At 42.6% G+C, this 144,179-nt stretch overlaps 1 protein-coding gene across 1 annotated transcript; it reads left to right on the top strand.

Annotated features, from left to right (window-relative positions):
• Window positions 1–86,748: 86,748 nt before the first annotated feature.
• On the top strand, window positions 86,749–130,269 carry SEL1L (SEL1L adaptor subunit of SYVN1 ubiquitin ligase). Its single transcript, XM_063118482.1, has 21 exons — window positions 86,749–86,863; window positions 95,148–95,185; window positions 95,874–96,099; window positions 98,656–98,823; window positions 104,796–104,901; window positions 105,321–105,483; window positions 106,320–106,373; window positions 106,464–106,523; window positions 109,309–109,390; window positions 111,424–111,578; window positions 113,096–113,152; window positions 114,616–114,684; window positions 115,471–115,548; window positions 115,888–115,950; window positions 116,706–116,793; window positions 118,061–118,209; window positions 119,171–119,336; window positions 120,794–120,868; window positions 121,957–122,129; window positions 122,985–123,113; window positions 125,653–130,269. The coding sequence occupies exons 1-21, from the start codon at window positions 86,749–86,751 to the stop codon at window positions 125,854–125,856; spliced, it is 2,418 nt and encodes an 805-aa protein (XP_062974552.1). The 3' UTR covers window positions 125,857–130,269.
• The last annotated feature ends 13,910 nt before the right edge of the window (window positions 130,270–144,179 follow it).

Below are 144,179 nucleotides of genomic sequence, written 5' to 3'. Positions count from 1 at the left end.
CTTGTGCACAGAGAGTCGTGGATGGGGGTCATTTTGAGACCACTCTCAACTTTCTGCATCGTACGGGTCGCGGGCTAGAAGTTTTTAAAAAATCAGCGGGAAAAATACCTTTTTCAAAGGGCTGAGGGGCAGAGTCAGCTCCCGGTCATGATGATCCCAAAGTTGGAGGAGGGCATAGGCAAAACAGGTAACTTGGGATTCTGGGAAACTTCTCTTTCTTCATCTGAACGGGCTTTTCCCCGTGTTTTTTAACACAGTAGCCCCACCAAATGCACAAACACAACCTGAAATCATATACTAAGCCAAGAATAAGAGATAGAAACACAGCACTGCTCCCCACCCTAACCTTGGTGAACAACTGAATAGATGTGGTGCAAGGGGATGAGCTCCCCTAGGGCATCTCATCGTGGACGTGCCCCCACTCTCTCCTGCACTGGAAGGCCATTAGAGCCTTCCAAAGAGAGTAAAACGGTGGAGCAATGCCTATCATGAGTTGAAGTGAATGGTCACTTTTCAGTGGTGGAGCAATGCCTGTTATGAGTCGAAGTGAGCGTTTTACTTCTTCTCAGAGCTGTTGGTGGCTGTCAGTGTCTTGAACTGGCAGCTACTTCCCCCTCCCCCGGGCACGTCCCCCTATTGCTGGTAAAAGACAGATATAGCCTTTTTTTTTAAATTCTTCTTGCTGTTTATTCAGCAACACTGCTGCTTTTAATTCCACCCCTCCTTTGTTTATTGATTGATTTATTCCATTTTATATGCATTACTGGCTTATCCTTGGCTCACTTCTTTATGCCCCCAGAAATGCCAGCTGCATGCCTGCCTGCCTTCCCTCCCTCCTCCCCTGCCCACCTCGCAGGGATGTTGTGTGTGGGGTGCCCGATTTTCAAAAATTCGCCAAAAATCAGGGGATGATGGGATTGCTTTGAAACTTGGCGTGCGTGTGTATATCCCCATGAGGTGTCATGGTGCCAAACATGAGGTTTCTAACTTGAACAGAAAAAAAGTTGTATAATTTTTTAGCTTTCAATGCAAGCCTATGGGGGGGGAAACGGAGCTCCGGATCCGGATCCGGAGCTCCGGGCGGAGCGGAGCGGAAGTGGGCGGAGCGGGGGCGGGGCGGAGCGGCCCGATCCGGAAAATGGCGGATCTGCAAGTGAAGCGGAGCGGGGGGTCCGTGCACACCCCTACTTAATACACAGCACATGTGTGGGCACATTCAAGGACCCATGCAAGCTATAGCCTGCACAGTATGTATCAGGCCTATTTTCAGATATTTATGTAGAAGTTGGTTACAACAACAATCCCAACCCAACAGTGAGACTTCAAGCCACATTATTTGAACATTTTTAGAATCCAGGGTTTTTCACACTTTTTAAAATTCTGTCTCCTACAATGGCTTTTCCAGTATCCGACTGAAAAGCTGTTTATTCACTATGAATATCACTAATGGACAATTTGCTAATTGTAGAGTCAAAGAAAAAACTTCAAGGTCCAATTAAGAAAAAAAATCTAAAAGAGCAGACCTCACATCAACTACATTGACTTCAGAAAGTGAGACAGCAAAGACTGAGCAGCATTGATTAGCAATTCCCTTTCATCTTGACATTAGTTGTCTCTTTTAACGTGTTTTTTTTAAAAGACCCAGTATATCTTGGTTCCATTCTGGCATATTCATACAGAAAATATGTCAGCAACACAGCGCAGTGTAACATGAACAAGCAGTCAGTTCAGAGATTTAGATTTTTTGATGGGGCTGTTCATTCAAACCTCCTCTATGGATGCATCCAACATACTGAGAAGGAAGTAGGATCGTACCCCCCTAACCCAATGTTTACATACCTACTAGTCCTACCCATGACATCCATGTGTCCAGTATGATATGCCTATGTGCATACAGCCCTTTCAAATGCTACATTCAATGCTTGGATGCCTCAGTGGTGGGGGCGGGAGGCATAGTCTCACTACTTCCTCCACTGATTAGATGCAGGCTTGGTTGGGGGCTCAAATGAACAGCCCTATTACCTTATTTCTGAAAGAAAGATGGAACTTCTTTGTATAGTCACATGATTTTTTGATATTTTGGGGGAAGGGGAAAAATATGACCAATACCTTTTTATTTCAGTGTGAGTAAATGATCCAGTTCAGTGTGACTAAATGATCCATTTTTATTTCAGTGTGAATAAATGATCCAGTTCCAGTAAGTAAATGATCCCCCAAGTGCTTTTTTTATATACCCTAAATGCTACAGTTGCTAGGTTGCCCTTTTTTTTCTTTTTTTTTACAGAGACAGTCCTCTAGTTGAATAGCTGCCAGAGGACTGCCCTCTATTTGAAGAATGAGATGTACTGTAGTTCTATTTAGATTTTAATAGTTATTTTACACATTTGCTTCTATACATATAAAATAGCACATACCAATGTTATGCAAATCATTGTCTTCTTTTTCTTCTTTTTTGGTGATGCATGTCCTCTTCCCTGGGAATCCATAAGTGCCCACCCTAGTTGTGAATGAAGCAGGACAGAGAACGCATGCTGGTTCCTGTTAGCTGATAGCTCCCACTACAAGTGGGAGGACCAAATCTAGCCAAACTCTGGGTTGTCTCTCACCCAACAACCCAGAAATCCCAGCTCACAAAGCATGCTCAACAACCCAGTGACAGAACATATGCTTTTCATAGGCCTTGAACTCCAGTTTGCTATGGATTTTGTATCTTCATCTTCAGTAGCCCAGAGTGCCTGCTGTCATAGACTGATCATGACTCTTGCAACACTGGTAGCATTGAGACACAGTTAGATACTATGGTTAATAATGTTATTAATGACCTGAGATTTTAGCAAGCAGGCCATTTTTAATATGAATTTATCTGGGTACAGGTTGCTGCATCATATCACAACAGTGACAGATCCCATGCCCTTGGAATATGGCTTAACTTGGTGAGTTTGGATGCTCTAATTTTACACAGGTGATATTGTTCAGAGGTACTAAATTTAGATGAAGGGTAGACAGTTAATATGCTCCACATTCTGGAAAACACACATCTAATTATCACTGATGTGTCATTGTGAATGAAGGAAGGGGATCTGCAGAAATGTTATTGAGAAATAGATGGGGGGATGACCAGTGGCATGGGAAAATATAAATAGAAAATGAAATACTGTAGGACAGTCAAGGAAGGGTGAAAGTTTAGAAGCTATGTAGGGTGTGTATAACCTAGGAAATGCTGCTCACCTGAAATGCCATCTTTCATGGAAAGTTCCAGAGTACAATTTGTCATCATCAACCTCCTCAAAGACAGACCAAACGTATTCTACAGACTGTTAGGTCATGAGATGCCACCACGCCTGACCATCGCATTTATCAGCTTGGGAAACCAACATCCAGGAGTTGGCATTATGAAATATGGAAAGTCAGGGACAACATTTATCTTGGTTAGAACTGTCAGATCACCCATACAGTTCCAGCTCAGTCCACGCTGACACACAAGCCCAATGTATTGCAATCCATCATTGTGATCTCCTTAGAAATGCATCTTGGAATTTTTTGGAGCCAGGACTTGTGTGTGTGTGTGTGTGTGTGTGTGTGGTGGTGGTGGTTGCCTTTGATGGATTTAGAACATTGCAAAGTTACAGAGGAAGAAATAGCTCTTTTGAAATGCTAAGCAAGTGCATTGTTGCTCTGAATTCATACAAATTATCTACACTGCAGGCTTTTTGTTTGCTTATTTGTTTCTTTATGAAATCTTTGATTGAAATTTACAGGGGTGAAAGTTATAAGTATGACAGATGGTAACATCTGTCTATCATTTCCGGACTGGCCTCTTTGTCATATGTACAGATTTTGTGGTGTCTCTTTGAGCCCCCTAATGAAGTCACCACTTTATTTTGCTCCAAAAAGGAATGGATATGGATGTCTTCACTTCAATAAGGTTCCAAGCCAAGACTAAATGATAGGCCATAACCAATTTTGTATATTCATTGTCTTAGATCCTAAGTTAAGTAAAGTAAAGGAAGTTCATGGAAAGAACGTTTTCAATTCTCTCTCTCTCTCTCACACACACACACACACACACCGCCTGCAGCTCCTGAGAACCTTGTGCAGATGTTAGAGGTCCTTCCTGAATGATGAGGCATGGGGGTCTGCTGTCTTCCTCTTTTCTTGCCCCCTTAGTGTTGTTGGTTGTTGTGGTTGCTTTTTAGAAATATTTGTTGTGCCTCTGGGAACTTCCAGAGTCCCCTAATACTTCCATCTGGTTTCTCAGGGTCACCATTTTGGCTCCTGTTGGCACTTACCACCTGATTATGCTATTAGAAGGGATGATGGTGATGATGGTGATGATGGTGGTGGTGGTGGTGATGATGATGATGATGATGAGGAGGAGGCTCTAGTATCTCAATGAAAGAAGAATGTTTTTCCAAACAAACTCTTAAACCACTCATTGAAGTAATATAATGGCCTAGCTATGGAAGGATTATTGCCAGCAACACTAATTTGTACAGAATTCATATATTCATGAATATATTACAGGAAATCTGCTCTTTTTCCTCTGTAATCTCATTAACATCTCCATATCTTTTTCTCCAGAATTTCCAGGAGAACTATATGCCTTTCTAGGGTCAAATCAAGAATTAAATTTAAATAGAATAATTAAAATGATCGAAAGGGGAGAACAAATATCTCTAGAAGCAGACAAAAGAATGGAAAGTTGGCTTGATTGGGCTTTAAAATACAGCAATGTAGACAATATATCAAAAGCAGAAAAAAATCAAAATAGATGCTTTTTAAAAATGCTTTTCAGTATAGATAGCCACCTACATGTCTGTGTTAGAAAGTGATATGTGAAACATTAAAGTGACAGAAACAACAGGAATGTCTATCAGAAGGAATGCTTAGTTAAAAAAAAATATTAGTCATGAAATTACAGAATAGAGACCAGGAATGCAAAATAACAGGGAATTAATTATCACTAGAGATTATAAATGTTGGGTTCAGCACTTATCAGGCCATACAGGATCAATAGTATCTCCTTCACTGAGCATATTTATTTATTTATTTATTATTTTCATCCACCCAATAACAAACATTCTCTAGGTGGATCACAAACATTTAAAAGAATAAAATACAATACAAAATGGCAAACAGCACAGGAGTAGATAAATATAAAAGTATGTAAGAACAGCCATAAAAATCAGGATGGTTTAAATACTGTATAGGACATACTAGCAGAGTTCAGCTTTAGGCTCCAGAATACAAAACTAAAACATGGTGCACATTCAGAGTGAAAGGAACATCCTGTTTCAGTCAGTCACACACACACACACACACACACACACTCCACCACAATCATATACACACTTCACCTCCACATGCATACACACACACACACCATTGGAGGGTGCTCTCTCTCTCTCTCTCTCTCTCTCTCTCTCTCTCTCTCTCTCACACACACACACACACACACACACACACACACACACCAGTGGAGGGTGCTCTCTCTCTCTCTCTTTCTCTCTCTCTCTCTCTCTCTCTCTCACACACACACACACACGTGGATGATGGTGGCTCCAATGTCAATGGGCTGTGAATCCATTCTGGGTTTCAGTCGAAACCAGGCAGAAGTCCAAATGAGCTAACCAAAGTACTGAACTTACTTTAGGAATAGGATGCAGAATCTTGGTTAGCTCTTTTAGAGTTCTGATTGGTTCTGATTGCATTCACAGCCCCACTGAAATCGGAGCCACCAGCCTCCACTGACACACACACATATATGAGCTTCTATTTACTGACCACTCAATTAATAAGCTGACATATTTAGCTACGTTTCATGCCAACAATGAAATAGCTTCTGAAATGGGAAAAGAAGGTTTGGAATAAACTCAGGAAATCCTTCGTTGACTCTCCTCTCAACATCTAGGTAAAGTAACCTCATGGACCTGGCCTTCAGATATATCAGGTTTCTCTAGGTTACAGCTCTGAATAATGTCAATTTGGCCTAGGGGCTTTGTAGGCCCTTTTTGGATCCACTCCCAATTTTACACTTTGGGAGTATATATTGTAATTAAAAGAGTCCTCCTCAAAGGGCAGCAGACTCAACATATGCACAGCCAGTTGGCTTCAGAAAATCCCAACAGCTGTGAAATAAATGCATTTACCAGAGTTGTTTAGTGGAGGTCATGCGGAGAAATGAATCTAAGTGAGAGCAGTTTTATATTTCCATCATGCGCAAGTTTGTATGGTTTTTTGTCTTCCGATTCTACATTTGCCAAGATCGGCCAAGATCCCAAAGTGGGGATTTATCAAGGAAGCATAGCAATGGAACAAGCAACATGACACAAAACAAGCTTTATTTTACAAGAGGAATAAACTACCAGGATCAGGTCACTGATTAATTCAAACATCAAGGCTGTGGACTTGGAAATGGCAGAAGCCATTGAAATCAAGGCTTCTAAAACCCTAACAACCAAGTTGCATGTAAACTACAATGCTGTCGATAATTCTCTTTACACCGTGCAGAATCTACACTACTGCTTATAACGGTTTATAATGGTTTTGACAACTGTTCAGGCCCAGGACATATTACATACACCATTTTCAAACCGTTTTTAAAGTGTTGTATCCTGCTTGGTGTAGATCTGGAATCACGATCAAATATGACCCCCTGAGAATTACTAGCTGCCCTCCCCCCAGTTACCAACCGAGGAGCAAGAAAGGCAAGCAAAGGGAATTGCAGATGTGACAATAGAACTTGCTGGCAATTTGCTTGGGGGATTAGGGCATACATCTCTATACGTGATGGGTGGAAACCAATTTTACATACATACAGGGAAATCACAGAGGAGTCATGTTAAAGGGAAATGGGACACCTCCTTCGGTTTCTATAGAAGGAAGACTCAGCAGCGCAATTTGGACAACCACATCTTCACTTATTTAGCCAAGGCTTATGAATGAGCTGTGGGTCCGCACACACAGCTGCTTCCTTCCTTCCTTCTTGGTTCATTGTGATTAACACTAGAAGTCTTCTATTAACCAGGGCTGGATCTACACTAGTCTTATAACATTGCTAGTGTCCCTTTTTAACTTGGTTCTTTGTATCTTTTCTCTGTATCACGGGACACACTAGCATGACTTACGTTTCGCTGCAACTGAACTTCAGGGCACATTGTTCAATTGTTTCCGTTGTTCTCCCTCTTCTGTGAGAGCTGCTGGGTTTGCTCCGCCCACTGCCTGCCTCATTCCTAGCCAGAAGGGTAATAGTCACAAACTCCCTCCCAAAACACCTTAATGCAAGTCCCAGGGAATTGCCTGAATGTGTAGGAGGCAGTCACTTTGCTGAAGCTAAGCAGGGCTGGGTCTGATAAGAGTTTGGATGGGAGACCAAATTAAGAAGTTTTAGCAACAGCCCCATTAAAGCCCCGCTGGTCATGAGTTTTGGACTTTGGACCCTTGTTAATTTTCCTGCAGGAAGCTACAGCGATCCTTTGAGCACTCCTCAGCTCCTTTGCAAAGAGGGGGGAAATGTTAAAAAAAAGTCATAAAAAATCAACCGATGACCCAATTTGATTCAAATTTGGTATTTGAATTACTGTGCCAATTTTGGTGTCTTTATCTATAAAGCTTACGCAGATGTAAGCATTTGTTTAAAATCCTGCTCCTGTGCCCACAGCAGCGGCTGGGGCGAATCTTTTGCAAAAGGAGTACAATTAACGCTGGATGCATGGGAGTACTTCACAATCAAAGCAGATTCTAAGGTGGAAAACTTCTGAGTCCTTTGCATGCAATTGTCAGTGATTGCACAGTATAACGCTGGTGTGACTTATCTGCTGTAGCAGATAAGATAGCAAACGGGGCGAAGGAAGGAGAACAGGAAGTGGGCGGAGCAAACCCAGCAGCTCTGAGAAAGGGAGAGGAAAATTACCGGTAGAACGAGGCACATGAATCTGTAGCCACGCTGGAACTAAGAAATAGAACCTGTAAGTACAACTCATTTGCAATGTTGGAGACCCAGGGTCACGTGACGCTGTGCATCACAGTAACCCATTCAAAATGTTAGAATAACATCAGTTTAGATTCCCACCAGGAAGAGCAACTATGGTGCTTAGGTGGGCATTCTAGCGACCATAGTGGCTCAGATTCCCCCCCTCCACCGTCAAAGACAGCACTTGGAAGCCTCCCCTTCCCACCACTGGAAAGCCCACTTTTCCTCCTCTCCCTTAGTTCCCCTTTGTGTCCAAACCTGGAAACCATGGTTACTAAGACCAGAACAAAACAGGATCTGAAACTGACTTCAAACTTTGATTGACGATCCTGGCTTGTTCTGAACCTAACAACCATAATGTTCAGGTTTCGGTGGGCCTGTGAATCCATTCTGGGTTTCAGTCAGAAACAGCCAGAACTCTAAAGGAGCTATCCAAGGTGTTGAACCCTTCCCCCCAAATGGGTTCATGCCTTGGTTATTTCCTTTAGTGTTCTGCCTGGTTCTGACTGAGAGCCAGAATTGGTTTAACAGCCCCACTTAAATCGGAGCCACCGGCCTCCACTGCATGAGCTATATATAGCAGGAATAAGAAGACAGAAACTGCAGAGTTTGGGTAAACTGACAAGAACAGTCCTAGTATATATGGTCGTGCATGGAGAAATGGAGGGAGGTGCCCAGAAATCATGCAGCACAGAATAATTACCATCTGGATGAGGGAACCAAACACAAGATTTCCCCGAAAGCTATTCAGGACCACCTGAAGTGATGAGCATCAACAGATATTTCAAGGTACTGCTGGGACACCACGTTTATGTATAATTTAAATGTTACATTTTCTACTGTTATTCACAGCATCGCTGTTTGTGGGGAAGCAGCTCCAACTCTGACTTTGCCCCAATGAAAGCGACATGCATGCCTGTGCATCTTGTGATGGATGCAGTCACTAGATTTCTACAATTCTTCGGCCGCATCCATTGCAGGATGCACACGCCATGCTGATTTTGTCTGTGCAAACTCAACAGTTAAAAACTGCACCCTCCACAAAATTGTGATGCTGTGAATAACATTAGAGGACGTAGCATTTTAAATTATACATAAACACGGCCTCCCAACTGTTCCTTGAAATAAATGTAGCTAATGTAAATACAGACACTAATGGGAATTAATGATTTAACATTTCCCTTGGTAAAGAATAATTCACTGGTGTTGCGTGTGTTTTTGGCTAGGCATCTTCCTGCCTCCTCGTTCCTTCCTCACCCCTCTATCCCACCTCATTCCGTCTTGCTCTCTTCTCCTGTCCTAGGGGATTAATGCCTATGTTCCCATCACAGTAGGAACTACTTCACTCCGTGGCACGTATCTGCCCTCCTGCGCCTTTCACTTTGTCTCCAGAGAACAAGCCCACTTCATACAGCCCTCCTTTCCACCCATCTGTTGAACCCACATCTTTATCTAGGAGAGGGATACATAGATGGACTTGATGGACTGATCCAGCACGGCTCTTCTTATGTCCTTACCAGAATTCCAATGTAGTAGCCTGTGGGGATTCAGTCTTTTGATTACTCGTCTTGGGAAAACAGCAATACTATCATTAACTTGGGGAGAACTCTATTCAAGGTCCTGTTGTAGCATTCTGGCTTGATATTACACATCAAAACACAGGAAAGAAACTAACGCAAGCTTCAAATGGAGGTTCACATTATAGAACACTAGGGCCTAATCACTAGGCTATCTGGGAGAAAGGTAAGCTAGAATCCTCTTCCTGCCATGCTAGTGTTGTATGTCAGGGCTGGGAACCTGTGGCCCTCTAGTTGTTGATGAACTACTATTGCCACCATTCCTCACCACTGGGCAGACTGAGTGGGGATGATAGTAACTGAAGTCCAAAAAGATCTGGAGGTTTCCAGGCTTCACAGCACTGTTCTAGATGGAGGCCTCTACCTGCTGTGTGAAGTAGGGATGGGGAAGAAGTTCATACCAAATTTTGCACTTCTGAACCAGTGTGCGAACCAAAACTCAGTTATTCTTTGACATTCGTACTGATCCGAACTTTGTAAAGGAGTTCAATCAAAATAGGTGTGCAAAAATGTATATAAAGTGGGAAGTAATGTTCATAAATTCATTCTTTTTGGGAAATTGCTGGCAAAAAAAATGTGTGTATTAAGGAATAATTCATACATACATGCATGTATTTGGCAAAATGTGCACAAAAATACTTATGGATTTTCATACGGACTTTTTTTAAAAAAAAACACCTCCATGAACCAAATAATAATTGGAGAAATTCTCAAAGTTTGAGACAACCTGAACCTAAGAAACTGAGAGAAGCTGAAATTAACAAGTTCATCCATCCCTAGTCTGAATTGAGACAGCCCAGAAACACACTTTAACACCTTACCTGCTGGAGAAAAAGTGATGTATCTAATGTAAATTTAAGGGTAGAAGATGATTCAGCACTTCTTTTAGGGTGGAGGGATTAGGGACAGATAAATAAAAGTGGTTTGCACCATTCTCACTCAGGAATTTATATGGGTGTGTCTATCTGGGTGATAATAATCCTCCGGGCTGTGTGTAGAAGGGCTCAGCAAGACATGACATTCATTGCATGTAAGCAATTTCCTTTTTTAATTTAAATTACCACTGTGGGAGGGACAAGCAAGATCAGGACCACAGCATGTTGGGGAGGTGTGTTTAAGCCTTTCCCACTACCACAGTCCTGAAAATAAATCACTTCTCTGAAGCTGAGATTAGACCAGAGAGGAAAATTCCCACTGTTGGCTATTTACATTTCATCTCCTGTCATGATGACAAAGCAAGCACCAGTGCAGTTTTGATATAGGAGAGCGGGGAGATCTAGTTAGGGGGTATTTCCTGACCTTTGCTTAATTGCCCTTCAAATTAATTTCCCCTAAGCCTCCCCTCCCTGGCTCTTCGTGATATTTGCCCATGAAGCCTGTTAAACACCAGCCTCTCAGGCACAAAATACTTCAGCCAGAGAGTGTGACTGCATCAAGGCTTAATAACCTTGCTCCCGAAAAGAATAATAGAAAGGTGGCCCTTGCAGAAGCTGTTTCTATCAATTTGTATTAAAGGTATCCCTTGGAGCTGTCTGGCCACTCATTTCTCCATTTGACTTGGGGAAAGCTCTGAACGGTGAGCAGTTCAGAAGGGGTCCAGGCAAGGAGACACACATTGACATCGTGACCCAAGTGCCCTGTCACAATCACAGAAACCACGCTAAATCTAAGTGAGGCTATTAGAGGGTACATGGCTCAGTTGCCTCTAGCCGCTTGCAAGATAACTGCTTTGTGGACTCCAATATACCTGCAGAGAATTAGATTTTTCTAAGTCAAGGAATGGATTTTTCTTTTCCCTTTCCCCTTTGTTTCACTCTACCCTCCACCCCCACCACAGCCTCATGCAAGCAATTTTATTTTTGTTGTGTACCAGGTAGGGGACATGGTGTTATATTTGCCAGAGGCTGGACAAGCTACAAACTCTGATATTATTCACAAAAGTTTCTTTTTCTTGTACTCAAAGAAAATCTGATGGTGGTTGTAAACCAGTCAGCCAGTGGTTCTTCAGCAGCTTCATAAGCAGACGTGGCTTTGTTGGCTTGTATTCAACAAGGAATCATTAATGGTGGCAAAGTGTGGTTGCATGTTATACTGTTGAACCTGGCACCCTGTAGGTTTGTTTTATCATACAGTGGTATGCAAACTGTAGGGAGACCCAGGGCATGGCTAGACAGGGCGATATCCTGGGGATTGTCCTGGGATCATCCCTGTGCATCCACATGATGCACAGGGGATCCCGGGAGCAGGGAGGGATGATCCCTCCCTTTCCCCAGGATATTGCCCTACCCTTCTATCCTGGCTTTTCCCACAGTCTTGGGATGTTCCTCAGACTGTAGGACATGTGGCCGGTTGTCCCGGTTTCGTCCCAGCTCCTCAGAGTGACCACGTGGAGCTTGGACCTGGGCATGGGCCACAAAGCTCCTCAGGAACTCCATGCCCATCAGGGGTGGGGTGGGGGAGCGGGGGGGGTGTTTTCAAGACAAATAAATACTTACTTTTGCATAGGAGCGCTCCTGCACTCTTCTTCAATTCAAACCCCCCCAAAAATGATGGGTGTGACATCCTCTTCCTCCCAGGACATTGTGCGCTGCACATAGACTGAGGGGGAGTATCTTGCGATCATCATATCACGAGGCCATCCCCTTCCACCCCCTCATCTAGACATGCCCCCAGTGTTCTTCAGAAGGCTAAGTAGGGGTGCCTCAGTGAGAAGATGGGCAATAGCTTCACTAACATCTAGCTTATCCAAAACAATCTATTTACCCCTGGAAAGTGCATCCATAGGGCTTATGCATTCAGACCCAGCTTTGACCCTGCTCAGATGACACGCTAAGCCATGGTGGTTAAGAATTTTGAGCTAAACATTATGGCTTAGCATGTTGTGTGAACCATGACTAAGCGTGTCATGTGAACCATTCCTAACCATGGTGGCTACATAACCACAGTTTAAATATGCACACTAAAATATGGTTAGGTTGCTATGTTAAATATGTTACAAAAGGGTTAGCAGCCTAACCATGGCTTAGTGTGTTGTCTGAACTGGCCCATTAGCACCTGGCATCCTGAGGCAGCTAACGAGCCCTCAGAATGATGGCCACTGTAATAGGCAGCTGGATATAGCAACCCCCCTTTTTTAATTTCCCAGAATGCCCAAGAGCACTTAAAATAGTGGTGCTTCTGGGGACTGTGGGAAATTTAAAATGGTTGCTACCAAGTAAGACCAAGGTGCTACCAAGGGAGGCTATAGTGGGGGGGGAGGGTAAGGAGGGCACTAACTTATGAGGGTGAACACCATATAACCAGTTGCTGGGAAGTAACAGCAGAAGAGGGCTATTGTTCTCATGTCCTCCTTGTTGGTGTGATGGATCTAAGCCAATACTAGAAAGGCGTGTTTACAGAGAGAACTGGAATGTAAGGAAATGCTTTTCTTCATTTTGTGTAGTCGTCTGGCAGAAACCCAGAGCCACAGCTGGGTTCCCTCACAGTTAGTTCAAACAAAATAAAGTGTTGGTTCTAGGCACTGTGCCAAGTGAAGCCCAAAGAGTAAACCCAAATTACAGAGGCAGCGTTTAACAACACGTGCTCAGAAGCAGCCAAGAAGACAAGGGAGATGTAACAAATGCTTTATCACCAGAACTAAAGAAATTATGGGTCGACTCATGGTTCCTTGAAACCACAACAAAAACAGGAGATAACTTTCTCTTCTTTGGGTCTTTTTCATATTTACCATAGTGAATAACGCACACTTAACTGGAGGAATAATTCTGTGTTCTGATGCCCCAAAGAGAAACGGCAAGTAGTAGAAGGGGGGAAAATTGATATTTGATACAATACTTCTTTAGGGTGACCATATGGAAAAGAGGACAGAGCTCCTGTATCTTTAACAAGGAAATTTCAGCAGGTGTCGTTTGTATGCATGCAGCACCTGATGAAATTCCCTCTTCATCACAACAGTTAATGCTGCAGGAGCTCTGTCCTCTTCCATATCTGGCCACACTAGGCAAGGGTAAAGGAAATCATGGGGTTTGGGGGGAAAGTTGGCATCAAATCGGCACCATGAAGACAGCCCTGGGGACTCCAAGTGGGCCAGATGTGACCCCCAGACCTGAGGTTCTGCACCCCTATTTTAAGGTAACATGTGGTTTGGTTGTCAGAAAAGGAAATAATTGTGCTGCTGAATTATTAGGGGGAAACACTATATGTATTCATTAATTGCATGAGGTAAATCAACGATGAAGGAGAGTGTAGTAGTATGCGCTCATCCTTTTGACTGAAACATAGGAGGCAGAATGCTTGAGTAGAGTGACCACTTACACATTACCAAAAAAGAGAAAGTGAACCACCACACAAAAGAAACCACAACAAAAGGACACCGATTTGCACAAAACCTGCATATGGTTACTTATATAAAGAGATGCAAATTGAGAAATGATTACTATAATTTAAATAGAAACACAATACATTTCACCATAGTGAAGAAGTCTGTGACCTCTATGCCTGCTCAATCTGCTGTCTGGGTGTTGAGTATTGATGGGTATCTCCATGGCCCATGTTCTCCCTTCTTATGGTTCTTGATTGATAAACCAGACTTGAACTGGACAGCCCTTCAAGTAGAGGGCATCTTCAAATAGCAGACTCTATGCACTTGGACACACAGCCACCCTAGTGAGCACCGGTGTGACAAGAACCAAATTTGATACACAGTGGTGGATGGGGTGGGGTTCACAACAAGGGCTCAGATAGGAATGAACCTGAGTTGGCTTTTAACTCAGCCGTCATCTGCTAAAATGCTCATGAGAACAGGCCCAAGATGGCTCACACAGAATTACCATGTGGGGCTGATTTTTCCTTGTAAATCACAAATACTTGTCTCTGCCTAGAACCAATCCATTATTTCTTCCTGTGAAAAGTGGGCCTTGCCTATAAGCTCCTGTGGATTTGAAGTGGAATAGATCACATTATAGCAAGGTCTCAGCCCATTAGTGATTTTCAAATACGAAACCTAAGGAAAAGGTTACCGTTTATTTCAAACCAGACTTGCTTCCCAAATTTCATATATTTTCACTCATTTCCTGTAGGCCCCATACTTGCCAAGGCTACCAGCCTCTGTTAAACGTTTGCACTCTCTCTTGTTCTCTCCATCCAGAATGCTGGTGGGGGTGGGAATAAGATGCTAGAACAGTTTTTCCACATAAAAATGCCCAGCACATGCACAAAAACTGAACATGTCAGGGCGAAAATAGTAGCCTTGGTGCTAATTTTGAAAGTGCAGGAAATTTACAAATAAATAAAGCTGAGGGATTGTTCAGTATCTGATCTTTCATCAGCAATCTTAAGCAGTCCAGTACAACAATAGATTTTTTTTTCCATATGGGGCTAAGCCCTAAACTCTAGACGGCATTACAGGTAAATACTAGAGCCAAATCTCTAAAAACTCACTATTGGTATTTACATATACATTTTTCTTCTGGTTTTGGGCTCTAGGCTTTTAGGAATTCCTGACATACTGCCCTCTGCTTGGCCCCTTCTTTACCAGTGCCCCATCCAGTGGGTTGACTTGGCAGTGATGATGCTTCTCTGATGTGCACAAAGTGGTTGCCAGTTTAATTTCCCACATTGCATTGGCGCAATGCCAGGGGTATTATGATAAATGAAAATGGTTGGGCTCCCAGCACTGAACATCAGATTTTTTGAAAGAGGGGAGCACAGGTTAGGTGTCAGCAATACTGGGGCCTCAACAGTTACCTTAGATATTGCATGGTGACACTGGGCCTGGTTCCTACCAACCCACCCACCCTCCTCTGTTCAGGGAAGTGACTGAATCCATAAGTTTTGACTTTGTTCCTACCCTTTCCATTTTTCTGGTCTCTTTCCTTTCAACTTGCTCATCACCTCCTCTCCATGTCTGTATTGGTGGAAGTCTTAATTTGTGTCTTCTTAAAGAACAATGCTAGAGACAATTCTTTAATAGCAGAGAACAAAAAATAATAATTTGTTTGTTCTTAGAACAAATATGAAACGTTAATAGATAGCCTAGGAGTGGAGAGATAAACTAATGTTATCAAGACCTCTTGAAGACTTCTTACTATCATCAGAAAACATAACTGTCACAGAGAGAGTAGTTAGAACCAGGAAGCAAGCCTGATAATTGCACTATAAAATAAACAACGTAATACAAACATGTCTGTAACTGATTAACTATTGGATTCTCTGCTGCACACCTCCCTTATGACAGGCTGAGTTTCTTGCACACTTGATGTTGATTACATCTAACAGTCTGCGCCTTCCTTAGGTACAAAAAATAGAGCTGCTGGTTAAACAGAGCAATAGCAAGTATTTATTATTAATCAAATTATTATCCTGCACTTCCTCCAAGGATATAAGGCTAGATGGCGTACATGGTACTTCCCCTCCCACATTATCCCCTGTGAGATTGCTTACACTGAGAAAGGCCGCCCAGTGGCTAAGCAGGGATTTGTTCCCAGACTTTCCCAAGTGATGCCCAACACTCTTTTTTCTCCTTGTCCCTAATATCTCATAAAACTTACTTGCTGGCAGGGAAACAATTTTATGAAATAGCTGCCGGTCAAATGATAAGCATGACCATATACAAGTGCTCAGTAGCCATAATATCAGAACCTTCCAACCTCAGATTCTTGGATAGGGATCATTTAAGACTCTGAAGGAGGTGAGCTCAGAATGAAAACTCCCTCTCCTCAAAAGGTCTGGCCTAATATTGAGTCTGCCCCAGCTCCCTTTCAGTTGGACCTAACTTGAATTGAGTTTCCTATGGTCCTTCCTAATCATTCCTTCCTGACAGTCCCCCTCCTTACCTCAAGGGAAGGGTGAGTTAGCAACAGGGAGGCAGAAAATTCACCTGTACCTAGACCTAGAAGAGATCGTGAAAGCCCTCTCCCTAGCAGGAAATGATGTGTGAAGCATCATTTCCTGCCAGGGATCATGGGGCTTGTAATTTTTTTTACTAATATGGAAGGGAAACACTGTGGGGTAATCAATCAGGGTTTTTAACACTTGGCTCAACTAATTGGGGTTTGTGAAAGCTTAAAATGTCCAATTGGTTTTCAGGATTAGTTGAAGTGGGGGTGGGGGACTCACATGTAACTTCTCTTGGGACAGCACTAAGTCTGCTGTGCTCTCTTAAACTCAAGATGCTGAATGTCTCGGTTTTTTATGACAGCAATGACATGGGAGCCTTAACCAATTGTGTCTCTTAGAAGATGTCATGGACCTTTTGGACAGTATAAGCATACACATCTGAATGCCATCTCACCATGTCTATCTAGCAGACCTCCTGTTTGACCTCAAATTGTGTAGTCTATTTTTATTCCCTTCACCTCCTGGCCTGGCCTGCTGCGTCAAGCATTGCTACTCATCGTTAAACATGTTCTTCCCATAAAACCATGTTTTTGTCATATCTCTGTGACATTTGGTGCTTTAGGTATGAAACTGTTTTTAGAAATGTGTTTGGAGACATTTACCTCAATTTCAAACATGCTGTAGAACCCCCAGAAATATCTCATATTGCACAGAGCTGAAAGGTGCCAAGATTGGCTTTCTCAGTTTCCTTCAGTTGTCAAATCTGAGCACTGTTGTGGAATGTAGCTGTGATGTCCCCATGGTAACTAAAAGGCTTCATTAAATGAAGGACAACGTGCCACTGGTTCTGCTTCAGAATGACCTCTGGAGTACCCGGCCTGCTTTAAACACCTTCAAATCCCCCGTGTGTACCAGAGGCTATATTAAGCTGGCTTATTTGTTTCTAATTGTGTATTTTTAGCAGGCCATTTAACTCAAACATCACAAAGAACAGCCAGAGCACTCCGTGTTGGTTCAAAACATTTTCAGCACTAATAGCCATAACCAAAGAGATCTTGGCCCTTAGGCAAGGAACGCTAGACATGCATCCGTTTATTCTTACTTGGCTCCTTGTGGGAAAAGTTAAGGCTTAAGTAACTCACAGTGAGAAGATTTATAAATGCAGGAATGATGAAAAATTCATCAGCCAGTGTCAAACTGTGCTCAGTGTCTGCCATATCAGCTAGCTCCCTCTGTACGATGACAGCTCTCTACCACCTTTCCTGAATTAGCAGTGGTAAGATGGATAGAGAGGAGCAAATTGTGCTCTGTGTTATGTACTGCTCATCAACTCCCTTCTGTTTAGTTGGCAAAGTGGTTATGAGCTTATAGAAGAGTGAGGGGGTGTCACTACATTCCTGGGAAAGTAGAACCTCCATGTTCAGGGGTAGTATGTCTTGCATGCTGAGGACAAAGGACAGAACATGGGGCTATTGTTGTCTTTTATTATCTGCTTCTAAGTTTCCTAGAAGCATCTGGTTGACCTGTGTTGGAAATTTAATGCTAGAATGGATGGATTCTTGGTGTGATCAAGCAAGGAAGGTCTTAAGTCTGTGGATGGCATCACTTCAGGGCCCAACCACTCTTTCTCCCTAATCTCAAATGTCCAGGAAAGGCAATCTATACAAATCCAAAGGCTCTCCCTGATTTATATGCGTTTGGATTATATATAATTTGGTAGAAATGTAGCTATTCTAAGATTCTTTGATACTAGGCTATTGTTCCTTGCTACCACCACCACCCATGAAAAATGTAAGATTGCTCTGGAAAGTTGGGGCCAAACTAAATCCTTTAGGGAAGCTGCTCATGTGTCTGCCCCATTCCTTTTTTTAAAAAAAGAAAAAGAAAATGGTAGCCACCAGCGTCAAGCCAGCCACAACAAAATTAGTTTTGGACATCCTGAAATCCTTCCAAGGGTTGCCACACTTGCCTCTAAACACTTGCCTCTAAACATGTCTCTAAACACGTCTGTAAACTGTATCTCCCTGTTTAGGAAATAAGCCCTTCTGGAACGTGAATGCTGGGGCAACTTAGCCCAAATGTTGTTGTGCTAGGGGAAACTGTTCACACATGACCTGGGTTTATTTTGCCAGAGGATTGCTGTCTGTCTGTCTGGTAAAGCAAGTCCAAAACTAGTTTTTTTTTTAAGAAAAAAAAACATACAGAGTGTTGTGTGCCTAACTGAGATAATTAAATCTGGGAAGAGAAGTGCCCTCATAAGGTAAAGGAGGAATGGAGATGAATCACAGCTTTTCCAGAAAATAAAGGTTTAATTAAATATTGTAATAGAACAGCAGCCAAACAATTAGCTGTGAGGCTTCCAGAAACAAAGAGGACAGAAGGGCTGAAAGTGAGTTTACATGGTTGTGCAGTATGGTTTCAGGGGTGGCAGAGAGAAGGAGAAAGTTGCAGCAATACTTCCCAGGTGAAAAACAAAAGAAGAAAATGTCCTCAAGCTTGATTAGCAAATGAGATGATATGCTGTTTCTTGGGTTTCCACACTAGGTACAATAATTCATGTAGAGTTGCTTTTCTTCTAAGGGTTCTCAAAACCAGTTCAACAAATGTTCAGTTCAGGCTAGCACAGAAGTAGAGAGAATTGGTTACATTAGGCATGGAAGGAGGTGGGGCATTTCTGACCTCCAGAGATAAATTGTGGTTGAGGCCAGTCTCTTGCCCATATCCTTAGAAAACCTTTTGGCAGCAACATTGCAATTAGATTTGCATGTCATCATTTGCAGTCAATTTCCTGCTTAATTTTACTTTACTGGGCAATCGAACAAGAAAAGCACCGAGAGCAAAGGAATTTGGTGGCAGGTAGGGATGTGCGAATTCTGTAAAATCCATTCCATCTGCGTTTTGCAGACTGCCCCTGTGCCTTTCATTCTGTCAGCCACTCCTTGATAGTATTGGTGTTTTTTTCCAAGTTATCAAATTTGTGCAAATTCACACTTGTGCAAATTTGCATTTGCAAAAAAGCGCAAATCCCCCAATGCACATTTTCATGCTTTAGCATAAGATGCACATTTTAGAATCCATGCAACTTGGGGAAAGCTGCTTCACTGTGGAATCTGTGGGTCAAACGCATAGAAATCCAAACTTTATCCCATTGCAGATTTCTCTGACATTTCTAGTGATAGGACACGGGGGCGGCTTTGCAAGGTTTTTCCCAATTCTGAAAGGCAGAAATGCCTCTGAGCCATTTATTTTTATTTAAAAATACATCGTCAGTCCCATAGCTGAAAGCTGATCCTCATGCCAAGGCTCAAAGAGTGATTCTTTTTTAAAGCCCCATTATCGCGCATAAAAGGTTGGAGTATATATATATATATATATACATATATATATATATATATAATTACAAATTCCCATGCAAAGAATGTTGTCCTTTCCAAGCACTCCCTGGAAGGAAACCACTGAAAATGGGGCAGAGGTCTTTTGTGGAGCACAGAAAGCTTGTCAGCCTTTCGCTCAGCACTAAGGAGGTTGTCTTTCCTGACAACAATTATTTCCTTCATTCCCTGGAGCCAGTTCTGAAGTGAACCTAATGGTTTGCTTTGTCAGATGTTTGAGAAATTGCCTTTTGCTGCTGTTCCCTCCTTCCGTTGCACTCTCTCAGCAGAGGCTGCGCTTACAACTCTTCCTGCCTTCCCAGTTACTGGAGCCGAAGCAATTCTGATACATGCTCATGCCCATGAGAACTGTTCTTAGTAAGTGATGCTCCACCACTTCCCTTGATTGGTAAGGGCCGATGCTTGCTGGAGGTGGAACTGGTTCTTTGTCAGCAATTCTAGCTAATGGAAGCTGGTATTTCTCTTTAGCTGCTCCTCCCTCAACTCTGCTGCTCACTTCTGGGAGTTTTTGCAGTAGACTTGGGTTTCTTTTTTCTTCCAGTACATTACATGTCCCGGTCAACCAGATCGGGAACTGGGCTGGGTATTATTGACTGTTGGGGCTTATGTTATGCTTGACATGGTGTTTGATCACCTCTGCGCTATCATTTCCCAAAGAGAGGAAGCTGAAAGGAATATAAGAAGATGTCAAGAAATCACTTTGTGAGATGCTTTGGCAAATTAAAAAAAAACATTAATTGAAGTCACTGTGTGGGAATTTTGCTTCTATTAAGAGAGCAAGAGATCGTCCGCGGGGGGTATGTGTTTTTTTGTTTATCTGTTTGTTTTGGTTAGAGAATTCTCAACTAATGTTACCATTTTTCATTAGGCAGCTCCAGCTTGGCATCAACCAGCAAAGCTCTGGAGAAAACTGTTGCTCCAATATCTTCATCAAAGGTGGCCAATCTGCAGCCCTCAGTCTACTTTCAATAGCCCTCTCCATGTGTTCATTTCAGACCTTTGACAAGAGCAATCTGTCCCTTACCTGGTAGCCTGATGGGTGGGAAAGAAGAGTTTGAGAGACAAAAGGGAGTGGCAGAAAGAGAAAAGGGTTATTCTGCCCATTTGGGGCTTTGGTCCCACCCATGCAGGACCTGACAGTTTACCTACAAGTATGTGCCCCTCAAGAGAAAGACAGTCACCCACCCTAATATACATTACATGAAAGCAACACAATAAAATCAAAGAACCCTGGTCTCAGTGATCACTTGCTCCCATGCAAGCCTGCTCATTCAGGCATTCTGGAGGATGTCAGAGAAATCTGCAAAGGAATCAAATGAGTCTGGATTTCTATGAATCTGACCCACGGATTCTGCAGCATACCAGCTTTTCCCAAGTTGCATGGATTCTACAGACTTGCAGACAGGTTTTGGGTTTTGTTTAATTTCTGGGATTTTCTGCAAATTTAGTCATAGAAAAATATGTTAATTTAATTTCTGGATTTTCTGCAAATTTAGTCATAGAAAAATGTTAAAAAAAATAAAAAATGAGCAAAAAGTACATTTCCCCCATATGGTAAAACCTTACATTATTGTGTTATATTTCTGCTGGCTGCTTACTTTTCTTTCCTGTTTTATTGTTACATTTTCTGTTATCTGTTTTGTGTTTTGAATTTGAAGTTATCATGCTGTGAACCGCCGAGAGAGATTTGGCTACTGTGTGGTACAGAACTATAATGAATGAATGAATAGATGATGTATCTGGTTTTATCATTGCTTTAGTTTGTACTTGGATATATTTAATTGAAAGGTGGTTTTTTTAAAAAAAAAATTAAATGAACAAATTATATGAGAAAACTTTCCTTTTCAACCAGAATCCTTAAACCCCATCCTGGAAAAAGCCAGCAGAGAAGATAGAAATTAATGTTAATGGTAGTCTCCTTTATCAGAATGCAGGGAGAATTTTTTATGGGGGAAAGACGAAAGACAAAATGTTACTTTGATCGAGGAGAAGGCAGCACAATGTCATGTCAGTGTGAAAAATCACCAGCACCAAGGACAGTGACTCTGGCATTGCTTTGAAGTCAAAGGTATTAGGTGTATTGATGAGGCTCACTAAAATGCTCATTTGAATCCAGACTGCAAGTCCTTGGACAAGAATGCAAAGTCAAAGCAGTATCACTTCCAAGAACTTCTCATTCTAATAAGGGACACAATCAACCTTATATACTAATCCTTCAGTTAAGGAAGGACGACACGAGACTGTCTATGCTTAGGTTTACAATCCCACCTCTTCAACCCTAGTTGTATCCTTACATTTTGATGCTGCCTTTGTACTGCATTCCATATAAAGAGTGCAACACATATCCATTGAAATAAATGGGAGTTTTGCCATTAACTTAAATGGGATGTCACTTAAGAACGTAAGAAGAGCCATACCAAAGGCCTATGCAGAACAGCATTCTGTTTACACAATGGCCAACCACATGTCTAAAGGGATCTCAAAAGCAGGACACAAGCACAATAGTTTCTGAATACTCATGTTCCCGGGCCTCTGGGAACATGAGTATCCCATCTATGATTTCCCAAGGGAGAAAGTGCTTGGAGATTTGTTGTTTAATGTTAGGGCAATTAATGATATTGCTAAGACTAAAGTTTCACTGTACGATTATAAACCATTCAGTACTTCCAGAGTGTCTATATTTATTTAAGAAGCTTAGGGAGGAATTCATGGATGTCCGAGCAATCATTTGGTCACTCAAATCATCTTAGATTGTGCTTGTGCCATGCCATTTGTAAATAGTTTATTTATTTATTTATTTATTTATTTATTTATTTATTACATTTATATACCGCCCCACAGCCGAAGCTCTCTGGGCGGTTTACAACAATTAAAAATAGTAAACATTAAAAGTATACAAAAATTTAAAAAACATAAAAACAGTATAAAAACAACAGTATCCATTTAAAAACAACGATTCTGGGGTCCATTAAAAACAAACTTAATGTTGTTAAATGCTGTTAAAATGCCTGGGAGAAGAGAAAAGTCTTGACCTGGCGCCGAAAAGATAACAACGTTGGCGCCAGGCGAGCCTCATCGGGAAGATCATTCCACAGTCAGGGGGCAACCACTGAGAAGGCCCTCTCCCTTGTTGCCATCCTCCAAGCTTCCCTCGGAGTAGGCACTCGGAGGAGGACCTTAGATGTTGAGCGCAGTGTACGGGTAGGTTCATGTCAGGAGAGGCGTTCCATCAGGTATTGCGGTCCCAAGCCATGTTAAATAGTTTTAAAAAATGCTGATCAGTACACAGAACTGGGAGGATTATCCCTGAGTGGCTCTAGACATAACCTGGCAACTCCCAGCTCCACCCAAGCCCAAAGTCATGTAAAGCATCCAAGCACCCACATAAACAGATGTTTTCCCCTTGTATTTTGTTGATCCTCACCCTTTTAGAGTCAATTTCTTGATGTTGATATTATACACTCCATTGCATGCTTTCCCAGTTGTGGCCTAGCTTCTTTTGAAGCTAAGTTCGCTGGCTTGAGTTTGGAAAGGATACTTTCCAGTTCTTTCATATTTCTGCCCGATTTTAATGTTAGCACAATTTTCAGACATCTGCTGTCTAAAATCTTCCCCTGACTTCTTGCTGCCTTACAGATTCTGTTTGTTCACCAATTTAATCTTAAATCTTAAACTATTCCCTTGCACCAAGTATGAGTTGGTACCAGTAGGGTGACCATATTTGGGAAACCAAAAAAGAGGACACCTAGTGTGTGTGTGTGGGAAGCAGCTTTCTGAGTCCTGCAGAAAGTACATTATTCCCCCGCCACCTTAAAGAACCCGATTGGAGTGGAGGAGGGGAAAGGATTTCATTCTGCACCACCACCATCCACTCCAATTGGAGCCTTTTCTATAATGTCCACGAATGACCCACTTTCCCCTTTAAGACCTCAATTGGAGCTTGGGGTGGGGGAATGACGTGCCTCAAGAAAGCATGTCATTCCCTCCTGCCTTGCTAATGGCAGCCTTAAAGAGGAAGGTGTATCATTCCAGGACATTATTGAAAATTATAGAAAATCCCCCCTGACACCATGGAAAGAACAAAAACCAGGACAAATCCGGGGAAATCCTGACAGTTGGTCACCCTAGGTACCAGCAGTGCACTTTTGCAAACCATTTTAGCCTTTGGTTTCAAAGTTGTTGCACCTCAGCCTAGGGGAGCATAAGATACTTGAGTGGGGCAACAGAAGAGACAAATATACAAGAGGAGGCAGGACATGCCCATGCAGAATGGGAGGGGTCAGAGATAACTGTGAGGATGCCCTCCAAAGGTGTTTCTTCCTTGGGGCATGGCTTGGAGCCTAAGTCCCACCCCTTAGGATCCCCAAGAAGTGGCACAGACCAGATTGGTGTACCCAGTGAGCCAGATTAGGCTTCTGGACTGGAGCCTCTGCACCCCTTCTTTATATCATTCAAGCCACAAAGAGGACAAAATCCAATTAGAATTGCTGAGGCATGGGGCATTATCCAATACTGTCGTTCCACTCCAACTCACTCAGTTGTGCCAGCGGGACCCACCATTAACACAGCAGAAAGCCAGCAGTTCAAAAAGCAGGCCTGGAAAGAAGCAGAAATGTGTGTTTCTGGACTGGGACACTGGGACGGGTCAGTGGAGCTTTTGTCCGCACATCCTGCTGACCTGCCCCATTCCACTACTTTCTTACCACTGCTTTTTTAATTGCTATCTCCTCATTGCACTAGCAATGGATCCCGCAGGCACATGGGCCAAGTTAGATATTGCCCAAGGTGTTGTATTAAATTTGTAACAGACCTTTTCTATAACTTGCTCTTCCCTATCCTCAGTGCCTTAAGCCAAACCTCTAGCCTTCTGGAAATTAGAACCTATTAAATATTGTCAGGTGACGACAAAGAAGCTGAAAGCAAAGAAGCCATGTTCAAGCATGGACTATACTAAGGGATGTCAGGATTCTTGGCTGACATGTTGCGCATGATGCTGCATTTTCCATTCCTTGCTGGAGCTAAGAGAACTGGTCATCTCTAATCCATTTTGGAAATGGATTGCCACTTTAGCTCACCTCCTGCTATACCTCCTGGTAGCTGACTTCTGTGCCAGCTGATGCCAGCCTTCAATCTGTTCTCTGCTAATGGAAGTGACTATCAACCTGTCAATAAGATGTTTTCCTTTTGGTTAAGCTTTTAATCCAAAGAACTGGGGTGTTAATCAAATGCCCTTTTTAAAATTCTTTTTTAAACTTAAGGTTTTTATATTAGGTTTTACTGTTTTGTTGTTTTTATGATTTTAAGTTTTTTTGTGTGTGAAACTGCCCAGAGTTCTTCAGCTAGTGAGTGGTATAGAAATGTAATAAATAAATATTTTTACAGAATGACTTAAGGATGATGTTGTTGTTGATGATGATGATGATGATTAAAGCTACTAGCTGAGTTAACTAACATCTTACATTTAACCTCTGTTTCTTCTACTTATATCCAGCCCAAGCGATTGGTCTAAACATATTTGTGAACTAATAGTGCACTAAGTTAATTACATGCCATTATAGATTATTTGTTATTTACAATGCAAAGCTCTCACTTACATCAAGGGACTGGGGATTCAGGTTAAATGTGCTGTAGTGGTTAAAGCATTGGGCTAGGAGCATGGAGACCCATGTTCAAATGCCCACACAGGCATTTTTATTTATTTATTTATTTATTTATTACATTTTTATACCACCCAATAGCCAAAACTCTATTGCTGGGTGACTGTGGGTTAGTCACTTGCTCTTGGACTAGCCTACCACATGGGACTGATGTGAGGTAAAACGCAGCTGGTTGGCCACTGTGTTAATAGAGCGCTGGAATAAATAAACTCTTGGTCCCATCCAGCATGGAGCGCATCTACACCTAGAGCCCTTTCAAGAGGGGGGAGCGATGATCACAAAGTTTTCTGCTTCAGCGATCTTCCCTCACAGGGAATATGCCAGCGAGTTTGCCTGCAATTTAAGGAGAGCTGTTCCAGGGCAAATAAATAAATAAATAATGACTCCTGACTCTTGCGCAAGACTAGAGTTGTGATCCTGCACGAAGATGAGTATTTTAAAACAAAAAACAAAAACCACACACACACACACACACATGGCACTGAAAGTCCCCGAGACCCATCCAGAACGTGTCGACTATGCTCTCCCCCTCACCCCCTATACCCATGGGCTCGCTCCACACAGCTTGTTGCCTGTTCGCTGACCCCTGCTACTCATAAGGAACAGGAACAGCTTTGTGAGGGGAGGACATGCCAGCTGCACACCTTGGGATTTTTGCAAGAGTGGGGGAAAAACAGGGACAAAAGCTGTCATTGATATCCTGGGGAAATGGAGGGGTTGTCCCTAGATTATTACGGGATGAGCTGTGCATCATTTGGCATGGTAAGGATGACCTTGATAATATTCTGGGATAAACGGCTGGTGCGGATTAGGCCATGGCTCTTCTTGAGGGAATCTACACGTCGTTGTGAAGGCGCTTGCATGCGCCCCCACAACCACTGTGTAGACGGAGAAAGAAGAGATGGAGGAAGAGGTGGAGGAGGAGGAGGCTGGGGAACCGGCCGCGTCCTTGCTGCCGCCGCCTCCTCCTCCCCGCCGGCCTCCTGCTGCCAGGATAAGAGCCACCCAGGTCGGAGAGCTCGGCGCCGAGCTCTACGACCTGGGTGGCTCTTATCCCGGCAGCAGGAGGCTGGCGGGGAGGCAGCAGCGGCAAGGACGCAGCCGGTTCCCCAGCCGCCGCCTCCTCCACCTCTTCCTCTGTCTCTTCTTTCTCCGTCTACACAGTCGTTGTGGGGGCACACTGGGGGTGCATGCAAGCGCCCTCACAACGACGTGTAGATTCCCTCCTTATGTTCTTTTAAAAAATGGAAGAGAAAACTATGTGTTGCTCTGACTTTTTTGGAAGAAGATTTTAAAAAATGTAAACAGCACCAGAGAATCTACAGTTAATGAAAAGTGTCCAGAACTTAAATGGATTCAGATTAGCTTTTAAGCTACATCACAGACATCTTTCAATCAGCTGAAAGCTATTCCTGGCGTGGGTGAAGAAAGCTAGGATGAAAGAATCTACTTAGAGAATACAAAATGCCCATTGATTACCTAAGAAGGTGCTCTAGTGCTTATTCCCATTCTATCCCAGTTAATGGGAAGCTTGTATTGTGAAGTAATGAACTGCAAACTAAAGAATTACCAATTAATGGGGGGAATTGCAGTTGCAAAGTTGCACTTCTGCAGTACCTGTGCGGTGCTAATTTGAAAAGAATTCACAACTGAGATTGGCATCATGCTGTTGAAATCAATGAACCTCAAACTTTACTTCATAACATTTATGGCCCCAGCATATTTATTTGGAAGTGAATTCCATTGAAGTCAGTAATATACTTGGGCTAGTCAACATGCAGTCCAGTCCAATGCATGTTTACTCAGAGATGAACCCCAGTGGTTTCAAGTAAGGGTGCTTAGGTTTATAGCTTTAGTTTTGCTTTTCTCCTCATGCTTTTGAGTAAAATTATATGAGGGTCAAGATTTTTTTTCTCCCTCTTTATTGACATTTCTATGAGAGCAACGACATATTTATTCACAGAGTGAAAGGGCTTAGGAATGGTTGAGATTTCTTTTTTCTTTTAAACTATTTACATGGCCATGGCATTCTTAGGTGATTTAGGTTACAATTCTATTGAGTTATCAACATCAGCAAAACCTGCCAGTTTTCTTTGATCAGCAAAAGTGCCCCATGTTGTCCTGACCATGTATTTCCTTATGCAACATCTAGCCTTGCAGCTAGAAGAGGGCTCCCTCGCAGTGTTTAACCCACCCTGCCAGCTACTGATGTAAGCAACAATCAGGCATGGGTCACCTCACAGGAGGATTCCTCTAGCAAAACAATGGCTCAGATGTTTCATTGGGCAAAACATGACTGCCATGCTTGGTGGGTTAGCATGTCATGTGTTGAGTGTTTCCCCACACACAAAATGGTGGAGAACATAGAGTCTGCCACCAAGAGCCACCACTGCTTCTAGCAATGCTGTTGCCATGGCAGACTTCCTCTATGGTCAGAGGCCTTTTTTTTCATTTATTATTTTAATGTAGCAGTTGCCAGGCTCCCACTCAGGATGCAGAGGATGGCAGGATGAGTGGTTTAACCACATGGAGGCATGTCATATACCTAAAGAGTGGGGGTAGTGGAACTACAGGGCGCAGCATGGTTCCCACTCAACTGATGGGCCCACCTGTCATGGTTCCCTTACTCCTCACCTCTCTCTAGTTCCCCCATTCATCCCTCTTCCATGCATGTGTGAACAGAACCAAAGAGGGCTTCTTTGGTCAGAAAGAACTAACAGGACTGCTCCTGTATTTGGCTTAGAAAAGTGGTCCAAATTCTTCCTGATTTGGGTGGGTGGGTGTACTTACATCATATCTGAGTTAATCTGAGGTGAGCGGGTGAAAGCTAAATCAGGTCACTGCACCTATACAAACAGCAGTAAATTACCAACCGAACATACACCTGGGCCACAGGTCCCTGACATGTTAACACTGCATAAGCAGATGCAAGCAATTCAATTTAATTATGAAGCGGATCGTGCTGACTTCACATTCAAACAGTTCTATTGTACACATTCCATCTCTCTTTTCATCAACTTTTAATTTAGCCTACAGAGAGGGAGAGAGAGAGAGAGAGAGAAAAGTAATTTGACAGTTTGGAAAGAAAAGAAAAACCTGCATGAATCTCATGATACTCCAGTCAATTCAAACCATACATTTATGGTTCATTATATCACCCCCAGAGAAGTTTTTAAGCATATAACTCTCAGCTGTTGCGTGACTCTTGTGCTTTTGTGTAATTAGAAACTTTCCCTCAGCCTCATCCACCTGTTTTTCTTCATCCCAAACAGTTAATATTTCCAGATGCTGATCTACTTCTGTGGATTGATAGGGCTCCAGATGCACAGCCAATAAGTGTTTCTCTATTAGCTGAGGGATCGTTGAAATAGGTTTGTTGCAAAACAACTGTTGCTGGACAGATCCAGCCCAGATGGCTTCCTGGAAGCGGTGTTCTTAATGTAAGTAAAAGAACCATGTGAACTGTGTGCATCAAATCCCCAAGTGATGCAGAGCTCATCTGCTTTCATGTTTAGTATAAGACCTCAAAACACAGGCCATCACTGGCAGAAGATCATAAGGCTGGACTCAGATTCAAAAGGAATGTAGGTCTTTTGTGCTGCTGTTGAAGTATCATGCAGAGCAATGAGAAAACAGGTCTGTTGTCACTGATCTTACACATTAAGGGCACAATCCAGCCAAAGTGAAGAAGACTGAATAAGCCTCAGAGGAAAACCCTGCTTTCCTCATCCATATACAATTGCAGCCATTGGCACTTAATTAATAACGGGCTTCTTAAACATTAACCAGTATATTGTAGCATAAGCAAATTTGTTGGTACGGTACCACAGCTCTCTGTTTTTGGTTCAACAGACCAACACAGCTACCCTTTTGGTAGTAGACGTTTGAATACAGTGGTGAGCTGGATGAAGGCCAGTAAACAGACTTTGAATCAAGGCAAGATGGAAGAACTGTGGGGTCGGGGAAATGGGTTAGCTGCCAGTTTGGAGTGAGGTTGCACTCCTCCTGAAGGAACAGGAGCATAGTTTGGGGGCATTCCAAAGATTCATCTTTGTTGCTGGAAGTTCAGGTGGCTTCAGTGGCTAGAAATGCCTTTTACCATCTTCAGCTAATATACCCGCTATGGCTGTTCCTGGACTGTGATAGCTTGGGGCCTTGCTAGATGGCAGGTTAGGCCCAGGCTCGTCTCCGTGCATCCAGATGATGCACAGGGGATCCCAGGCTCAGGCAGGGGTCAAACCTCCCTGGCCCCAGGGTAACCTGCACCACTTTCGGCCCGGTTTTTCCCGTGGACACGGGCTGAGCTCGACATTGCAGGCGTGTAGCCTGTTCCACCGCTTTTCCTGGCTACCACAGTTACTCCCAAGTAGCTGGGTAAAGTGGTGGATGGGCCACAGCGCTCCACAGGAGCGCTGCGGCCATCAGGGCTAGGGTGGGGACATCAGGGGGGAATCAGAGGCCAGGGGACATCGGGGGGTGGGAAACAGAAGCCGGGGACATCGGGGGTGGGAAACCAGAGCAAGGGGGGATAGGGGAAACTGGAGCCAGGGGGATGGGGGGATCAGAGATCGTGGGGGATGGGGGGATCGGAGATCGCGGGGGATGGGGGGATCGGAGATCGCAGGCGGGCAGGGAATTGGAGATGGCAGGCAGGTGGGCGGGGGGAATCGGAGATTGCAGGGGGGAAATCAGGGGCAGAGGGAGCGGGGAACCCTTTTTTTAAAAAAAACACCTATTTTTGTCGTTGGTGCGCTCCTGCACACAGGGCCCCTTTAATCTAAAAAAAAAAAAAATGACGGACGCAACGGGTCCTTCCAGCAGCCCGTCGCGTCTTACTTGTAGACAGGGGTGACAGCCCACACTACTTTTAGCGCAGGCTGGCCCCTCCTCTGAACCGGATTCAAAGGTAGGTCTAGCAAGGCCCCAGGTTATCAAGACTTGATTTAATGCACTCTATGTAGGGTTACCCTTGGGCTTGGTCCAGAAGCTACAGCTAGCACAGAATGGGGTGGAGAGGCTGCTAACTAGGGCCTCTTTATGACTGCAAGTTACACTTTTGCACTTAGAACTAGCTGCCAATAAGCTACCCGGCCAGGTTTAAGGTGTTGTTGCCAACATGAAAAACCCTAAACTACTTGGAACCAGGTTATCTTAAATATTGCCTCACTTCTTATGTCCCACTGACCTTTTCAGTCATCAGAGGAAGTGCTCCTAAGCATGCCATATGCTCCTGAGGTTCACCTCAGTTTAGCAACTCAGCAGTCACCCTCTGGAAGGTGTTACCAACTGCCATTAGATAGGCCCCCAAAGTTCTGGCACTTAAATATCTTCTCAAGAGCTGTCTCCTCACACAGGCTTTCCCTAAAGTGTGACCCAGCCAGCTGCACTCTGTAGTGCACAGTAGAGCACACAGTTTGAGCACAGATTGGCATCAGTATTATAATTGTCAATTTGATGGTATAACATTGCATGTTCACTGCTTTGAAACTTTGAGCTTCTCTACACAAGTGATTTATTGAACTTGTGATTGACCACTCATGGAAGTTTGTAGGTCCTTTGTACGATGTCGTCAACCTCCAGGACATCTCCTGCACTTTTCCCCAGTGATCTCGCTTTAAAAGAAAAACCCAGAGATAATGCAGTATTTAAAATAATTGTGGCATGTCCCCGACATGTAAAGCTGGTGTAGCACTATAAGTCCACCACTTTGTTGTTTATTCGTTCAGTCATTTCCGACTCTTTGTGACTTCATGGACCAGCCCATGCCAGAGCTTTCTGTCGGCTGTCGCCACCCCTAGCCTCCCCAAGGTCAAGTCTGTCACCTCCAGAATATCATCCATCCATCTTGCCCTTGGTCGGCCCCTCTTCCTTTTGCCTTCCACTTTCCCTAGCATCAGCCTCTTCTCCAGGGTATCCTGTCTTCTCATTATGTGGCCAAAGTACTTCAGTTTTGCCTTTAATACCATTCCCTCAAGTGAGCAGTCTGGCTTTATTTCCTGGAGTATGGACTGGTTTGATCTTCTTGCAGTCCAAGGCACTCTCAGAATTTTCCTCCAACACCACAGTTCAAAAGCATCTATCTTCCTTCGCTCAGCTTTCCTTATGGTCCAGCTCTCGCAGCCATAGGTTACTATGGGGAATACCATTGCTTTAACTATGCGGACCTTTGTTGTCAGTGTGGTGTCTCTGCTCTTAACTATTTTATCAAGATTTGTCATTGCTCTCCTCCCAAGAAGTAAACGTCTTCTGATTTCCTGGCTGCAGTCAGTGTCTGCAGTCATCTTTGCGCCCAGAAATACAAAGTCTGTCACTGCCTCCACGTTTTCTCCTTCTATTTGCCAGTTATCAATCAAGCTGGTTGCCATAATCTTGGTGTTTTGTGTTTTGTTTTGTTTTTTGTTTTGTTTTTTGTTTTTTGTTTTTGAGGTTTAACTGCAACCCAGCTTTTGCACTTTCTTCTTTCACCTTTGTCATAAGGCTCCTCAGCTCCTCCTCGCTTTCAGCCATCAAAGTGGTGTCATCTGCATATCTGAGATTGTTAATGTTTCTTCCTGCAATTTTAACTCCAGCCTTGGATTCGTCAAGCCCACTAGATGGCACTATTTCAATGAACTTAATAGCACTACCAAGAGGGGAAGTGTTCGATTCAAAATCACATGGTCACCAACAAAAGGTGCCTGTCGTAAATATGGAAAGACTCAAGAAGAAGAAACCCTGGTAAAGGTCTGGGGCTTTTTTCCTTAATGTAGAGACACCCTTTGTAGAAAGTGGTAAATAAATGCGATTAATAATAAATAAGACACTTAACATTACCTTGAAGATCCACTGATTTCAGTTTGAGTTTACATATACTTAACTTTCTCTGGATTGTGCTCTACGGATGTGTTTCTACTTCTGCAAAGTGTGTCACTGATGGTTCTCTTTCATCAATCCTGCCCAAACCCTGATACCTTTTAAATGTTCTCCCAGTCAAATTAGAGCAACTTATCTGGGGCCTGGATCTAAATGACATAAGTAAAAGGGCTGATCAGATAGGTCTTGCCCACTAATGTGCACCCTCCGGTGTCCAAGGACATAAATGGCTCAGACCCCTTTCCTCCAAGCTGTAGAGGCTTCGTCTGCTCTGATATAAAGGTTCTCGTCACAACAGGATCTTTGGAGATCACCCATTCTTGCCTGATTTTTCATGCAACTTGCTATCTATTCTGGGCATTAGCCCCAAAACTCAGCTGCTGACAACCATCTAAATATTCCTTCTAGGCTCTAAATCCCCTTTTAGAATAACAAAACAAAAATCCCAGCATCTGTTTTTCAGCAAATTCCTTTGAACTTGAAGGACCTCCTATTCACTGGAAATGTGTTGCTCCTCTTAGCGAATAAACCACGTTCTCAACATGCTTATAAACGCAGAGCAGCTGGAGATTTCTGCTTCTTCACATCCATAGAAATATCCCTCTAATAAAGCATCCTGACAAATTCCAGGCTTCTCTCTGCTCATGTGATCCTGAGGAATTGGCTGTGGAGTAAGTGAACAGAGTATAAGACGTCCCCTGTTAAGGCAGGGGGAAGAGAGATCAGCACAAAGAAAATTGCAATACACGGTGTTCATTTCTGGCTATCAAAAACCATGCATGAACTATAAGGCAAATAGATTAATCTCACTGGAGGGAGAAAGAAAAAAAGACCCACAAACCACAAGGTTTAGCCTCTCTCCCCAGTTCATCAGTTTCCTGATAACAATGAGATGAAAACACCTGGGGAAAGGGACAATATTGGAAACAGAAGTGTTGGTTATTGACTCTGCTCTGGGCCAAATTCTGCTCCTTTTGGTGCCAGTGTAAACCCACAATTTATTCCCTGGGCTTCAGCAGGATTGTGTCCAGGGTTACTGTAGGGTTACCTGCTGATTTCTTCAAGTCAACACCATTTTTGTGTGAAGTTGGATCTGCATGGGGTCATCCTGGGCCAGATCTACACGTCATTGCGAAGGCGCTTCCATGCTCCTTTTTTTAAAGACGTACCTAAAAGAAGCGCCTCTTTCTTTACTGTGTGTACTGTGAGCTAGGCAGCGCCGCCTGCGGAAGAATCTCTACCCCATTCAAAGACGCTGCTCTGCTCTGGCTGCTTCCCCCTCGCGTGTTCTTCCATTCGAATAATCCCCCCTCCCACACGGCGGCTCTTCTGGCGCGTCCCGGCGGCAGCGGCTCCTCCTGCAAAACACTTTTCTCCCTCGGTGTGTTTGTATTTGCGTTTGCTTGCGCGCGGCGGATGAGTTCAGCTCCTGCCTCTCTCTCTCCCCCGCGGTGTCATCTCCCCGGGGCTCTCTTCGGTGTGTGCTCACACATGCAAACGCAAATACAAACACACCGAGGGAGAAAAGTGTTTTGCAGGAGGAGCCGCCGCCGGGACGCGCCAGAAGAGCCGCCGGGTGGGAGGGGGGATTATTCGAATGGAAGAACACGCGAGGGGGAAGCGGCCAGAGCAGAGCAGCATCTTTGAATGGGGTAGAGATTCTTCCGCAGGCGGCGCTGCCTAGCTCACAGAACACACAGTAAAGAAAGAGGCGCTTCTTTTAGGCACGTCTTTAAAAAAAGGCGCACGGAAGCGCCTTTGCAACGACGTGTAGATCTGGCCCTGCTCATGGTTTAGCTTAGTTTTTACTTTTGGACCCACCCTTTCCATCAGGCACAGGGAGGTGAACAAAATTACAACTGCACCCAAAAAAAGTTACAGCATTGCACTGCAAACTAATCGCAAACCAAAGAAATGATTCCTGGAGGTTTAAGTCCCATAGACAGCAGACTCCAGAGGAATCCAGGCATTCTAGCTGCTGGCCATGAAAATATCCAGGAGCTGAAAAAAGGCTTAAAGATGCATTCCAATGTTCCTTCCCCTAAGCTGAATTGCAAGCTGTTTTTGAAAGCCCTCAGGTTATAGAAGTTACTTGTGTGATACAACACAGCTGTTTGCTGTCCAAGAGGGTAAGAAATCTGTACTGCTCCCATGGAACCAGTCACACCCTTCTCTAGATCATGGCCAGGTTAACAGCATTACATCTCTCAATAGCCCTCTGGATATGCCCCTTGGATCAGCTCCCAATATTCCTTGGAGTACCTGGTTTGCTCTCAATGGGAACCTGATAGGATGCAATAACTCCCATCATTGTTCCAGTGACTTACCTGAACCGGTAAAACTGGTCTGCAACCGCCATCAGCCCTAACCAGCATAGCGCATGGTGAGGGATAATGGTGGGTGGTTTTTTAATCTTTTGTTTGTTTAGTATTACATTTCTATACTACCCAATAGCCAGAGCTCTCTGGAGAGCCACAAACAGCCCATCCCTGAATTAAAAGGGTCTCCCATGTCTAAATTAGAGTTGCTCTGAATGTTTATGAAGATCAATATTCACCACAAAAGATGCCATTTGGGGACAGTGTGTGCTAATGTTCATGAAAAACCTTCCTTCTACTCTTTTGTATGTTTTTTCCATGCATCCCCATTACCCAGATAACTGTGCTGCCCTCTTTTGTATCTGGTCACTCTAGCTGTATGAGAGGGCAGGGCTCCTGCAGCTTAAACTGTTGTGAAGAAGAGGGAATTTCACCAGGTGCTGCATTCATACAAATAAATGACACCTACTGAAATTCCCTTTCCTATACAACTGTTAAAAATACAGGAGCCCTTTCCTCCTTTTCATATGGTCACCCTACCCAAGATGGCCCTGGGACCTCAAGAGTGATGTCTCCATGAGAGACAGAGATCTCAGCTTCTGAGGCAGAGAGGGATGCTGGTGCCTTTAGCTTCAGGCTAGGACAGTGGCCAGGTGAAGGAGTGGCCACCTCAATAGGAAAGGCCTCTTTGTGAGCAAAGCCCTGCACATAAGTAAACTTCTGAAAAAGTACCTCTGATGTGCTGCAGCTGAGTCCTGGGTGGGCTCTAGAAGCTCCACCTAATAAGCTTTCAGTTGAGCCTGCTGTTTGTTGGATCAAGGCATTATTTCATTTCCCAGTACCTTGAAATATAATTTCCTCTTGGACTGACCTCTTGTGCTGCAGACTCCTGGACATCTGAGAAGCCCTGGTTTTGGACCGCTCTGTTTTCTAGACTGGTAATACTGTGTTTTTGACCTTTACATGCTAAACAGATTTGCTCCTTGTTTGCTCCAGGGCTGAGCCCAACCCAGCAATTGTAGGACAGTCCCATTGAAAATAGTGAAGTAGGGATGGGACTGATGGAGAGTCAGCCTGTTCCAGCATGATTATTCACTTTCCTCCAAGTACATAATTTGCCCACCAAAGCCCAGAGAACAAGCGCTTTTCTTTGTTTTCTTAAAGAAAGGTGATAGCAACCTGCTGAATAGTTTGGCACAGGCACGTAAATTCAGACCTTGATTCTGAAAACTTGTACATGCTCAAGACTTCCACAGGACTAAGAAACTTGGCGTTTGAGGTTAATGTCCCTTAACAGAGACTAAAGGGATAGAAAGCTCTGCTCCAGTTCATGGATAAGTTGAACCTGCAGGGCAGCAAACTAGCATAGAGAGAAAGAAAATCAGGGAACAGTCATTGAGGCTGAGGAAAGGCATTTGAGAACGACCCTTAGAGAATCACGTGGAGCAGTAGTTTAGAAGCCCTGGGCATAGAGAGAGGGTGTTACTGACTTTTCTAACACAGTTCCTTCACTTTCCTGCTACCATATCAGGTCATCAAGCTAGAACACATCCACGCAGGTATGTGTTGTGCAGGTGTTCAAAATCATCAGGAATCAGGCAAGGTAGCAAATCATCTGAAAGCAAAGATGAGAGACTGAAGTCTTGTAAACCAGGGGTCCCCAACCCCCAGGCCACAGACCGGTACCGGTCCGTGGCCTGTTAGGAACGAGCTGCACAGGTGAGCTGCTTTCACCCAACCACTCCCCCACACATACACACCAGTGTACCTGGGCGCAGGGCGCCATCTCGCCTGCCCAGCCGAAGTGAAGCCAGGATGCTGGGGGGGGGGGCGCCTTCGGAATGGCGCACCTGGCCAGAAGCCACTCTGGGAGAGCAACTTCCAGGCGCACAGTTTCGAAGCCGCCCACTCACCCCAGCATCCTGGCTTTGCTTCAGCTGGGCACCCACCCAGCCGAAGCAAAGCCAGGACGCTGGAGTGGGGGGGCGGGGGGGCTTCCCAAAACCATCCCCTCAACCCCTCCCCCCCGGTCCATGGAAAGATTGTCTTCCATGAAACCGGTCCCAAAAAGGTTGGGGACTGCTGTTGTAAACTATTGTGAGCTCCGCACTTCCCCAAGCGCTAAGAAGTTTCACTGACTACAATACCAGTTTCATTTGATTAGAGAATGCTGGAGGTGTTTGTTTTTTAGAAATTTGCTTTACTTACAAATATACAGGTTGAGCATAAGTGGGGACAGACACTCCTGCAGTACAGTAGATCCGTTATTTATTTATTTATTTATTTATTTATTTTATTGCATTTCTATACTGCCCAATAGCCGTTAATCTGCATCAGATCCCTAGAAAATGGCCCTGAACCTCATTGCTTCACCCTGCAGCAACTCACAGCTCTCTCTGTCTCCAAATTCAAAATTGGCATTTTTTCACTCACACATTGTCTTACAGGCTCTGGCCTCTCCAGCCCAACCCAGCAAGTGGGGAAACATCCACCATCCTTAACACTTGCCTTTTGGGTAGAGTGGGGGTGAAATTCAGAATTTTAATCAGGCCATCAGTTTAGGCAAAACCAGAGTGATAGACCCATTCAAAGCCATCATGACCAGTAAACCCATTATAACACCATGCAGCTTAAGGGAGCTTTCCAACAGGGCCAGCATCAAGGGGAGGTATGGTGGGGCACCTGCTGAGGCCCACAACCTGGCAGGGGTTCACCGACAAGAGCCACCTGGAGTTGCTCCTCCTCTTTGCCATTGCAACCTGCTTCTTTACCTGCCTCTTGCTCTAGTCTGGAAAACAGTAGAGTACAGAAGGATGAACGGCAGTGTTACAAAGTAGCTCTCTTGTGAGTGAGCAGTCCTGACTCCATCTTGAAGCACAGGAATGGGACTGAGAGCAATCACACAAAGCTAGGTCTAGTAATCCATTTTCTAATAGAACTCCTAAAATGCATTCCCCGGAAGCAAAGGAGGAGGTAAAATTGAGCAGAATATGAGTACTGAATAGCAGGAGTGATAACTGGTAATATACCTGGTCATGCACATGCTAATAGCTTCGGCTATTGGGCGGTATAAAAATGTAATAAATAAATAAATAAATAGTGTTCCTATTGTTAAACTCTAGCCTGGACACCTGTCCCTAAGACAGTCATTACATGTAGGGTCATCTTTTGTTGAAGGGGTGTTTCTGGCAAGTATAGCCATCATCTCAAAATACCCTTTTGTTATGTCTTTCTCCCACAACGAGTAACATCACTTCTGGTGCTTGTGAGCAGTGATGTCACTGCTTTTCTCTAGATTGTATAAACACCCTCAGGTTTTGAGAGTTAGGCCCCTCTTCCCAGAGGCATGGAGTCATGCTGCTGAAACTACTAGGTGACTTACCTACCTCTCCCTCCCCCAGTAAGGTGCCACACTGCTGCCAAAATTGCTGAGCCTCTCCTCCAAGAGGAAAAGGTCCTGCTCCTTCTTTCTTCTTCACCTGAGACCAGGAGTTGCAACACTGACCTGTTCATGTCTACAAGAAAGGGCTCCAGCCCAGGGAAATGTACATTGCTTTTAGAGATTCCCTTCCCTCTTTCCCCTGCTGTGTGTGTGTATGCTCTAAGTCTCAGAAAGTCTCCTTCTCAGTCTTGAAATTATGTCTAAGCCTCCGCTTGCTCAGCTAATTTCCCCAAAACTAGCTTGTGCATTTGAATCTGTTTAAACCTCAATAAATGTGCCGTTGTGGCGTTATCCTCTTCAATGGAGTAGATTTCTTTGAGTAAGATTCACCTTTCTAAGCCACAGATGCTCTATTGCCAATGTCTAAAGATTCCTTCTAAGTGGGTGTAGGTCTCGTTAGAACGTGTGCAAGTTTGTACACGGGTCTAAGGAGAGCACATCACGTAACAATAGATACCACTGCCTACTTGTTCAGAGTCCTGTCAAGCAAGCAAGTGGTAGTGGTGATGAGAGAGAGGATGAGGAGCAGTAGTAGTTGGTGACAATGGTGCTGATGAAGTAGATTGACTGAGGAAGGGGAGCCCATTGAGGGTGTTTTGCCCCAGGACAGTCAACCCTGGACTGGACAACTGCTTCCCAATCTCAATGAATATCAAGGTCTGTCTTCCCAAAGGTTTCCTCAAGGCCAATTGTTATGACCACTTCTGGTATGGCAGTCACTAAGTCAAATATCTCCTTAAGTACATGAAGCAGCCATGGGTGAACCCTTATTTTTCCACTTCACCTCAGACTATCTTTCTGGCAACACCCCCCCCCCAAAAAAAAATTAAAATGTGATTATTTTATCTCCCACTGTTCTTCCAAGAAGCTCAGAGTGTTTTATGTTGTTCTTCCCTCAGTCCCAATTTTATCCTCAAAACCACCATTTAAAATAATTTAGGTTCTGGTTGGCTTCTGTGGAAAACAGGACGCTTGGCTAAATAGGCCTTTAGGTTGACCCAGCATGGACTTCATTATGTTCTTATGAGAGATAGTGACCTTTGGCCAGTCGCCATCATGAGCTTTCTGGCTAAGTGGGGATTTAAACTCAGGTCCAAGTCTGGTACTTTATCTACTACAATAGACTGGCTCTTGAGGTTGTTGCAAGGTTACATGAATGACAGAGTGTAAGAGTGCAATCTGATGCATACTTGAAAGGAAGTCTTATTAAAATGTAGGATAAATGTAGGATTGCAGGTAAACATGCTTAGGATCAGGCCTTGATGCTGATGTGTGCATGTGCAGCATCAACCTGGACTTAGAGCACATGGCCCTCTCAGATAAGCTGCAGTTATGCTGATCAGCTGCCTGGTGGGGAGGGGGTACTAGATGGAGTCCCTCAGTCCTCGTTCTGAACAACTGACGTGCTCTATGCTTGCACAACTCCACCTACTGAATCAGACTAGTGCTGTGGTAGGCAGTGAGATGTCAGAGGACACCGATGTGCCCCCAGACACCTTCCTTGGTGCCCATGGAGATACCCTACACCTCCCAATTATTATGTAAAAATATTTTTATATTTTCTTACTGATAGTTGGAATTGCTTCAAAATGAAGTGGGAGCTTCTAACTGCTGCCATCTTAATTTCTCATCAGTGCTTCTGGGCAGGTTACTTGCCCTTTGTCACTAGCCATGCCTTCCCATAGCAACCACTTAATGGTTGTGCCCAGGACAGTTTCTCAAATTTCCAAGTGTGTCCATAGGCCCAAAAGGGTGCCTCCTCCTGGACTAGGGAATCATAAATACAGCATCAATCTGTTCATAGAATCATAGAATAGCAGAGTTAGAAGGGGCCTACAAGGCCATCGAGTCCAACCCCCTGCTCAATGCAGGAATCCACCCTAAAGCATCCCTGACAGATGCTTGTCCGGCTGCCTCTTGAAGGCCTCTAGTGTGGGAGAGCTCACAACCTCCCTAGGTAACTGATTCCATTGTCGTACTGCTCTAACAGTCAAGAAGTTTTTCCTGATGTCCAGCTGGAATCTGGCTTCCTTTATCTTGAGCCTGTTATTCCGTGTCCTGCACTCTGGGAGGATCGAGAAGAGATCCTGGCCCTCCTCTGTGTGACAACCTTTTATGTATTTGAAGATACGTATTTTATGTATTTTATGTATGTATTTGAAGATACGTATTTTATGTATGTGATTCCTCATCCAAGATACAGAAGCCCATAAAGCCCATAACTGATTCAGGGTTACCCACACCAGGAAAAGCTATAAACATTATTGTTAACTATATTAATTTACACGTTGTGCTTCCTTACCAAGATCAGGTCCCACTGTGCTTGAAATCCAATTCCAAAAATCGACAGTGAAGTTGTTCACCAACAAACCACTTAAGTAGAAATGTTTGCACTGAGGCAAATGGCTTCTCTTTTTAGTTTTTCCATGTCACGGTGCACTTCAGACCGGTGGCTTATGCAACCCGGGGACTTTGGGGCACACTTTTATTTCTTCGAGATCCTTGTTTGTTGCACAGAGGTGTGATTGCTACAAAATCAGCCAAGAAGCCAAAAGGCTGGACATCGTGCAATCCAAGTTAAACAGGATGAAGCCATTAGAGGGAATCCCAGGAGCAGGTCGTCGAGGTAGAAAATTATGCCCCCGTGTATCTTGTTTAACTTGGCTGTGTTATTGTGAATAAGAAGTTAACATAATTAATGCATTTTTCACTGTGCCTGTGAATGGCTTGCACTATATTATGGCAGCCAGGTCTCCAATGGTGTTGCTACATTGCCACCTAGTGATGAATATGTATGTATGTATGTGTGTGTGTGTATATATACACACACACACACACACACACACACACACACACACACACACACATATATATATATATATATACTTGAAGGCATGGTTGGGAAAGGGGCACAAACGTGCAAGAAAGCTAAGATGATTTTTTTAAAGGTTGAAGCTTTCATACTGCAGTTTGCTTATTCCAACTAGCTATGCAGCTGAGTGATCATTTCATTTTCGATTAAAATTAAATTAAAATTGGAAGGAAATTTCCGTGAGCTTGACGGGATGCACAGCTGAGCAGAGTTTAAGCACTGTCACCTCTGCCGAAGTTAATCACCTACTTCTGCATGAAGAGAGGGGAAGGAGTGTCTGGATGGAATCTGGGGGGTGTGGGGCTGTTTTTCCTCCTCTGCACAGTTTTGCACAGATGAAAGGCCAGGTCCACACGCAGAAAGCTCTCTTGCTATAGTGAGGTTTTGTCAAGGGACCATAGCGCTATGAGAAAGTGCATGCTTTGGATAGAGAAGGTCCCATGTTCAATCCTCAGCATATCCAATTAAATTATTTCATATAAGAGAATCAAACTAGACCTCTCTGACTAAGACCATGGAGAGTAGCTGTCAGTTGCAGTAGACAGTATTGAACTGGATGGACCAATGTTCTAACTCATTCTACAGCAGTGTCATATGATTAAGAACAACTAGATGCCTGCAGCCCAAGGTTGTAAATGCCTCCTTGAGAGAGGGAGTGGTGCCGGCCTCTTTAAAAGAGGCGGTAATTAGACCACTCCTGAAGAAGCCTAATCTGGATCCGGAAGATGTTAACAACTACAGGCCGGTGGCTAATATCCCTTTCCTGGGCAAGGTGCTTGAGCGGGTGGTTGCAGGACAACTCCAGGCACTCTTGAATGAAACGGATTATCTAGATCCATTTCAATCGGGCTTCAGGCCTGGTTTTGGAACAGAAACTGCCTTGGTCGCCCTGTGGGATGACCTCTGTCGGGAGAGAGACAGGGGGAGTGCGACCCTGTTGGTTCTCCTGGACCTCTCAGCGGCCTTCGATACCATCGACCATGGTATCCTTCTGGATAGGTTGTCTGAGCTGGGAGTTGGAGGTACTGCGTTGCAGTGGTTCCACTCCTACTTGGATGGCCGATTCCAGAAGGTGGTGCTGGGGGATTATTGCTCTGTGCCGTGGCACCTAAGCCATGGGGTTCCACAGGGCTCTATCTTATCCCCTATGCTGTTTAACATATACATGAAGCTGCTGGGGGAGGTTATCCGGAGATGTGGACTGAGGTGTCATCAATATGCGGATGATACCCAGCTCTACCTTTCCTTTTCATCAAACCCAGGTGAGGCAGTGGCTGTTCTGAACCAGTGCCTGGGCACGGTAATGGACTGGATGAGGGCTAATAAACTGAAACTCAATCCAGACAAGACGGAGGTACTGTTAGCGGGTGGTTCTTCTGTCCGGCGAGGTGATGTTTGCCCTGTCCTGGACGGGGTTGCACTCCCCCTAAAGGATCGGGTCCGTAGTTTGGGGGTGCTCTTCGATCCAGAACTGTCACTTGAGGCACAGGTGAACTCAGTGGCAAAGAGCACCTTTTATCAGCTTAGGCTGATATACCAGCTGCGCCCTTATCTGGACAGAGATAGCTTAGCTACAGTTATCCATGCTCTGATAACCTCTCGTTTGGATTACTGCAATGCGTTATACGTGGGGCTGCCTTTGAAAACGGTCCGGAAACTTCAACTGGTGCAAAACAGGGCAGCAAGGTTATTAACAGGGACTGGCCGGCGAGATCACATTACGCCAGTCCTTTTACAACTTCATTGGCTGCCAGTCCAGGTCCGGGCCCAATTCAAAGTGCTGGTATTGACATTTAAAGCCCTAAACGGTTTGGGGCCAGGTTATCTGAAGGAACGCCTCCTCCCATATGTACCTACCCGGACCTTAAGATCATCTACAGGGGGCCTTCTCCGTGAGCCCCTGCCAAAGGAGGTGAGGCAGGTGGCTACTAGGAGGAGGGCTTTCTCCGCTGTGGCACCCCGGTTGTGGAACGAGCTCCCCAGAGAGGTCCGCTTGGCGCCTACACTGTACTGCTTTCGTCGCCAGCTGAAGACCTTTTTATTCACTCAGTATTTTAACACTTAATTTTAACTTAAATTTAAATTTTACTGTTTTAACTCTGTATTTTAATCCTATATCAACTTTGCTGTGTGGTTTTATCCTGGTTGCGCTTTTTATACTGTATTTCGTAATTGTGTTTTAAACTGTTGGGTGTTTTACTGTGGTTTTAATTTTTGTGAACCGCCCAGAGAGCTTCGGCTATTGGGCGGTATAAAAATGTAATAAATAAATAAATAAATAAATAAATAAATAAAGAACTGATTTGTTACTTCAAAATATATCACAAATATTCAGCCTCTCTCCCCCACTATAGCTATACTTGCCTATAGGGAAAAGCATGAAGTTTTAATCCCAGGTAAACGAACAACTTTCTCTTCTCTCACAGAAGCCAGATTGAAAAGATTACAACAGCTTTGCTCCCTGAGATGTTGGAATGTTTGTGAGTATTCCATGCCTTCACAGCAGCTCAGACAATCAGTTTCAAAGTTTCTACCGTTGCAACCACAATACAATGCAAGTGATATTAAGAGATGATTAACCTTATTTGTTAAAGATTCTAATAGTTCTACCCACATGTAATAAATAATGTGATAGCATATTGGGAGCATCTGCAAAACATATTTCTTTGAGAGGGGCAATGCAAAATATCAATGCAGGACGCCAAAGATCTTTCCCTGGCCTCTGAAACCTGTTCCATGCCGCTTCTAGTTTCTTATGTCTTCAAGTACATGTTGCCTGCACATGTTCACATTAAACACAATAAAGGAAGAAATAATCTACATGTACTATGTTACCAGGAGAAAAGACTATTTGAAATCCTTCCCACTTTTTCCAAAGCAAGCATTTTTTTTAGGAAAAAGCTAGCTGATAGGATATACAGGATAAATGGAGATAATATATCCTTACTAGGTAGGTGTATATGTAGTTTATGGGCCCAAGTGTGTTTTGTATATTGCAGATTTCCTTCCAATCAACTCCAAGGCATTGAGAGAATTGTGCTAATTTTGAGTGTAGGCTGCAGACAATCTGTTAAGTGAGGGCCACCATGCAGGGAATGTGTAGCGTTTAGCTACCAGAGCCAAGACTTGACACCTTTGGCAACAATCATATACTGGCCGGTTGCCATAAAAATGCAATACCCTGTGACCAAGAAGTGGCTGTCATTTCCTATTCACATTAAAGCTGGAAAAGCTGAAAGATGATGATGAAATTATTGCCGTTATTAATTTCCAGTGTAATTAGTATTTGGTGGGTGAAAAAATGATAAGACGTTAAATCCTTGTTACAATTTACAGCTCTGCAAAATGGGCGCAGACCTCGTATTAACACTGTGAATTCACAATCGCAACGATTGCGTAAAGTATAGAAAAGCATATCACTCTGAGCAGACATGGCATGTTCCAGCTGGGTATTTGCAAGTGGAAAAATTGCTGAGCAATTTATTTTTAAAATGGCTTTTCTTTCTTTCTTTCTTTCTTTCTTTCTTTCTTTCTTTCTATCTATGAATCTGCTTGATTTCTTGATGGTTGTGGTGTACACCGTGCTGGGCTACTGGTAGGGTGTATATCATTTAAGAGTTTGTTTTCACTATATAGACTTAACGTGACAGCTAATGAATGGCATAATTAGGCTGTGTTCCCCATCTTTAAGGATGCAATCCTATTGGGATGCCCATAAGCCTCCAAACTCAGAGGCTCAGTGGGAGGAGCAGAAGAGGCAATCTTGTATTTTGCCTAGAAAGGCTTTTTTGGGTGTCTAGCTTGGGTATGTCGAAGCAGGAGGGAACAGAAGATGAGCCATGCTGGATCAGACCAAGGGTCCATCTAGTCTAGCATTCTGTTCATACAGTGGCCAACTAGCTATCGATCAGGAACCCACAAGCAGGGCACAAGTGCAATAACACTCTCCCACCCATGTTCCCCAGCAACTGGTGTATATAGGCTTATACATGATGAAAGCAAAGGGATGCCCTTTTTTGCAGGCTGTTGTCTATTTGTTTTCCATGCAGAGTAAAAGTCTTATCTTTTGTCAGATGCCCCTCTGCTGCTGTAAGAATATGTGAGCCTTAGCAATGAAACACATTGCCATGTTTTCAGAGTTGTGAAGCAGGCTGGGGACAAATTAATAGAATCTCTAGAAAAGCTGTAGGGGTCCATCTAGTAAATGGGAGAGTTCCTGTCTTCCTCGTCTCTAGTGTAAAGAAAGCTAATACAAATCATCCAAGTAGAGGAGCTCAAAAGACTTCCTGCAGCTAGAAATTTTAGAGAATCATGGCTCTCTGCTAGCTCCACCTAGGGATGCTTGAGGAATTCCATTTGCTGCACATTCAAAAATACACAACCTGACTTGATCTGCACCTCCTGGACTCATGCATGGATTGGAACCTACTTATAGGTTTTTGCACTTCCTGTATGTTCTGACACAGTATTTAAGTACATTCTTCAATCAGACATGTTGCTCTCTCTCTTTTATTTGCAGTTTAATGCAGAAACTGGATAGAACAGACATAAGGGTGAATGCACACTATAGTTACACAGATGGGAAATAGACCAATTCTCCCATCCTTAGCCCCACATCTAGCATTGGCTCTTCATTGCCATGGTGGACCATAAGTTCTTCCAGACATAAGTTCATGTCTCAGACTCATTGTTCTCTACTACATCTGTCCTAGCCCAGCTTGTTTCCTATCACATCTGTCCCAGGTCCTCTCAGTCTCTCAAGTTCTTCTGCTACAACTCCCCCTCCCCATCACACGCAGACTCCAGAACGTTTCCGTTTCAGAATCTGGATGACTCCTTTCTATTGGCCTAACTAATGCCCTGAAGAAGTTTGGTGGCAAACGCAGAATTCCTAATCCCACATTTGCTTCTAATGTCCCAAATGGGGAGAGGTGACATTTGTACTGAAGAAGCAGTGAGCAGGAGGAGGTGCTGAAATCTGGGTGTGTTGGGGAGGGCGGGGTGTTGAAGCAGAAGAACTTGAGAGACTTGAGAGGATCTGGGACAGATGTAATAGAAAACAAACTGGGCTAAGACAGTTGTAATAGAGAACAATCAGTCTGAGACATTCTACTGTTACAAGTACTGGGCCAGTGTTGGGAAAGTTTCTTCCCAGAGAGACAGAGACAACCAGTAAATGCAATGCTTTCTTCTTTATTTTGAGCAAAGGGGTAAAGGAACACAGATCCATCTGGTTTTCTTTCCAATTTATTCTTTACCAAACAGAGCTGTAGAACCAGCCAAGGACTTTTCGCAAAGATTAGGAATGTGCCTTGGAAGCACTCCAACAAAACCATGTAGATAACTGACAGGTTTTATCAGCAGTCCAAATGAAAACATTGTCAAACTCAGCCCTTTACAAATAAAAATACAGGAGATAATTCTCTTCTCTGGGATCCTGCTCAATCCAACACCCTGGATCAGTCCATACTAGGAAACCAGAGTCACGTGTTTCCCAAGCTTAGAGTTTCGGGATGGCAGTCATCTCCAGACCCCAATGCTACATCCATCAAGTGGACTGGCTGGGCTTTCCCTTCATATTCCTCCCTCACCGTTGCCAGCCCATGCAGCTGAGATGAGCTCTTTTTCTCCTCACTGGACATAGTTGGGGTGGATCTTTTCTGTTAGGAATTTGCTGGGAGCTGCAGCTGTTCATGAGTGATCCCAGTTCCTGAGATCCCAGGGACAACTTAAAATCACCTCCCTCAGTAGACTAGATCAGTTGCCAGGGCTGAGTTAAATGGGGGAAGAAGCTGGTGCCCCTTCCCACTATACTTCCCACATCCAAGTTCAACACTAGCAACTAGCTACCCTTCCATGAGTTCTGATTCCATACAATGTCAAAATTATTATTGTGCATTTTAGAATAGTATAAAAGAATAGGAATGTTGGCAAAATTATCCCAAGACAGGCCTCAAAACAAACTTTAAGAGCTCCTAAAAGTCTACCGCAAATAAGGTATGAAGTTTTTAAACCTGCTTGAGCGCAGATCAAAATCCTAGTTAAGATCTTCTGCTTAGGTGCCATGATAACTTTTCCTTTGGCCTTCTGCTCCATTTGATATGTAACTTCTCCCACGGCATCTCTTCCAAGCTCTCGCTAATCAAAGGTGGTCCACTGGCTGATGTCACTTTACACATTTGGGGCCTGTTCAGATGACACTGAGGGGTCTGTGGTTAGCTTAACTGTGCTTCTCTGTGGTTAGCACTAACCACAAGTGGAACGGTTACACACAACACTGTTAACCCTGTCCAGTTCTTGGTTTCCTTAACCACACGCTAGCCACAAACCTGAGTCCTCCAAGTGCTCCACCCTATATTCCCTTGTGCTAAGAGAGCCTGCAGTTGCGCCTGCCATTTTAGTTATGCCTCAACAGTCAGCAGCCATTACTTGTATTACTTGAAGCTAGCGATTCCAGTGTTCTGTGGCTCAAACACCGTTCATTGTTCAGGATTAGTGATCCCCCACCCTTTCACCAGCCAGGAGTTATGTCAGCATTTTTTATATATATGGAAAGCGCGGCAGTAGCATCCCACTGCCATTTTGGGAGGGTCAGCCAATCTGTTATATGCGGTCGGCCATGTTGAGGAGTCCCCAGAGCCGTTCTGTTCCCGCTGCAATTTTGGGAGAGTCACCTGCTCCTTTATATGTGGTCGGCCATGTTGAGGAGTCCCCAGAGCTGTTGTGTTCCCGCTGCCATTTTGGGAGAGTCACCTACTCCTTTATATGTGGTCGGCCATGTTGAGGAGTCCCCAGAGCTGTCGCGTTCCCGCTGCCATTTTGGGAGAGTCACCTGCTCCTTTATATGTGGTCGGCCGTGTTGAGGAGTCCCCAGAGCTGTCGCGTTCCCGCTGCCATTTTGGGAGGGTCGCCTGCTCTGTTATATGCGGTCGGCCATGTTGAGGAGTCCCCAGAGCTGTCCCACTCCCACCACCATTTCAGGCTTCAGTTTTCAATACTCTCAGCCTTTATACATTGGCTATGTGGCCAGACATATGTGAATGGGTCTCCTGAAGAAAATGAGTTCTCTGTTGTGTTCATTTGCTTGTAGAGAAAATACATTGGTCGTGATCCAGTGATGCCTTTTATGGCTTGCTACTGGCAGAGGGGCTTTAACCTTTATTTCTGAGTGGCAGATGGCACTCTATCTTCTCTATTTTTGCATGTTATGTTTTTTAAAGTGTACACTTAGAAATGTAACTTGGGAAAATGACAGAAATATGAATCCTGTTGGCACATTTGCCAGGCAGTTAAGACCCAGCACAAGAGCCATCGACCTGTGAAAGCATGATATAAGGAGTGTTGCCCCTGAAAAAAGATACTTTGTTGGACAGCCCTCTTTCCCTTTGAGGTGGAACAGAGAATAAGCAGGCTCTCCCCCAAGGCTACATGAAAAGAGGAACAGACCCAGCCAAAAGTTTCCGGGCCTTTGCCAAGAATTCAACACACTGCTTCATTATGAAAAGTCAGGCTTCCCCTTGGTAGCTAGTATGGGAGCTGCCTGAGACTGAAAAATTAAATTATGGCAGGAGAAGCACCAGAGAGTTGTTCCATAAGGTATCCAAAATCCTTGGAAAGATCCAGAGGATGGTAGGGAGGGGCACATGGCAGAGGGGGAGCACTGAAAACTGTGGAGGCTGGCCGAAACTGTCCAACACCTGGGATCAGGTAGGAATGGGGGAAAATGTGTTCAGTTCACATTTTAATGCAAATTTATCTACTTTTGCACCTTCAAACCAAAATTCGCACGTCTCTGAATTTTGCAATGGAGTTTTCCAATCAAAAACAGTATACAAAAATGCATATATATGGGGAAATGGCATTCCAAAAGCCTTGTATTAGGGAAACTTCTTGGAAAACATGTAAATGTTAGACAAAAATGCATACAACAATGCACGTCAGGAGAAATTGTGTACATTCCTCCTGACGTGCATTGTTGCATGCATTTTTTTGGCCTAATATTTACATGCTTTCCAAGCAATTTCTCTAATGCAAATGGAGAAATTCTAAAATGTTTGAGATGAACTGAACTGAAGCCTGGAAAAATTAGAGGTACCAAAATGGGCAGCTTCATTCATCCCCGATCATTAGGTGGCCTTTACCTTCCACTTAGCCTTCACTGACACTCTGTGTAACTTAAAGACCGCACTGGTGTGGAAAATGGTGGTGCTGGTTCCACCTCCACACTGGATGATGATGATGGGGTTTTTCCCAAAAAGACCATGGTAATTGGCCCAGCTTGCTCGCAGGAGTCATCTGGCAGAGGAACCTTGGGTATGTTCCCAGTTTGTATGCACTAACCCTTCTGCCCTTTGCTTGTTAAAGAGGCCCACTGACAGTTTCTTGGACAAGGCCTCCCCACAAATCCCAAAGCCTGGTTTCTTAAGCATTATTCAATTTACTTATTGAGTTGCCAAATGGGACCTATATATAAATAGCCACACACTACTTCACCGTCACTCAGCACTGATTCCCTTTGTGACCAGCCACTGGGAATAGTTCTGTAAGCTTATGCAGAGGAATCTCCTTTATCTGGGAATGCCTCCAGACAGAGGCTCCTCACCACCACCACCAATCAGAAGGCACTGTGCAGATATTCCATCTTTTCCTCCTTAACAGGGTTTTTTTTTTTCTGGTTAAAAGAAAAAAGGAAAAAAGATGGAAGAAGCAATGGGGAAACACAGAAAGGTTCCAAATGGAAAATGACATTGTAAAATTCCGTGAATGACTGCAGAATAAAAGCTTCAATTGGATCCAGATTTAGTCATGCTCAGAGTGGACCCAGTGAAATCAATGGGACTTTAGTTATCTTTAGAGAAGGTGCAAGGGGGGCAATCCAGATTTCAATTGCCCTCCCACCCCAACCCTGTGCTAGAGGGCCCTGCTTGCAGGTTCCTGGTCAACAGCTGGTGGGCCACTATATGAACAGCATGATGAACTAGATTGGGCCTTGGTCTGATCCAGCGTGGCTCATCTTATGTTCTAGAGTCCTGATCTAAATTGGGCTCCCTGCACCTGTTCCAGAGTAAAAAATGTGGGAGGAGAATGTAGCTGCTAGATGCAGATTTAAAGCCTATTCTGGCCCCCACAAAAGCATGGAATACAATGAGAGAATCAGATGTTTTGAGGAAATCAGAGTGTGTGTGTGCGCGCACGCACCCGCACACACACTGTTTTCACACTGACCTGGAGCCATATGAGAGACATAAAAGCCCCATGCAGGCATTCAGCTACTCATATGAGGGTTCAAAGCGTGGTGGGGGCATGCAAAACTGACTAGGGCCAGGCATGGTTGGGCTCATGATGAGGGCCCACACCCCAGCAAGGGCCATTGACAAGAGCCCCTGGGACGTACCTCTTGCTCTGGTCCAGGCAACAGTGGGGGTGAGAAGGAGAAGGTGCAGAATCCACAGGCTACTTCCTCACTGGCTCTCTGCTTATCAAGCAAGCAAGTGGAGGAAGTGATGAGAAAGAGGAGGTGGAGCAATAGCAGCTGGCAGCAATGGCAGTGCAAGGGTAGGCTCATTAAGGGAAGGCGCCTTGGCCAAGGACCCTCAAAATCCTGGAGCCAACACTGGGCCCAACATCCAAATCCATGCCCACTCCTTCCAGAAGGGAACATGAGAAATAAAAAGATAGATAGGAAAAGGGAATAAGAGAAGCCTTTAGAATATACTACTAGCATAAGCTTATGAATATTGAAAGGAAGCAGTATTCATCTGCATTTTCTGTTTCTTTTTAAATCCTCTTTTGTTCTCATTTATTTTCAGGAAACAGCCTAGTTCCTTATTAAACTCAATTTGTCCAACTGCACTAAAACTTAGCTCCCACACCACAAAATTTGTCTCATTAAACATTAGACTAAACTCTGATGTCGAACAATAAATATGCTGTCTTGTGGTGTAACATAATAGCTAAGGACACATTCATACTGGGAGCTGTAGGACTTTTTCCTCTCTAAACATGCATAGGAGTGCGCTCTCAGAGCTCCAACAGATGAATGTTTTATTGCATGCTCATTACTGGGCACTACCGGATTTTCATGGGTCCTTCTCACAACATCATCTGTGTCCTGCATGCCTTCTAGCCTTCTTCACATGACAAAAATTACTCCAGTAAGTCCAACTTATTTTTGAAGATGGAAGTTACCGCTATCCCGCTGCAGTGGGATCAAAACAGCCCACTGAATGGGCCATGTGCAAGTTGTTTAATTCCTCTTTCAAAAGAGGAAGTAATGAGGGGCAAACGTGAGGGCGGAGAAGTGAGGGTAAGCAAATGTGATTTTCCTCTGTGTGATGACGCTCTCAGAGTGTGAGCTGGGAAGCTACCAGTCCAAATCTCACCTCGGCCCTGAATTCACTGCAAGAAGGGTGTCTACCACCACCACTCAAGCACAGTTTTGGGATGATGTTATACAGGCTGAAAGCCAACGAAGCTAACCTGTGTTAAAGTTCAATCAAAGATAGTATTGCCACCAGCTATTGTTTATTTTAAACCCAGATGGCAACGGTCTCCAGGAGTTCTTTGTTAAATTTGCTTACCACCCAACTGATAAATAACCTTAGGCCAGTTTACAGTGATAAAAGACCAAAACAACCCCGACAAAATAACAAAAGTAATATAATATTGACAGTTTAAAATATTGAAAATGTTAAGGAGCCAGCAGTACAATTAATAATCAGAGCAACAGATTAAAGATTAAATGCCTGCTGGAAAAGGAAGGTCTTAACTTGGCATCTCAATGTATACAGTGAAGATGCTAGGCAGATCTCCCTGGGAAGGGCATTCCACAGATGGGGAGCCACTACCAAGAAGGTTCTTTCCCTGGCAGCCACCTGTTGCACCATTGTGGGCAACTGCACCCAGAGAATAGGGTATCTGGAATCGCCCCACCCCCTGGAAGCTGCTATTTGCATCAGGAGGGAAGCTCCCACTGACACCAATGGGAGTTTTCCTCCCAATGCAACTAGCATCTTTGGGGGCATGGTAATCTTCATCAGGAATGTAGTAGGCAGAACGGGCTAAACTGCCCTCTCCCAGCCTGCCTCACAGTGAGTCAGTAGGGCAGTGAATCCACTCCAGGTTTCAGTCAGAACTTTAAAGTCTCTAAACTCTAAAGTCAGAATTCTAAAATTCTAGGTCCTTTAGAGTTCTTGCTGGTTCTGGCCAAAATCCGGAGCGGATTCACCACCCCACTGACATCAGAGCCACCAGCCTCCACTGCTGCCACAGTCCCAACAGTGACTGGACCTTTTCCCGAATCTATTGGTTTAGTTCTTCTTTCAAAAGAAGAAGTAAATTTGCGTTTGAAAAACCAGTCACGTTAAATGCAGTAATAGTTTTGTCATAATCTATAGTTTGGTCCTCGCTGAAATATTTTTCCCCGTGGGGGACAGTGTAGGTTAGAGAAAGCTTGTTTTCTTTTTTGCTCTTGCTGTTTCCAAGGTTTGCTCCAGCTTCTCAAGCCTGTCATGTTTGTGGCTGCCATTTTAGCCCTTGCTTGCAATTTCATTAATTCTGCCCAACCCCCCACCTCCACTGGGTGTTTTGCAGCCTATGAGGAAAAGTTTTTCAGATCTAAGTGGCATTTGTAGAATGACAAACCATTTTCCTTTAAGGAACACTTGGCTGCACAATCCTGATATGAAAAGGCTGTTTCTTTGGCTTTTTTTTTTAAGATACAGGCAAGAGAAATAAACAAACCTCTATTTCCACCTTGTCTGTATGGTCAGGGCTACGTACTGTTATACTGGATGAATATTACTTTAACTGGCTTATAAATTCCCAGGACAGAGGAAAGAAAAAAATTAAGTCTGCCATTCTGGGCCTGCAGAGAATGTTAAGACGTGTGTTTCATGACAGTTACTTAGGTAACACAGAGCTGTCCTGAAGTCCCAAGCAGGAGCTTAATGCTTCATTTATTCCTTTTAAATGTGTGTTCCTCTTTGCAGCCTAAGTTGTTTGGCTGTGTGCTTTGTAGATGAGAGAAGAAATCATACCATTGTGGACAGAAGGAATCATACTAGCTTCATGCAAAGCTTTAGAACACAGGCGGGAAAGCTTCAGGTATTTTGGACTCCAAATTCCATCAGCCTGTCCAGCATGGCCGATGGTCGGGAATGATGGGAGTTGAGATCATGCCGATTCCAAGGTACATGAATGGCAAGAGACACACAGGAGTTTCTATATTATATTATTATTATTATTATTATTATTATTATTATTATTATTATTATTATTCATTTCTATACCGCCCTATAGCTGAAGCTCTCTGGGCAGTTTACAAAAGATTAAAACATTAAAAGCAATATACAAAAATTTTAAAGGGTAAAAACAGACAACAGACAATATACACAAAGACAACATACATCTAAAAATAACTTTGAGCAATCAGCCAAACCTAAAAAAAACCAGACAGCCCTATTTATTTATTTATGTATTACATTTATACACCGCCCCATAGCCGAAGCTCTTTGGGCAGTTTACAAAAGTTAAAAACAGCAAACATTTTAAAAAGTATACAAAATTTAAAAACCATCAGAAACATAAAAAACAACAGTATAAAAACAACAGTATCCATTTAAAAACAACAGACTTTTGTTTTTTCCACACATTTCACTATGTATCTGCCTGTGGCATGCGATAAATTCCCCCTTCCCGCATAGCTGGATGATTCAGACAATCATGGATCAGGTAGGGTGGCTGCTTATGCATCACCAAAAAGCAGGATACCGAGTTGTATAAAATGTGCATGGACTGATTTATACAGAGATATGGAAATGTAGAAACAATTACTTTTTTTTCTCTCCACCTGATGGAGAAGACTGTGACCAAGAGCTCCATTACACCAGTGATTTATCACACACTCGCCATGCCTGGTATGTGGATTTGCAGCACGGTACTCACATGACGTCGTCCCTGTCCTGCGCTCATCTCACCTCTTCCCCGCCCCCTGTTGCATTTTATTTTGGTGTGGGGAAAGTCTGGATTATTTTCCCCTCTCACTTTTTCCTTTGTTGGGGGCATGTGCTAATGGAGTCTTGCTGACGAAAGAGGGGGGGGTCTTCTTCTCCAGCTCGTCATTGTAGGGACTTGTCAGTCAGATGAATGGACTTTTTAGTGCTCCAACGCCCCCACTCCCCACCCTCATTGCCTACAGAAATGGAGCTCAGATGAAACCTTAAATCAGTAATCACTGGATGACAAAGCCAGAGCAAGCTGTTGACCAGGGACCAAAAAAACTGGACATGGTGCAACAGCACCCTCCTACCCATGTTCCCCAACAACTGGTGCACACAGCCTTACTGTCTTGAAGTAACATAGCCATCAGGCCCAGTAGCCATTGATAGCCTTCTCCTCCAGGAATTTATTCAACCCCCTTTTAAAGCCATCCAAGTTGGTGGCCATCACTACATTTTGTGGTAGTGAATTTCATAATTTAACTATGCGCTGTGTGAAGAAGTACTTCCTTGGGCCATCTGAGACAATGGAATGGAAATAAAATATCTGCCACAATGTTCTTTTAGGGTACATTGGTAATGAAGAGAAAACAGACCATTGAAACAGGCCAATTAAATCTTCTTCTGCTGTCTCTAAAGCTTTCAGCAGACTCCCAGGTTGTTTGTTTTCACTTTTTCAGTATGATGCCACTGCCTTTTAAAGCTTTTACTTTAAGAATAGTATTATGTCCGAGTAGTCTGATTTTATTTTGATGTTTTATTTGTTTTGATGAAAGCCATGTGGGGGGGACTGGCACGATGGAAACATGGAATATAAATTTCATGTATGTAAACTTCCTCCATGAACATCTTCTATACACACTGAGAACAGAAAGGCATAATAGGTAAAGACATTAGGTTGCTCATCAAAGCTGTTTCCGCAGCTGCAAGTGTGTTACTCTTTGCAGGAGTAGACACAAGAATGTTGTTGATGAGGAATCATTTCCAGTGAAGTTCTGGTTACAAATATGAACAAAGAACCAGGAAGTCACCAGTTCAAATCTCACCTCTACCACAAATTTACTAAACACCTTTACATAAGACCATTCTTCTCATTCCTACAGTTTCAGTGGGGAGGTAAGTTAATACTATTGGCCTACCTTCTAGAATTGTTGTAAGGATTACTGTGATCAAGTGCTTTCAATGCTTAGGAAAAACAGCTTACAGATGCTAAGTAGTATTCATGAAATTCAAGGGCAGCTGTGGGGAATTGTGGCCCTCCAGATGATGTTGGACTCTAACATCATCAAGTCCAGCTAAGATGGCCAGTGGTCAGGGGATGGTGGGAGTTGTAGTCCAGTATCATCTGGAGGGCCATAGGTTCCCCACCTGTCTCCTAGGCCAACCTTTCCTTATATTAGGAAATCACTCCAAATCGTAATAGTGGAATGGATCAAAATTCTCATCTAATCTAACCTCCTTCCCAAAGGCAGAATCAACCTATACAATTCAGATCAATAAGTGTGTGAAGGTTTGAGGCCTACAGAGGCAAGGTAATAAAGTTAGTCCTAATGGGGAGGTATCACTGAGAGGAATAGTTTCATTTCTCCAGTTACATTTCATTCCTTCAAGGTTGAACAGAAGTTTATGTTTTGGGGAAGTGGGTATAAAAAGAGAGGAGAGAGCCAGCCAGGGAAGACCAGGGCAGGAAATGACCAGAGAAGAAGCAGCCTGAAGAAGTAAGTACAGCTAGGGTAAAAGAACTTCTGTTTTGCAACTTTTATTTACTTTTAGTGCCGTTGTATCACTCAGCTCCATTGACTAAATACCTTTAATTGTGTTAACCTCAAGTGTCTGGTGTGCCAATCACCCCACATTTACAGCCTAAGCCCCAGTTACTGGGAAGGGGAAGGGAAAAGATGGAAGATGGGACTCTTAAGGAGGCAAGAGATCCTTAAGGAGTTGTTCAGGGTTCCAGGACATGGAAGGAACCTTGACAATGTGTCACAAGCAGCAGGTAGCTGCTCCAGAGAAAAGGTGCCTACAGATCAAATTGATTCTTTCAATTATTCCAGCAAGCCATCTTCCCTGAGCAAAGTACTAGCACTGTGTTATGACTAGACCTTTTAGGGAAATCTGGACTGCTGTGTGTGAGGATAAATGTGAGAGGAGCAACCCCAATTTCTCTCTTTAATTTTAGTGTCAGCATTACCAAAGGCTTGAGTGGAGCATTTTTGCATAAAGAGGCATTCCGGTTCTGCTGAAAACAACATCAGATTCCTGCCTGCTGGGAGGGTCTGTCTTTGTACTGCAGGAGGCTCTGTACAATGGAGAGTTCCCTCTAGTCATTTTCATTGCGGCATTGATCTTGGGAAACGTATTACTCCCAATATGCTCTGTGCTGTAGCGTCTGGCTGTGCACATGCCAGGGATGTGCAGCATATGGCTCAGAGGCTGTCTGGATTCTGCTTAGCAGATGTCTCAGGCATGATTTAACGGGAGGGGCAGGGGATGTGATTCCCCCCCAACCCTCTCTTCAGCTAGCTAATTGCTGTTTATTAAACAGTTGTTTGCATCTGGCTGGTAAGAACTTCAGAGAACTTCAAATGGAATCCCACTCGGCAACATTTGAAAGACTGAAGTGGCTGCAACTGAGGCCATCTGGTAATTTGAAGGCATGGTTGTCATCATGAACAGTCATGGAGATCTTTTATCAAAAGGACAACCCCTGCAGGCAAAGGGAGGGAAGCCATAGGGGGTGGGGTGAGAGAAAAGGGTTCAGCTGCGCCTATCAAAATTCTCCACCCTTTTGGGGGGTAGAGGCATTTGTAGGGGGCACAATTTCCCTGAATTTCTCCAGGGGGAGGAGAAATTCTCAACAGTTTCTCACAGACAGGACTCATCATTGGCAGGGGGTTGTAGCACAGCTTCCTTTTTTGGGTATGGATTTCTGGGGCGGGGGTCTTGCACGGTAAGTGGCATTGTAACTCCTGTCTCCGACGACCTTGGAATGTTGGCTGAATAAAGTGGGAGGGGCAAAGAATGGAGTGAGGGAAGAGCAGAACTTCCGTTGAAAAAGGAGGAGGGAGAGAGGAGGAGAAAGAGGGAGTTGAAGGAGAGAAGGGAAGAAAAGGAGAAATCAACAACGTCAGGAAAAGGAGAAGGCGACAGGCTGCCGTTTACTGAAGAGTGCACCTCCGCAAGAGGGACAAGTGACCAAGGACTAGAGATACACATCTGTTGCTGGTCCAGTAAGCCTGACACTAACATCTGAAAGAGAACTGTGGGTTAAAGAAAGGAGTTGGATATAGTTGATTCATAGTTGTGTTAATTGTTTTGTTCGTGTTAGTATTTTTTAAACCTTCTTAATCAAAGTAAATTCTGTCAAATACAGGTTTTGTTGGTGTCTGGAGTGATTGTAATCTGCCTCATCCTGGGTTTTGTATAGATCTGGGTGGGTGGGGGTTGTCCTGCCTCTGCAAGTGGCATCACCACCAACTGTGTTGGCAGGCTGGCCCCCGTTTTGCATCCACCACAGTGCAGGTGGGAGGGGGCAGTGTTGTGTCCAGCTCCAGGGAAGAAGTGGAGCTAGCGCAAAGCCAAAAACATCTTTCCCCGGGATAGAGGCTTCCATTGTTCTGCATCATTGTCAGGGTGTTTTATAATTTATTTTTGAGCTCACCTAATTGCTGTGAAGTGGCCTTTTACCCACCTGTTACACATCTCTCCATTGCTCCATGATCTCTTCAGCTGCCTGCACTTCCTAATCCAAAAAAAGCCCAATGGGAGGAGTGACCTCATGATGTCTTGGGCATTAATTGAAGTGTGGGAAGCCAAGGAGGCTGCAGGTTTCCTGAGAGATAACTGTCCAGTGAAAAACAGGACGCCTGGGCACACTGCTCAGCTATCTCCCATGTAAGGTGAGCACAAGAACCCCAAACCAAGGAATGAGAATTCCTCCAAAACTTTCTTTGCATTGTATTTATTTTTGAAAGAAAATTCTTTTTTATCAAATTGAGTGAGAATGGTTGGAAAAGGTGTGGGAGATTTTTTTGCCACAGCAGTAATCGGCTCTACCACTATGCTAAATGAGCCGGGCATGTCCAGGAAATTGCAAATAGCAGCTCTGGAGAGGTGACTCTAGGCAGGGAGAATGTGGCAGGGAGAAAAAGAGCTAAAATCCTACACACACACACACACACAACCTGCGTAATCCCAAAACTTCTCACTGCTCCCCCACAGCTCTTATTCGCGTAACCAAAAACATGTGCACTGAATTGTATTAATGCAAATTGCATTCTTACAGCCCTTACATCTAATGTGCAGCCAAGGCACAGCACAAAATGTACCCAGCATGTCAGCTGAGTATCACAACACAGGGACAGCAGTAAACCAATCAACGCTTCAGTGTGACATCATATACAAAAAACATTTCTGCTGGATAAGGTCTGCTGAAAATAGACGGCAGCATCCAACAGTGCCCGCATGCTAGCACAACAGGAAGCTAGCAGATTCTGCAGCAACTGGAAATGAGCAAAACACTCATTTCTGGAATGGGGCAGTTCAGCACATCTCCATTCTGCAAGCCCTGCTAACCTGCCCCATTCTGGAAATAGTGTTTTTGCTCATTATTGCCAGAAACATTACTTCCTGTTGTGCAAGAGGTAGTTCCTGTGAGCACACTGGAACCAGCATGAGCACAGCAGCAGTACTGGATACTGCCCAATATACTTGTCCTGTATTTTCTTATGGTCTACCTTTATTACAGTCTTTCCTTATGGTGTAGTTTTCAGACAATATAAGATCAGGTCCCAAGGGCTTCATCTGACCTATTTTTAGGCACCTGAAGGGGTGGGGTTTGCTCTCCTTCCCTAGAAAACTACTCCATAGTCAAATAAGACTCCGTCCAAAGGACACTTCTGTATTTCCCTTTAGATATAATGACTACTGAACAAGGGGAAAGCATTTCTGATCTTAGACTAACAAACCACCCAAACGTTTTCAGCAGATTTCCTTCTTTCCCTGGTGACATTTGATTTTGACTGGGTTAGTTAGCAGCTGCTCACATTTCCCGTAATTCTCTTCATTAATTATGAATATTAGGATCAAAAGACAGAGGTGCCTAGCAAAATGTACAATGCTTCATTAACAGATGTACCTTGGTTTTCTCGTCTTCTACACATTGCACAATCAACCCCCTGTAGATCATAATTCAATGATGTGCCATCATAGATAGATTCTTTTCATCACAGGCTGAGTGTCAGCTGAGCAGGCAAGCTGTCATTCAATCAGCTCTTCACATGATAGGATCATTGCAGCAGCTGATCGTGTAAGGTGAGGTCCTGCTCCAGCAGAAGGCTACGACACCCTACACCATGTGTAACCTCCAAGAATGCAATTATTTACCTTCCATTTGTGTTTCTAGCAGTCTGGCAGACTACAACTCCTGAAATTTACCTTCTGTGATTTGCAAAACTTTGAAAGAAGAGTACAGCCACCACTGCCAAAAATGGATCAATCACGGTAATAAATATATAAATAAAAGACCTTCATTGAGAGCCTAACAGTGGGATTTAATGCATGTTTAGATGGGGGGGGGGGAGTCCTATAACTCCCAGCATGCCTCAGCCAGTATGGCTGACTGGAGGGGTGCTGGGAATTGTAGGACTCTTTTTCTGTCTAAACATGCATTGGATTTCAGCCTAAATTCCAGAGGGGATTGGCCCCTTTGGTAAACAGACGGAATAACCCTTAATGGCAAAGTTCAACAGTATTCAGACAATGGAAGGAGCAAGGAGCTATGGTAACACTTTGCAATCATGAGTAATACATGAAGGTACTCAAGCAGGGAGAACAATGAACCATGAATCTAGGTGTGTCTGGAGGTAGGTTAAGAGTGTGAGTTGCGAAATCTCTCATGTCAAATTTTACCTTGAACAGGAGGTCATATGAATGGTCCTACACAAGCCACTATCTCTCAACCTCAGCATCAAATCTGCAATGCAACAATAAAAAAATAATGCATTTACTTTAACAGGATTGTTTGAAAGATTACCAAGCTCATGTGGATGGCATGCTTTCAACACTCTAAAGCACAATAGCAAGGCTCTTATTGCTGTATTTATATCCCATCCTTCTGATGCTCATACACCAGTAAGGACAGCATAAAAAACACTTTAAAACCAACTATAAAGTCCAATAACATTCCATAAAAATAGCAATATGATAAACCAGAGACAGGTGCCACAGAAAGCAAATACCTCAGACAGGAAAATATCTACCCAATAAAACAAAGGTCTGTCAGAATAAAAATGCTTTACCACCTTGACTGAACACAGCAAGAGAGGTGGCAAATGGAGCATATAATTCCACAATTTGGGTGTCACCACTGAGAAGGCCTTTTCTCTTGGTCCCATCATCCAAGACTCCATCATAGCCTGGAGACAGACCTCTCCAACAGATCTGATATGGAAGTGAGGGGAGACTGAAAGAACTGGGCATGTTTAGCCTGGAGAAGAGAAGACTGAGGGGAGACATGATAGCACTCTTCAAATACTTGAAAGGTTGTCACACAAAGGAGGGCCAGGATCTCTTCTCAATCATCCCAGAGTGCAGGACATGGAATAATGGGCTCAAGTTACAGGAAGCCCGATTCTGGTTGGACATCAGGAAAAACTTCCTCACTGTTACAGCAGTACAACAATGGAACCAATGACCTAGCGAGATCGTGGGCTCTCCCACACTAGAGGCATTCAAGAAGCTGCTGGACAGCCATCTGCCAGGGATGCTTTAAGGTGGATTCCTGTATTAAGTAGAGAGTTGGACTCAATGGCCTTATAGGCCCCTTTCAACTCTACTATTCTCTTCTATGGGAGGGTGAGGCTAGGCTGGTATGAGAGGAGGCTGTCGCTAAGGCACTTGGAATCCAAATCCAGCTCTTTGGGGTTCTCTAGATTACCATGACCCATTCCACTGTCTCCACCCCCTTTCCTACAACTGCCAATAGTTTGGTGATTTTGCACAGTCTTGTCCCCATTCTATAAGGTCGGAATGCCTCTCCTAAGGCTTAATTACTAGCAGTAACATCTTTAAGCAAAACTTTGCTGGCATTTTGACTCCATCCCATTTTGCCTTGCTCACCACTGAAATGTGGGATCCAAGAACTGAGCTCATGTGGATGGCATCCCAAAGAGGTTTGATACCCTTGCTCTATGGTATGCCAGACGCAAGCTATTTAGGTCTATAAAGGTAATCCCCAACTCTTTGCATTGTGCTTGGAAACCAATTGGTACTAACAAGTGCAGCTGATGCAAGACAAGTGTGATATGATCCCATGAGCAAATGCCCAGTATCATCCTCACCGGATCAGTCCTAGACCAACTGAATTTACTGAAGCCTCTTCAAAGGAAGCCCCAACCAAGAGCACATTGCAATACTTTAGATGTGATTAGGGTACATGTCACGGTGCCCAGGTCTGACCTCATCAGGAATAGACACAGTTGTCAAACGGGGCAAAAAAGCTGGGCAAATAAAGGGGAAGGCACCTGAGAATGTTCCAATGCTAATGGTTCCTTAATATGCTCAGGAATGCTTACATGGCAAAAAAATCTTTATCAGATGCTGAAACAAGAAAAAGTAATAAACCCTCACAATGCCTGGGATTAACTGAGGGAAAATAAAGGGATACAAAAATCATGTCTTTGTTATAATGATGCAAGGGAAGAAAAGCAGAAGCTAGCATTTTAATGATCTATTTGAAGCTCTCCTGTTACAGTTGTTGCATATTGTAATGTCATCATAATGTTTGGGTGGTTAGTTCGGCTCAGAAACGAGGAAAGGAAGAGCTGTGATCTCATAACGTAGAGAGGTCAGTCCTTGTATTCGCTGGGGAGAAAAAGATGTGTGCTGGCAGAAGGCTTAATCGAAAATGTGAACAGAAGCAAATCAAGAATTGCTTAAAGCTACTGGTTTGTCTTAGTCAAGATGGCCCTGATATCATTGAACTGTCAGTTCATCTCTAGAATGCACCACAAACTAATTTACAGTTGAGACTTTTGAAACTCCAAATTTACACATATATGTATATGTATATGTATATATATATATATGTGTGTGTGTGTGTGTGTGGAAGGTAGATCCAATACATGTATAACAAGGAAGATGAACGGTATGGTTTCTAATCCAATCTGGCAGCTTGGGCTCCATGTGTGTACCCAAGGTCAGAAAATCAGCAATAGCACATTATTTATTATTATTATTAATAATGATGATAAAATAATAATATATTAAGTTTATGTGTTGCTTCACATTGCAAAAAGCAGTCTTGAAGTGACTTATGTTAATTATAGATTTCTGTATTTGTGTGTAACACGAAAAAATCAATATAAACCATAATTCAGTGTGGTGTAGTGGCTACAGTGTTGGACTGGGAGTTGGGAGATCCGGGTTCTAGTCCTCACCCAGCCATGGAAACCCACTGGGTGACCAGTCACAGACTCTCAGCCCAACCTACCTCAGAGTTGTTGTTGTGAGGATAAAATGGAGAGGAAGATTATGTACACCGCCTTGGGTTCCTTTGAGGATAAAAGGCGGGATATGAATGCAATAATAAATAAATAAAATAAAATAATCAACACAATACAAATACAAATAAAAACCATGAAAATACAATCCAGAAACAATGCAATATGAAAGTGTTCATCCTCAGTACACAAAATCTCTTTCGCCCCCTCCCTCTCCCAGCATAAAATGAACACCACAAATGCAGCCCACAACAATTGGGAAAATAAGTACATCTTTGCCTGGCGCCGAAAAGATGACAGTGTCAGTGCCAGGAGAGCTTCCTTAGTAAGAACATTCCATAAACATGGAGTTATCCCAGAAAAGGTATAGGCAGTACTGCTTAATAATGGTTTATAACAGTATTGACAACTTTTGGGGCCCAGGACACATTCCGTATACTGTTTTCAAACCACTTTCAAAATGCTATAGCCTGGTTGGTGTAGATTTGGCCCTGTTCCCAAACTGGAACACACACACACACACGAGTGTCTCTCAGAGGGAGCACACAGAGGAGGGCCTCTGAAGCCAACCTCAAGCACCAGGTAGGCTTTGTCCAGGGAGAGGCAATCCTTGAGTATTGGGGGGGGGGGGCTCCACGTAGGACTTTATTGGTTAAAAGCAGCATTTTTAATTTGGCCCAGAACCAAATTGGCAACTAGTGCAAGCAAGGGAGAACCAGACTTCTATGTTTATATCGCCTAGCTCCAGTCAACAACCTGACTGCCAAATTCTGTGCTAGCTGCAGTTTCTGAACCATCTTCAAAGGCAGCCCAACTTACAATGAATTGCAGTAATCTAACCTAGAGATTCACACACACACACCACATAATCACAAAAGTGGCATAAAACATCCGGCAAGACTAAAACTGAACAATGCAAAAATGAAAAAGGTCTTGGCCTAGCACCAAAAAGAAAAAAAAAGAAAAATGTATGCACCAAGGTAGAGCATTCCACAACTGGGTCACATCTACTGAGATGCCACCACCTGACTTCAGATCGTGGGGAACCATGTCACTAGATTGAGGCCTTACAGAGTAGTCCGGTGGAGATGAGGGAGGGAGAATTTTTTATTATTATTATTTATTTATTACATTTCTATACCATTGCAGAGGAATCCATGGACTCCAAAAAAAAACTGCTAGGCTTGCTTCAGAAGGTTGAAGTGGAGAGTGGCAGGAGAGAAAATAAGTATATTGGCTCCAGGGCTCAAGTACTTTCTCCCAGTTCTCGGGGACATGTCAGGAAAATGGGAGGGCTTTAAATCTACTGGATCCAAAGCTTCCCCCAATCTCTCCCAGGAAAGCAGATTGCCTTTTAATAGCAGAGCACCATCAGCAGAGCAGCAAAGTTGGCGTAGGGTTCCACCTGTACAACAGTTAGGCTTGTGAGTACAGATCTCCCTCTTTGCGTGTGGACCTCTTTCTCTGTGTTCAGAGAGGGAGATCCACTCCGTCCTACAGCCCCTGGGATACCCTTCCCAGGGACTTCAGTGTTACAACCTAAGCCTTTCTCCCTTTTTGCAAACGTCCCAACAGATTGAGAGCTTTTTAAATAAATTGGGAGACCTGACTTATTTCCATTGGTGTTCCAGTATTCTTTAGCACCTGGTTAAAAGCAACATTTCAGCAGGTGACATTTCTCCAACTTTATCTGTAGGAATTAGCAGGTGAATTTCAATGTTATCACTGGCCCATTCCTGCAGGTCAAGTAGCGGTAAAAAGCGCAGCTACAAAGGTCAGTTCAAATGTGATCAGCCTCATTTAATTAGCTTTGTTTGTTTCTATCCCACATTTCCAAGAGAACACTCAAGGCAGGGGAAAAAACCCATTAAAATGGTACATATAACATACATAAATCTCAAACAAAATCCTTACAAAGGAATTTTGACTCTGAAATTAAAATGCAGTAAACAAATTGATTATACCTATTCCACATGCCTCTAGAGAGGCGCTTTTCAAGCAAAGATTGAGGGCATATATTCAAAAGTTGGATCCAGCAGCTACACAGTACAACCTCATGCCAAACAAAATCAGTAGCTGTTTTTTTTAAAAAAAAAAAGTTGAGTAATTTGCCAAAGGTCAGTCGAGAAACTTTCTGGCAGACCCATCACACAATAGAGCCATTTAAAAACCCGTTCTTGTGGATTATTTGGTGGTGTTTTCTTTTGGGTTTTTTTTTGGGGGGGGGACTTGCTGCATTTAAAGGCTGGAACAATATATGGTGCTTGTACATTAGTCCGTAAGGCATCCCAGTTGTTCAGTGACAACAATTTCCAACTGTTGTTAATTTCACTGTTAATGCTACAGTGCCATCTAGTGGAGAAGTATTCTTTAAAATTTTGATCCTTTGACAAATAAGATACACTGGGAACAGTTCATTGGAATTCTTGATTGATAGACTGAGCAATCCTAATGGCTGCTTTACATGTTACATTGTATTTGATCCACATCTAAAACATGTGACAAAAGACTGCAAATATGCATCCTGCATTGAGCAGGGCGTTGGACTCTATGGCGTTATAGGCCCCTTCCAACTCTACTATTCTATGATCACAGAGATTCCAGAAAATTTGTTATGCTGGGTTGCAACTACATGTTACAAAGGGCTACCACTGAAAATGGAAGCCTTGCGGCTAATATCCCCAGCTCCATAACTTTTCCAATACATACATTTCCCCAGCCACCCATCCCAGAGGCTGGAGGCAGGAGGGCCTGGGAAAAACACACATCATAATGACATCAAGGCACAGAGGACATTGAACTGGATATTAGAAAGGGACAAGAGTGAACTTGACATGGGGCTGCCATTTTGAGCAGATGTCTTGTGATCTGCATAACCTGAACCTGTTGTAACAAAAACAGAAGAGAGCCCTGTGGTACTTTGAGGACTGACCTGTGTGTGTGTGTGTGGTATGACTTTTTTTTTAAGGCAAGAGCCTATTTTCTGAAATGCAGCCATTGGGGTCATGCCTACAAAACCACAACAGTTAAAGCTGCAAGAGCTCTGCCCTCTTTTGAATCTGGTCAAGAGGGCAGGGCTCCTGCTGCTTTAACTGTTGAGATGAAGAGGGAATTTCACCAGGTGCTGCATGCATACAAATGACTCCTGCTGAAATTCCCTTTTCAAAGGAACTGTTAAAGATACAGGAGCCCTGTCCTCCTTTTCCTGTGGTCACCCTAATTACAGGATATACCTGATCAAGTGATGACTACTATGTTCCTTCACATAGAATAAATAGGTGAGTTGCCATTACACAAACCACAAGAGTTGGGTGGTAGTGGTGTTTTTTCGTTCAGAGGCCATGGTAATGTTCAGTGGACAGGATGAAAATAAATGAGGCAACAGCTAGGATCCCAGACTCCTTCCAATTACTACTGTCCCAATTATTTTCCGCCCTGCTGTTGCTGCGTTTAATCTCTCCGCAACTCTGAAGACGGCAGAGCAGCTCTGCTTAATATGCTGCTCGGAGGTTGCTGTGCAGCCAGCTGAAATCATTAGGGGGCTCCTTCACTTCTTTGAAAATGCACTTGAAAGAAACATGTGATCCCAGCCCACCTGCACTGGAAAGAATTCCCCGGCCTGCATCTGACCTCTGCTTTCACCATCACTTCTCCTGTCCTCCAGGGATCCAACGACAGCTTTAAAAGTTGGATGGGTTGGTAATCCATCAGCAGTAGTGACCCTTCCTGATTGACTAAGCCCAAGGCCACTTTCAGTCAATCATCTTTTAGAGCTGATACAGGCCAATTCCTTTGCCTGTTTTTCTCTCAGCCCCTGGACTCGGCTCTCACTGCTTACGGTCAAGGACTCATTTAATGATGAAAGGAAGTGGACATTTTACAATGCAGGTGGGAAAGTAGATCAGGTGAGAGTGTAAGACAGCAGTGCCAGCTCCAGTTTTTTTCAGGGTTGTTGGGCAGGGAGTCTACCTTCTCAGCACCATTGCCACCAGCTGCTGTTGCTCCTCCACCTCTTTCTTAACATTACTACTACTTGCTTGCTTGACAGGCAGAGAACCAATGTGCAAGTAGGCAGTGGCATCTCCTGCTGTTCCTCTTCCTCCTCCTCAGCACCACCATCATCTCGGCCAGACTAAGAGGTAGGTGAACAAGCAGGTTGAAGATGAGGAGCAACTCCAGGGTTTTTTTTTTGGGGGGGGGGGCAATGAGCACCTACTGGGGTGTGGCCAGGTGTCCAACCATGCCTACCTTTGACACTGGCCCTGCCAGACATTTATTGTGGCATATTCTTCCCTATTCAGGCATCCTGTGGTCATTTCTGAGCTTTCCCCATTCAGATATCCCCAAACACAAGGATAATAATGAGAACATACCATGTGCATAGTTAAACTATGGGATTCACTACCACAAGATGTAGTGATGGCCACCAATTTGGATGGCTTTAAAAGGGGGTTGGATAAATTCCTGGAGGAGAAGGCTATCAATGGCTACTAGTCCTGATGGCTGTGTGCTACCTCCAGTATCAGAGGCAGTAAGCCTACGTACATCAGTTGCTGGGGAACATCGGTGGGAGGGTGCTGTTGCACCGGTGTTCTGCTTGTGGGACCTTGGTCAACAGCTGGTCGGCCACTGTGTGAACAGACTAGATGGACCCTCGGTCTGATCGAACATGGCTGTTCTTATGGAAAGGAAAGGAAAGGAAAGGAAAGGAAAGGAAAGGAAAGGAAAGGAAAGGAAAGGAACCTCTTGTGCAAAGCACTTGAGTCATTACTGACTCCTAGAGGGACTCCTGCTTCGCTGATGTTTTCTTGGCAGACTTTGTAGCGGGGTGGTTTGCCATTGCCTTCCCTAGTCGTAGCTGCCTTTCCCCCAGCTAGCTGGGTACTAATTTTACCGACCTCGGAAGGATGGAGTGCTGAGTCGACCTGAGCCTGTTTCCTGAGAACCAGCTTCCGCTGGGATCGAACTCAGGCCATGGGGAGAGTTTTGGCTGCAGTAACTGCCGCTTACCACTCTGCACCACATGAGGCGATGTTCTTATGAAACTACTATTAAACTGTACATGATCCAAAATACAGGCTAGGACCAAGTGAACAGAATACATTTTGCTAGTTTTAAAACAGCTTTGCTGCAATCAGGTGGACAATGACCAGGAAAAGGGCTTTTATCAGCAGTGGCACCTGGTTTTTTTAGGTTAATGTTATGCTATGTTAAAAATGGTTGCTTTTCTGTATTGTGTTAAATCATTATTCTTACATTTGCAAGCTGCCTTGGACATTTTTAAACAGAAAGATGCAGTATGAATGTTTTAAACAAACGATAATAATCCCTGTACTAGTTATTCATTGCAGGGAAGTACCTACAGCAATGGCCAAGGTAGCTTTTTGGAAGCTTGTCCACCATTACAGATGGGGGAACTATGGTTAAATGCAGCTCGAGAGAAGGCAGAAGCTTTTCACAGCTTCTGCTACTAGACCTGAATTGTCATGGGTTTCAGAGGCAATATGCCTATGTACATCAGTTCTGAGGAACACAGGTGTGAGCATGCTGTCGCACTCATGTCCCGCTTGTGGGTTTCCTGTGGGCAGTTGGTTGGCCACTGTGTGAACAGAATGCTGGACTAGATGGACCCTTGGTCTGATCCAGCAGGGCACTTCATATGAGATCTCTAGGATCCCTGTGGCCTGGGGGGGAATTGCAGGGCTCCTCCCACAATACATGGGTCCTTAGACTGATGCTTGAGTTTCTGGATCATGATTAGATTTCCCTTACTAACCAATCACAGGGATGGTAGGATGGCCAGTACATAGACCTAAAAAAAAAGATGCGGGGAAGGGTGGGGAGGGAGGAAGGGCATTTTTAGAAGATTTTGCCTCTATCTCACAGCAGTCCACAGCAGGCTGCTGGAACACCCTGCCATGATCAGGTATGCTGCTACTCCCTGTAATTTTTTTCCTGCTCACTACTCTTTGCAAACCTTTACTTTTAATTCTCCCACATTCTGATCTGTCACTCTTGACAGAATCTGGATTTTGTTTTGGTTTTTGTTTAATAAATTGAGCTTCATGTGTGAATGGGGATTTGAACCTGGGTCTCAACAGTCCTAGCCTGACTTTTTAGAACCCAAATCGTCCTCTGCCTATTAATATGGACTAACCTTTAACTGATGCTGCAGACTGTGAACTGCCTTCCAGATTCTTAATTACTAAGACTGCAATCCTATATACACTGACAGTGATCCCTGTGAACTCAGTGGGAGTTCCTTCCATATAGACATATGTAGAATCAAAAATAACACCCATGTAGCATCTGAAATATTATTATGATGTTTTATGGATCCATAAAGTGTTATCCTTCTGAGCAGGTATAAAGACAGGGGGGAAATGGAATCAAATGGCAATAAAATGCAAAAAGGACATCTGAACCTATTTTTCTTCTTTGTTTTTGTTTTCTGCTACATCCAATGAACACAGCTACCCCTCTGGAACTTTATTTATTACATTTTTAATCTGTCCAATAACAAAAGTTATCTGGGCAGGTTACATAAACTTAAAAGAAAAAATATAATAGAAAATGACAAACAGCACCAAAAATATATTTAAAATAGACATAAAATCTAAAATTGTATGTGGAGTATCAGGATATGGAAAGCTTAATAACTATGGCTATTAGATAAGCAGAACAGAGCGAGGAAACTCAAGAGACAGAGCACATAGGGAAACAAATGTTGCATTCCTGAAAAGAGAATGCCACATGCCCTCTCCTTCCTGCTGCCTTGATCATATAGGATGGAGTATTCTTCCCATCTTATGCTCTTACATGCACTCATAGTAGTCCCTGGAGTCCATGACAAATTGTTGAACTAAAGGGATCAGGAGTCCTAACCGACAAACTGCTACATGGAGACAGCCATGGTTCCCCCCTCCCAAATGTACATGCAACAGGGAACTCTAGCCAAGGTGTATTTCCATATAAATCAGCCTTCCCCATCCTCCAGATGTGTTGGCCTACAACTCCCATCATTCCTAGCCAGCATGGCTATTAGGCTGGTATAAATACCTGTGTACAAAACGTCATATACTTAAAACATCTCAACAGTGATGAAGCAGAACACCTAAAAATGTACTTTGTGAATTTCAAGTAAAATGCCTTTGAAGCAATCCTAAAATTTGCTTAAAGGCACGCAATGTATTCCCATCTCAACGAGATCCGTGTTGATTATACCATATCTAGTCTTTTTTCCTAGGAGTTAACTGGTTTCTTTTCATGGCTTAGGGTCCCAATACGTCCGCATATCCAATGCCAAAGCTACACATCACATTTAGCCTATTTTTATAGCGACAAGTTCGTTTTTGAATGAAATTAGAAGAGAGATGTTGCTGGAGGTGGGGAAAGTTATTAACGCAGAAGATTACTGCAATCTGCTCTGTGCCTGAGAGTTAACGAGATGGCAGGAAATGCGACCACTCGGTGGAAAAGGCTGTGCCCATTACGAGGACTGTGATAAGACCTGATTATATTTTTAATGAATTACTCAGATCACAAGAATTGGTCCCCACAGCCTAAATCAAGAGAACACTTACCTTTAACCACTGTGCGAGGCAATCCAGTAGGATGGATGCTTTCTTGTTAGATTGTAAAAGCAAGATGCAGTGAGGTTTTAAGACACAAACATTAGGGGGTTCTTCTTGCCCGACACGTCTGCATTAACTAGAATGTAGCCACAAGCTCGTTGCCTCCGCCTACTCTAAATATTGTGGTAGTTGTGGCTGCAGCTAGCAAAAACGGTCTTCAAAAAAAGAAAAGAAAAAAGCATTAAGTAAACACATAGAGAGATGTGTCTAGCACAGGTGTATAGCTTGGGAGTATTCCTAGATCCATCCTTGTCACTGGAGGCCAAGGTGGACTCTGTGGCCCAGGTGGACGCCGTGGCCCAGAGTACTTGGGCTCAACTTTGGCTGATCCACCACCTACGGCCTTTCCTGGAGAGGGATAACCTAACCACAGTAGTGCACGCACTGGTATGTTCCCGATGAGACTACTGCAATGTACTCTACGTGGGGCTGCCCTTAAAGACGACTCAGAAGTTGCAGCTAGTGCAACAAGAAGCAGCTAGACTAGACTCTGTGCATCTTACAGAGACCACATAACACCAGTCTTGAAGGAATTGCATTGGCTGCCTACACACTTCCGGATGGAATTCAAGGTGTTGGTAATGACATTTAAAGCCCGGAAAGGCTTGAGACCTCAGTACTTGAGAGAGTGCCTCTCCCTATGTATGCCTGCCCGAGATTTGAGGTCTGTTGGAGGAGAACTCTTCCACGTCCCACCAACATGAAACATACGCTATGGTGGGACGTGGGAGAGGGCTTTCTCTGTTGTGGCACCCCAACTGTGGAATGCCCTTCCCTTGGAGGCCCGACTAGCGCCAATGCTGATTTTTTTTCTCTGGCACCAACTTAAGACACGGCTTTTTAACAAAGCCTTTGGTGGCTAATATTCACCAAGCCTATACATAGTTTAAATTGTTTTAATTGGTTTTACTATTTTAAAATTTTGTACTGGTTTTAGCCTATTAAAGGTTTGATTTGTTTTTAGCTGTGTATATGTATTGTTTTATATTGGTTGTATGATTTTATCTGTACGCTGCCCTGAGATCCTTGTGATATAGGGCAGGACACAAATGCCTAAATAAATAAATAATAGCGAAAGTATAACTTTAATTTTCTATCTTACTGAAAGAGCAGAGATTCAATATTGCCACCAAAATGCTCGGCTTGTCAACCTTCAGGGGGATGTCTTGATATCATCTTTGCTCCAGGGTGGCTCCAAATCCACGCTGCATCCGTTCGATGACACAGCCGCATATTCGAAGCCACCCCAGGGCAAAGAGCTGAAGACATGCTGCTGAAAAGTCGAGGACTTACCCTGACTTTTCCAGCCAGAGCAAGGTCAACCTGGCTCTTCAGCCAATCTGTCTTTGCTTGGAGCCTCCCCAGGGACATCCCTGGGCGGAAGGCAACCTCTTATTGGTCGCCGGAAGCCAGGGGAGGCAGCAGGCCCATCAAGCCTAATAGCCACCGGAAAGCCCGCACTGTCTCCCCTCATTAGGACAACTTGCTGCCACCGTGCACCCGGGATAGCACAGCGTTTGGCGGTGGAGCAGCACCAACCCAGCACCATGAAGACGCCCCATTAAGGTATCTCTATGGGGTAATCCTTTTTATATATATATATAATTTTTTTTTATTTCAAATAATACCACTTAACGTAACATACAAACTAAACAACGAATACAACCAATTACATAACAAATTACTTGAATATATAAGTATTAACTACTTATTATCCATAAACAATCAACATAATCCAACCAGTGCACCCCCTTCCCTTCAGGATCACTCCTGTTTCCAGAATCTTAGCACCTCATCTGGTGGCAGATTTCCACTCCCCTTAGAAAACACAAAAATTAGGAACTGTTTCCATATCACATCGAATTCATTCGTCTTTGCTATACCTCTTCTTACCTTAATATTACATGTCAATTTATCATTAATAGCAATATCCCAAACTTCTTTGTACCATTCTTCAATATGGTAATTATGGGGTGATCCTGGACTTGCCTCCTTCCAGGATCATCCCGTGTCCAAATGGCCAGCATGACATCCAGGATGAGAGGAGGGACATTGTGCAAGTGGAGGTGGCCATTTTTAAAAAGTTACAGGAGCTGGAGCACACTCGCGCCCCAGCAAAAGGTAAGTGTGGGGGGGAAACAACGCTCACGCTCCCCCACCCACCCCTGATTCCTCCCTGCCTGGCTCCTTCTCTCTACTGATCCCTGCTACTCACGGGGAGGAGGGAAGAAGAAGGGACGGGCAGCTACACACCTCTCATGGTCTCAGGATGCTCCTGAGACTGCGGGAGGAATCGGATTTTCCCAAGGATTATTTATTCCTGGGAAAACGTGTGCAAGTCCCCCTGCCCCCGGGAGTTCCTGTGCTTCATTTGGACACACAGTGACTTGGCTGTGACCAGGCCACATTTTCGGGTTGGTGTAGAAATGGCCTATGACTGTTGTCAAGTGACAGAATGCTAATTTATTGCTGTGACCCATCTTAGTGTTTCAGATATTACCATTCGTCTTGTGATATATTTATGCATTTCTTCTTAATATACAGTTATAAAGCACTGGGTTCTTTTAAAAGGGAAACATCAAAAGGAAGCCCTAAGGAAGTTTTCCAGGACATTTCCAGAGTAAATGGTTAGTGGATAGTTGCTAAATGAGCAATTAGCTGGCTTGGCTCCAAACTACACTAAGCCAACCCCCTTGAGGGTAGTAATTTATTGAACATCTCTAATAGTTCATTAGGCTTCTATAATGGCATATAGATGAGTTAATGAAACTTTTCAGGATCTTGGGAATTGCTTGAATTGAGTTTTGAGATGCCACAGATTTCATGTTCCAGCTATCCCGAAGTTCGGAGAGGCAATATTCTGAAAATGGCCTTGAACATTTTCCTCATTGTGTACTGGAGCGTGAACATTAACTGGATATGATAAGTTCCCTCTGAGATCAGTGCTCTTGAAAAGCCCGTGTGACAGAGAGGTCATACTCAACATAGATTTTGTAGATATTAATTAGTGGTATATCATTTTGGTCTAAAGGATGGCAGGGTGTCCGTGGGGCAGGATATTGCTAGCCCTACTGCCTGGCCCATGGACACCCTGCCCTCGAAATGATGGTGCTTCACCCATAAAGCAGTGAAATTATTGAGCAGTAAAATTATTTGAACAAGGAAATCCACAAATTAAATAGGCATCTATGCTGCAGCATGGTAAATATCGGGGTTTAATTCAATTGGGTAAAACCTGCGTAACATCTGGGGGGAAAGCTCAATGGCAAAACACATGCTTTACATGTGTAAGATCCCAGGGCCAAACTCTGGGATCCCCAGTTAAAGGGTATCAAGGAGCTGGCAGCTGGTGGCTCCCACTTTGCAGGGGCTGTTTGCGGGCTAGGGATAGAACCTTTAGAGTTCTGGTTGATTATTGTAGGGGTTATTGTTGTTCCTCTCTGGCACACATTTAGTATTGGCAGACCATACTGAGATGTGCTGAGGACAATGATAAGATAGGCCTTGCTAAGGAACATCTTGGCACTGGCTAACCATGCCAAGGATGTGCTGACGCAAGAGCCACAGAGAATACAATACAGTACTGAAGGCATCATGATCACGCATTTCCTTAACCCTTATATGGTATATTCATGCTGAACACACACTAACAGCACCTTCTGTGCATGAGGTAATCATGCATTAACATGCTGTACGCAACAACCAATCATAACTTGTAAACAAGAAATGTAACCACTTAGTTCTTAATAAAAACCAGGACGGGGCCGCCTGTTTGGGATGCCTCATCTTCATGCAGTTGGACTCCTTGCCAGTTATTTACCACAGATTATGACTAAAACCCAGAATGGATTTACAGCTCCAATGAAATCAGAGCCACCAGCCTCCATTGGTAGCAGGGTTGAGCAAAAAGCCTGATTGAGACTCAGAGTGTCATCAGACGGGTGAATTCTCACGTTTCCCTGCCGTCACTATGGCCTGCTGCTGCTGCCCCACAATAGCTAGAATTTCTTTACACGGGGAGAGAAAGAGGAAGCAGCAACGACTACGTGGCCCACAGCTTAAAAGGAGTCTATGAGCAGAAGGAGCATGAGGCAGACTGCGATGTCTAAAGGATGCACGAAGCTCCATAAGTGGGAAGTACCGAGCATGTGATAAAACACTTGTCTGATGACACTCTCAGCGGAGCCCCTGCATGTCCTAGGAGACAATACTGAGCAAGAGAGATGAATCATCTGTCTCAACATGAAGGCAGCTCCATGTTGGAGATTCTCACTTCTCCAACTCTTAGCAGAAATTGTAAGGCAGTGAAAGCTGCTGGCAACAAGCATATTTTCCCCTCTAATATATTTCATAGGGCCAGCCATATCATTAGGCAGAGCAGGGCAGCCACCTCAAGCAGCAAATGCTGGGATGGCAAAGGAGCAAGTGCAAGAGACAGGAGGACTGGGCTGTGTATGTCGTCTGCCCTGTGCACTCTAAGCAAGCCTGCCCTCAAGTGTAGTGGAGGATGCTAATGTATATTAGGAGGGGGAGGGGGAAGCTTAGTGGCAGAGCACCTACTTTGCATGCAGAAAGCCCCAGGTTTGATAACCAGCATCTCCAGATAGAGATGGGGAAATTCCTGCCTGTAAACCTGGAGAGCCACTGCCAGTCAGTGTCGACAATACCAGACTAGATGGACCAATGGTCTGACTCAGTATAACTCAACCTAAGGTTGAACTGCCAATTTGGAAGTATTTCTTCAGACAGCGCATAATTAAACTCTGGAATTCACTTCCGCAAGATATAGTGATGGACATCAATGATGGACAGCTTTGAAAGGCTATGCGCTACTTCCAATATCACAGGCTTCAGTTTATTAAGGTAAATAAGCAGCAATTAAAACAATAAAATACAGTTAAAAATTAGAGATTAAAAGTGGGGCTATACAAGCACCAATAATAAAAAAAAAACACAAGAGAAACCCAGCAGTGGAATCTTCAACTATGTTGATTTATCATCTCTCTTCGACAGATGATGGCTGCTGTGCAAAACCTAGCCACTTTAACCATGACCCGAGAATTAAAATCTCACAAGGGATACTCCAAGTAGAAATCATCAGGCCTACCTGAATTTTTTTGGTATAATCAGTTTATAAAAGAGGATCTGACGTCTCGATAAAAGTGGCAGTAAAGTAGGTCCTGTCCCACTGTCTCTCCTTCTCACACCTCACAAGAGCAAATCCATTCTCTATAAAATGTCAGAGTCTGAGACAGTATGCCTATGAACACAAGTTGCTGGAGAACATTGGCGGGAGGATTCTGTTCCATTCGTGTCCTGCTTGGGGGTTTCCCATGGATAGCTGGTTGACCAGTGGGTGAACAAAATGCTGGACTAGATGGATTCTTGGTCTGATCCAGCATGGCTCTTCTTATTATGGTCTTGTATTCTGTACACAGAACGGGAGGACACCACAATATCTCGGGCACCAAAATATCTTGGGCCAGCCCTGATGTCTAATGAGTTTACAGGTGAATGTAGGCACCAAGAATATGGTGGGAAAGAAGGTAATGAAGCTAATCATTACAGTTCTAAAGTTTGACGAGATCCCTCAACTTCTCCTCATAATGCACATGTGCTTTATATCTATTTATTTATTTTATTTATATCCTGCCTTTTTTCCTTCAAGGAAACCAAGGTGGCATTCATAATCCTCCTCCTCTCTATTTTATCCTCACAACAACACTGTGAGGTAGGTTGGGCTGAGAGTCAGTGACTGTCCCAAAGTCACCCAGTGAGCTTCCATGGCCAAGTGGGGACTAGAATCCAGATCTCCCAATTCCCAGTCCAACACTCTAGCCACTACACCTCACTGGCTTTCTAGGTTTATCTCATATCTAGGTTTATGTTGGTGGTTTTCCACACTGCTCACTGAAAAAAGCTGTTGAGTAATTCTTTTGTTTTCTTAAACTAGTTAATTCAACCCCATTTCATAATATGTCTCAATCCTGCAGGCTAATTAATTTCACTCGTTTAATATACATATTTTTATAGGAGCCCTGTGTATTCAAGGAAACAATAAAATTATCTGTGTACCAGCTATAAAACTCTTGCTGCTCTTCTTAACAATTATGATCACTTATTCCAGAAAGCTTAATAGATGTTTGTTTATTTTTCAATAATACTTTCCCATTTGATAATTATTTCCATAATATGTAACCTGGAGCTTTGCCTGCTACTGGCAATAGCTGAACAAAATCGGGCCAGAAGATACAGTCCTACTTCATTTCAAACAAACAGGGAATAAATGTTCATATAAAAGTTAACATATTAATGGATGATTAGATGAGCATTAAATATAAGAAGCCAAGCGAGGCATAAGACTGTCTAGGCTGCAATATACACACTACTAGTGAGTAAACCCATTTAGCTCAAAGGGGCTTACAGCTGAGTAAACATGTATAGGATTGTGCTGCCTAGCTTCCACCTTCAACCCGGGCTAGGCCTGCTTTATAGCCCTACTGCTTTACAGAGGTATTGAAGTGCACTGAAAACTATTGGGGCATAATCCGCATTCCATATACTACTTTCATAGTGTTTCTTGCTTTTTATTTCACATTATCCAAAAATGTGCAAGATGTATCACTGTGTGTCTTACGAGGTATAAATGAACAAGAAGGATAAGAACGTAAGAGCATAAGAAATGCCCTGCTGGATCAGACCAAGGGTCCATCTAGTCCAGCACTCTGTTCACACAGTGGCCAACCAACTATCAGCCAGGGACCAACAAAGCAGAACATGGTGCAACAGCAGCATCCCACCCACGTTCCCCAGCAACTGGTGCGCATAGGCTTATTGCCTCAAATACTGGAGGTAGCACACAACCATCAGGGCTAGTAGCCATTGATAGCCTTTGCCTCCAGGAATTTATCCAAGCCCCTTTTAGGATATAGCATTACCATGATGGGATCGTAATGATTTGACACAGGGTGTAGATCTGGCCCTATAGAGATCAAATCGGGAAGAGAACTACTAGGCTGAAAGAAATGGGCACACACATCAGGGTTGCCACCTTCTTTTCTGGCGGCAGTCCTGTGGTTTTAACATTTAACAGATGAAAATAGGAGCACACTATGTAACTTTGACACCAAGGATTCTCCCATCAAGGAACACTTCACCACACCAAGCAAGATGTAACAGTTTGAAAACAGTATATGGAATGTGTCATGGGCCCCAACAGTTGTCGATACTGTTATAAGCCGTTATGAAGCAGTAGTGTAGTTCCTGCCTCACACAAACCTTCCTCTATTACAAACAATTGAAATATCATCTCTGGCTGCTCTGTGGGGTTGCCAGGTTTCTGACCAGCAGTTGTTACTTGCCGTTTCGCTGTGACATGATCACAGCATGGAAATAAATGTTGCTAATGTAGGCTGACCACATGAAAAGGAGAACAGGGCTCCTGTGTCTTTAACAGTTGTATTGAAAAGGAAATTTCAGCAGGTGTCATTTGTATATATGGGGAACCTGGTGAAATTTCCTCTTCATCACAACAGTTAAAGCTGCAGGTGCCCTGCCCTCTTTTAAATCTCGTTGCTCTAGTATAGCTCCTGCAACTTTAACTGTTGTGATGAAGAGGGAATTTCACCAGGTTCCCCATATATACAAATAACACCTGCTGAAATTCCCTTTTCTATGCAACGGTTAAAGATACAGGAGCCCTGTCCTCCTTTTCATATGGTCACCCTAGCTAATGGCTGCAAATCCAGAGTATTTTATTGCATACTCATTACTCCCCACTTACGGAGGTTCGCAGGTCCTTTGGATGATGACGTCCACCTCCCATGAGTCTCCCGCTCCTTCTTGCCTTTTTTCTGTCACAAAATAGAGCCCTTTAAATCTGATTTTTAAAAAACGAAATGAAGGCCCAGTGAAATCCAGTGATGGGGGGGGCTTTCAAACCTCGCTCCATAATCCAAAATCTCAAACTGTTTTTTGTTGTTGTTGTAAATGGGTCCTGTTAGACTTCTGACACCATGTTTCAAAGATAGGTTTGTTGCAAATGAGGAATGAAGTATTATATAAAAATAAAACTTTTATTGCCTCAAACAAACATAGCTTCTAACTAACTTCTCTCCAGCCCTGACTGACTCCTGAGAGTGCTGAGTCACTGACTGCTGTGGCAGCTCCTGATTGGGCGAGTATTCCTTCAATCAAAGTCTGTGTTCCTGACTTCCTCTTCCATCTAACTTCCTGTGTGTCTCACTTAGTTCTACCTATTGATACACCGTGAGCCCCTGCCAAAGGAAGTGAGGCAGGTGGCTACTAGGAGGAGGGCTTTCTCCGCTGTGACACCCCGGTTGTGGAATGAGCTCCCCAGAGAGGTCCGCCTGGCGCCTACACTGTACTCCTTTCGTCGCCAGCTGAAGACCTTTTTATTCACTCAGTATTTTAACACTTAATTTTAACTTAAATTTAAATTATACTGTTTTAACTCTGTATTTTAACCTTATATCAATTTTGCTGCGTGGTTTTATCCTGGTTGTGCTTTTTATATTGTATTTTGTATTTGTGTTTTTAACTTGTTGGTTGTTTTATGATGGTTTTAATTTTTGTGAACCGCCCAGAGAGCTTCGGCTATTGGGCGGTATAAAAATGTAATAAATAAATAAATAAATAAATACTGGAGGTAGTATACAGCCATCCTGACTAGTAGCCATCGGTACCGCCTTATTCTCCATGAATTTTTCTAATCTCCTTTTAAAGCTGTTCAAGCTGGAGGTTATCGCTGCATCTCCTGGAAGCGAATACCACAGTTTAACTGTGCACTGTATAAAGAAGGGGATCATCAGACGGGGGGAAATCATGTTTCCTTACCGTCACTCTTGCTTCCTGCTTTCTTCCACTATAGCAACCAGAAGAATCACACAAGAGAAAAAGGGAGAACCAGCTGCAACCACATGGCCCATTCAGTGTAGTGGGACAGCGCCCTCAAGTGGGCATTTTATAGCAAAACTTCTCTGCACACAACAGGAAATGGCAACCAATTTCATTATAACTCAGAAGCGTGACATTTTGTTTGGACTATTTTACTACGAAAAAATAGCAGAAGGAGCAGAAAACCACCGGGAGGCGTTCGGGAGGTCTTATGTATGCATGAGATGTTGTTAATGCAGTTTATTCTTTTAAAATCCAGTTTCCAGAGAGCACAATGGCCCTTATATAAGAGTTGCCTATTTTACTAGCCAGTTAATGGTTCCAAGATTGCTTTCTGGACTGACACCTCAAGGGAAGGGAGTTCAAGCAAAGCTAATTAATTCCTAGGTGAGTTTATCACTTCAACTCTGCCTTTTTGGATAGCTCCTTAATAAGCCACATAATCAAGGCACCTGATGAGAACAAGCTGGCTGAATTGGCTTTTACTTTACTTTTCTTTCTTCTCGTTTTCAAAAGTGCCTTTCTCCAAGCATTTGAGACTGGGTATGGTGAATACAAGAGAATGTCTTGAGGTTGTCTTTTGATGTCCAAGACCAATGCCAAACGCACCAACTTCAAGCACTTTTCTGAACCTTTCTTCAGCTGTTGGTGTGAAAGACAGGAATGCAATTTCAAATGCATTTGCACCAGGTGTTATAATCAATTAATGGCCACGCAGGAAGATGGATTTACAACTGTTTTTCAACCTCCTTGTGTTAATAAGGAAACAGATGCATTCTATCTGAAGTGTATCTTTTAGAGCGTCATTAAACAGGGGTGGGGGGATCGTGTTTCCCTTCTGTTGCTTTGGCCTCCTGCTGCTGTCCCACAACAGCAATGAACAGCTTCCACTTTCTTCACATGGGAAAGAAAGAGGAAGCAGCAACGACCATGTGGCCCATTCAGTGGGCGTTTTTATCATAACACTTTTCCTGCACACAGCAGGAAACGGTGGTAAGTTTTGCTTCAATTAAAAAAATGGATTTACCGGGTCTTAATTTGTCATGGAAAAAAGACAAGAAGGAGCAGGAGATGCATAGGAAGTGGATGGTGTCAATGTCATCAAAGGACCCATGAAAAACCATGAGCGGACAGTAACAAGCATGAAATAAAATGCTCATCTGATGAGATGCATAGTCTTCACCAACCAGTTTTCCCCATAAAGTTGTGTGCATTTGGTAATAACTATTTTCACTTTGACTTCTCCTCCGGGTATGGAAGTGTCTTTATAATATAGGGGTGAGGAACCAGTGGCCCTCCGATATTGTTGCACTACAACTCTTGTCATTCCTGACCATTGGTCATGCTGGCTGGGTTATGCTGATGGGAGTTGAGGTCCAATAACTTCTGGAGAAATACAGGTTGCCCACCTCTGTGATAACACAATAAACAGGTGTTGTTTCCTTGCCTAATTCCTGCACCTTTTCCTTGTCCATGGGCATTAGTGGCACAGTCTTTTCTTTCACCTCCTTGATCTCCTTAAAACTATCAAAATTAGGGGGGGAAATCTTGTCAATTTTACTGGGGTGGGGTCTTTCTTTATTTCTTTTTCTTGTAAACCTCACATATTTCCACCATTGCACTGGTGCATGCACATAGTAATACTTTTGTAAAAAAACTTACAAGGAATCTGTGAAATTGACATGGGTTTCTCCAGACCTTGTCAATTTCACTGGTGTAGAAGGAAATGGACATCAATGAAATTGATAAGGTTCCCCCCCCAAGCCTTGTTAATTTTAATAAAGATCAGAAACACATGTGTACATGCACTTGTGTGCATTGTAAACATACAGCAAGAATGCATTTTTATATGTTGTTATAAACATAATAAAAAGATTTTTTTCTGCACTTTACCAATGTGCCTCGGGAAAACATTGCACAAAAATACTATTGTTGGAAGCATATGTAATTACTTACGATTGATTTTGTGTTATCAATGTGCTAATTTGTGTCAATAACATAGGAGGGGAAAACCTAAGGAGTTTAAACCTATGGCAGACTGCATGCGATCCAGTTCTGGAATTAATTTTAAAAGTTCTCCTTGTTAAATGGGGATTCAGGAGATAAGGAATGTATTTATTTATTTATTTATTTATTTAGAATATTTATATACCGCTCCCCATTGAAAAATTTCAGAGCAGTGTACAAGGTAAAATGAAAATAAAAACAGAATAAAACAGTTAAAACAAAATTTAAAAAGAAGCAAAAAAAACAAAAACCCAGAAATCCAAGGCTGCATGTTAGAGAAAGGCTTCTTGGAATAAAGATGTTTTCAGGAGGTGCCAAAAGGAGTACAAGATTGGAGCCTGCCTGACCTCCAGAGGCAGGGAATTCCACAGGAGGGGGGGCACCACGCTGAAGGCTCTTCCTCTGGTGGATTCCAAACGGAGGATGGATCTAGGTGGAACCACCAGGAGCAGGCCCTCGGATGACCTCAGTGACCAGGCAGGTTGGTAAGGGAGAAGGCGCTCTCTCAGGTATCATGGTCCCAAGTTGTTTAGGGCTTTGTACACAAGTACAAGAACCTTCAACCTGGCCCGGTAGCGAATTGGCAGCCAGTGCAGTTCCCTCAGCAGAGGAGTTACATGCTGGAAAGGGGCAGCTCCAGACAACAGCCGAGCTGCAGCATTCTGCACTAGCTCCAGCTTCCGGAGCAGCTTCAAGGGCAGCCCCACATAGATGTAGGGCAGAGCAAACCCACAAATCAATAATGGAATGGAACTGGGGCAATCCACTCATCCCAATTCAAAACACAGGTATCAGTCCTTTAGAAATATCTTCGTTTCAACAGTTGTAACACCTTTTTCACATGAGCAAGACCTTTTCCTTCCTAATAATTAAACTTACACAAATTGCTAGTTGTGATTATCATCTCTACATTGGATTCCATTTATTCATTCAAAGAATGTATAAGCCACTTAGGGCCAAACCCTCATATACAAAGATGGATGATACAAGTTCAGATAGGTATACAGTTATTACGAGAACTGCTATGAATAACACATGCCATTCACACTCTGAATGAAAGACTTCAGTAGCTAAGTTATCAAAGCCTTCTTAAAGGCCTGAACTGGAGGGGCTAAGTGTAAATCAAGTGGAAGATAGTTCTGCAACTGTGGGGCCATGACCAAGCAGGCTTTGTTTCTCATGATCACCAAACTCAGCAGGCATGCAAGCAGGGCCTCCAAAGCGGATCTGAGGGTACATATGGACCATTTGTGTAAAAGCTGTCCTTTAGATTACCTGGGGGCTGCCTTCATGGCATCGAGTTGGTGCCACCTTCCCCTAAATCCCAACTGTTTCCCATAGCTGGGGTGGCATCAGGTAATCCTGATGCCAAGGAGGGAGTGCGGGGTTTCCAGCAGTCATCCGGTTACTGGAGCCACCACCACCCTGCTCTCTTCCTGGTTTCTGGTGACCAATCATCGGTTGCCTGCCACCAGGACCACCACCACCACCCTGGCCTGGCCCTGGAGCGATGTCAGATGGCGGAAGAGCTGTACTGACCTTGCTCTCACTGAAAAAGTCAAGGTAAGTCCCTGACTTTTTCAAAGCATAGCTTTGTGGGAGAGCCCCGCAGTGGCTACGCATCTGCGTCACATAACTGACACAGCCCAGATTCGCAGCCACCACGGGGTTTTGGCTGTGTATAAACAACCCCCTGGCCACAAGCCATTTAGGGCTTTAAAGGTTAACACAAGCACTTTAAACTGGTAACCAAGACAACCAATGCAAAAACTGTGTGACGTGTTCTGACTTTCTGGCCCACATTAACATCCAGGCTGTCAACTTTTGCACCAATTGTGCTGCAAAGTCAGCACTCATTTCGTTTCAGCCCTAATGAAATGAGTGCCGGTTTTGCATTATCTTTTGAATTAGCTTGCTTATTCAACTTTGTTTATCCGTTTTAGTTACACCTTCATTAAGCACATTGTCAGCTCATTTTACAGTAGAAAAGATAGCGATTGAAGTTCAAGTTTCTTTTGCCACTCAAAGCAAGATTATCTGTAGCAGTTAGGCACCACCTCAGTAAGTACTTTTGATTACATTCTCCTCACTTCTAGGGGTGGGGGAGTCTCGATGATGCTTTGGCCACTTGTTCCCTCATAACCCTGTGTCACCGCAGTTGTGGAGTGGGAACAGTTAATCTCAATGGCACGAGGGAGTGTGAGCTTTTTGGATGAAAAAGGCACAGCGACGGCAGCGATTAGCCTGCCCCCTGCCCAGCTTTCCCGTGACTTACCCTGAGCCTTGATCCTCCCCCGGAACGCCCCCACCTCAACCTGAAGTGAGGTCACGACTGACAAACAGAGGAAAGAAGGCAGTAACCTCGGAGCAAAGGAAAAAGTCACAGGAAGTCAGTGACTTTTAAAAAGCACAGTTTCGGATGAAAGCCCATGGTGGCTGCATCATATAAACAACACAGTCCCAAGTGGCAGGCTACCACAGGCTAAACAGGGCGTATAGAGAAGCCGTAAGTTGAAAGAAGTTCAGGGGCAGTACTAAAGGGGTTTAATTTCCTTTGGAGAGAGCACTGGGAATTTATGGAGTCTTTGAAGTATTTGTTTATTTGCAGAGCATAGTGGATGCAAATAAGAGTCTTAAAAACAGGTAGCACAGCTGCTGGTCCTGCCTTATACTCCAAGGAAGGTTATTGCTGAAGTCCTTCAACCCCAGCTTTAATGAAGTCTAGTTGAAAATGCCTAGCTTTCTCTCTCCAAATTCAATCAACAAAACTGGCTCCAAACCATTTACCTGGCCCTCATGTTCCCAAACTCTGATGAACATTACACTCCAAAGACTGGGGATTGGTTGCCAGCTACCAAGGAACATTGCTGTTTAAGTATCAGTCTCTGACCATTCAGTTCAGAGTAATCATACAATTTAGTGATCAAGACAGCCAAACTCATAATACCTTGGTCTCCTGATGAGCATGAAGTGTAGTTGCTTGCTTCAATTTGCCCTTTCTGTACAACAGGTAGATTGAGTGTTCCTGTATGAATCTCAGCCCCAGTGCTTTGTTTTGCTCCAAACATCTTTTTCAAAGCTGAGTTTTGCAGACAAGCTTAATTTTTAAGACCAGACAAGCTGTGCTTCTGAAAAGTTATGTTTCTGAAAAAGCTCCTTATATTGGAATGGTATGCTTAACTGGTGGGTCAAGATAGCTGTAATGGGGTGGGGGTGGAGGGCACATACTTTGGGTAGAATTCAACATAAGTCCTACATAGAACAGACACATTGAAATGAATGATACTTAAATTATCATGATGAACTTCTCCCATTCATTTCAATGTGTTTATTCTAAATAGGACATGTGTGGGTTTTACCCTTCATATCCAGCACAGAATTAAGTGTGACAGCACAGAACCCTTCTATACCAAGGTAATACACTATAGTTCACCTTAGATGCTGGTGTTTCCAGATGCTCCTAGTGCTACCACTTAGAAGGCATTGTACAGGTATTCTATTTAAAAAAAGCAATGGAAGGAGTGGTGAGAAAACATGAGAGGGTTATGAATGGAAGACAATGATATCTGAATTCTCCTTAAAATTCTGTGGGCCAGTGGAGGCTGCTGGGTCCGAATTCGGTGGGGTGGTGAATCCATTCTGGGTTTTAGTCAGAACCAGCCATAATGGGAAATCTATAAATTGAATAAGTGTTCCTGGAAGACAGCGGGTTGGCCATTATGTGAACAGAGTACTGGACTAGCTGGATCCTTGGTTTCAACTAGAATGGCTCTTGTTCTTAAAGGAGCAATCCTATGCATGTTTTGACAGGAACAAAATCCTACAACTCCCAGCACTTCCTAGCCCAGCATGGCTAGCTGGGGAATGCTGGGAATTGTAGTTTTTTTCTGTCAAAACATGCATAGGAGTGCATCCTTAATAAAGACTCTTCCAGCAGGCCTACCCAGTTGAATTTTAAGATGCCTTTTAATAATGTGCTGCTTTTAATAATGTATTAGTTTTAAATGTTTTAATTATATGTATTTTAAGGCATTTGCATTTATGTTGTATCCCGCTTCGATCCAGAGGGAGGGGCGGGTAACAAATAATTTATTATTATTATTATTATTATTATTATTATTATTAACACTGGACTCCTTTATAGAACTGTTGTAAACATCTGCAATATGACGATAACACCATTGGATGATAATATGAACTTCACACACACTTATGTTGCTGTAAATTAAAACAAAAAGAAAACTGGATTCTAGATAATAATATTGGAGTACATTGCAAGAATGTCATTCGCTACTCTCTGTCAGACACAACACAAAATGGAGTATAATAAGACTGCGCTACTTTGTAGGGCTGTTGTGAGCCGTTGTCTCTCAATAAGAGCCCCCATCCCACCTGCAATTTGAGAATAATAACAATGGACTCTACTTTCCTGCCAAATGAAAATGTAAATATAATGCATCATTAATATACCCATGCTGCAGGTGCAGTGTGAGTTATTGCTAAGAGACACTGGCTTATGACAGCCCTGCCAAGTGGTCCGGTGTGACTATATTGCTATTGCCTGGTGGAGGGGAGGTATCCGAGGGAGAGTAGTGTAGGACCTAAAATAATACCGAATTAGGACGCAATCCTATGCATGTTTAGACAGAAAAGTCCTACGATTCCCAGCATTCTCAGCCAGCTTTTACAGTATAAAACATGCGTAAGGTTGTTTTCTTAGAACGAGTATGAACTCCCTGTTTTCCAGTACTTTTTATTGGGTGGACGGGCAGGGAGGGAACTACACGAGAATCTCCCGTTCCGTCGCAGATACGCCAAAAACTTGGATTTCTACTTTATTGAGCAGCTGTGTCACTTCAACTCCTGGAGGAGATCAGAAATCGGCATCCAAAGAAACCAGGAACTCCTTGCTCTAGACAATGGGTGCATCTTTCTGTTTATCTCCATGGGCGACAGTGTACGACTGTAGCCTTTTTCTCTCTATATGTAGCTTTCCAGCCCGGTCTCCGATGTATTCTGATGACCTGGCCTTCTCGATGCGTGCCACTGACTTGTCGCAATGCCTTCTGGTTATTGTAGTCCTTCCTGTCCGTTCCGTTGTGCGCATGCTACTGCTGGGCTTAGACAGGAGGGATCTCTGCGACAGTCAAGGGGTACAGTCCCGATGAACTCAAAGGTATACTTCCGGTTCTACGTTGCTGTCAGTCGAAACCTCCATGTGTGGGGCAAACTTGGTGGAAATCCATAGACGACTGTGTAACAACACAGGCAGTGGTAGAGGCTCCCTTTCGCTGCAACGCTTTGAAATAATCTCAGCGTCAACCACGGCCCCGCCCAAAAAAGGTAGAAAAGAAGCTAGCCATGGATGACTTTATTCACGCCTTTTTAATACCAGCAGGCTCCTCCTGCGAGAGACCTACGAGCTGCAACGCGAGACCGGAAGTGAGTGTGGAAAAACTGCGTTTACCTCTTCGCCGTCGTGGCCTGAGTGGCCGGGAGAAAGACCCTGACGCGCCGCCCTGCCATTGGAATCGGCGTCTTCCGTCCAATTCGGAGAAGCCATGTCGGAGAACGCAGCGGCCAATGATATCCGGGCTTCGCCAACGTCAAGCAGCCATTGGAAGCGCCCGCGTCGCTGGCGGCTGCCGGAGCGGCGCCGCGTGATTGGCCGCCGCGCGGTTGTGGGCGGGGTCGGGGAGCCGGACTCGGGGCTCCCTCAGCAGCGCAGCGGCCGTCGGTCGTGTTGCTTCACCGGGAAGGCATCTGGAGCGCTATGGAGCTGCTCGGTGGCGGCGGAGCGCGGCGGCGGCGGCGGCAGAGGCTCGCGTGGGCCGCGGCGGCGGCATTGGCGTCGCTGCTGCTAGTGGGTGTCAGCCTGGCTGCCGCTGGTCAGTAATGGCGCTTCTGGTGGGCCTCGCCTTCCTGGGACCGAGTTTGGGAGGGGAGACTCTGAGAGGTGGCGGTGGTGGAGCACCAGGAGGCTGGGACGGGAGGTGGCTCTGCCAGGGCCACGGCAGGCGGTTGGGATGCGGAATGCCACAGGGTGCGGTGGGTGGGTGGGTGTCATCTGTTGGGTGCACCGAGAACCCCACCGCTGGGCCAGCGCTGACTTCTTCGTCTGCCTCTTCACCACCACTTAGTGAATTTTAATTAAAATATCATGGCTTTCCGTATTTCCCTTCTTTTGCTCTCGTCTCCCCGCCCCCCACTTCTCTTCACCCAGAGTGTCTTATCCTAAGCGACATCCTATTAGCACATTTGGACGGGGCAGTCCGTTCCCCTTTCTGTTTACTGTGTCACTTCTGCATGCCTCTGCACACCCACCCAGTTTATGTAAGGCGTCTTACCAGTGCAGGCTTTAAACATAAGAAGTGCCAATGTGGATCAGACCAAGGGTGCATCCAGTTTAGCACTTTGTTCACACAGTGGCCGACCAGCTGTCAACCAGGAACTCACAAGGAGGACATAGGTGCAACAGCACCCTCCCACCCATGTCCACCAGCAGTTGGTGTACAGGCTTGCTGCCTCAACTACTGGAGGTAGTACACAGTACTACATAGCCATCAGGACTAGTAGGCATTGATAGTCTTTTCCAGGAATTTATCAGACTCTCAATTAAAGCTAACCAAATTGGTGGTCCTCACTAGGTCCATATGCACCTGATTGCGTTTAAATGTGCTTGGTGCGCGTGCTGGTGCTTTTATGTGTTAAGTTAGCATGGCTGTGATCAGTAATGGGATGGGCGATGGTGCCCACCCTGGAATTTGTGTGATGCCACATCAAACTTGGCAAAGCGCACACATGGAAACTGTGCATGGGGAAGGGCCATCGTTCAGTGGTAGAACCTATGCTTTATGTGCAGAAAGTCCCTGGTTCAATTCCCAGCATCTCCAAGCAGAAAGACCCATGTCTAAAATCCTGGAGATCTGCTGTCAGGCAGTATAGACCAAGGGTAAGTACGTGGTATCCTGCAGAAGTTTTGGGCTACAACCTCCATAATCCCTGATCACTGCCCCTGCTAGCTGGGACTGATAGGAGTTGTACTCCAGAACATCTGGAGGGCACCACATTGTGTTCTCCTAGTGTACGCAACACTGATTTAGAAGGGCCAAGAGTCTAGCTTCCTAGGTTCCTGTATGGATAAGTGTTATCCTACGTTCTTTATAAATAAGGCATATATCTTCTATGGTTAGAAGATCCTGAACCTTGTCACCCTTGAAATGCAGGGAATTTCACTTCGCTTTCAAGGCTCTTTGCCCCTAGACCATGGAAAAAGTCAGTGGCTCTTTTTCAAAGGCATTCATGTAGCTGAGGTAGGTACCTTTAAAATTTTGTTAATGCAGGTGATTGTGTTGTTTGCCCTTCTGATTGAATTGTGAAGTGCCAAGAGGCTGAGCGATTCAGTAGGTGCCGGTTGGTGATGAAATATGGCAGATCGCTTTCAAAATATGGAATAAAAGCTAGTTGAGCGGAGATGGGAGGGATGGTTTGGACTGAACAGGGCAGGTACAGCCAAGGGCCTGAATTAATGGAAATGATGGTGGGTGGGTGGGGCAGTAGTTTGTAAGTTGCACAGAGAGGATGTGTGGATAAGGCGGAAGGCATTGGAGAGGCACATTAGAAGGCACATCAAAATAACTAACTCAGCAGTGGTTGATGCAGTTAACTGACTAATTTGAAGTCAGAGCCCACCTTTCCGTAGTCCAAATCCATAATTTGATCTGTATATTAGCTGACTTGGGATTCAAGCAGGGTGGAATGCAAGTGAGCTAGTATACAAGACCTCAACCACTGGAGTGGCAAAATGTCTGCTCGTCTTCCGTGTGTCTAATTGTTCCAATTTATGTGTTGAAATCTTCTACATACTTTAACAGAGAGCTGGTTCCCTGTCTTAGGCTGCAATCCTATGCATATTTATCTGGGAATAAACCCAATTGAACACAAGCCCTGTTTACATGTTCAAGCATATGAGGTGCAAATTGCATGAAAAGGGAGAACAAGACCATGTTCGCTGGCGTTGGAAGGAGAGCTCTGCAGCAGGCAGCTTGCTGTAGGAGTGTTGTTCTACTCGTGGGGTTCTAAATCACACGGGGAGCATCACATGTATTTGAACATACAAGAAGAGCTTCACTGGGACTTACGTCTGAGTAAACATGCATAGGATTGTGTTGTCACTGCGCAAAGAACAAGAGTGCTATCCAACTCCAGTTCTTGATATTCCGGGTTCCTTGTGAGCAGTTAAACCATAGGAACAGGTATGTAATCGTACCTCCTCCTATCCTATTTAATTGCTGAGAAGGTGGATGTACTGATTTCATTTCTTGTTGCAGGCTCAGTTACTCAGAACATGAAAGTATTGCAGTGTTATCTTTACTTTTTGAAACTTGCTTTCTGGTTTTGTAAAGTTTATGATGCAAGCTTGTCAAGTTTAAAGTATGTTATCTCTGAGCTACCACTTAAGTAAATAGGGGTGAAGTGAAGGAAAACATAAAGAAGCATTTGGAGGAGAGTAAGTGGATGGCTATGCAGTCATGAGTACTAGTTACTGTCGGAGAGGTTGTGGAAACGGGAATATATTAATATATTTTAATGGTAGCCCAATTAGTACTAGCAAGACATTGGAAAGCATAGGAAAGGTTTTTTGTTTTGTTTTTAAACACACAGAGCAGTGTCTTGTAAATTCTGGTGCTAGAAAGGTTCAAAATTGGCAGTCTGACTGATTTAATACAGGTATGGTTGCGGTTCTTGGGATTATTGCTATGTATGTTTATAATTTAAACATCCCATTGACTTCAGTGGGGGAGATTTAAGTACATGCTTAAGTACTACTCAGTTCACTAACTTAGCTTTAGCTGGATCATGATTACACTTAAAAAGAAAATCCTTGGTGGACACTCATTGGGCATTTTACCAATCTTCTGTCCGTCCATAGATTAATGTAGGGTGGAGGTGTTGTTTGCAAAAAGCATGATCATTGTGATGCCATTGTAACTTAGTCTGCTGGACAGTTGGGTTAATTGTCAGTGACAGGATGCAAATCGAGTTTTGCCTCTAATGTGATGGTGTGCCCCGATCCTTTGAGCAGTTCTCCCAGTACAGCAGCTGAGAGTAAAAGGCCATGGGCTACTTATCACATCCAAAGATATGATTAGTTGTTTATTAAACCTAACTAGCCACCTGCACTTTTCCCAGAAGTATTTTTAGAAAAACCAGTTCCATGAAGTCAAGAAATGAATGAGTCAAGGTTGCTATTTGTTGCAGATAGTATGTCCCAGGATTCCTGCCCCCTGTTCCTATCTTTACAGATGGCAAAGACACTAAAAGGCATATTTTTGAAATCAAACACTTATATGTAATCCTCAAGTCATCTGACAGAAGCATTTTAATGCATGTCAGGGTTTTGGTTGGGAAATAGGAACTAACTTTGGCATAACAATTTTGCTGTGTTTGATGTGCAGGGGGAGGTTGTGATTGCTGGCCTTTCCTAGAAAATATCACATTTTAATTTAAGGGTGAGTATATGTAGATTTATGCCATCAGCCTCGTATTTTCTGATTCACAAGTTAGATGCAAACTACAGCTAAAAATAAGACTGCAGTTAACTCTAGATATTCCATGTTAGTTAGTTTAGACCTTGAAAGGCATTTCTATTACAGGCTTTAAAATGATTAGCATCTGAGTTCTGCGTTGTTAGTGTGTGCTGATATCAATCAGTAAATGCCCTTTTAATATCTGAAGTATTAAGTTTCGCCAACTTAAGCATGAAGACTAAGTCTCCCTCCTATAGTTTTAGAATTCATGGTCAAGATTTACTTGGTTTGATTCCTTGAATATAATAACATACTGACAAATACGCAGTGTGGTTTTTGTATGCCTTCGTCTGCTGTAGATCACCTGATGCAGTTCAAATCTGTCTCGTAAAACCTTTCTGAGACACAAACATCCAGTTGCTGCCAGGTATTTTTACCTTTCAGGCTTATGACTCTTCTTGGAAATATGGAATTCTTAGAGATCTTTACTACTGTTGCCTAAGAGGCAATTTTCCCATTTATTTATTTATTTGAAGAACCATACATTCCAGCTGTGAATTGGCTCTACCTGTTTCAGATCTTTTGAGCAACAGGAGGGTGTACTTCAAGACAATATCCTCAGTGTAGCTTCCTATGTGTAGCTCTTTTTTCTCTGAAGATTAATGGCATGATGACTCCACCTCTTCTTCACATATATACACATGTACACACGGCAGTCCTAGTATATACATCAGTACATCAGTATACTGATGTACATCAGTATATATTATTGAACAGCTGTAGATTCTCCTAGACAAAAAACTGCCTCTCTGTACTTTTGCCAAAAGCATGGCTCACATTCCAACCCAGAACTGAAATTTGGCCAGACGGATATCCCAGTAATGAGAGGCAGTGTTTTGGGGATTGGCTTTAGGAAGTGTTCTTTCTTTCTACATGTGAGCCAGCTCAAGGTAAAGTTCTCGAAGCACTAAATGTTTTGAGAATGCTATCTTTTATCTCATTGGGAGCAGACCGTACAATTGAATTGCAGTTCTTCAGAGCATTGGCTCAATCCAAATTAGACCCTATTCCGCATGGCAGGTGGTGGGGGGCGCTCAGACTGTATCATATTGCATTTCATCTCACCTCACCTCTACATAGTCCCTATGCTGAAGCATTGACACCACTTCTGAGTTTGTACACAAAGCTCTCTACATTGCACTGCTACGATGTGGCATCTATTTGACCACTTTATTGGGTGGGAGACATTGTTTGCTGAGTTCTTTCAGCCAAAGCTTTGCACTTCAACTTAATCTGCTTCTACAATAATTCAAGCTATCACTTAATCATAGTGCTTCAATAGTACCGTATTTCTTCGATTGTAAGACGCCATCGGTTGTAAGATGCACACTCATTTCAGTACCACCAACAGAAAAAAAATCCTAAGACATACCCGCGATTCTAAGACGCACCCCATTTTTAGAGATGTTTATATGGGGAAAAAAGTGTGTCTTAGAATCGAAGAAATAGGGTACTTCACTTTTTTCTCTGGCCAGGAGGCCGCTTGGGATACTTGCCCACTTGAGATATTTGCCCAGTTCCCAAAGGTTGAGATGACTGCTGTCCATTATCACCAGTTGAACGATATGAAAATTATTCACTTCATAAGGACTAGGCAGTGTTTTTTATTGATAATTCCAAAACACAAGCTCATGTGGGAGCAGCACTTATCCATAGGCACAGAGATTCCCAACTTGAGTTATCTGTGTTCACTGCAGAACTGTTTGCAATCCTCCTAGCATTAGTATATGTTAAGCATCTGGGCTTGGAGTAATCAGTGCTTATACTGACACTTGGAGTTCACTGATGGTTGTTAACTGTGACTGCTCCTTGTATCTTCATTCACATGTATCTGTAAATTCTCATTTATACACTTGTATATAAATAATACAAAATATTAAGGTCTCTAGCAGAGGTGTATATACTGTGCCATACAAGGAGGGAAAATTAACTCAAGAACACTGACAAAGATCAAAAGTACATGTTTTATTTTATCACCAATATTTACAGAAAGGAATAATTTATTAATATACCACAACCTAATGCTGGACCAGCAGACTATTCCTAATAGCAGTGATAAAAGGTGAAAGCAGGGAGTTACAGTTTGTCACATAAGGAGCAGAAATGGCTCTAAAATTCTATTTGCTTATTGATACCAGAATAAAACATGAAGGGTTCTAACATTACCTTTCCTTATTGTAATTGAAAATTTACTCTAATTTGGTTTAAGAGTTATAGGGTTAATGATATACTCATAATTATTAGGAAGTGTACCTTTTATTTTGCAATCCATCTAATGGATTTGCAGAAATAACATCTTTTACTAAGCTTGGTTTTCATCTTGGAAAAACAATTCAAGAAATCAATCCTATAGTTGGTAATTGTTACGATTTTTCTCTTGGGAACCCATAATTAACATGTCTCCTTGTTTAGGTATATGAACAGAGTAAGCTTTCAAGTAGCCTTAAATTAATATTTATAACCATGTGATTCCTGATATTATTTTAAAAGAAATTTGCTATTGTTGTTGAGCAGTGGACTTGCCCCTCTATTATCTAGTTCTGTGCCAGGAATTGTAACGGAGTATATTAAACCTTTTCCAGGGATTTTATCCTACAGACCAGCTGCTGAATTAAAGGGGAAACTGTGTACACCAAAAGCAAAACAAACACATTCAGCTGATTTTTCCCTCTGACATGTTGCTTTGGAAAGAACATCTATTTGCTGACAGTCAACAAGTGTGTTTGTCTGCAACCTAATATAGAGCTTGTTACTTCAGAGAGATTATTAACATGATGCAATGAGAATGAAACACACTGCGTACTTCACTCTAAAGATTACAAACAAAAATACATTCATAAGTTCTGATAATTCAGTGAGTTCCACTTAAAACCAATGTTTTCCCCTCATCTTTATATTGCCCTTTCAAACCAAAAATGCTAGTTTACTAAGGGGCAGTTTCATGCTTAATTCTTAGTGACTTGGTTCTGGTCTCAGTTTGTGAATTTTTACAATAATACTGATGCTTAACTGTAGCATTCTGAAAACTATCACTTCAGTTTCATAACTGAAAGAAAAATATACCTGCAAGCCTCAAGCAGGCTTTTCATCATGAGTGATGCTTATTGCTTATGTCATCTGCTGCTGTGAAAATCCCAATAATCGGCTGTTGTTTTTCTTGAATTATTTCTACATTTGTTTCACAAAGACTAAGTGTTATTTTGCCATGAGTTATAGAAGTTAAATTTGTTGCGTTTCCAAAGTTAAACTAAGCCAGACTCCTTGCTGCTAACCTGCAAGCTTTATGAAAACTAGTTCAGCTGGCTGTTAAGACTGATCTCGCAATACTGTATTTACTGTATCATCTAACCAACCACCGTTAATCATGACTTTTTTGCCTTCCATTTTCTGACTTTGCTTTGAGACTTCAGCTAAGATGCCCTCCTGTCTCTGCCCCACACAATTCTTTATCTTTGGTTCTTTCCATGCCTTCCATTGTCGGAGCATTTTCTTACCTGCGCAACACTTCTTCTCTCCTCTCTTTAACAGTTTGTTCTTTACTGTCCCTTAAATATTCTTGCTGACTTCAAAGGATTTGAAATACATATTTTTCACCAAATTGCTGTTGGTGCTTTTATGTTTCCTGTGACTTTTCAAAATAATACACTGACAGAGCAATAAAAGAGAAAATCGGATAAATGCATAACATGGGGAAGGAAGGAAAGAACATTCTGCTATTTATGTTTGATCCCTGCAAAGCAGAAGGTGTGTTCTAAGACTCTTCCGTGTACTGAATAATCTAGGAATAACCGGTTCCATTAGAGACTGAGCTCTTAATCTTAAAGATGGACTATATGTTGGGTTCGATGCAGAGCATCTCTTCTGCAAACAGAAGAGGTCCTTTCATTCGCAGAAGGGAATGAGATCTAGTGGAAACTGTCTTTGGAGGAAGGCGGAAGAAATTTCCCCTGATTTCCCCCTATAGTCCCACTTCTCACCTCCCACACCCCTCTGGTGGGTCCCCCCGGTCCCCAATCCTTCAGAATAGATCCTGAATAGGGCTGTAGAAGGAAGGAATGGTTTTGGTTTTTTAAACTTCCTTTAATAGACACAATTTTGTTCATATCCTTTGGTTGGAGAACTACATCATGAAATTCAAAGAAACGTGAATATTGAAATATAACTGTTTTGGTTCAGGCATTGGTTTCTAAAGTGAAAATTACATAAGTTGACGTTAAAATGTGATCCAAACAAATTTTCCCCCATTCCTATATGAGAAGGTTACATTTTACGTGTCTGGAGGTGCCAATAAAGACTAGTAAGATCATGTGACAATTCCAGACGTGGATAAATAAAATATTATTGTTACAATATCTACAAAAGTTTTAAACTGCAGAATGTCATTTTCTGTGAGAAAATGAATGCCTCTAGTCTGCTTTGCTGAAAGCACGATTTGTTCATATATTCTCCTGTTGAAATTATATATTATTATTCACTGTGCTCAATATAGCTTGTTTTCCAGGGGGTTCCAGTTCTGTTTAATAGCCTATAGTAACTTAGTTGCATCTCACTTATCTTAAAATAGTCTTCTTTAACTTTGCAGATGAAGAAGGAACTCAAGAGGAGTCCTTTGAGTCAAAGGTGAGCACAATCTCCTTGGGTGCAATTTTGTGTTTGCACTTGAGAACTGCTATGAACTCTTCAATTGCCAATACCAGTACTCAGAACTAATACATGTGCTCCACATAAGATAATTATTTGTTTCAAGTAGCTTGGAGTATGGAGGGAGGGATGCTTCAAGAGTTGAGAGAGAAGACTTGAGTGGTGATCTGAATTTAGAGAGAGAGAGAGAGAGAGAGAGTTCATCTTGGACTATAATTAAAACTATTCAGATACCTCAGCATAGGGCACAAGCCAATTAAAAACAACAACAATAAAGTGTATTCACTACTAGAGTAGATTAGTGGGAGTGGATGAGATATAGTGGGGGATACATGTACATTGATGGTGCTATATAAATAAAAATAATAATAATAATAATACATGAATTGCAGTGAGCAAATAACAGGCTTACATTTTAAACTAAAGCAGCAGGTGCTGGAAGCAAGTCAGAGTGAGAACGAAGAATCTGGACAGGGCATATCTTCAGAAGAAGATTCATTCATGTATCCTAAGCATTTTTCTTAAACTGTTGTGGTACCTTCATACTCATTGCATGCATGCATCCTATAATGAAAATTCCAGCTTTGTTCAATATATGTCAAAAAATCTTATGGGTGTGAGATGGTCAAATGCTTCATCTATTTAATTTTTCCTCTTTATTTTCTAGACAACCTTGCCTTCTGAAGAACAGGTGAAAGACCATTCAACAGGAACCCAAGTGGTAGCTGGTCAGATCTTCATTGACTCTGAGGAGCCAGAGACTCATACTGAAAATGGAGAGAGTTTCAGGAGCCAAGAGGAGGCACAGGAAAAAACTTTGGAGGACTTAAGTTCTCTAGAACTGTCAAACCTATTAAATAAGGACTTGGAAGAGGTAGAAGCACAAAAAACAGGTGATCTTGTATGCTGTCTTTGATCTAGAGGTTTAAAAATATATGTGTGATCTTTTAGTTGAGTGTGGACCAGGGGCAGGAGAGAGGATATCAGTTCCTGAGAAAGAGCTGGTATAACTGTCTGAGCCATGGTTATCAGTGAGTCATGGACCTCACACTCTTCTTCTGTTCTCTTGTGTGAATTTCCCTCCTCAGCTTTAACCATGACATAGCAATAGCAATGTGTCTGTTTTTGCACTGTTGTCAACATGCTTTCTTGTAATCAGTTAGCAAGCAAGTATCCAACCTTCTTAAAACCTAATCTCCAGTAGTCTGTTTGCACAGTGTTGGATGGAACCCAGAGGAGCTGAACGGATATTCTCTTCCAGAAATAACAGAGGATAATGCTCCCTAAATTAATAGATTTACGCAGTCACTTAACACTGATAGTTAACTAACTAGGATTCTTTTACTAATGTTTCTGAATAGAGTTGGATCTTAGCATACTTACTTACCTGCAAGAATACAGGGAGAAGGAATCTTCGCCATCCTATGGGGAAGGTAAAGGACAAGCAAAGGCAGGCTGAGCACTCAGCCTTCGCTTGCAAGAGCTGAGTCTCTTCACACATCTTGTGGTACCCCAATCAGACAGCAAATGGTGTGTGAAGGGGCCACCCAGCTGGCTCAGCTTCGCCTGTCCTGCTTTCGTCACCCAATGGGAGAAGGCGTGGGGCAGAAGAAGATGCCCTCAGCAATGATCACCCACCATGCACATTGGTTGAGGCAACTTCACTGTGAACAGGCCCTCCCCATTGGGGGTTGCCCACATGCAGCAAAACTAGCTCCTTGCTGACACACCAGGTGGAGCATCCACCCAGCACATTGGCCAGCAACCAAATGTCATCAGGGCGTGGCCATTTCTTAGTGCATGGTGTGAGGAAAGTGTTACTTTGATGCGATACTACATCTGCTTGTGCAGTCTTACCTAACTCTACTAGGTCTGTGCTTTTATAACACATAATCCTAAAGGTTTCCTTGCACCAATTCTGCCTTCAATGGAAGGAGGATTTTGATTTTATTTATTTATTTATTACATTTCTATACTGCCTAATAGACGAAGCTCTCATGTTGAGGCAGCAGCATGTGAGCCTGCTGAGTGTCTTAGGCTATAATTTAATGGAATAAGCTCCAATGAATATAATGGGGCTTACTTCTGAATAAGCATGCATAGAATTGCATTGTTAGGATCATATACATAAAACTAAATGGAAGGTACTACCCCAGTCATTTATATAGCAATTAAACAGTAGTAAACCGGTGCATAATTCTTGGAAGATTTGCATCTCCAGGAGTGTGGTTGAGAGGTTTAAGTATAAAAGCATTCCAAAATCTGAGTTGGGAATGTAATATGTTCTTTGGAAGTCATGACCAGCATTACCTTTTATGATGGTGTTCTGGGTACTGCAGTGCAGCTTAACCTTGTATTAGATGTGTTAGTAGGAAACATTTCCTACAATGTAAAAGGAAATCAATGTACACATGAGTCATCATTGCACTTTAACAGGCCAATGGTTACCAGTTCTTGTTCAGTATAGGCAGCTCCCATGCAAAGAACGTAATGGTATAAGTAAAGGTGACGTACTGTAGAAAGCATATTGTACTTGAAATCTCCTACTGTTTTGATAAGAGGACATGTTCCAGATCATTTTGCAACTTGAAAATGAAAAAGCAAAACAAAAGCTAATCACTCAACTGTGTTGAACCTTTTTATATCTAATTATAACATTCAAAAAGGGAAGACTTGTCTCATGTCATGCATGACAGTACAGCCTGATGTTTCATTTTTCTCTTAATGACACGTCAACAGTAATTGCTGGCTTTATGTAATTTTCAGAATAGTTTTGCATATGAAACTACCGTCGCTACATAACCACATAATAGGGCGAAGTCTGCTGAAAGCTTAAGCTGTTTTCTCTTTAGGTTAACAAATATAACTTCAATCTATCATGGGAAGCCCCTGCTGAATTAAAAAGAGGGTGGGTCCCGTTTCCTGTATCATTAAACTTCATCAGATTCTAGCCTTAAATAGTTGCTTTATCAGAGAGAATTTCTGCTTGCAGTGCTTATTCAGTCCTAGTTATAAATTGAGGATTTGTTAATGTCCTGTTGCTTTCAGCTCTGCAGTTAATTTTAATAAATAAAAATATGGGGTGTGTGCAAGGGAGGGTGCAAATGTGTATGTGTGTGAGAGAGCAGAAAAGTGTGTATTTGAGTAGATCGCTATGCAACAGCAACTAAATGTGGTGCAAACAACTTTGCGCTCATGTTGCTGCCAGATTATGATGACTAATTGGCAAATTCCAAACTGCTCATGTGTTATTCTGCTGCTGTAATTTCGAGAGTTTCTGAATCTGAGTATCCATTAGAAATTGTCTATGAATCTACATTTTGGAAGGAAAAGGCTTAAAGATGCCACATGTTCTTTTTAACATAGAAAACTGGTAAGAAACAAAATTGGCAACAGTTGAGATCCTTTCGTATGTTAACTCCTGGGTGTTTGTGTGTTGTCGTCATTAGTTTTGACAGCCATTGCAGGAACTGCAGATGGTGAACTGTGCCACTTCCCGTTTCTTTTTCTGGAGAAGGAATACTCAGAATGTACAGTAGATGGGAGGGAAGATGGCAGACTCTGGTGTGCAACAACCTATGACTACAAGAGCGATCAAAAGTGGGGCTTCTGTGAAAGTAAGTGTGGAAGCTATCCTTAGTAATTCAGTTCTTAGCCTGCATGATATTTAATTGATGAATAGTGTTGTGAGAAATTTTGTTCCTACCTTCATAATGCCAGAACTTGGGGTCAACTGGTGAAATTAGTTATCAGGACAGATGGACAAAACACTACCCTATTTCTTTGATTCTAAGGCGCACTTTTTATCCCATATAAACGTCTCTAAAAATGGAATGCGTCTTAGAATTGCAGGTGTGCCTTAGGGGGGGGGGGTTCTGTTGGTGGTACTGAAATTAGTGGGCGTCTTACAATCGATGGCATCTTACAATCAAAGAAATACGGTACTTCACGCAAGACGTGATGTATGGAATTTGCTGCTTTAAGACTTGATGTTGGCCCCTAGCTTAGGTGGCTTTAAAGGGTCCCTCTAGCCCCTGAAATTTGGAGGAGCCCCCCAAAATCTAAAAACACTTTTTTGCAACCAAAATGGAATTCAGAGCTGCTACAAGAGCACCAGAATTAGAAATAGATAAAAAAATTAAAACAAAATGGTGTACATAACTGCTCCAGAGTCTCAAAACCATCAAAATTACTGTGTAAGAAAGCTAAGTTTGACCCTTTGGAGGCCTGGTAGCAGCTATGGACCACATTTTGTTTTAATTTTTAAAATTATTTCTAATTCCTCCCCCGCCGCCCCCGCAATTTCTTGCATCCATGGGAGGGGTCAGGGGGCAAAAATGCCCCCCAGATCTTACAGAGGTGACCCCCTCCCTTCTAAGGAATATTAAACAAATTCTTTGAGGAACTTCCAGATTCAGAGGCGCAGTACATCTCGAAGTACCAGATTCTGGGAACAAACAAGGTGAGGAAGCTTTTGGGCCTGTCCAGACAACATGCTAAGCCATGGCTAGGCTGCTAACACTTCTGCAGCAAGGGGTTACTGAGTTTGTTCAAACTGTGGTTATGTAGCCGCTATGCTTAGTAATGGTTGACACGACACACTAAGCCATAATGTTTAGCTCAAAATGCTTAACCATCATGGTTTAGCATGTTGTCTGAACAGGGCCGTTGACTTCCAGGCTTCCCAGATATCTGGCTAGCCACAGCTATCAGCACACCTTGCAGCTTTTAGGGGGCAACTTGGCTTCTCCAGTTGGGCAAAATCAAAACTATTTGTTTTCCTTATTTTCTGTATTGAGTATATAATTTGTTATGAATTTGTCTTTTGATTTTATTTTCTGTCCAGTAGAATGATGTGGTGTCAGTGAGACTCTGTAGTGACCCTTTCCAGCAGGAGTCCTTGATTTCAGCAGCCTTCTCGGTTGTTTTGTATTGTTTTGTATAACTTGACAATATGTTTCTCCATTTAATGTAGCATTCATATTCCAGGAGTGGAAATTCGTGTGTAAAACTAATTTCAATATTTTGTCCATATACGTAAAAGTCATGTAAGCTGGAAAAAAGTCATGTACCCAAGGAGGTTCCAATCTAACTTTTGGCAGTGCAGGATATAATAGGGAGAAAGAAGGGAGCAGTTGGAGTAATAGAGGAGCAGTATAGGCAGGGTAAGTGGTGCCATCACAACAGGAAGAGAAGAGTAAGAAACAGCAAAAGAAAAGAAGTCTTGGGAACAACCAGTTGCACAATGTTCACCATTACGCCCTTTCTAGTTTTGCATCATCTGATCAAAGCACAGTCAGTGAACATAAGCAAACACACCTTAACACATCAAAGAGTAGAAGAAAATACTGAGCATAAGGATTGTACTTATGTCTATGATGGAATTGATAATGGAGATGTTCATCTTGGTGGTTTCCAATTTCTTGCAGTCAAAAGCACTTGCTCCAAATGTTCAGAAGACTTACAGTCAAATGCTGGTCACAATATCTTTGTTGTTGTTGTTTATTCGTTCAGTCGTTTCCGACTCTTCGTGACTTCATGGACCAGCTCACGCCAGAGCTTTCTGTCGGCTGTCACCACCCCCAGCTTCCCCAAGGTCAAGTCTGTCACCTCCAGAATATCATCCATCCATCTTGCCCTTGGTCGGCCCCTCTTCCTTTTGCCTTTCACTTTCCCTAGCATCAGCCTCTTCTCCAGGGTATCCTGTCTTCTCATTATGTGGCCAAAGTACTTCAGTTTTGCCTTTAATACCATTCCCTCAAGTGAGCAGTCTGGCTTTATTTCCTGGAGTATGGACTGGTTTGATCTTCTTGCAGTCCACGGCACTCTCAGAATTTTCCTCCAACACCACAGTTCAAAAGCATCTATCTTCCTTCGCTCAGCCTTCCTTATGATCCAGCTCTCGCAGCCATAGGTTACTACGGGGAATACCATTGCTTTAACTATGCGGACCTTTGTTGTCAGTGTGGTGTCTCTGCTCTTAACTATTTTATCAAGATTTGTCATTGCTCTCCTCCCAAGAAGTAAACGTCTTCTGATTTCCTGGCTGCAGTCAGCGTCTGCCGTAATCTTTGCGCCCAGAAATACAAAGTCTGTCACTGCCTCCACGTTTTCTCCCTCTATTTGCCAGTTATCAATCAAGCTGGTTGCCATAATCTTGGTTTTTTTGAGGTTTAACTGCAACCCAGCTTTCACCTTTGTCATAAGGCTCCTCAGCTCCTCCTCACTTTCAGCCATCAATGTGGTGTTATCTGCATATCTGAGGTTGTTAATGTTTCTTCCTGCGATTTTAACTCCAGCCTTGGATTCGTCAAGCCCAGCACGTCGCATGATGTGTTCTGCATACAAGTTAAATAGATAAGGTGAGAGTATACAAACCTGCCGTACTCCTTTCCCAATCTTAAACCAGTCCGTTGTTCCGTGGTCTGTTCTTACCATTGCTACTTGTTCATTATACAGATTCCTCAGGAGGCAGACAAGATGACTTGGTATCCCCATACCACCAAGAACTTGCCACAGTTTGTTATGATCCACACAGTCAAAGGCTTTAGAATAGTCGATAAAACAGAAATAGATGTTTTTCTGGAACTCCCTGGCTTTCTCCATTATCCAGCAGATATTGGCAATTTGGTCTCTGGTTCCTCTGCCTTTTCTAAACCCAGCTTGTACATCTGGCAATTCTCGCTCCATGAATTGCTGGAGTCTACCTTGCAGGATCTTGAGCATTACCTTGCTGGCATGTGAAATAAGTGCCACTGTATGATAGTTTGAACATTCTTTAGTGTTTCCCTTTTTTGGTATGGGGATATAAGTTGATTTTTTCCAGTCTGATGGCCATTCTTGTGTTATCCAGATTTGCTGGCATATGGCATGCATCACCTTGACAGCATCATCTTGCAATATTTTAAACATTTCAGCTGGGATACCGTCATCTCCTGCTGCCTTGTTATTAGCAATGCTTCTTAAGGCCCATTCAACCTCACTCTTCAGGATGTCTGGCTCTAACTCACTGACCACACCATCTGAGCTATCCCCGATATTATTATCCTTTCTATACAGGTCTTCCGTATATTCTTGCCACCTTTTCTTGATCTCTTCTGTTTCTGTTAGGTCCTTGCCATCTTTGTTTTTGATCATACCCATTTTTGCCTGGAATTTACCTCCGATGTTTCTAATTTTCTGGAAGAGGTCTCTTGTCCTTCCTATTCTATTGTCTTCTTCCACTTCCGCACATTGCTTGTTTAAAAATAGTTCCTTATCTCTTCTGGCTAACCTCTGGAATTGTATTATTATTATTATTATTATTTATTTATATAGCACCATCTTGGGCATATCTCCCCCTATCACTGTTGTCTTTTGCTTTCCTTCTTTCTTGGGCTACTTCCAGTGTCTCAGCAGACAGCCATCTTGCCTTCTTGGTTTTCTTTTTCTTTGGGATGTTTTTTGTTGCCACCTCTTGGACAATGTTGCGAACTTCTGTCCATAATTCTTCCGGGACCCTATCTACTAAATCTAGTCCCTTAAATCTGTTCTTCACTTCCACTGCATGTTCATTAGGAATATTAGTGAGCTCATATCTAACTGATCTGTGGGTCTTCCCTATTCTCTTTAGTTTGATTCTAAATTGTGCAATAAGAAGTTCGTGATCTGAACTACAGTCAGCTCCAGGTCTTGTTTTTACTGTCTGTATAGATGTCCGCCACCTTTGGCTGCAAAGGATGTAGTCAATCTGATTTCGGTGTCAGCCATCTGGTGAAGTCCATGTATAAAGCCGTCTTTTTGGTTGTTGGAAGAGAGTGTTTGTTATGCACAGTGAGTTGTCCTGGCAGAATTCTATCAGCCTATGTCCCGCTTCATTTTGTTCTCCTAGACCATGCTTACCTGTAATTCCAGATGTCATTTGACTGCCCACCTTAGCGTTCCAGTCTCCTGTAATGAAAATAACATCTCTTTTTGGTGTATTATCCAGTAGGTGCTGCAGATCCTCATCGAACTTTTCTACTTCTGCTTCTTCAGCATCTGTGGTTGGGGCATATATTTGGATCACTGTGATGTTAAATGGCTTACCCTGAATTCGAATTGAGATCATTCTATCGTTTTTTGGATTGTATCCAAGCACTGCTTTAGCCACTTTATTATTAATTATGAAGGCTACTCCGTTTCTTCTGTGATCCTCTTGTCCACAGTAGTAGATCTGGTGGTGATCTGATGTGAAGTGGCACATTCCGGTCCATTTCAGTTCGCTGACACCCAATATATCTATATTTAATCTTGACATCTCGCCAATAACCACGTCCAATTTGCCCTGGCTCATAGATCTTACATTCCAGGTTCCTATGGTGTGTTGACCTTTAGAACATCGGATTCGTCGTTCACCACCAGCACCGTCGGCCGCTAGCCGTCCTTTCGGCTTTGAGCTAGCTGCGTCATCACGTCTGGGGCTAGTTGAACTTATCCTCTGTTCCTCCCCAGTAGCATTTTGACCATCTTCCGACCTGGGGGTCCTATCTTCCGATGGTATACTGACATATCTCTGGTTGTACTGATCCATTTAGTTTTCATGTCAAGAATACTGGGGTGGGTTGCCATTACCTTCCCCAGGGATCGTATTTAGTCTGACCTCTCTGCCATGACCTTCCCGTCTTGGGTGTCCCTTCATGGTTTAGCTCATGGCATCCTTGAAGTGCTCAAGCTCCAGCACCATGACAAGGTAACGATCTCCTTTGCTGGAGCACAATATCTAGTTCAAGACTGTCTTAGTCATGAGCATGTAGAATAGGCTTAGAACAGGATAGTGATTATGGATGAGTCCTGATTTTCTGTGGATTGATTTTAGAGCAAAACTACACAAGGCAGTCACTTCTGAAACTCTTCTTCCTGACCTTTGTTTTTTAAATCGGGAAACTGAAATAGTGTTAAATCTATCTTCTTTCCAGCAAGGGGAAATCTATCCATCAGCGCTGGTGGGAAAGCAACTGGGTGATGGTTGGCAGGGAAAGGGTTAAACGGTCTCTCCTCAGCTCATGATTGTAGCCTCTCATGGCTGCTTTTCACTTTAAAAAGAGAAATCAGTGTGGAGATTTTTTTGGAAATGACAATCATGTGTAGTTTGGACTAAAGTAACTTTAAAAGTACATTGCTGAAATGCAAAAATTGCTTTGTCTCCTGAAAAGCAATTGGTCCACCTATCTTCACATAATAATCAAATGAAAAGAGCTTCTTTTCCCTAAGTAGAGTAAAATGGGCAATTTCCAGTTTTGAACATGCAAGTCTTAGTTGTCATTGACAGTCAATGTGAGTGCTTCAAGAAAAACAATTTTATTTGGAAAAATTAAGAAGTGTTTCACTTTGTAACATCTCCACTAAAATCAGAGCTAGAAAGACATTTGACAGTTTACTGTTTATGATTTCTGAGACTTTCCTCCTTTGCTGCAAGACAAGTACAAAGAACAATGGTTTGTTAAAGCACAGGAGCCCAGTGTGAAATATATGGGGTGGTGTTTTTTTAACAATCAAAATTGTTGGTGTGACCAGTACTTTAGTGGGTGAATTACTAATTACTCTTTCTCTCCCCCACCCATTTTATTAGCTGAAGAGCAATCTAATAAGAGAAGACAAATGCAAGAGGCAGAGGATGTTTACCAAACTGGGATGAAAATCCTTAATGAAAGCAGCAAAAAGGCCCAGAAGAAAGAGTGAGTTACCGTCTTCTTTCAGCCCCGCTATGGAATCTCCATGCAATAAAAATCTAGTACTTGGGTATCATTAGCTATTAGTCATGATAGCTATATCCTTCTGCAGAATTGGAGCCCTAACATATAGATGCTTAATACATACTAAGTGTCATCAAGCTACTCTACCAAACATTTCTTTCCGGGTAAATATTAATAGCATGTCAACACTCATTACTTAAGTCATTTTGGTATCGTTTCCAATATACATGAGACCTCACTTTTCAATGTTCTAGCACTAATATTTAAAACCTGTAACTATTTAATATTAGGGTAACCTGTTGCCTTCTTCCAAAGAGAAATTTCTGTTAAGTCAAAATAATAACTGAGCCTGCCTGTGTGTGCATATGTATGTAAATATATATATATATATTTACTTTAAGAGCCTATAAATATCTTCTGAGAGCAGCTGACATGAATCATACTAAGGCGATGGAAAAAGTGTCTTATGCTATGTTGTTTGGAGACTACCTGAAGCAAAACATCCGGTCAGCTAAAGAGCTCTTTGAGAAACTGACTGAAGAAGGGTCTCCTAAGGGGCAAACAGTAAGTATACCTTAAAGGGCTCTGGCCTGTTACAGGAAGTGTGTCTTTCCCCCCCTGCTCAGTGGCAGAATGTAACTTGCATGTAACTGCTGAAGAAAATAACCACATTTCTTTTGTTGTTTCTGTTCCTGTATTAGAACACCAGCACACTTTCAGTCATGGCTAATACAAGGCTTGAATGCTAGTTTGGTGTTATTTAAAATAGTTTTGACTATTTTATACCAAATTAGCTGCCACAGATCTGAGAAGTGGAAGCTGTTATCAGGGTCAGCCAAGCAGTACAAGAGGGTTCAGGTAGCAGCACAGCTTCTCCAACATAGGTTTAGTGTTCATACCGTTTATGGAGATTTTCATAGGATGTGAGCTTCCAACTTAAACTCTCAGTGTGGTAGCATAGTGCGCCTCTTCGTGTCAATCAAATCTTCAGCAACTTGGGTTCAAAATAAAAGTCAGTGTGAAGCTTTTGTTGATGTGTTTTTCTTTTTTGCTCAATAAAGAACATAAAGGTAGCATTTATTGTAGGGGTTTCTTCCTGTTCTCTCACTGTAAGCCTGTTTTTAGATTAGCGCACAGAATTGAAGCTACTCCAAAAGAAATGCCAAAATAATACTCTTAATATAATTTAGCTTGTTTCCCATACTGTGTTGCCTTAAAATTTAAGATATGGTCATGAAGTCTTTTTCTAGTTTGCTGTTTTAGAAATGGTCTCCCTATTGACTCTCTCCATCTTCTATTCAGAATACATACGTAACCACGGACACCTTATAAAACAGGTTGTGACTGTAGTTAAACCAGTCTTGAAGTTACCACATGTGAACTTTATCTTTCCATTTCAGGCCCTTGGATTTCTCTATGCATCTGGGCTTGGTGTTGATTCCAGCCAGGCTAAGGTATGGCAATTCTACTGAGTTTCTTTTAAAAACAGCAATAATAGGCCATTGAAAATAGTGTAATTAACCAGCTCTACTTTCCTTCTGTAGGCTCTAGTTTATTACACTTTTGGAGCTCTTGGAGGAAATTTAATAGCACATATGATTTTGGTAAGTGTATTTCCCTACCTAACACACAAGTCATTGCATAAAATGGCATATTCTGTTACCACAGTATAAGTGTCTTATAATATCTAAAATACCAAGATGTTTTAATCTGAAATATTAGTGTTATTTTTATGACTCTAAGGCCAAGACGTTATACTCACCTGGGAATATGTCTCATCAATCCTAGTGGAGCTTACAACTAAGTAGATATGTATAGGATTGCACTGTAAATTAACTAATTTGCTTTTAAATAGGAAGATTTCCATATTTAGATCTTCGAACTTGAATCTCCTTGTTTCTATTACTTTTTAAGTCAAGTTCTTTATCGGTTTAAATCCTGCTGTATCAGTAGTGCGGTTGTTCTTAACATAACACTGAGGGTGCTCAGTTAAACCCTTAACATTGCTTCTTTTAATGTTCATAGTACAGGCAACTTTTTGTTTTGGTTTTTACCAAGCTAGTTCAGCAATTGCTTACCTGTCTTCAGATGCTAGTTGGACAATTGGCATCCTGGACTACTTAACAGCTTCTCAGCTAGCTAAAGTAGTGGGGGTTTTAATTCCCTTAAGAAAAATTCACTTTTCATTCTAGTAGCTTTCTAGAAACCCTTATAAGCTAGGTCGCTAAAATCTGAACATAATTCCATGGATCTTTTAGACATCTCAGGCAGTATGCACACACATCTGCTTCCTATTCTTTTCTTTCAGATGAAATCTGTGTTTAAACGTGGCAAATCTCCACAAAAGTTTAAAAGGGGTCATTCCTCCATGTGCTGGTCTCTGATTACAGTTGCAGCATTAAAATTAGGGCTGTGCAAGCCTCAGATTCAGAATTCCAAAGCATGGTTGCCATTTTGTGTAGAATCCGCCATTTTGTGCACAGCCCTAGTGCAAAGAGAGGAAAAGGTCCTACAACTCCCAGCATGCAGTAGTGCTGGACTGACCTACCAGGGTCCAGGAAAGATTGGCGCTTGTGGCCTTGCTGCTGCCGCTCACCTGCGGAATCTGGGCCACACGAGCCCTTGGATGGCCATGAGCTTCCTGTGCAAGCCAAACCCTGCTCCTGCGACAGTTGGCCACTTCTCCACGCTGTCCATAAATTCTGCGCTCCCAAAAGTGCACAGATCTGATCTTCCACACAATTGATGCCATAAATAGCCATTTCCCAAAGATTAGAGGTGTAAATTACAACGGTTATCAAATATATTAAGCAAAAATTTGAAAAGTGGGCCAAATGAAATACGAGGTGCATGGAAAAAATAATTGCAGTTATAATGAAATTGTTACCTGAGCTGAAATTGTTACCTTTTTCAAACATTACCAGTTGCCATACATGAGCAGAGATTAAAACGATGGCAAATTTTACTTTTGAATTTCATTTTCAATAATAAAAAGCCCAGATTCAGGTCTAGTGCTCTATGCCCAGAAGACAAAAGGGTTACAGTTTGATATCCCCAATCATTCTAGATACCAGGATGCGTATCAGATAAAACAATTCATACACATTATCCATGTTGACCAAATGAAATCATGGATTAATATGGAGGTTTGTGGTGAGAAAAGAGAATATGGGGACTGTCATTTCAAAACGAAACCTCCAAATCAGCACTTGTAGTAGTGAGCCCTTTCTTACGAAACACAAATCAAACAGGGCAGAAATTAATGCCTTCTCCTTGACCTATTTGTGTCATCCTCAGAATTTATCTGCCTAATCAATTCCAAAAGTTTACTTGTTGGGGAAAGTGGGATTATATACTATAAATGACATGCTTGTAGGTTTATGGCCTAAATAAGAGCTCAGCTCAAGGAACAATTAAAAGAAATAGTGGTGTCATGGTTCAAAATACATAACATTTTTCATTTTTTGGCCAATATTCAAGTGCAGATGGTCTGCCCACTTAATGATTTTTAAAAATTAATTTCTACTGCAACTTTTGAAATAAAATGTTTGGCCTCCAATCTTTATATACTGCGTAGATCAAACTGAAGGAGCTAAAATGGCATGGGAAAGGGACTTAAACACTACTGTTAGTACACAGCAATGGCTGTCATGCAATAAAACACATATGAAGTCAATTTCTTATAGGGTAAGGAAAAGTGTTCTAGCGATGAAAGTAGGTGGTCTGTCACAACACTAAAATTAAGCTATATCAGGAGAACTTCTATGCTGAAATAGCTTAATGCGTTATACAACATGTATAATTGGACAACTGGACAACAAGTTCCCACCCTCTTAGATCATTCTGTTTAGGACTGTTTAGGACTAATAATAGAATGAAATGTGTTAAAACACTGATTTCCTTTCTGTTTACCTGTTTATTGATTGGTGATAAAGAATTCAAAACAAATATTTAAAAAAAAACCATTGGTGTGCATCCAGACTTTGCTTCTACCAGCAGAAAGAAAGGAGGTGACTTTTGCTAATTTCCTCCTTTCCCTGCAGCTCCTTGCACCCTCTGAAAGTCATCTCTGGAGGGTTGGGTACAGTGTGAGAGGCAGCACTGGGGTCTGCAGGGGAAGATGGGAATTGTCTGAAGTTGCCTCCCCACCTCAACCAACAGCATGGTGCTCTGTATAGCTCTTGACAAAAACAGAAGCTGAACCCGGGCATTTGAATAGGACTATATCTTTCACTGCTTTCTCAGCATCACTATCTGCATTAAATAATTTCAATTATGGGACAGCAAGATGCATTTTCATTTCTGTACTCTCCCCAAATCATGGGGGATTTCCCCCCTTCATACTATTTTGCCTGAATCTGTCAAAATAACAAAAGTGCTTCTTTCCAGGGCTACCGGTACTGGGCTGGGATAGGAGTCCTCCAAAGCTGTGAATCCGCCCTCACGCATTACCGTCTAGTAGCCAACCATGGTATGTATGTGTACACTTAGACTGAGGTTTATTTTCCCATTAGCTAATATAGCTGAATTGCGTGTCTTCAAGGTTGATGTAAATATATGGAAATATGCCTGTTTTATTCTGTTCTTAGTTTGATTGAACAGAAATAACCTTTTTCTTAAAATGAAGATTGTATGATTGCTGTTTTAAGCTGGATTTCTCATCTAGTAGCTGTTACAGTTGAACAATCAGTATTAAACAATATAATCCTTTTTGTAGTTCAGTGTGCTTTAAGAAGTACAGAAGCCCATGACTTAATTTTCTCTCAGCTGTTGAAATAGCATCTTAATTTAAATATTGCTTCTGCTTTATTGCCTATTTGTACCACTCAAGGTATGGCCCTTCACTGTACTAGAGTATTCTGTTTGACTACCCTAAGCCAGTGGGGTTTCTATGGACCCCCAGCTGTTTTAAATATTTGGAAAACTTCTTTTAGCAAACCTGAAGCATTCCATACTCCATATAGGCTTAAAAAATGTGTTAGTTGTCCTGTGGTGTTTGGTCTCCCACTTTCTTTTTTTTAAAAAAATGCATTTTAATTACTAAGCCAATGGTGGTGAACCTTTGTTCTGTAAGGCGCCACGTTCCCTCAGGATGATCTGCTGAGGGCTGCATGCCAGCAGTTGGCAGAGCCATCCTTGTGTGCGCATAATCACATTCTCTGGCTGTGTTTAGACAACACAATAGTCACTTCCCACATTACATGATAATAATAGATTAGGATCAGATTAGATCCTAATAGATTAAATTAGGATCATTAGGTGTAGATTAGGATCAGCATTGAGTTGACTATTCATCCACACTGATTTGACTCACTGATGCATCCCCTGCCCTCTCTTCCCACTCAGTCCTCCTGCTAGTATCCCATCAGCCATTGCTGCCGAAAATCTATCCAGCCAGCTGGACTACAGCGGCAGCCACCGCTTTGACCACTCTTGCCTTGCGACTCTGTGGCTGACGAAATAATCAACAGTGGCCGAGGAAATAACCAACGGTGCACTCCACACAACATGATACCCAACAGTGGTTCAAATAGCCAACTCTGCGCAGCGTTGGTTATTTGCGTTGGTTATTTTGGCCAAATAACCAGTCGTTGGTTAAAAAAACTCCCACCACACAACACAATAACCCACAATAGGTTAAATAACCAACCGTCAACTATTTAAACCACCATTGGTTATCGTGTTGGCTGAACCCAGTTTTTCACTTCCTCTCCCTCATTGAAACAAATGGGAACGAGAAACTACCAAATGACTAAAATAATTGGGGTACATTCTATCCCCAGCAACTTCTCAAAACAGGGTAGGGGAATTTGCCTGCATCATAAATTCTGTGTGTGTGTGTTTAATTAATACTAGTTCAAGAAACAGTAGATTTATTTTTCTGGTTTGCAGCAGGGTTGTGGAGGTGGAATTGTACATTCCTATTTATATCAAAAGAATCAGTTGGAATCTGGAAGTAAATTTTAGCCTTAGTTAAGAATGTAGGGAACTGCTTCATACTGGGTTAGACCATTGGTCCATCTAGCTCAGTATTGTGTGCATTGATTGGCAGTAGCTCTCCAAGGCCCCAAGCAGAATTCTTTTCCAGCCCTACCTGGAGATGCCAGGGATTGAAAATAGGACTTCTTGAATGTACTCTACCATTAGATACGTCCTCTCCCCAACTGAATGTCTTCCTATCCATACTCAGTAACTCCTGCTCCTGTTTCTTTCCTAGTACTTCTGTATATTATTGAAGAACACGTTTTCTAGATCTACATGTGAAATGTTTACATTTGCTCATAAAAATCCAAACACATGTATCATTCAGGTATACTAATCAAGATACTTCGATTAGCTTTAACTGCCTTTTGATTATACCCTTCGTGGCAAGTTTGCTGCTACGTATTGTGCAGAACAACCCTAAGGCTGACTAGAATGGTTCATCCTATGAGCATTTCTCTGTTTCTTTTAGACAATCACATATGAGTAACCGCTGAATGTTCTTGCCTTCTTTCTCTCTAGTGGCTAGTGACATCTCTTTAACAGGAGGCACAGTGGTGCAGAGAATTCGTTTGCCAGATGAAGTAGAAAATCCAGGAATGGCAAGTGGGATGCTGGAGGAGGATTTGATACAATATTACCAATTTCTAGCTGAAAAGGGAGATGTACAAGCACAGGTACGATTAGCTTGCCAACTGTAGTGGGTTTCCACTAGTGGAATATTTCAAACAAGCCATGAAAGTTGTGGCCTCCCCAAAAATGTAATGAGCAACGAGGAGGGCAAACAAGATGATCAGGGGTCTGGAAACAAAACCTTGTGAAGAGAGACTGAAAGAACTGGGCATGTTTAGCCTGGAGAAGAGAAGATTGAGGGGAGACCTGATCGCACTCTTCAAATACTTGAAAGGTTGTCACACACAAGAGGGCTAGGATCTCTTCTCGATCATCCCAGAGTGCAGGACATGGACTAATGCCAGATTCTGGCTGGACATCAGGAAAAACTTTGTGACTGTTAGAGCAGTACGACAATGGAACCAGTTACCTATGGAGGTTGTGGGCTCTCCCACACTAGAGGCCTTCAAGAGGCAGCTGGACAACCATCTTTCAGGGATGCTTTAAGGTAGATTCCTGCATTGAGCAGGATGTTGCACTTGATGGCCTTATAGGCCCCTTCCAACTCTACTATTCTATGATTTCTTGTTTTTGGAGAATGGCAATTGCATACAAGTAAATGTCTATTGAAAGCAATAGAGCATATACATCAATATGAACATGTTGAGAATGGTGAGAAAGTGTGCAGCATAGCAACTAGACAATTTGGATGCAGTGTTGTGAGCACTCAGGGGAGCTTTAGGCAGCAATAATACATGGCCCCTCAGGGTAGAGAAACAGAGGCATACCTGCCTTTGGTCTATACCACATTTCGAAAATGTGAGCAACTGAGTCCAATTCCACTAAAAAAAAAAGGGGGGGAGCTTGTTTTTTCCCTCTACATAGTGTCAGGATTGCTTCCATTCACCATTAGTATCCATCCTTCCCCTAAGAGAATTATAACATTGTGCTAGGACTACATGGAATATTTCAAACAAGCCATAAAATTTGTGGCCTCCCCAAAAATGTAACGAGCAGTAAATTGCTGCTATTTTAGAAGACACTATTGGCCAACTGTCCCAGTAGCAACTGAGATTTTGCAATTTATTCTCACCATAATATTGCAAGTCCTCCAAATGCAGACTATACTCTTCTTTTCATTGTAGTGAAACTGTGCCTGGTTGGGGCTCACATAATTGAATACATTTTAGTAAGAAATTAGATGGTGGGTATAAGGGTAACTAATCCCATTCAGCCTGAGGTCTAATTCTCAATGTGCAAGGAATTGTTTTATATGGAGGAGCTTTCAGTCATGTAACCCACCCACCCCCAGCAGTCTGAAGTTGTAGAACCCGAACCAGGTTCACCACCTCCATGAGAAGTAGACCTGTACCACTACGTTCTGTACGGCACTCAGCATGGAAGATGTTTTTGCTTTTTAGAGTATCGATATTTTTTTGGTTATTACTGACTTCAAATTACTATGTTTTCTGAAACGAGTATTTGTATGTTGCCACCGGTATTGCATGTTTTATTTTTTTCTGTTGTTCTGTGCCTTCTTGGTGGACTTCCCTTATGTGACATGTTTCAATTAATGTTTCAGGTTGGGCTTGGACAGTTGCATCTGCATGGAGGAAGAGGAGTAGAGCAAAATCATCAGGTAGCCATTATTTTCTATTTTCGTAGTGCCATGGAACTGTTTCAGGAAGATAAAACGGCAATGCATATTTTTTAAAAGTGAAATTGTAATACCCTATGTATAATAAATACATCCACTATCTGTCGTATAGCCACGTTAGGTCTTTGAAAATAGGTCCCTGAAAGAATTTCAGTTTTTATCAGTAAGCTTGTAGTTTGAAAAGTCAGATGGCAAATGCTCAAGATTGCCAGGTCATACAGTAAAAACATGTAACTAAACTCTGGGATCATGCAGTAGACAGGCATAGCCTGCATTTAGACAGGCATGCTGTTTATTTCCTTAAGTTACTTATGTACTGCCCTTCATGAAAAATTGATTCCAGGGCAGTTTACACTTGTACAAGAAATAAAATGCTACCACAATGAAAAGCAGGTGGTTGAATTCTGAGGTGATAGAATGAACTGTACAATTTCAGATGCCAGGTGAGGGAATACTATTTTTGAACATTTCTTGCATGAAAATCTCCCTGCAAGTAGAAAATTAGCAACACAGATAAGGCCTAGCCAGCCATCTTTCTCCTAACTTTGTTAGTTTAAGTAGAAGAGTATTTTAAAATGTCGCCCTTCCACCTGTAATCTGAAACATTTTAGTCCATTTTAGCACCTCAGGACTTTACTATTTCATTCTGCTAGATACGTAGACCAGGTCTCCTAGTTTTTTTAAAAAAAAACTAGCACACAAAATTAACACGATACAGGACTGAAGGGTTGTGGTGGTGGTACTAATAAGTAGTCATGAACTACTGCAATACAGTAGATGCTCTTTTTCCACATGCTTACGCTCTTCCCCACATAAATGCACTTTACCTCTTACATGTCCTCCCCAATATTCTTTTTCTGGAAATAGAAAAATATCGCTGTTAAGCTATTAAGTTAATTTCCAATGAAGTAGGGTGGAATAATATCCAAGATGAGCACCACGTGACTTTGATCTATACCAGTTGCATAAAATCGTCTACCACTTCAAGGGCTATAAAATATTTGGGTGCAGAGCAAGCAAGCACATATACTTTCCCATTGATGTGTTGTAAGTTGAGGCCAAGTGTTGATTACAGAAGGGTCACTTCAGGTGTTGAAGTAGAAGCTAATAACATTTCATACTTAATTTGGATTCACTACAGCTCCATAACGCATGTAGCAACTGCACATGAGCACCTTTATCCAAAGTGGGACTTACTTCCAAATAAACCTGCGTAGAATTGCACAGCGCAAGGTATCCAATAGTGGCATTGCCTTATGAAGTCATTCAGGGAAGTGCAGTAATGTACATGACCTGTGTGAATAGTTCTATGTAATTATTATTGTACACTTAAGAGTTTTTATTCTCTTGTATATAATGTATAAAATTGAGAGCTGCTGTGAGGGGCAGATTTTCTGCTTGTGAAATAGTTGTCATTTTGTTCTCCCTCCCTATCCTGTTTGTAGAGAGCTTTTGAATACTTCAGTCAAGCAGCTGATGCTGGCAACTCACATGCAATGGCATTTTTGGGGAAGGTAAGGCACATAATGTTTGCATTTTTTAAAAAAAAAACTGGTCTCTGTTTGGTGTAAGGATGCATCCAAGTGAATGGATTATCTCCTCATCACATCACTAGAAAGGCAGCCCTGCCCTCCTGGGCAGGGATGATTTACTAGGATGCTTCCAGCATACCAAACCAAAATGGACTTTCACAGCAAGTAACCAGTGTCCCTTTCCCCTTTATAAATCTTATGACTTCAAATTTAACTTGGCAGCAGATTTAAAATAATTTTAATACATAAACTAGGTTAGACTTTGATTAGATTTAAAATTATCTTTTCCATACACAATAAATAGTTCATAATACTTCTTTAATAATTGTAATAATTCACCTGGAAAACATAAACATTTCAATTCTAATCTTTACATTTATGCCATTATAAGGGTTGATAAAAAATTCTTATGCCAAGCAACCTCTTCAAGAGCGGCATTCCCCTTTGTCTCTCCAAGGAGAAATGCCTCTTCAAAGGCTTTGAACATGTATGTATCCTCTAAAAACAAGCTAAACTAAATCCATGGGTTGTTTAAGGGTTAAACAACCTATGGGTTTAGCTTAGCTTGTTTGGATGCTCTGAGTTCAGATGACAAGCTAAGCAACCTACGCCAGAGCTGATTGTGGGTTGAACAGAAGGCGCACTGCAGGCAATGAGTCCACTCTCTCTCTCTCTCATGCGCAGTAGCCCATGGGCTGCCACGTCACACGAACTGGCCCTATGTCTTTTTTTCACTAAATAACCCACCGTTACTTCTTGTTCCTCCAGATGTATTCAGAAGGAAGTGATATTGTACCTCAAAGCAATGAAACCGCTCTTAAATACTTCAAGAAAGCTGCTGATATGGTACGTTTCTATTAAAAGAGAGCTATTTCAGTCTCCATGTTATCAAAAGTAGAAAGTTCCAGATCCCGATGAGACCTTGTGCTGAGTCTACATAGGTACAAGTACTACCTTGAGGGAACATTTCACTGGCTCAGTGACCTACACTAAACGTAAGCTTTCGTACATCACTGAGCAACACTGTTCCTAATGTTCTTGCGATGCTATTCACAGTGTGTGTGTTCTTCTCATTATAACCCTGCCACATTTAGAAGGCCTGAATGCCTATGTTCTCTTTAAGCCTTGTAAATTTTAGAAGAGCATAGTGATGATCTTATATTCCTATTTATTTCCCCTTTTCAGGGTAATCCAGTAGGGCAGAGTGGTCTAGGAATGGCTTATCTATATGGAAGAGGTGTTCAAGTGGTAAGTCTGACTGGCACAGTGGCCGTGCTAATCTTGTAGTAAAGAGCCAGTTATTTGTAAAATAAATGTGAAGCATTTGATCTGAAAGACTGCAGTTTCATTATTTATATATCTCTATCCGTGTGCATGTTGCTTAATGGAGTACAAGACAATGCATACGTGCCCAGAGGGCTTAATATCTATAATATGACACAGGATAAAATAGAGCATGGGAAAACAGGCATAAATTGGGGAAGAATATGTGTTATTCAGTTAAACATTGTTAGGCGTACTTGCATTCGCTGATGGTGATCAGGAGGTTCTGCTTCACAGAAAATATGGGTTTTGAGAAAATGTGAGTATTCTGGGAAGCAGTTCCAACAATAAGGGGCAGAAAGGGAAAAGGACTGAATTCAAGTCAACAGAAGAGTTTTGGATAGTGAAGGTCATGGGACAAGGCTGTTTTGAGACATAACAGCAGAGAGTTATGGGGAGGGGAAGGCCATGGTGGGCTTTTTAAAAAAAAGGGGGGGGGAGAGGAGTTTCTGCTGGATCCAGGGGTGGACAGAGGAAGCCCTTCTAAGCTAATTGTGATGCTGGGGTCAGTGTTCGGTATAGCTTTTCCTTTTCATTGTTCTAGCACCATTGTCTATCAGTGTAATGTAGTATCTATAAAAGTGAGTTTAGGGCTGCATGTAAAAGTCTCTGCAAGCCTTTCAGTGTGAGATAGAACTCTACTTATCGTAATTGATTCTCCATCACCTGTCTTCCTGCAGAATTATGAGCTGGCACTGAAATATTTCCAGAAGGCAGCTGAACAAGGATGGGTGGATGGACAGCTTCAGCTAGGTTCCATGTATTACAGTAAGTGGCTTCAAGCAGATGTTCAGTATCTAGAGCAGCGGTTCTCAACCTGTGGGTCGGGACCCCTTTGGGGGTCGAACGACCCTTTCACAGGGGTCGCCTAAGACCATCGGGAAACACATATTTCCGATGGTCTTGGGAACCGAGACATTTCATTTATTTGTAATTAGAAATAAATATTTCACAATATATAATTACATATTGTTTTTGTGATCACTATGCTTTAATTATGTTCAATTTGTAACAATGAAAATACATCCTGCATATCAGATATTTACATTACGATTCATAACAGTAGCAAAATTACAGTTATGAAGTAGCAACGAAAATAATTTTATGGTTGGGGGTCACCACAACATGAGGAACTGTATTAAAGGGTCGCGGCATTAGGAAGGTTGAGAACCACTGATCTAGAGCATAGGGTCTGCAATGCAAGTCAGTGTCCAATAGGTGGCCATTGCAACTCAAAAGTAATCAATTATTTAAATCCGATGTATCAGTTTGTTCTTCATTGTAAATAAAATAATTTAAAGAAATAAATTGATACTTTTTGCCTGCTTCATAGCTTTCTCAAATATTACATAAAACATAGGCCAGAAGGTGGATAATAACCTGTAAAGCTTAGGAAAATACCGTGGTATCAAATTCTTTTTTCCATTGTATTCTTGGTCTTTTTAGCAAATATCCTTGTTAATTTTAATTAACAGACCTGAGTAGTCTCTGTTCAGTGAATAGAAGGGAAGTAAATCTGATGTTGAGGACAAATTGTGGTTTATTCAAATGTTTCACGGATTGGAGCTCCCATCGCACATTGAATGTGTACTTTTTTTGGTATTTTTGCTAAAGGTTGCAGTCTTGCGTGTACTTACCAGGAAGTAGGTCTTGTTGAACTATATATAACTTTGGAGTTAATGCGTTTGAGATTGGCCTGTATGGGGTTAGCTGTATTGGTGTGTCAAATGAAAGGCAAGGTAATTGTCAGTATACAGCTAAATACAGGAATCACTACAATCTTTGTGGGGAGCTTGTGGGGAGCTTGCTATTAATACCCAGGAGTCTTAATAGTTGTTACACTCCTTCATAATTAACTGTATTACTTTTTCCATAAAAATTGAACTGTCAATCTTAATTTTATAATTAAAATACTGCTGTTTCAGACGTTTGCTATAATCAAACTTTTGTACTTTCAAATGTAAGGAGATCAAGTGACACAAGTTCATTCAATCCAGCTGACACTAACCCTCCCCTGTCACTTCTCTATTTGTAGATGGCATCGGAGTCGAGAAAGATTATAAGCAGGCCTATAAGTATTTCAATATGGCTTCTCAAGGAGGCCACATCCTGGCCTTCTATAACATGGCGCAAATGCATGCCACTGCCACTGGAGTAATGCGCTCCTGTCATACTGCTGTTGAGGTAAGACTCAGCTCCTTTACTAGGTTGGTGGATAAGCAAGTATGAGCAAAATCATTGCCGGTTCACTCCAGCAGCAGTTCTGTACACTCGGAGTTGAACTTGCTAAATTGGGTTCTGAGTGCTGTGCATTGCAACTGTTTGTCAAATATAGGCAGGTTTAAGCCTTCATACTTGGATTATAAATATGACCCATACTCATTCTTTGAGTAAGTAAAACAGAACAGCTTAAATTCTAGCATAATCAGTCAAATACTGCTATAGGACAACAGGTTATTTTTTACAGCCCAGTGTGAAGCCTATTATAAAGAAGGCAACTTGCTGGTGCTTGGAGTAAAGTCTCTTCTTTCTCTTGGTTGGACAACACAGTCCTTAAATTTTCAATCTTCTGTGAAAACATGATTTGAGCCCAAACTAAGCCTTTTCCCCCTTTCTTCCTTGACAGGAAGATGAAGAGTTCTAAAGCTTAACTGAAGAGCAACAAAATACGTTTTTATAAAGCAGGTCGGTTGTATCCAATGGTGCCTGTCTGCCAACAGAATAAACACCACTGGTGAAATGGATTCCCTCTTCTCCCCCTGCAGCCCCCCAGAAACATGGGGGACTGTCTAGAGCAAATTCAAGGGCTGCGTGGAGGAGCAGAGGGAAGTAAAGACCCATTGCACCATCAGACTTCTGCTCACGTAACATGGATGTAGCCTGAAGTCTTTTTAAAGTAAAACCTGATAGGAACATGTGCCACAAGCAAATTCGTGAAGAGGTCTTGTAATACTTTTATGTAGTACTTTGTCACTCTCATTCATTCTCTCATCCTTGTTGAATGGCTGTGCACACTGATGCAATTTTTATTATGTCTTCAGCATCTTTGAAGGGTCTGTAGGGACATCTAATAGCATTGCCTGAATGTATTTTAAATGGTTAAATTAAAAAAGTTATAACTACTTGGTGTTTCTTTTCTCTGCAGCTATTTAAGAACGTGTGTGAACGGGGCCGCTGGTCTGAGAGGCTTATGAATGCCTACAATAGCTATAAAGATGGTGATACAAATTCTGCTGTTGTTCAGTATCTCCTGTTGGCAGAACAAGGCTACGAGGTTGCACAAAGCAACGCTGCCTTCATTCTTGATCAAAGTAAGGGATTGGATGACGACTTGCATATAGTACTGGCGGGGCACAGGTTAACTATGATCAGTGCTTTTTATCGCCCTAGGCAACCTCATTTTTAATTATGTGCTTCTGGGAGTAGATAAAAATGACCTGAAATAGCAAGGTTCTTGATAACTCATTTGTATATCTTTATTCCAACGAAAACCTTGTTATTCATGCCGAAGGCCATGACAAATACATACAGAAACAAATAAATGCAATTGTACCAAATCAAAATTTCAGACCCTGCATCAAACATGAATAGATTACAGAGGTAGAGAGACAGGTTTTAATACAAATTAAATCTCCATAGCATTTTACAGCAGTTTTCTAGCTCACTATCTGATATTCCTTCCTGCCAAAGTAAAAAAGAGCCACTTTGCGTGTTTCATAGGCATTAGTGTTATACCAGAGAATCGACTTTATTCTGTTCAACTTACATTCCACAATGGATAAAGATATAATATATTACAGTGAAAATGCCCCTCTTCCATCCTAAGGCGAGTCCAGAGTGAAACTTAGCCCTACAGTGCTTCAGAGATCCTCAGGAAAACAGTTGTGTTGCAACCTGTAGTAGTCACAGTGCACACCTCCCACATACTCTTACTTGTTGGAATTTAATGAATAGCTAGTGTTGAAAGGATGTGTTGCCTTGATCTTGGACAATGATGTGGAAGGGAGGAGGGGAAAGTTAGTATTAAGATGCATTTTGTTGAGTATAGGTAATTCACTGAGATGCTTGGGGCTATTTGGACTAATCCATTATCATGTAACTTTTTTAAGTTCAGACTTCCAACTGACAACCATTGTAGGCCCAGTGTGTGTGTCAGTGTCACTCTATCATAGGGTTTCTGCTGATCTAAATACAAAGTGAGCAGCAGAGAGAGGTGTTATTAGCCTGCTCCTTCCTGGCTTTGAATATATGAGTGAATATATGAACAATTGCTTTCCATCAGGGGAAGTATTTGTTTTATATTTAAGCACCCTGTTCCTGGATCTCAGTCTGCCATATGCAGTGAGGAGAGGGGTCTAGAACAATGAGTGAGATGAGTTAGATCTCCCCCACATCTGAGTAGAGCACAGCAACAGGATAGCAATCTTCTGAAGGAAAATGTAAAACATAAATCCATCATCCGTGCTTTCGTTTGAGACTGTCTAATGTACGGCCCCCTAGCTTTGCTAGGCATGATCCACCAACCACCATGACTTCTCATCTGATGCACACAGTTGCAAGCGAGGGGAGGGGAGGCGATGCAGCATGAATTATGGTAATTTAGATTCCCTGATCTTCTCAGTAGAGCAGAACTGGGTGGCTCTGCCCATCCCTGTTCCTGGTGTTGTTGAGCGTAGTAACATCTAAATGGGTCGCATGGGGACTTAAATTTTAGGAAATTAGTATGACTTGTATCTTAATTCTTCCAACTTTTATTCTAATTCCGTAGAAGAGGCCAGCATAATAGAAGAGAATGAGACTTATCCTAGAGCCTTACTACACTGGAATAGAGCTGCCTCTCAAGGTCAGTGAAATTACCCTAGATGTTCAGAAGTACCGCCATAGGTGTGCGCAAGGGTGCCAGATGTGCCCAGGCACACCCTAAGCAATAAGCATGAATTGAGGTGGAAAATTGAGAAGAGAACTGCTGCTGTCGTTCCCAGCAGCAGGATCAAAAAGGAATCACTCTGCTGGGAGCCGCACTTCAAAGAGGAGGGACCCCAAATATTCATTTATTTATTGCATTTTTATACTGCCCAATAGCTGAATATCATCTCATAAGCCCCTCCTCCAGCCAGTGTCACTACAACGCCCCACTAATGCTGGGGCTTGAGGAGCGTCTCTTCATCCCCCTCCCCCCAGCTGCAACAGCCCTCCTGCAGTCAAGCAAGCCGGACGCAGAGCAGGGCATCAGTGTCTACAGTGTTAAAGAAACAATTGAATAAAAATAGTGTCCTTTATGACTGAGTATTCAGTAAATGTTTGTCTTTAAAAAATCCTTGGGTGTACACCCTAATGAAATATGCTGCACACGCCTTTGAATACCGCACATGAGGAGTTCTTGAGGGAGATGTCTGACCAGACTGGTTAATGAAGGAGAGGGTGCAATTGTTTCTGTGCTTGTTCAACAGTTGGCACCATGCCAGATTCTTTACGGATATGCAGATGTCTTGCTTTGTGCCTCTTGCATCCTCTCTTTCCCCACACTTCTACACTAACTCCAGCATAATCCGGGCGGATCTATGAGAGCATGCGTACTAGAGGTGAACTGTTACCAGGTTTACTTCTGCTCGTGCTACAATATACTTGCTGCCCATGTAATCCATTGTGTAGTAGGTAGTGTAGTCAACTTGGGTCTCAAATTTTATCATTTCTGAAGTGACTTCTCGAAGTTTCTGAAAAGCTACCTTGTTCTTTCAATGCTTTTCGTAAGGGGAACTGAGGCACACATTTTTCACCACAACACTTAGATTCAAAATCTGTCAGTAGTAAAAGTACTGTGCTGAAATTAAATTCCTTCTACCATGAGTTATGGAGCATTTTGAAATGAGCTGAAAGGCATATGCAGTATAGCTCACCAGTCTTTTCATAGATGGTATTCTTTTGTAATAGGTTACACCGTTGCTAGACTGAAACTTGGAGATTATCATTTCTACGGTTTTGGCACTGAAGTTGATTATGAAACGGCATTTATTCACTACCGCCTGGCGACGGAACAACAACACAGTGCCCAAGCTATGTTCAACCTCGGGTACATGCATGAGAAAGGCCTTGGCATCAAGCAGGTAAGCACAGTTTGAGATACAGTTATTGGCAGTGTTCAGACAATCGCGACAGGGGAAGACGCCATTGTGCTTCTCCTCCTGCCCGCACACGTACTGCATGTGTGACCTCCATTTACATAACCCACCCTCCCAAGGTGCAGTGCAGGTTGGCATATTGTCCAAACCATGGCGTGCGACATGGTAAGGGTAGCATTGCTACCCACCCTAAAACCCACGATGTGCTGTAGAATTTGTAGGGTGGGTATGAAACCGCTGTGTGCCCAGTTCAGGCAACCTGCCAACCCGCACTGCATCACAGGGGATTATGCAAATAGAGATCACGCACGTCGCAAGGACGGGGAGAAGCCACGAAGTCTTCTTCCCCCATAGCGGTCGTCCAGATTTAGTCTGTAAGTTTGCTGCAGCATCCATCTTAGAAGGCTGTAGAAATCTGTTGCCTTCTACCAAGAATTTTCTGTAGGGATTTATAAATATCCCTTATATCCTACAGCTTTACCCTTTCTGAATAGAGACAAGGGATCCATTAAACAAAATTGCTTTAATTCTGGTGCTGATGGCCAGCAGCTGGTACTGATGGTCAACATCTAAAGTGATATTGGTGAAACCTCTGAAGATATTTGAAGACATAATTTCCAAAACTCCAGTTAACCTTTTCTCGTCCAGCACCTAGCAATATTGATAATGAGATGTACCTATCTGGAGCTCATTCATTGAAATCATTTTTGTGAAATAAATAGAATGGGGAGAGGGAAATAATCTCTCTGCTATTGTTTACAAGTCAGCATCGACAAGTTCAAATTAACTCCTTTTTCTTCTTTGACAAATAGATGTTAACGTATTGTATGTATATTGCAGGATATTCACCTTGCAAAACGCTTCTACGACATGGCAGCTGATGCCAGTCCCGATGCTCAAGTCCCTGTCTTCCTTGCGCTCTGCAAACTAGGAATTATTTATGCCCTCCAGTACATGCAAGAAACCAATGTAAGTAATGCAGAGGGAAACAATGATACAGGAAAAGAATTATAGTGAAGGTATCATAAAGGTGGTGCATTCCTAGTCACAATTATCCCTCTTCTCTATCTTCTATGTGACTGACTTGGTGGATGACTTGAAGTATAAATATATCATGTGAAACAACTTTGCAGTGCAGGAACATTGGTCCATAGATAGACCAGTTTCTGGTACTATTGGGCTTTCAGGCGAAAGTTTAATCTTTATTCCACTTCCATTGCAATGGTATTTATATTCCTTAATGCTTCTGATAGCTCACCCCCATTTCGCTAGAGAGAGAGACTATGCACAAAATTGACCAGTTGCGATACCTAGCACACCCTGGATTTGTAATTATTGATCATAAATTTTAGTGAGTAATCCAGCTTTTTTCCCCACAAGATCCATATTCTGGAGAGTCCTCTAAATTTGATGGATGCTATACTTCAGTATTGCTAAGCCTTGCAAGTTTTGTGTGATACAACATGCTTATCAATCAATTTATTGACGGCAACCAAATACAGGTTTTAGCCAATTACATAGACAAAAGTTATACACAGAGTATAAAAGTGTGTATTATAAAAAAGAATAGATAAAATGTTATAAAATGTTAAAACATACAAGCAGATGCAGCTAAAACTTTACTTCTTACTTGTCTAAGCTGAGCAGCCTTCACAGCAAATTTGGCTGTGTTAAACATTACAAACCTGTCTGTACTGGACAGTAGATATTTGACCTTATCCATATCACTGAGGGTAGGAATGCTTATCACACCACTGATCCTCTTTCCGTACCAAATCCCATTTCATACCAAGCAAGCAGAGGCCCTCATAGATCAAGCCAATAGTCCATCTAGTCCAGTGTTCTTCCACCACGGCCAACCAGACGCCTCCAGGAAATCCACAGCCAAATAATGAAGGCAGTAGTCCTCCCATGCTGTTGTCCCTCAACAACTGGTATTCAATGGCATATTTCCTCTGACAATGGATGCTCCATCATGGCTACTACCCAGATCTCTAAGGAGGCTGTATCTGAGGGGAAGAGGATGACAGAATAACACTGCTCTTTTCTGGTTTTCTTCCCATTGGATGAGAGCTCTGGCTTGGCTGACAAGAGCTTCTTTTCAAATAAGCTTCAATTGCTACTTTTTGGCCCCTTAGAAATGGCCTGCACAATTTTCTTGCATCCCAACCACATGTGATCATGGTTCTGGTAGTCACGAAGCAGAAAAGTATGCAGAAATGTCAAGCTGAAATTTAGACTATCTGCACTTCCATCCAAGCGTCCTTCATGGCAATCATTTTGAGATTTCCTCCTCTTGAAGATGTGCACAGGAGAAGTGCTCCTATGACTGAACAGAGTTACTGTTCTTCGTGGCTGCGTTCAGATGATTGCAGGGGTGAAAAAGCCCATGTGTACTAGTCGCGCAACTGCAATTTGCATAATTACCTACAATACAGCACAGATAGCTTCTCACCAGTCCCACAACCCCTACTGGAAGTGATGGGGTGTAGGTTTGGTAAGAAGCTAACCCTGCCACCTGCGAGCTGGGTTCAGATGATATGGAAACCTGTGAGTTTCATAGAATCATAGAATTTTGGAGTTAGAAGGGACCGCAAGGGTCATCTAGTCCAATCCACTGCAATGTGCAGGAACACCAATTAAATCATCCATGGGAGGTGGTTCTCCAGAGATGGAGAACCCACAGGTTCCATAGGTAGACTGTTCCACTGTTGTACAGATCTTACTGTCAGGAAGTTTTTCCTTATATTTAATTGAAATCTAGGTAGCTGTAATTTATACCCATTATTTTGGGTCCTAATTTCTGTAGCAATGGAAAATAGTTCTTGACCCTCCCATGCTGTTGTTCCTCAACAACTGGTATTCAGTGGCACGCTTCTTCTGACAATAGATGCTCCACATGGCTACTTCCAAGTTCTCTAAGTGAGGGAAGAGCTAACAGAATAACAATGCTTTTTTCCCCTGGTTTTCTTCCCATCACAACCATTTCATGTTTTTTGAATAATACATTTTGAAAACATTGAAATTTCTTTGTGTGGGTGTAGGATTTGGCTGGGGAGGGAGACCTTTGCTGTTCCATAGAATCAGTGAGGGAGGAAAAAGCTTACTTTCTTAAACAGACTGGAAGTGGGCATGTGCAGTGAAGGCCAAGTGAAGAAAAGCAGGCAGGCTGAAGAGTAGCACAGGCTGAGGAGATCATTTTAGTTCTTTAAAAATAAATCATGCAGTCTGATGCAGAGTGGAGCAGATAGCATGACATGCACCCATGAGCACCATATTGGAGACCCCAGAAATAAGGTATTAAAGGTAGAATTTCTATTATAGCCTGGGTTGTTCCACTGCAATATTGCTGTAGGTGGGTTACCGCAATAAACATGCTCTTGATTTGTTCATGTCGTAAGAGACAGGAAGTTGCTGAAATTGTGGACAACCTCAAGCATTGTGAAAACTGACTGTGTTTTTAATCTAGAGGGTTTTTTTAAAAAAAGAAATGTCTGTCTTTGTTTAGATCAAAGAGGTATTCTCACATCTTGACATGGACCAGCTTTTGGGACCGGAGTGGGACCTTTACCTGATGACCATCATTGCTTTGCTTTTGGGCACAGTTATAGCTTACCGGCAGAGGCAGCATCAGGCGATCCCCCGGCCTGCAGGGCCACGGCCCGCTGTGCCTCCTCAAGAGCCTCCCCCAGAACATCAGCCACCGCAATAGCAGAAGCATGCGTCTCAATGAAGTGAACTGGATTTTCCAGCTGGGACTGCTCGTGTGATGTTATGACACCCGATCAAATGGCCACATCTGCAAGAGAGACACACAAAAGTGTTGCATTCTGAAAGCCGTTTAGAACTCTGCCTTTTTTTCAGGGATTTGCAACTTTCTTCAAGATGGAGTTGAATGTTATTTCAGTGCCAATGAAATAACAAAACAGCTTTTTTTGTGAAACACAAGTGTGCTACTTCAAAAGTGATGCCTGCTGTATCCAGATTATTCAGTGCCCTTTTCAATTTGTCTCTTGATAGTTCAGATTTTTTTTTTCTGGTGGAAGTTGGCCCACAAAGGAAGGAAAGCATTGTGAGGCTTAATATAACAAAATCAGACCTTTGCCCTTCTAAGTAAAAGGCAGTCCTCCTTTCAGTGTGTGTTTGGCATTGTGAAAACTTGATTTCCTTTCCGGTTCTCCCAGTTGCTTCTAAAGCCATCTTAATCCCTTAATAGTATTTTTCATCTTTGAGCATTTGTTTGGATGCTTTAACTTGGATATACCAGTCATAAGAAGCAGATAAAGACTATGGGTAAATATGACTATGCTACTAATTCGCCACTGTCTGTACATATCCTCCCTAATTTGACATACTCTTTTCCTGGTAGCAGGGTTTAGAAATACAAGTTGCACTTGAAAATGAAAATAATAGTTTAACAAAACCCTCCAAACATGTTCACAGAATTTAGTTTTGCTTAAATGATGCACACTCAAGAGCCTGTCTGTAACTTGTAAGATTCCCCCCCTCCCCAAGTATGCAAGGTAGCTTGTTCAGTTTTCCTTCTTTAACTGTTCCATAAATTTGCCAAGATCAGCTGAACAGTGGGCTGGAAAAAGAACCAGTGTTAATTAACTTCAGAAGGCTTCCTCATGGCAGCCCTATTTTTTCCCAGTGGCATTTTCTTATGGGGTAGTGCTGGTTTCCTTTTCAGCCCATCATGATGCAGTTCGAATGAGCCGGATTATCTTAACTTGGTATCAATAGTTTGTTATTAACAGCAATCTACATATCTCTAAAATACATAAACTCCAGTTTTCTGTTGCATATGCCATCTGGGGTACAAAGCACCAAATCTGCATATACTAGACTGCTCTAAAGATATGGTTAATGACAGCCTCAAGATTTAGACTACACCAGTCTGAGAGTACAACTCTCTGGGCCAGTCATGATCTGGCTAGATCCGATTTGTAAATTCCCTGGGGAGGGTATGGATATAGTACCCCATGGCTAAGTTATAGTAGAAAACCTAATTCACTGAGTGTGCCATGCCATTAAATCAACCATAACATGTTCAAATCTGTAATATTAGTGTGGATTCTTTTTTAAAGTGATTACCCTGTTTACTTAAGTTGTTTCACAAAGTAAAGATACAAGGATAGCTTTCTGGCTAAAGACCAAAACAGAAATATTTCCCTTTTCTGCTACTATACTAGCAGTTATAGATGTCTGTTTCTAGAGCATTGTTATATAAGCTGTCAATACTCTTGAAAGCAACGTTGTATTTGAATGCTGCACGCAGCATATCTTTGAACACCAACAGCTTTTGTTAGTAGGTAAACATTTGATTTATACTTGGAGCAGCAAGGGCCTCTTTAAAATAGAGAGTGGGGGAGAAAGAAACTCTTCAGCTCTAAAAGGTAAGGATATTCTTGAGCAAGATTGCCTTACTATTAACTTGTCCTAGAATCTGTGGGATGGGCTTCTAGTAGCATCTGTGGGATGGGCTTCTGTGGCTTAATGACAGTATTATAAAAACAGATGACCTTGTGGGTAGTCTTAGAACTTTTCTTCAAAATGCACACACATTAGATACGGAGATATAAAAATCGCTTAATATGAATAAAAGGTTTCCAAAACTTTGACAAAAAGGAATGGCATTACTGAAATTCTACATATAAGCTTAAGTTCCAAGGAGCAATATGTGTATTGAGGAGAGATTTCTTTGACATTTCAGGAGCTCTCACAGCCCTAGAAGCAAGGCATTGCTCTAGCAACAACTTGCCTCTTCAGTGGTGATAGCTACAACTGTGAAAATGTTCAAGATTCCAGTTGCTTGCATGTATGCAACTTTTTTTAAGTGCTATAGAGTGAAATCCTTAATTTCAATGAAATATAAACTGTGATGCCATTGTCCTTGTTGCATTGAAATCAAACTTCACTTTCTCTGGATGATAGCTAGTAGCCACATTAGTTCTTCAGATTCAGAATTTTCATACATTTCCAAAGCCTTTCTCATCTGATTTTATGTTTAATTACGAATGTGGATATTTTTAAAGAATTGCTATTTGCACCCTCTCAAGACTTGTTTCCATTTATTAGAAGAACATAATGGTTGGCTCTGCCTGTTTAATCTCTACCTAATGATGTTGCAATCATAGTCCCCTTACCCACATCTGTACTAAACTGAAACACTTTGGGGAAATAAGTAAATCAATTTATTTCCCCACATTTAAATTACATTCCTGTTAAACATGCAAGATAAGCAATAATTGTGTTTTCTCTTGGGTTTTACCATTGCTTAATCTATTTAAATACTATACATTTGGATGTGATATAACTTACACCAGGTTACATGGAAAAACATCAAGCTAACTCAGGGATTTAAGGATGGCAAGTAGATCTTCTTTGTTACCTCCCTAAAATATAGTGTCTTTGAACATCCCCTCCTACTCAGAATAAACTTATTAAATTTTAAATTAAGGCTAGCACATACCAATATAAAATTGCTTGTGTTCAGCTGATGGTAGGAAAATAGGCGTTGGCTTTTTAAAAACTTTGCTGTGGGGTATGAAATCAGCAGAGACATGTTGGAAAAAATAGAGGGAAGGATGGGTTTAAATAACCTAAGCTAAATGGGCTACTTGACATGGATCAAATTCAAATTGTGATTCTACTTGTAAAGCATTTCCAGAGTAGAGATTGTGTAATTAAAAGTTGTCTTCATAAACCATAAAAAGTTGGGTATATTTATCCAAGATGGCTTAGAACATAAAGGACTTGGGTTAGGATTTGCTGAAACTACTCTATTTCTAATCAGTCTCTTTTCTGAAAGTTACCACTGTAGCAGATGTTGTGAACATGAAGAGCAGCATGTTTCAGAGAATATAATTATATACTGTTTGATGAATTTTGCTTACCGTGTTAGTAGTGCTATCCATATATATGCAAAAAATTGTCCTGAAACTTGCACATAGAGAAGTGACAGTGTTTGAGTGAAGGATTTACTCAACTCTTTACAAAAAATCACTAAACCAGGAATAAATATTTAAAATAACAGGATGTTTCCCCACAAATCTGTGTTGAGGCTCCTAGTTTCTGCCTTCCTCTTCTTGGTTGCTGTTACAGATGCATCATAATCTGTTATCCATAATGTGGTTGTGCGTGAAATATTTCATTCTGTGACTAACATCCTTAGGGGAATAAAGTAGGGTGGGGGAGCTGAGCTTGTCTTTAAGAGAGAATACTAGGTAATTAGTTGCTTTCCCTAGAGGGGATGAGAGAATTGAAGGAAAGTTCAAAGGTTTTTTGCCATGTTTTAACAAGCCAAACAAATGTACAGCACTCAATCCAACTAAAGATAGCCATTACTGTTGGGCCTAGTTTGGTTTTTATGTGACACTAGGTGGGTTAAACCAGTCCCCACTGTAACCAATGGAACAAACAAATTGTGACTGACGTCACGAGAATGAGCATGGTGTAAAAATAACAAATGGAGATCATGTGGGGTTTTGAGCGATTGGTGTTGTGCATAAATAGTCACTAACATTTGCATGTGCAATAGTAGAACATCTGTCATGTACCTGCAGGCCACAGATCCTTGATGTAACTGTCTGGTTCCAATTACTTCCGTGGAACTAAGGTTGAGATCCTGTGCACACTTGTCTGGGTGTATGCCGCAGTGAACATAACAAACCTTAATTCCAAGCAAATATACATAGGATCAGGCTGCTGGTGGCTGAATCTGGATTGGGGCCAGAACTTACACCCTGTTTAAAACCCACATGCCCCAGTTACAAAGATGGAAGGTTACTTCTACCAGTTATTTAATATTTTAAACTGAACATGATAAACAATGTTCCCATATTTTTTGTATGGTTTTGAAAGCTGCAAGTGAATGCATACATTTGGGAAAGGGCTAGCGAGAAGAGTCCTTTTGTCTCATGTTGGCCTGTCGCTACGAGTGTATAAGAGGTTTTGTAAATTTTCTTTTGTATTTAAGATGATGCAGTATAAAGGCTGGAAAAGTGTAATATAACTGTGTAAACAAATCCTGTTAATAGAAAGATGTACAGATTCATTTTGTACTATATCTTGTTGAATAAAGATGCCACTTTTGTGATTGGCCTGTAATGCTGTAAGAGAACTTGTTCCTTTCTGAAATTTAAAAAGAACCTGCATTTCTGACAAAACTGTGACCCACACAGCTGAGCTAATTTCCTCCTTCCAAATTTAGCACTGACTTTTCTTTTTGAGTGCCTAGCAGTGCAATTCAATACTTCACCTATTGGGTGGTGTAGAAAAGTAATAAATACATAGAATTCAAGTAATACACATAAGATTGAAGCCTTTACTCAGTTACCTGGGAGTAAATCTCATTTAACTCAGTGGGGCTTACTTTTTAGTAGATTTATACAGGATTGCACTGTTGAACTCATCATTTGGTGGGAGAGGGCAAGGGTGCATGTACCCTCGGTGTGCCTGATTCTTATGATTGCTTTCTCTCCTCTGAAGTGACTTTTTCCTTATTAATACGTTGAAGCTATGCTGATCCTCTAGGAAAGGTGGTGGCACAAAGAGCCTGATGGGCCCACAGTAATGTTTTTCCCTTGAAGATATATAAGGGGAAATGTACAAACAGTATTTGTTGCTCAATAAGAAGTAAAACTGATTTTGGCTCCCAGTGTTCCAGATAATGATTGAACAATATATTGAATATATTGTTTTATTTAAAAAAAAAATTATGTAAAAGATTTATAATTTGCCTTTTAGGGTAAACCTTTTTCAACATGTTAAACTATTTCTTATTTGCTGTTTTACAGCAACCTCCTCAGTTATACCATTGGTTCTATCACATAATTGTTGGCTTTAGGCTGGGTGCTAGATAAGTTAGGCTTGTTCCCAAGATGAGACAATTGCAAAAACAAAACAAAAACAAACAAGGAAGAAAGTGTAAGAACAATTCTGCCACCATGTCTTGTCTCTTGGTTTTAAAAATGAGACATTTCACTTACCTGAACGTAAACTATTATATAAATACATCATTGTATCCAATGAATGGTGTCTTTGCACTAGCAGAAAACACTTCTGCTTGTACAAGGGAGAACCAATCTCTCCTACCCACTGCAACCCCCTGTGCGTGCCAGCCCCCCCACCCCACCCCAGGTAAAACTACTTGAGGTTCAGGGAAGACCATATGAAACAGTGCGGGGGTAGAAAAGTGAGGACTGCTGTCAATAAGGGGGATTAGTGAAAAGTGTGAGCGGAAACACATTTTTCTAGTGCAAAGCGACCATTGGGTACAACCCATAATTTGCATGAACAATAATTAGGTGCTATTCACATCCACTTTATAATCTTGAGATGGAAATATTCTTCTGGTCCTTAAATATGGGTAGCCTTTGTAAGCTTTTGGAAAGGGATGTTCTGTGGCTTGCCAAGATTAACTATTCCTTTAGCCTTGCTGCCCAAAATTCAGCCACTGCTCTTCTAAAAGTGGGATAAAGTTCCAAAAAGTATTCTGTCTTGTTTTTTGAACAAATGTTAAACATAGGAAAAGGTTTTCTTCAGAGCAAACTTGATTGATCTGAGGCCTGTAGTCAAAATGATTTTTTGTTTATTTTCCCCACTGGTTTTAACAATTGCCTTTTAACTATTTAGGAACCCAGCTAGCACAGGCACAAAACCCAACCACTCCATTTGGTATCCATGCACTATTTTAGTTTGATTTAATGCTGTTAAGTTCCAGTAATAATACTTCGTGTTCATATAGTATTCTGCTGCCTGGTCATGTGCATCTTTTACTAAAAAATAAGGCCCACAGTTTGAGTAAGTGTGCAGCAGATTGCAGCCTTAAAGCATTCAAAGCACTTCACATATGTTTTCTTGTTGTAATCCTTGCAGCAACACCTATAAGGTGAAGCAATATTATCTTCATATTGCAGATATGGGGGGGAGGCTGAAAAGGAGTGGCTTGCCTATGGCAATGTAATCAGCTTGTCAGGACAGAGGCAAGATTTGAATCCAGGTCTTCTTGAGCCATAGCTCAGTCTCTACCAGCTCAAATAAAGAGATTGCAGAGTGTGCGTATGTGTGTTGTATAAATCAAAGACTTATGATTAGAAAAAGCACACTTTTCATAGAATCATAGGATAATAGAGTTGGAAGGGGCCTATAAGGCCATCAAGTCCAAACACCTGCTCAATGCAGGAATCTACCTTAAAGCATACCTGAAAGACGGCTGTCCAGATGCATCTTGAATGCCTCTAGGGTGAGAGAGCCCACTGGTTCCATTGATGTACCGCTGTAACAGGAAGTTTTCCTGATGTCCAGCCGGAATCTGGCATCCTGTAAGTTGAGCCCATTATTCTGTGTCCTGCACTCTGGGAGCATCGAGAAGAGTTCCTGGCCCACCTCTGTGGACAACCTTTTAAGTATTTGAAGAGTGCCCCTCAATCTCCCCACATCACACTGTTGGCTCACATTCAGCTTGTGATCTACAACAATTCCAAGATCCTTCTCGCTTGTAGTATTGCTGAGCCAAGTATCCCCCATCTTGTAACTGTGCATTTGATTTCTTTGTCCTAGGTGTAGAACTTGGCATTTTATCCCTATTAAATTTCACTCTGTTGTTTTCAGCCCAGCACTCTAGCCTATCAAGATCACTTTGAAGTTTGTTTCTGTCTTCCAGGGTATTAGCTATTCCACCCAATTTTGTGTCATCTGCAAATTTGATAAGCGTTCCCTGCACCTCCTCATCCAAATCATTAATAAAAATGTTGAAGAGCACTGGGCCCAGGACTGAGCCCTGCAGTTCCCCACTCCTTACCTCTTCCCAGTTTGAGAAGGTACCATTGATAAGCACTCTGAGTCCAGTTCTGTAGTCCACTTAATAGTTGTTCCATCTAGCCCATTTTTAGCTAGCTTGTTAATCAGAATATCATGGGGCACTTTGTCAAAAGCTTTGCTGAAGTCAAGATATATTATGTCTACAGCATTCCCACAGTCCACAAAAAATAAGATCAAAAAATAAGATCAGATTAGTCTGACAGGATTTGTTCTTGACAAATCCATGCTGGCTTCCAGTAATCACTGCATTGCTTTGAAGGTGTTTACAGATTGACTTCTTTATAATCTGCTCCAAAAAATTCCCAGGGATGGATGTCAGACTGAGTGGTCTGTAGTTCCCAGGTTCCTCCTTTTTGCCCTATTTGAAGATAGGGACAACGTTAGCCCTCCTCCAGTCGTCCGGCACTTCACCCGTCTTCCATGATTTCCCAAAGAAAATAGACAGTGATTCTGAGAGTTCCTCTGCCAGCTCCTTTATTACTCTAAGATGGAGTTCATTGGGCCCTGGAGATTTGAACTCATTCAAAGAAATTAGGTGCTCCTTGACCATTTTTTTAGCAATCTCAAACTGCAATCTTGCCCCTTCAGCTTGTACTTCACTTTTTCTAGCGGAGTCATAGACTCACTTTTTGGAGAAGACTGAGCCAAATTAGGAATTGAGCACTTCAGCCTTTGTCATCTGTTATCAATTTGCCATCCTCATTAAGCAGTTGAACCATCATTTCTTTCCTCTGTCTATTACTATTCATATATCTGAAGAAAGCCTTTTTATTGCTTTTAGCATCCCTTGCTAATCTCAGCTTATTCTCAGCTTTAGCCTTCCTGACACCATTTCGGCACTTCTGTGCTACCTGTCTGTACTCTTCTGTACTCTTTTGTTATTGAGCACTTTCAAGCCCTGTCAAAAATAACTTTTATTGGCATAAGATAGTACTGGAAGTGATAGCACAGTGTTTTAAAAAGCCAGCAAGGAAAGCAGCATTTATGTATGTAATTCTTCAAACCAGCAGAGGGAGCAGCCTTCCAATGCCGTACGTCTGCAGCTCTTAATATTGAGGCTTAATATTGACAAAACACTTTCTTGAAAGGAAGTTCCATTAATTTTACTGAGACTTCAACATAAGCCTGTTTTGATGTCAGGATTTCCCTCCTCTACTCATATGCTTTCCTTATCCATTTACAACGCTACTTTTCACCCTGTTGCGCAGGCATGTAGTCTTTCTCCTTTGTCCCCTTATTCAGGTGATGATTGTCAAGTCGTGTGACTTCTCCCTTTGCAAGATTAAAACAAGATCGCCTGTCCTTACTGTCCCCTCAGCAAAACCTCTGGTCTACGCCCTGGTCATCTCTCACCTAGCTATTGCCATCTTCTCTCTGATCTTCTGTTGTCTCATCTCAGTCTCCTCCTATCTATGTAGCCACTTTCTTTGATTGCTTGGCTCTCCTTAAATCCCTACACTGTCTTCTTGTCCTTCCCTGGACCCAGAAAAAGCTCCTTGTCCTTAAAGCCCTCCTTAGCCTTGGCCCCGTATCTCTCTAATACTCTGCTATCAGCCCCTTCCTGTGACCTTTTGCTCTCCAGCTCTGCTACCCTCAGTTGTCCAAAAGACTCCTCCTCCCTGAAAAGGCTCTACCCCACCTTCTATTCCTTGCTCTGCCAAATGCTTCGAGCTGCCTCCCAGAACACCTTCATAATGCCACCTTCCCTTGCTTCCTTCACATCACTACTTTAAAACTCAGCTTTTCTGTGAACCTTTCGACACAACCCCCTAGTTCTCATGTCTTACTGTAACTCTACTTGCTTCCATGTAGACGGCTCCTAGTGCTCCCAATCATTGTGCAGCTTCCTAGAAGGGGTGTGTGTGTGTGTGTGTAAAGCAGCTCTAGATTAACCTTTAAGCAATATAAGCATGTGCTTAGGGCACCAAGGGAAGGGGGGCACCACAGAGTACTGGTACTATAGCTGTAGCCATCTAATTTTTAAGGAATTCCAGATTAAAAATCGTTTTCAATAAATTTTTGCATTTGCATTTTCCCCTTATAACGGTTTTATTTTAAAAAATGCATAAAACAGTAATGAAAATTTGTATTTTTTCTGTTGCCCTAGTTATAAGTAAGTAATTGGCTTATATTGCCTGCTGCTATTTAATGTTAAATAAATGTAATGCAAAACAGTTTACATTTAATATAGTTGCGTGTTCTGGCGTGGGGGATGGCCTTGAAGAAAACTGTGTTTTTTTAATGTCTTATTTCACCTTCAGCACTTAATGAGTCTTAATGTCTTGCTGGCTAAGCAATGGAAGAGCCAAGGGGGGCACCACTATTGGGCTGTGCTGAGGGCATCAGCTGGCCTTATTCCGGCCCTGGTGGAAAGAATAAAGACGGAAGAAATAATGGGGAAACATGGGAGGGTTGCAAGTGGAAGATGACAGTATCTGGACCCCCAGTAAAATTCTGTGAATAAGGCAAGGTGGTTGCACAATAAAAGCCTTGTCTGGAAGCATCCACAGACCGTAACTAAGCTTAAGCACATATCACTGAAACGACTACATTCTGCTTCCCTGTTTAAACCCTTTCTCCACTTCCTCTGTTTGCCCTCTGTTGAATCTTTGATTATAAACTCCTTGGGGCTGTATGTGTTTTACACATAGGTGCTATATAAAAGAATAGCCATGAACTGTACTTTTTTATGCACCTTGGCCCAGGAAACTTTTAAAAGAGCAACTGTTTGAGCAATATCTCTTTTCTTTTATGTCTGTAAAACAGCATAATAAGAGAAAAATAAATATAACTGTCACACCGCTATTCTTGCTTTGTTTTGTAGCGATGTGGAGAATGCTGAGAAATAGTCCTATCCCCTCCACCCACTGTGCATATATGGTATACATTACTCACATATATACATTTTGTATGTGCAATATACATTAATTGCATATATATAAATCTACATTACTCACATATGCACAAGGTTGGTAAAGGGGGCAGGGCAGAAGGAGCAAGTCCATATGCATAGGGTAGAGAGAGAGACCCTCCGCCTGTCCTCCAGCAACACCATAACTACACACACATCTTTATTCATCCGGAGCGCTCTGTTTATCTGCCAGTCACTATGGGAGTTAGCTGCCATGATTCAATGCCTATTATCTCCTCCCCACAAAAGTAAATAAGCATAACAGTATAACCTTTAAACTTGAAATTTCTAATTAAATTTCAGGAAGGATTTGTTATAAATATTCACTTGGAGTATCTCATCCAATTCAGACAAATGCTTAGAATAAATATTGCCAGTTTGATTTTAGGGATGATGTATAAGATTGCAACAGAGGGCTATAGCCAATGTTACACTAATGGAATAATGACAAAAGTTGGTGGTGTTCCACTAGCAGTTGCAAAGCCGCTAGTAGAACAAGTAGCACAACTAGAACAGAAAAGCCCTGCTGGATCAGACCAAGGGTCCACCTCATCCATAGAAAGCCCACAAGCAGGACATGAGTGCAACAGCTCCCTCTTGCCCATGTTCCCCAACAACTGCCTCTGCATATAGCCTTCAAGACTAGTACTTGTTGATAATCTTATCCTCTATGCGTTTGTCCAATACCCTTTTAAAGCCATCCAAATGGACATATTGTGGTAGTTAAACAATGTGCTGTGTGAAGTAGTACTTCCTTTTATCTGTCCTGAATCTCCCACCAATCAGCTTCATGGGATAACCACGGGGGGGGGGGGGGGTCTAGTGCTATGAGAGAGAGAGAGTAATGTCTCCCAATACAGATCCCTGTGGGATCCCACTGTTTACACCCCTCCATTGGGAGAATTTACCATTTATTCCTACTCTCTGCTTTCTGTTCTTTATCAAGTTGCTGGTGCATAAGAGGGCCTCTCTTCTTGTTCCGTGACTGCGAAGGTTGCTCAAGAATCTTTTGTAAGGGACTTTGTCAAAAGTCTTTTGGAAGTCCAAGAAAACAATGTCTGTCCACATCTTTACTGACACTCTCAAAAATCCTTCAAAAGTGACATCCGAACGCAGCCATTGTTTTAATTTGTGTGTTGCATTCAAAACACATTAAGAAGAGCTATGCTGGATCTGACCAAGGAACCATCTATTCCAGTATTTTATTCAGACAGTGACCAACCAGCTGTCCACCAGGAACCCACAACTAGGACATGCTTTAGGTCAATTTGGGTTCGTATTTGTTTGTTTTTTCATTCTAGATTGATTTATGTTGATCCAAAGTTTCCCATATTGTTAGTTGATATTCATGACATATAGAATATTTGGGGAACTGAATTAATAAAAGTTGTTAGGATATATAGTGTTTAAAAATGTATGTGCAGCAGCATCCAGCCAAAACTGAGCACTTTCCAGTTGCATTTATTTCAAAAGGGAGAGTTAAGCACCTGCTTAAACCTCTTCCAGTGGAATCACTGGGACCGAAAGGTACTTAACTTTCGTTAGATTTTGTTGACAGATTATATGTTACTTTTTATCTGGCGTATGAGTTGAGTTTGGTTCTGCCTGGAGGAAAATTACACAGAAGGGAGTGGGATAAGATGAGAATGCAGAATGGAATGACATAATATGATCTCACTCTGCAGCTGTCTGCTTTTTCTGCCCCTTTGTTGAAGATTCCCTATCAAGGTTCATACAGGTTGCAGAGTACTCAAGTATGGTCCTAAGTAATAGTTATGTGAAATTTTTAAGAATTGGCAGGAAGCTGATCTCAAAAGTATTGCTACTTGGTCAGTCTTCCAGTATGAACAAGCACAAACAGACAGTGATTTAATGCTTTAAATGCATTTGCCTGAGAAGTGTTGGAGACAACATATAATTTTTTTAGCTTCCTGAAGTTGGACTGAGGACTTTCATGCTGGTATGCAAACAACAAGAAGGATTTAACAAGCAAATGGAAATGGAAATTCCAGCTAAAGCAGGTCACTGATAAAGTGACTTCACTCTTATCATGGAAGCTGTGAAATAACAGATTCACAAAGACAAGAACTATTTAATCCAGTGGTTTTTGAACTTAAAACCTTCAGGGATCTTTTTCCATGCTGCCTTGTATTTGATATTCATCCTCACCCACCACTGGGATGCAGTCCATGAGAGCGTCTCCAAAGTAGAATTTGGCTTTCAGGCTGAAAGAAGTTCTACATTCCTGCACTGGTGCAAGTAAGAACATAAGAAGAGCCATGCTGGAACTGACTAAGGGTCCATCTAGTCCAGCACTGTGTTCACACAGTGGCCAACCAGCTGTTGACCAGGACAAGATTTCAACAGCACCCTCCCACCTATGTTCTCCAGCAACTGATCTGCATAGGCATACTGCCTCTGATACTGGATGTAGCATACAGAGTTCCATCACACCTGGGGAGAAACACTGGCTACTATCGCTTCTCTGCTCCTGGTTTCATCACTCAGTTACTTCCTGTTTGAAAACAGAAAGTAAACAAGGAGCACAAGGCCCATTCAGTTGGGCGTTGTAATCACACTGCTTCTCCCATACACAGCAGGAGAGAGCAGCAACTTCCGGTTTTAAAAATATTTCGGACTTTTTCTGGTTTTTCTTGTGGCACAAGGAAGGCCGGAAGGGGCAGACGATGTCATGTGAGGGACCTGTGAAAAATCCATGAGTGCCCAGTAACGAGCATGCAATAAAACGCTTGTCGGATGGAGCCCAGAGTCTTCATGACCCGTAGCCGTGGATAGCCGTGGATCTCTGTACAGCACCATGTACATTGATGGTGCTATATAAATGAATAAATAATAAATAATAATAATAATAATAGCCTTCTCTGCCATGAATTTGCCCTATCCCCTTTTAAAGCCATCTAAATTGGTGGCCATCACCACATCTTGTGGTAGCGAATTCCATAGTTTGAATATGCACTGTGTGAAGAATTATTTTTATTTATCCTGAATCTACTTCATGGGGTGACCCAGGGTTCTAATATTACAGGAGAAGAAGAAAAATGTCTCCCTATCCACTTTCTCCACACTATGCATAATTTTGTACACTTCTATCATGTCCCTTATCAAGTATCCGTTACAAATACCAAATACAATGGCATTATGGTTCCTGGTGTTTTTTACACACTGTAACGTACCTCCTAATCTTAATTTGCTGCCGTATAATCATAGGTGGCCAAAGGATAAACATAAATTACTGTTCAATGTCTTACCAGGAGAGGGAGAAGTGTCTCTTCATTGGTGTTGCACAAGAACAGTGTGGGAATTCTGAGAATAAATTGCCTGCATTTTTCACATTAATGCTTTTCATTTTCATAGCAACACCACCTGCTTGTAATGCACAGAAGGGAAACTTTACAATGTGTTGGTGTTGCTGAAATATAAATAAAAATCATTCCCTAGAATGCTTTTTTAAAGGGCAAGACAGTGGGTAAATGGGTTACTTTGTAAGCAATGTTGAATTATTTTGGCCTGTGGGTAAATAATATTGTGCACTGCAGAGAATATAGAATCTTGCAATGACCAAGAAAAGTCAATATGTCTCTCTGCATTATGTAGGGTAACATACAAAGGAATATATTACAACACTAATGGGAGCACTTCAGATAATGGCGATAGAATAAAAAAAAATGTTTAAATTGGAGGTGGGGAGTATCCTTGCTCACATGGGTGTGCAAATCCCAGCTTTATTGCTACACTCTTTTGCTCATTGTCTTCAATAACTCTCAGGTCATGGTGTATGTGCTGTGAATTCCAAGCCTCTTACCCCAAGATGACACAAAAGTGAATTAGGGGCCATGGGTTATATAAAAGATCTCCCTTTGGTTTAAAATGCTGTCCACCTCTGAGGTCAACTCTACAGACTATGATTTTTTTGCAATTTTTACTTTGGTGTAGGAAGTTGTGTGTGTATTGTCATGCATCCTAAGTGAGCCCTAATCTGCTTTGTCATGTGTAAAGTAGCCCCAATTAACATCTTTATGATCTAAGATGAATCAAAAAAGAAAAACAACTAAGAAATGTATCGGGCCATTTCACACTTGACACTTCTTGACTCAGGTTTCTGGAAGTAAAGCTATCAATGTACATGCTCTGTAGCAAGATTAGGAGGGTCACAATGGAGGCTGGTGGCTTCGGTGTCAGTGGGATGGTGAATTTGCTCCAGGTTTTAGTTAGAACTAGTGCTGTGCCAAAAATTTCTCCCACTTTTTTTTTTTTGACCATTCACATTCAATCTGATAGAAAAGAAATTATCATGGGCGTGGTTCAGACTTCTTGTGGTTACCTTACTTATGAGATGGTTGAGGAGTGTGTGAGAGTGTCCTGTCTTTCACTGTACAATCATATTTCTGGCAGTCTGTAGCCTCCTTATTATTATTTATATAGCACCATCAGTGTACATGGTGCTTTACTTCACTTCACGCACTTCCAACCCAGGAGAAGACACCATGAATTTATTCCTCCCATAGGGCCTTTTCAGATCAGGAAGTCTAGGCAGCCTGAGAGACTTTAGAACAATGGTGAGATCTTTAGCAGAATACAGACATTACCCTCAGCCACCTCTCAGTGATTAGGTAGGGTCAAAAACACCACCAACACACATTCGAAATTAATTATCCAGTGACCTCAGAATGAGGCAGAAAAATGGAAGCCTCTTCCATGGGGGAAGAAAACTTTCAGGAAATTGAAGGATGCATAGCATTAGCTCCACCCTTTCCCTGGAGCTGAATAAAACACTGCCCTCCTCCTCACACCTGCTATAGGGCTTTCAGGGAAGGAGTGGTGATGCCAGCACCTGCATTAGAGACAAGATGTATCCTCAATCACCCCTCAGAAATGTAACATTTGGAAGACCCTGGGGAAGGTGCTGAACCTTGAAGAATGACAACTAAGAGCCGAGTCAACATTTCTCAGAATACACGTTCCACAGAAAAGTTCTGAAATTTCACTCCGGAGGCTCAGTTAAGGAATGTAGACTCACACATGGCATTTGAACATATTCATCCTGTTGTGGCCTCAGGGTGAAGCCCTGCTTCAGGCAGATGCTACGCTGTTATCCCACCATGGCATCTGCGGTATTGGAAGATGGCCAGCAAGGGTCTCTGGAGCAACCACCACCTGAAGGGCTGCATTGTGAGAAGGGTGTCCCAGGAGCAGGTGATCTTCTGGGACACCTTTCCCCTGCCTGGCTCTGAGGAAGGACCCTCTCGATGCCCGTCTTTTTGGCTGGGCATGCTCTCTGAAGAGCCGTGCTGGGTGTTTCCTCTCACCGTCTAGTATGTATGTATGTATGTATGTATTTATTTATTTATTACATTTCTATACCGCCCAATAGCCGGAGCTCTCTGGGCGGTTCACAAATGGTAATGGTAATAATGGTAGTGCTGGTAAGGAGAAATGGGGGTATGATGCAGTAAAAGTAAGGGGTGGGGGACATAATGTGGCAAGGGGGTGAGGTGGTAAAAGAAAGGAGTGGGTGGCAAGACACAGCAGCAAGGAGAAGTTGGAGGCATAACACAGGGTTGGGGGTCACAATGTGATGGCGCATGTGCAACGACACCTCAGGTGGCTGGAGAGCTTGTGTCAGGGCTGTATTGTGTTACCTTTGCCTCTCTTCCTTTGCCAAGCCCGTTTCCCTTTTGTAGAACCTTTTGGCTGTATTTTCTCCTTGTATTGTCCCCCCTTTAACTTTTTGTCCTCTTCTCCGGCTCTGTCCAAGAACAAATTGTTCATGGGGTTGCTGTGACAAGAAGCAGGGCAGGGCCTTTATCAATTGCCCCAAGGGCTTTAGACTGAACTTCTCTTTGAGGTTAGTAACTCCCCCTTCACAAAGGTGTCCACAAGATCCTTTACATTTGGCCTTTAGTTCAGCTGGCTAGTTTGCTGTTGAATAGTTTGCTTATTTTTGTTACTTGGGCAGAGAGAATTGCTTTGGGGAGTGGGGTCGTTTTAGTTCAATGCCTTGAGCATGTGGAAGGACAGGTAACGTGATTTTTTTTAAAACAACAACAACTATTACATTGTATTTAATTATAACTAATGATTTAATAATACATTAATATATTGTGATGATGATGATGATGATGATGAAGCAGAAGAAGCAGCAGCTGTTTCCGCTTCTCCTTGGAAGAGATACCGGTGGGGTTTTAAACATCTTATTGGCTTATGTTACTCTGTAAAGTGTTGTACACATGGACAGTGCAGTATTAATGGTGATGGACCGCGCCTGGTTGTTTCAAATAAGAACCCGAGAGCTGCTGGTTTAGACGCTCAGCTACTGAAACTTGAAGAACGACGGATGAATATCGTGGCAACCGCTGTCAACCCGTCAGCATCTCCGCGCATGGGATGGGTGGGGAAAAGGAGGACCCACCCTTGCACGATCTGCCACACCCTCCTTCTTCTCCAGCCAATCCCTGCTCTCTTCAGCTCCCCTCCGGCTCAGGATACTGCCCAATCGAGATGCTCCCTTTGCCCTGGTTCCTTCCTCCAAAGGGAAGGAGGAGAGAGCTGGGGAAACCCTCTCTCTTTGAAGGAGAGGCTGCTCTCCGGTGCCTTCGCCTCGGCTGCCTGCCGCTGCTGAACTTTCCTATTGGGGTTTAAATGATCGCCGCCAGCCGCCCTTCCGCCTGGAGAGAGACACACTGCACGCGGTTGCCCAGGTAATCTGATCTCTGTTTACACCACGTTTATATCTCTGCTCGCTGCTCCTCTCAGCCGAACGAGGCAGGTGGAGGGCAGAGCAGGGCAGCCAGCCAGCCAGCCTCGTGCGTCCTTCCCAATTTGCTCGACAACCGCGACATTGCAGGTGAGGGTGCCTCGCCTCTCTGTAGAGCAAACATGGCACACGGTCAGATTCTCGTATGGGCTGCGAGGGGTTAACCTGGCTTTGGGCTGCACATAGTACTATGCACAACCCAATCTATGACACTGGCCAGGGAAATGGACCGCGCTTAGCATATTGGCAAAGCGTGGACTCCTCCCAGCTAAACAAAGACCAGATACTAGCGCCTTCAGTCATTGAACTGGGTTTGCCGCTGGTTAGGGTGGGGTAGAGGTGAAGGAAAGGGCATCGTATTATAGGAGGGATGTGTGTGTCCCCGTTTGCTAAAATAATTCCCTGGGAATCAAACTCGGAAAGGCAGCGGGGGCGGGGGATCGATAATCGCCTACCTTCTCCCCACAGGGCGAGAGCAGTGCTTTTGTGTACACTGTACAGTAAGCGTGTGTGTGTGTTTGTTTTCCCTGAGGACGGCTCCCAGACTAGAGATCGAATGTTTTGAACTCCCACCCAAATTGTCCTACTTTACAGGGCAATTCTATACACGTCTAGGCAGCAGTAAGTCCCACTGCGTCCAGTGGTGCCTACTGCAGGTCATTGGGCGTGGGATTGGAGCCTTATTTGCCCTCTGTCGCTCCGAATTATGGCACTTTCCAGCGCTCCTTTCTTGGATCTGTTCTCGACCGGTTAACACCTACCTGTTTAAAAAGGGAACGGTTATTTCTATCAGTTGTGTCCCTAACCTCTCTGTCTCTTTCTCTCTTTCATTCTTTCGGAAATTTATTATCTCCCCAGACAACAGCAAGCCACGAGACTGTGTGAGGAGGAAGGGCTTCAGCCAATGCAAAATCAATATAAGTGTTGAAATTGCTGCCCTTCGCTTCTCAATGCATTTGTTACTTACTCCTACTTTTAACACCCTAGAACAATCCAATGTGCATATTCAGGTTTTAGATGGTGTTCCGGAGGTTAAGAAAAGTGAAAGGGCAATTTATTCCTTAGGCTGTCTTGGTTCTGTTTTGCACTAAGGTTTAGAAATGTACCTAACAGGCAAACCAAATAGCAGTGGTAAAAATGAAATACAGTACATTTGTGTGTTAAAATGGTTGTTGCCTTGACTGATGTAGAACTCCCATTAAGCAGAATGGGAAACTGTTCTGACGCATGGCATTTTGCTGCCTGAGGCACAGCAGTAAATGTGTGTGTGTGTGTGTGCGTGTACGCGCGTGCGCGCATGCACACACATGTCTAAGGTGCTTCTGCAACTGGTCTTTTTTCTCATTCTTATATAGGCTAGGATCTGTCCTGAATAAGAGCAATGCACCTGAATTATGTGGGAAACAGTGAGCAATGTAACTTTTCCCACATAGATCTGTGAGCACTGAAAGGTCCTAGATTTTTATTGAGTTCTGTTCGTAAAATTGACTCCGGAAAAGTTTATAAGAAATTCTCCCATGAT

This window comes from Elgaria multicarinata, chromosome 2 (assembly GCF_023053635.1).
Source record: "Elgaria multicarinata webbii isolate HBS135686 ecotype San Diego chromosome 2, rElgMul1.1.pri, whole genome shotgun sequence".
NCBI classification, from domain to species: Eukaryota; Metazoa; Chordata; class Lepidosauria; order Squamata; family Anguidae; genus Elgaria; species Elgaria multicarinata.
Note: the sequence above shows the minus strand (reverse complement) of the source record. Positions and strands in the feature narration are given on the sequence as shown.

Bases quoted from the DNA above. Each gene is read 5' to 3' on its own strand.
- SEL1L (XM_063118482.1), top strand. From the start codon at position 86,749: ATGGAGCTGCTCGGTGGCGGCGGAGCGCGGCGGCGGCGGCGGCAGAGG. The intron at 104,902-105,320 runs GTGAGTTACCGT...ATTTACTTTAAG, and splicing joins AAAAAGGCCCAGAAGAAAGA to AGCCTATAAATATCTTCTGA. The intron at 118,210-119,170 runs GTAAGACTCAGC...TTTTCTCTGCAG, and splicing joins CCTGTCATACTGCTGTTGAG to CTATTTAAGAACGTGTGTGA.